Below are 140,905 nucleotides of genomic sequence, written 5' to 3'. Positions count from 1 at the left end.
TGCTCCATTGGGTGCTTATCTTTGTTGCTGTCCTCTAGCTCAAATTGCAGACTGAATTTTCTCATAGAATTGTAGAACACATCCTTGTTCTTCATCAAGCTCCCCTGCATTAATAATGAGCTATGAGATGAAAGCCTCATTATTGCGGGGGTGCATATTGCTTCAGCTGTCCAGAACAAGTCCTGCTGCTTATTTGTCTGTATGTGTGCACTTGGGAATGTTTGTGTGTGTGTGTTTCTGCCTAAAGCAGTTCCGTGTCTATTTCTTTGTTGTTGCCATGCTCTACAGGTTTCTCTCTTGTTCTTTAATTCAGGTCTTTGTCAAAGAAATTAAGACAACAATTGAAGTGGATGTGGAAAATCATGCTTGGCCTGGCTTCCTTGGCAGTTCTATATAATATGGCCATGATGTCAATCTTTACTGACTGAGTAGCGGACCCATGGAATGTTAATGGCTGTTATAGCGACAAGCTAAGGACATTTGGCAGATGGCACATAAAATTCTAGAGATAAAATTTCAGGAACAAAAGGGAGAGCTTTAAAGCTAAGATAGTGGAGTTTCCAAGCAGCCAATATTTTTGAATTCTGACTCTCCGTTTAAAAAGAATGGGGTGTTTCTTTATTACTTTTTCATTATCCATTATCCAGGGTATTCCCTGTGATTCATTCATTTATCTCTTTATTCATTCTCATATTATTCCTATTCCTAGTAGTATCTAGTGTTCAGTACTTTTCATCGAAGGTCCTGCTGAAATTTTGCTGAACAGTTTAAGTTGCTACAACATCCCTTGTATACTGCTATCATTTGTCCTTACCAAATGGAAGAAAAGAGTCCAAAGTATAAAATGGTCACTGAAAGAAAGAGGCCTTTTCATTCCCTTATTTCCTTTTCAAACTCACTCTTACAAACAACTCCTCAGAGCAATCTTGGCAGTCAGAGACATTGTATGCAGACGTTAAGGCCTAGACCCATCACCTGTCCCTGCTGTGACTCATAATATAAACATAGACCCTCTGTGTAGCTTGTTTCCTAGAATTTTAAAACATAACCCACAGCTGATGTCTTCCCTTCTGAGAGGCCCTTTCATGAGGTGGGCCAAAGAGCCCATGGTCCAGCCAAGCCTTGCATGGTTTTTAATCTTGAGAGCCTTCACAAACTTATCTTTCTCCAAATGTATTAGTACAATCTGAACCACCATCTTTCCTGGATCCCTACAGAGTCACTTACCCCATCATCGATTTCGTTTCTGCCACAAAGATCCCACCTCTTCTCCTAACCCTCATCTAGTAAAGCTTTCCTGTCTCCTGGACGTATGGATTCTGTTGAGTAGTTCTCAGGGCTCAGTCATCCATATCTGTGAATTAGGTGCTGCTTGACAAAATGACAAAATGTTCAGATTCAGTGGCCTCTTTCCCAGATTTGCTACTGTGTGTTTTTGTTTGCTTGCTTTTAAAATATTCTTCAGAGGCCAGGCACGGTGGCTCACGCCTGTAATCCCAGCACTTTGCGGGGCCGAGGCAGGCAGATCATGAGGTCAAGAGATCAAGACCATCCTGGCCAACTTGGTGAAACCCCATCTCTACTAAAAATACAAAAATTAGCCTGGCATGGTGGCAGGCGCCTGTAATGCCAGCTACTCAGGAGGCTGAGGGAGGAGAATCGCTGGAACCCGGGAGGCAGAGGTTGCAGTGAGCCGAGATCGCACCACTGCACCCCAACCTGGCGACAGAGTGAGACTCTGTCTCAATAAATAAATAAATACAAATAAAATAATAAAATAAAATATTATTTAGAAAGAGGCTGGGCATGGTGGCTCACGCCTGTAATCCCAGCTCTTGGGGAAGCTGAGGACCAGTGGATCACCTGAGGTCAGGCGTTCGAGACCAGCCTGGCCAAGATGATGAAACCCTACCTCTACTAAAAATACAAAAACTAGCCAGGTGTGCTGGTGTGTGCCTGTAATCCCAGCTACTCGGGAGGCTGGGACAGGCGGATTGCTTGAACCTGGGAAGTGGAGGTTGCAGTGAGCTGAGATCGCACCACTGCACTCCAGCCTGGACAACAGAGTGAGCCTCCATCTCAAAAAAAAAAAAAGGAGGATTGTATAAATCTATTAAACTATTGTCCCTAAGAAAACTGTAGCTCATTGCGAATGAAAACCCCACCCAGTTCTCAGCTTTGTGTAAACAGTTCCAGAAAAATATAGAGTGGACAAAAAGAACAGAAGACCTAACAAAGAATTTAATAATTTGGCAGGCTGGCCAGGGAGTGGGCCTTCTGAAAGAATTACACTGGTTGTTCCATATCCATTTTGACCATCTAGCCCAGGAGTTGTCAAACTTTTTTCAGTCAAGAAACAGACAGTAAATATTTTGGTCTTTTGGGGTCATGTAGTCTTTGTCTCAACTATTCAACTCTGTTGTTGTAGTCCAAGAACAGCCAGAGACCAAATATAAATGAGTGGGTGTGGGTATATTCCAATAAAGCTTTATGTACAAAATCAGAGGATAGATTGGATTTGGCTCAGAGGCCATATTACAAATCCCTGATCTAGTAGATGGTATAGTCCGTACAAAAATTGAACCGTGAGTAAAGGAAGGACTTGAAAGCACATGTACTTGTATATCAAAGCAATCAATATTCAAATCCTAAGTGTTGATTGAACTATGAGATGTTATTCCTTAATTCAGCACCTCTCACTCGTTGATTCATGTTATACATGGACCCTTACCACTGGTTAGCGCTCAGCATTTTTTATTGGATTTGATGCTGAGGTTTTATGGGTACCTCTAAATCACTACAACATCTCTTGGAAGCTGGAATCATTATCTCTTCACAAGTGGAAAGGGCTCAGGACCCTAAAAGGTAACAGGGAAAAAAAGAGCTTTTATTTATTAACTCTTGGCACCACTATTACAAATAACTAGCATAGTAAACAGCATTCAGAAGTAATATTCCAGACCAGCCACCTATTTCTACTGCTACTGCAAAATACAAACATAAATAACCCCAGGATTCATTTTCTAGTTGGGAGTATTCTTGACTTTTTTAACCTATAAAGGTGGCTAATATTATGTTAGTGTTAGAATAAAACCTCAAATTTTGAATGTCATATAAAGAATGAAATAAGAGATAATAATGATAAAATTTTATTTTGCTTCCTTCCTAAATTAATTCCAAGATTTACCTAATCATAATACTATAATTTTTGCTTTTAAGGAATCCTACCTTCTACATTTAAACACACTGGCCACTACTTACATACATATTGTGTAGATTTTACTTGTTTGCCTTTTTACTTCAAAGTTAAAGTTAAAAGAAGAGGGTTTGCTTTATCATGAGAGAATGTTATCAGCTTACATTTTCTGCTTATGTAGATCTTATTTTATTCTTGAGTATCCACTGATTAATTTTCAGCCTGATACATTGCCTGTGATGGGACAGTTGGATACATAGTTCTCTTAGATATTTTGCCCTCATTTTCTGGAGTTGGACATAAGGTCTGGAGTGCAGTGTCTTATATAGTATGAGAATGTTGTTAGGGGAAGCATTCTGGTATCCAAATCTCTTGTCCAAGAAGGAATCTGCTGAGATATCCCATATGTTGCTTGATCATCTGTTTATACCAGTGCATGGTATTCCATGGGTATTGGAATTAATCATCAGTAATACACAGTCCTTTGCAACAAAGTTGGACCTACTGTCTCTGTACCAGGCTTTTTCTGATTACCTAGTCATCTTTCTCATTACCAGTCCTCACTTATCTACAAGAATGCTGTGTAGTCTGGTGCCTCATGATAGCCATCTTCCTTTGCAGATACCCTTTCCTTAGAGGCCAGAGATCCAGCTTATCTAGAAGTGTTTGGGTGATTTTACAACTCATTTCATTCTTCTTGTGTCTTTCCTAAGTTCTTCCACCTCGAGTCATACTTATGCCATCTATTCCTCAGTTTTCTTCCAAAAATATCTTTCCACATTTTCCCTAGGACTTCTAACATCTGCTTTTATCCCAGGCCTCCTAATGTGTCTCCTGGACACAGTTTAGATTTCGCTCAATAAATGCAAGTGCCTTTCATCCCTGACACTATAGAATTGCCTTAGTTGGAGGAATGGTACAAATTCTTCAGTAATACATGTAGTGATTATCTTCTTTTTCTTTTTTTCCGACAGAGTCTTACTCTGTCACCAGGATGGAGTGCAGTGGCGCAATCTCGGCTCACTGCAACCTTCGCCTCCCGGGTTCAAGCGATTCTCCTACCTCAGCCTCCTGAATACCTGGGATTACAGACACATGCCACCACACCCAGCTAATTTTTCTATTTTTAGTAGAGAGAGGGCTTCACCATGTTGGCCAGGATGGTCTCCATCTCCTGACCTCGTGATCTGCCCATCCTGGCCTCCCAAAGTGCTGGGATTACAGGCGTGAGCCACCGCACCCAGCCAGTTATCTTCATCTTTAGACCCAGAGTTGCCATCCTGCATGCTATTTTCTCTTGCAGAGGCCCTTTCTCTCAGAGAAAAGCAGGACATTTTGACCAGGCTGATTTAATGCAGCTGTTATGCAAAGGCTACTTCAAAATGTCAGTGATGAATGTCAAAAGACTGTTTTTTATTACCAAGCTATGCATGCAACAGCCATCCCTGACCCTCACCCTATCCTTGACCCTTTTTTCCAGAGAACAGACTGGTTTTTCTCTTAACACTTTCCACTTTCAGTGTCTGTGGTAAGTCTCTGTGGGAGCTGGGGCTATTTTGCAAGCACTCTATCCAGTCAGCTTCTCAGTGGAAAGTCTTACATGAGATTTCCCCCACTATTCGCATCTTGATGAGACCACTGGCATTGTTCCTGCATCTGATTTACATAGTCTGGGGATTTACACTTTCCCATTTTTTGTTTTCTTTTTTGAAGTAATGCCAATTCATGAAAATGGCTGTAGGTACACCTTTCATGTCATCAATATGTGTCCTCACTCTTTTAACATTTTACGTATAGTATCTCTGAAATTATATCTTCATCTATATTGCATGGGGCCAAAAAGGAATTTACAGCATGTTAAATTTATTGGCTATTATATCTTCTAGGCTTATATTAATATACCCTGGTAATTTCTGATGAAAATACATCCTTATTCTTTAATTATTATTACACAAATAGTGCATATTCATTATGGAATGTTTAGAAAACATGAAAGCAAAAAGGGAAAAATCATTCATTTGCACTTCCCCTAATTGTTGGTCTTCTTTTTAAAGAACTAATGATATTAATATTTGTTAATATTTTATGTATATATTTTATTAATTTGAAGGTGCGTATATGGATTTGAAAATATATTTTTTACAAAACAATTATAACTTTGTTGCAAGATTTTCCCCATTTAATATATCTTGGACATATTACTGTCAATGCAACTTTCAAATGAAACTTTCCAATGAAGAATGCTTCTTCATTTCTCTTTAGATCTGTGGAGTATTTTATTGTTTGAAAGTACCATACTGAAATATACCTATCATTTCTCTCATTCATAGAGATTTAGTCATTTTTGATTTTTCAATATTTTTTCTGTTGATTCACTGTTATAATTTTCAATGTTAGAAATACTACTGCAATTAATTTTTGTACATTCATTTTTGTTTGTTTGTTTGTTTAGAGACAGGGTCTCATTCTGTCACCCAGGATGGAGGGCAGTGGTGTAATCATAGCTCATTGTAACCTCAAACTTCTGGGCTCAAGCAATCCTCTTGCCTCAACCTTCCAAGAAGCTGGGACTACAGGCACACACCACCAGCTGGGCTATTTTTTTTTTATTTTTTGTAAAGATAGGCCTTGCTATGGTGCCTGGGCTGGTCTCAAACTCCTAGCCTCAAGTGATCCTCCCACCCCAGCCCCACAAAGTGCTGGGATTATAGCAGTGAGCCACCAACCTGGCTGGCATGTTTGTATATTTAAAAGAGGAATTTTGTAGGAATATACAAAAGTGGAATTTTTGAATCAAATGGTATGAATACATTTTATTGTAGTAGATAATTCCAAATTCTCTTCCAGAAAAATGCAGCAATTTACATGCCTTCTACACAGTATGAAAATACCTCTTTTGCCACATCTTACATAGTGCTGACTCTCAATTACATTTTTCATCTTTGTCAGCCTGATAGGCATGAAAAGTAATTTTATTTTACTATAATTTTTGAATTATTAATGCTACTGAGCATCTCTTTATATTAGTTGCTTTTCTAAATCTCTTGTTCATATCCTCTGACCATCTCTCTGGTGGAAGATGTAAAAGATCTTTACATATCAAATATATTAATCCTCTGTCTATAACATGTGATGGAAATGTTTTATTATTGTTTTTCATATGTCTTTAAATGGTGGTTTAGGCAATACAGAAAGCATTTTTAATTTATTTTCTAGCTAAAAAATACATCTCATTGAAAAATATTAACCAATACACTGAGATGTATTAAAAAACAATGTTATCCATCTAGAGACTTTGTAGTACCTTAACAATTCCTATATAAAAGTGCAACGGGATTCAAACCTAGTAGTGACCAGAATGAAGACTGTACTAACTTTCTGAGTCTGTGGGTGAATATCACCCATTGGACTTCAGAATACTATTTGATACTGATTTCTTGCTCAGTCACCTCCTAGCTGGGTGGCCTAGATCAAGTTACTCAACTTTTCTAAGCCTGAGTGTCCTCATCTACATAGTGGGAATAATACCTACCTCAAAAAGTTGTGAGTAGAAGAGAGAAAATTTAGATGCCTCATACATGTGTGGAACTTGATAAATACTAACTTCTTTTCCTCCATGACATCTTCTCTCCTTCCTAAGGCAATTTACATATATGAAGACTGACTTGGAAACCATATAATCCATGTGGCCCACAGATCCGGTTTTCTTAGCCCAAGGGGCAGACCATCATTGATATCAGGAGATATTTATTTGTTTAACATATATTTACGGAGCATCTTCTATTTTCCAGGCACCATCCCAGGTGCTGGAGATACAGCACTGAAAAAAAAAAAAGGAAGGCTATCTGCCCTTTTAGAGCCTACATTCTAATCGGGTAAAACATACAATAAACAAGTAGCTATTTAATAATATGTTAGAAAGCAAGGTGCATTAATATAGTAGTTAAGAGAGCAAATTATGGTCTAGGCATTCGAACTTTTCAGAGAGATAAGCATTGCCCCCCAAAAAACATGATTCAATAAGCAAACAGAGAGTTGTGTGGTAACAGTGCCTGAACAACTAAACTTACTAAAGAATTATCTGTAAACTTCTCTTACTTCTAGCACGGTTCTAGAAATATTCATCCATTGATGAGACTCAAAAGCATTTACTGAGTGCCTACCATGTACCAAGTTTTAGACACAGAAGATATACAGAAGGGATCAAGTTACGCATAGTTCTTACCTTGCTGTATGTCATTGTATAGCTTCTGGGGTAGGGATAAAGTGAAACAAAAACTTCAAAATAAAAAACAAAAAGTACTATGCAGAATATGAAACAGAGTAAGAGCTAGAAGTAACTTTGGGCTACTTTAGGTTAGATGGTCAGCAAAGCACTCTCTGAGAGGGTAATATTTAGACTAAGCCCTGAATGACAAACAACCAGCCAAGTGAATATCTGGAAGAAGAGGCCAAACAGGAAGAGCAAGTATGCGAAGTCCTTAAGGCACCAAATGAAAGAAGGCCTGAAGGTCCATAGAAAATAATGGAAGGAAATACACCAGAAGAATAGTTATTAGTAGGGGGCTGGGACTATTTGGTATGTACATTTTATTCTCTAAGTTTGAACATGGTTTCTACAGTTTCATAGATGTGCATTACTTTCATAATTGTAAAATATCATAAAAATATTTATAGTAAGAAGAGGTAGAAAATGTGATCTAGAGGAAAAAGAAAAGGCTTTGAAGTCAGACCCAGGTTGGAAACTTAACTTTGTCAATTACTCACTGTTGACCCAGAGCAAAACATCTAACCTCTCTCTTAGCCTCAGTTTCCTGATATAAAGAATAGAGATAATAGTTCCATGTTTTGCACATGTAGAGATGCTAGCACAGCACTTTGGCCAGAATGCTAACTCCATTACCTATCAGTTATGCAATCATTAATAAGTTTCTTCATTCCCTCCAAGAGTTAGTTTCTTCACCTATAAAATTGGGTATAATAATGTTGACCCTTCAGGACTGTCACAGGGGTTAAGTGAGTTAATGTATATAAAATGATAGCACAATACTACTGTAGACACACACTAAATGACAAACACAATTGGTTATCTATGAATGGGAAATTGGTGGTGACTTTTATTTTCTTTAAACCTTGATGTATTATCCAAACTTCTAAATAACCACATATTTGTACTAAAATAAAACCACAATGAGATACCATCTTACGCCACTTAGAATGGCAATCATTAAAAAGTCAGGAAACAACAGGTGCTGGAGAGGATGTGGAGAAATAGGAACACTTTTACACTGTTGGTGGGACTGTAAACTAGTTCAACCATTGTGGAAGTCAGTGTGATGATTCCTCAGGGATCTAGAACTTAAGAAATACCATTTGACCCAGCCATCCCATTACTGGGTATATACCCAAAGGATTATAAATCATGCTGCTATAAAGACACATGCACACGTATGTTTATTGAGGCACTATTCACAATAGCAAAGACTTGGAACCAACCCAAAAGTCCAACAATGATAGACTGGATTAAGAAAATGTGGCACATATACACCATGGAATACTATGCAGCCATAAAAAATGATGAGTTCATGTCCTTTGTAGGGACATGGATGAAGCTGGAAACCATCATTCTCAGCAAACTATCACAAGGACAAAAAACCAAACACCGCATGTTCTCACTCATAGGTGGGAATTGAGCAATGAGAACACATGGACACAGGAAGTGGAACATCACACACTGGGGCCTGTTGTGGGGTGGGGGGAGGGGGAGGGATAGCATTAGGAGATATACCTAATGTTAAATGACGAGTTAATGGGTGCAGCACACCAACATGGCACATGTATACATATGTAACAAACCTGTACGTTGTGCACATGTACCTCAAAACTTAAAGTATAATTTTTTTAAAAGTATTCTCTTACAGTATTAACATATCTTAATTCTAGCTCTACAAATTTGTCCCAAGGAAGCACTTGCACAAGTTACAAGAATGTTTACGGCAGCATTGTTTGTAATGGTGAACATTGGTAAACATCTATCAACACAGGAGAGTTCCATGAATTACAGTAAATCTTTGCCATGGAAGAAAGATGAATCACTTAAAAGAAATGAGGTAGAGCTATATGGACTGCCATGGAAAGCAGTCCAAGATACATTAAGTAAAAAGGAGGCTCTTGTTCGGTGTGGTGGCTTACGCCTCTAATTCTAGGACTTTAGGGGGACAAAGTAGGCGTATCGCTTGAGTTCAGGAGTTGGAAACAACTTGGGCAACATGGCGAAACCCGGTCTGTAAAACAATACCAAAAAAATTAGCGAGGTGTGGTGTTGCATACCTGTAATACCAGCTATTAATACCCAGGAGGTCTAGGCTGCAGTGAGCCGAGATTGGGCCACTGCACTCCAGCCCGGGTGACAAAATGAGACTCTGTCTCAAAAAAGAAAAAAAAAAGTCTGCAAAAAACTGTAAGTTATTTTTAACCAAAAATTATTGTTATATACAGTACATTAGTTTTGGCATAGAGAAAAAGTCTGGAAGAATAAACACTGATCTGTTAACAGTCCTGGTGACTGGGGGATGAGATTACAGGGCTCTTTCATCTCTATATTATACATTTCCAAAATGTTTAGACTTTTAAACAAGGGTCATAGGAAAAAAATTAAAAAAGGAAAAAAACAAGGATCATGGATTTTCCTTGTATACAGGAAAAAAAATATTTTAGAATGGAGAAAGTGACTGAATGCTAGTAAGAGATAACTTAAATGTAAAGACTGAGAATTATCCCTTTAACAACGATGGTATTATTTATGACCTTGGCAAGAGCAATTTCATAGGAGAGGTCACTACCTCTCCAGTAAAGAGTGGATGGTGAGAAAGTGGGAATAAAGAATGTACACAGTTATTTCTAGTAGTTTGGATGGGAAGTGCAGGAGAGAGAGAGGGCAATAACTGGTGAGAGGTATGGGGTAAGGAAAGGTTTGTTTGTTGGGTTGTGTTTTTTTTTGCCTTTTTATGAGAGGAATTTGAGTATATTTGAAATCTGTTGGAAAAGGAGCTGGAAGAGAAGTTGAAACTACAGAAGAAATTGAGAATAGCTGATGGAATAAGGCCACAGAGGATGCAAGAGGGAAAGGGATCCAAAACAAAGATGAAGGGCTTAGCACTAAATAGGAAAAAATGATGAGATGGTGAAGGTTCAGAGGTTTGAAAACAATGGAAAAAGTGTGATGTGGTCACTGTGAAAATTGTCTAAGAGATGATTGTAGAGAAATACTGAAGAAATATTGGGCACACCTGGACCTTGAGACCAAATCTTGAGGCTATGTTATTTTTCTCAGCAGCACACAGAAACAATATTAGGAACAAAAAGGAAGAAATTGGACTGATTCTTTCATGGATAGGGTTTTCACATGTAATTTTGAATTAGAACAAAGAGGCAATGGAGTTGAAGAAACTGGCTTGTCCAAGGAAAGGGATAGCATGATATAGAGCTTGTGGCAGGAGAGAGTATGGTCCATGTGGCTACCATGCAGAGTAAGAAAAGTTGTATGAAGATAGGAGGAATAAGTTCAAGAGATCTACTGTGACTATAGTAAATGGCAACGTACAGTCAGCCCTCCATATCCACGGGTTCTGCATCAGTGGATTCAACCAACTGCAGATTCAAAATATTCAGAAAAAAAAAACAATTAACCATGGCAATACAATAAAAATAATCTCTTTTCAAAAAAACTATACAGTGTAACAAATATTACATAGCATTTACATTGTATTGGGTATTATGAGTAATCTAGAGATAATTTAAAATATACAGGAGGATGTGCCTAGGTTATATGTAAACACTACACCATTTTAGTTCAGGGACTTGAGCATCCAGATTTTAGTAGCCACGGGATCCTAGGACCAAGCCCACAATGATACCAAGAGACAACTATATTATATTCCTAAAAATTGCTAAGAGAGTAAATTTTAAGTGTTCTCACTACAAAAAAAAAAAGATATGTATGTGAGGTAATACATATGCTAATTTAGCTCAGTTTAGCCATTCCACAATGTATACATATTTCAAACATCAAGTCATACATAATAAATGTGTAAACTTTTATTGTCAATTTAAAAATAAATTAACTTTTAAAAAAGAAAAGCAATATGAGATAAAGTTGGGGAAGAAGGGCATGGAGGGCCTTATAAGCCAAGAGGGGCAATTTGGGTTTCAAACAGGATAGAAATTCACTGGTGTGTTTAGGATGAGTAGTGACTTGGTGTAATTTAATGTTTTAAATAATCTCTCTAGATGGAGAATAAATCAAGAGCAATATCGATTAGATGAAGACACTAAGAGTAGGAACATGACAAGGATACTTGCTTTCACCACTTCCATTCAATATTGTATTGATATTCTAGCCAGGGAACTTAGGAAAGGAAAGGAAATAAAAGGCATGCAAATTGTAAAAGAAGAAGTAAAACCCTCTATTTCAAAAATGACACGACCTCGTATATAGGAAATCCTAAGGAGTCCACAAATAAACTATTAGAGTTAAACTAGTTTAGCAAAGTTGCAGGCTAAAAGATCAATATACAAAAATCATTTACATTTTAATACACAAGCAATAAAAAACTCAAAAGTAAAATTCAGAAAACAATTTTATTTACAATGGCATCAAAAAAATACTTAGAGCCAGGTGCAGTGGTTCATGCTTGTAATCCCAGCACTTTGGCAGGCAGAGGCAAGGGTATATAGATTGCACCTAGGAGTTTGAGACTAGCCTTGGCAACATACCAAGACCCCATCTCTATAAAAAAAATTTTAAAATATATTATCCAGGCATGGTGGTGGCACCTGTAGTTCCAGGTACTTGGGTAGCTGAAATTGGAGGATCACTTGAGCCTAGGAGGTTGAGACAACAGTGAGCTGTGTTTGGACCACTGCACTCCAGCCTGGGTGAAAAAGTAAGACCCTGTCTCAAAATAAAAAAAAACAAAAATACTTGGGAATAAATTTAACCAAGGAAGGCAAGAATTGCAAACTGAAAAACTACAAAACATTGTTGTAAAAAAATTTTTTAAAGACAAATAAATGGAAAGGCATTGGCGTTCATGGATTGGAAAGCTTAATATTCTTAAGATAACAGTACTCCTCAAATTGATCAACACTTTCAATACAATCCCTATCAAAATCTCAGCTGAGTTTTTACAGAAATACACAAGCTGATTCTAAAATTAATATGGAAATGCAGGGTACACCCAATAGCTAAAAAAAAATTTTGAAAAAGAAAAAAACAAAGTTAGAGGACTCACACATTTCAATTTCAAACTTACTACAAAGCTACTATAATCAAGACTGTGTGGCAATGATATAAAAGGATAGACATATAGATGAACAGATCAGAAATGAGAATCCAGAAATAAACCCTAACGTTAATGGACAATTAACTTTTAACAAAGGTTTCAAGGCCATTCAATGGGGAAAGAATAGTCTTTGCAACAAATGGTACTGGGATAAATAGATATTCTCATGCAAAAGAATTAATGTGCACCCCTACTTCACATCATTTTCTTTCTTTTTTTTTTTAACTTTTCTTAAACTTTAATATTATTAGTCTATATCACATCCTGGGTAACCCAAAGTGTATCAAAGACTTATAAGAACTAAAACTGTAAAACTCTTAGAAGAAAACTTAGAGAGAAATCTTTATGAACTTGATCTAGGCAGTGATTTCTTAAATATGACACCAAAATCTCAGGCAACGAAAGAGAAAATAAATACATTTTACTTCAGAAAACTTTAAATTTTTTGTGCTTCAAAACTTAGGAAAAAATCTTTCATCAAGAAAAGACAACCCATAGGATGGGTTGAAAATATTTTCAAATAATACCTGATAAGAGTTTAGTATCTAGGATATACAAAGAACTATTACAACTCAACAATAATAAAAGACAACACAATCTAAACTAGGTAAAGTGTTTGAATAGATATTTCTTCAAAGATATGCAAATGGTCAATAAGTACATGAAAAGATGCTCAACATAATTAGTCATTAGGGAAATGCATATCAAAACCACAATGCAATACCACTCAACACCCAGTAGGATGGCTATAATAAAAAAGATGAGCAATAACAAATATTAACAAAAATGTGGATAAATTGGAAGCCTCATATATTGCTGATGGGAATATAAAACACTGCAACCACTTCGGATAACAGTTTGGCAGTCCTTCAAAAAATTAAACAAAGAGTTAGCATGGGACCCATCAATTCTATTCCTAGGTATATATATACTAGAAAATTGAAAACATATGTCCACCACTCAAAAATTTGCACGTGAATGTCCGTAACAACATTATTCATAATAGCTCAAAAGTGGAAACCACACAAATGCCTATCAATTGATGTATGAGTAAACATAATATCATATATCCATACAATGAAATATCAGCCTTAAAAAGGAATGAAGTGCATGCTGATACATACTACAATGTGAATGACCCTCAAAAACAGTATGCTAAGTGAAAGAAACCAGACTCACAAGATTTCATACTGTATGATTCCATTAATATTAAATATTCAGAATAAGAAAATTCAGAGGGGCAGAAAATATATTAATGGTTGCCAGGAGATGGGGAGAGAGAACAGTGGGGAGTGACTGCTAATGGATATGGGGTTTCATTTAGGGGTTATGAAATTATTCTCAAATTAGGTAGTGATGATGGTTGCAAAACTTTGTGGATGTATAAAAACCACTCCATTGTGCAATTTAACAGGGTGCATTTTATGGTATATGAATTATATCTTAATACAAAGAAAAAAGATTAAAAGGAACAGAAGGAATGGAAGGTGAGAGGGAGGGAGGACAGAAAGAAAAAGGGAGAAAGGACGGAAAGAAGGAAAGAAAAAAGAAAGCAAGATAAAGAACTTGATTAAAACTAGGGTAAACATAAACTCTGTTTCTCCTATACTCTCACCGAACAATCAATACAGAAGACTTCAGTAACCAAACATGTAATCAAAGCAAGTAATGAATTCTGCAGGGGACACCAGCTACATATCCTCTAATTCAATTGTGACACTATCCACCTGGAGACAGGGTCAGATCCCACAGGTTGAAGGTTCAGTCCCAAAGACTGCTCCCCAACATCTGATGCCAATCACAAGCCCCAGGCTGTTTTTCTTCTTCTGTTCTTCTGACCAACTGAATATAAATTGGAGTTCTCACAATCCCCTCCTTGGGTTCAACTAATTTTCTAGAGCGGCTCACAAAACTTAGGGAAACACTTACATTTACCAGTTTATTATTAAAGAATATTACAAAAGATACAGATGAAGAGATTCATAGGGTGAGGTATGAGAAGGAGCGTGGAGTTTCTGTGCCCTCCCTGGGCACACCATCCTTCAGGAACTTCCACGTGTTCAGTGACCTGAAAGCTCTTCAAACCCAGTTCTTTTTGGTTTTTATGGAGGCTTCATTAGATAGGCATAACTGATTGCATCATTGGCCATTGGTGATCAACTTAACGTTCAGCCCCTCTCCTTTCCCTGGAGGTTGGGGGTTGGAGCTGAAAGCTCCAACCTAATCCTGCCTTGATCTTTCCCATGACCAGCCCCCATCCTGAAATACCTAGGGGCCCCAGCCTCCAGTCATCTCATTAGCATACAAAAAAACAAAACTTTGGAGATTCCAAGGGTTTTAGGAATTGTATACAAGGAAATGGAAATGATGACCCAATATATATTTCACAATATCACACAGGAGTGGAGAAAAGTGAGCATTTGCTCTCTGAAATTTCTCGATTAAAAGAAAAATTTCATCTATATACATTTTTCCATTCATCTTAGACATTTTAGAAAGATAAATTACTACTTGTTTGTTTCCAAAACTAGAAAAAAGACATTACATAGGCATTCTGAATTCCAGACTCCCCTCCATGTCCATAGCATTATCAGAATAGTTAAGATTTGCAAGTGACCAAGTGTCTCCCAATATTTCTAAAACTCAAAGATAATTTCAAATTGTTTTATCAGTTATTTTGTAACTGCAAAATTTTTCTTTCAAAAATGTAGATATTACAACTTTCGGTGTCCCTCATTCACTCTAACACTTTGCTTATTAGTGGCATCTAGTTTCAAAAAGTGAAAGTCAGTGTCTTAGCTCCAACTGCTGTAACAAAATGCCATAGACTGGGTGGCTTAAACAACAGACATTCATTTCTCACAGTTCTGGGGGCTGAAAATCTGAGATTAGGATGCTAGCATGGTCAGGTTATGGTGAGGGTCCTCTTCTAGGTTGCAGACTTCCGACTTCTCATTGTATTCTCACGTGGTGGAGAGCAGAAAAGGGAAGCAATCTCTCTCATGACACTTTGAAGTGCACTAATCCCATTCATGAGGGCTCCATTTTCATGACCTCATTTAATCCTAATCATCTCCCAAAGGCCCCACCTTCTAATAGTATCAAAGGTAGGGGTAGAGTTTCAACATATGACTTTAGGGAGTTCGCAAACATTAGTCCATAGCAGTCAGTGTCTTTCACATTTTGATATGCAAAAAATTAAAACAAGGCTAAATGTTACAAATAATGTGAAATGGAGAAATTCAGTGTTTCTATGTGAAAATATGGATGGTGATATAATTTGCCTGGCTTTTCCTATTCCTGGAATTTCAAGTAATACATGCCATTTACTCTAAAAAAATAAATGAATAAGAAAGCCAGTTAGGAGATCTTTGTAGCAGCTTGGCTAAGAAAAGATGTTAGCTTGCTCTAGTGTGGTAACAATGAAGTGGGAGAGAAGCAGACAGGTTCAAGATACACCTGGGAGACACAATCAGTACGACTTGGGATAAACTGGATGAAAAGGTGACAGAGAGATAGGAGTCACACTTTCTAGCTGGTAAAAAATAGGTAACGCTGGTCTCTAATGCTCCATTTCCCATTCTCCAGGAGGCTCCAGGTTTCCCTATCGCAGCCTTTGTCTCCCTGTGAACTGCAGGTACTGGAAGATTTGTAGAGGGGACTCTGGGACACTCTGGAAGCTGGAAAATGGTCTCACTGCCTATAAGCTGGACCTGGTCACCTATCTGGAGCAGAAGAAAGAGTGCTGGGATGTGAAGAAACATGAGACAGCCACACACTCAGATCTGTCATGTCATTACAACCAAGGCCTTTCACCAAAGCGGGGCATAGATGTTTCATTTCAAAAAGTAATATTGGGAAGATATGAAAGCTGTGGCCTTGAGAATTTACACTTCAGGAAAAACTGTGAAAGTGGGGTGGAGGTGAAGGGCAAAAAGAATGTTATAATGTGCATAACCAATGGGCAACAACTACTCATAACAGAAATTTAACTGCCACAGGAGATCAAGAACATAGAACATCTCAGAAGAAACCTCAACTTACATCAGCTACTTCTATATAGAAACATATGTTTCTATAAGTAAATATCAACATTGATTTTTGAAATAAACCTTATGTAATGAAACTCAGAAAAACTTTAACCATAGCTCAAATTTCAGTAAACATCAGAATAATTATTTTCCAGATGATCATTACAAATGTAACAAATATAAGAAAGTGTTTTAACAACCCTCAAAACTTACTATCCATCAGAGTATCCATATTCAAGAGAAGCCTTACACATGTAAGAAATGTGGGAAAATTTTAACGAGTTCTCACCACTTACTCAGCATCAGAGAATTCTTACTGGAAAAAAATCACACAGATGTAATAAGGGTAGAAAAGTCTTTAGTCAATCATCACATCTAAATAGACATAAGAAGATTTATATTGGAGAGAAGTCATTAAAATGTAAAGAATTGCAAACCCATTAACTGCTGCTACTCAATCCTCACACAACATCAGGGAATCCATACTGTAGAAAAAACTTTCAAATCGAAAGAATATGGCAAAGCCTTTAACAGGTGTTCACATCTTACTAAAAATTAAAGAATCGGTACTGGATAGAAACCCTACAAATGTAATAATTTTGGAAAGACTTTTGTCCAAAATATACACCTCAGAGAACACCACAGTATTTATCCTGGAGAGAAATTTTACAAATGTAAATCAGGTAACAAAGCCTTTAACTGATGCTTAAATTTTGATCAACAGAGAATTTCTATAGGAGAGAACATCTACAAATGTAATAAATGTGGAAGGACCTTTGTCTAAAATATACACCTTAGAAAGAAAAAAAAAGTGACACTGCCTGCCATTAACTGAGATAAGGAAGGTGGAGGAGGGCCATGTTGGAGGATGGAAGAGAGCAGAGATGACGAATTTAGTTTTTGGACATCTTGAGTTTGAGATGTTGAAACAAAAGTAGGTTTGTCAAAATAAACCTACTACCTTTATTTGACAAAGACATCAGTGGGCAAAACAACTCTTAAGATACTAAAACCATGAATGAAACTTCAGGAGCCTGTAAAGCCAAATGGATGGCATTCAAAAATTTCTAGAAGATTCCGGAATTATAATTCTCACACTGTCAGCAGTGGTGATTCCTCAAGGTTAGGATTGATCTAGGGAACCGTATTTGCCATGTTGCACATTCCTACACTGTCTGAAATTTTATGACATGTACATTTTTGTAGTAAGAAAATTTTAGTTATTTTAAAAAAGAAAACGGAAATGTTTTGCCATAACATAGATAGTTCACAAAATAAGAAACCCAAACAACCAATAAACAAACCAAAAGTACTCAGCCTCCCTAGTAACTAGCCAAATGGAAATTTAAATAAGATAGCATGTTTACATTTCGAATTAGCAATTTCATTTTTTCTTTTTATTTGTATAAAAATATTTTTTAATTTTCAATTTTTGTGGGCACATAGTAGGTATATATATTTATATATATATCAAAACATAAGATGTTTTGATACATACGTGTAATGTGAAATAAGCACATCATGGAGGATGGGGTACCCATCCCCTCAAGCATTTATCCTTTGAGTTGCAAACAACCCAATTATACTCTTTAAGTTTTTTTTTTTTAGTTGAGATAAGGTCTCACTCTGTCCTCCAGGCTGGGGTGTAGAGGCAGGATCATGGCTCACTGCAGCCTTGACCTCCTGGACTCAAGCGATCCTCCCACCTCAGCCTCCCTAGTAGCTGAGACTACAGGCATGCACCACTAAGCCCAGACAATTTTTCTATTTTCTGTAGAGACCGGATTTTGCCATGTTGCCCAGGCTGGTCTTAAACTCCTGGGCTCAAGCTCTCCTCCCACCTTAGCCTTCCAAAGTGCTAGCATTACAGATGTGAGCCACCACTTAAGTTATTTTAAAACAGATAATTAAGTTATTATTGACTATAGTCACCCTCTTGAGTTATCAAATACTAGGTCTTATTCATTCTAAGTAGTTTTGTACCCATTAACCATCCCCACCTCCTCAATAAGCTCCCCCACTACTCTTCCCATCCTCTGGTAACCATCCTTCTAATGTCTATGTCCATGAGTTCAATTCTTTCGATTTTTAGATCCCACAAATAAGTGAGAACATTGTGATGTTTGTCTTTCTGTGCCTGGCTTATTTCACTTAACATAAAGAAAGTAAGTTGTTTAATATCAGGTCTGAAACTAAGAAGAGAGTTAGACAGGAGATAAACTTGGGAGTTACAAGCGCATATTATAAAGCATTTGGCTTTAAAATATATGTGTCCTTTCATCCCAGCAGTCCCACTTCTAGGAATTTGTCCTAAGATACAGTTTCAGGATGTACATAAGTATAATGTTGCAAGAATGCTTTTCTCTGTAAATCCCTAATTTTGGCCTGGACCTGAAGTTAGAGAAGGAATAATTATCACATGTGAAAAGCAGCCAGGAAGGTGCAAAAGGAAAGAGGGAGGAGTTGTAGGCAGCTGCAAACATTAACAGAAACACAAACATACCACCACGCAACACTACAAATAATAATGGTCAAGTGTTATTTCTTGCAATCCTAGGATTTACAGGGGTAATTTTGATGAAGGGGTCTATGGCATAGAGGAAAAATCAAAGTGTGTTTATTCCTACTCTTAATCATTCAGTATAATATAACACGGAATACTTCTGTGACTTCTGGTCCCCAAAATGTATGGGGATTTCTCCCCACCAGCAAGCAGTGCTGCAGAATCCTCTGCAGCAGACACCAGCTGGACGTCCTCTAAATTTAAAAATTCAATTATGACACTATCTACCTAAAGAGAGGATCAGATCCCACAGGTTGAGGGTTCAGTCCCCAAGACTGCTCCTCACTTTAAATCCCAGACACAAGCACAGATTGTGGTCTGAGCTTCTGGCTGATCGGCTACAAACTGGGGGTTCCCATGACCTCTTCCCCGGGTTCAATTAATTTGGTAGAGAAGCTCCCAGAGCTCAGGGAAACACTTACTTACACTTACTGGTTTATAATAACTGATAGTACAAAGCATACAGATGAACAGCCAGAAGAAAGCAATGCATAGGGTGAGGTATGGGAGAAAGAACGCAGAGCTTCCAGGCCCTCTCTGGGAATGCAGCTCTTGAAGAACTCCCACACATTCTGCTATTCAGAAACTCAACAAACCCTATACTTTTGGGTTTTTAGGAGGCTTCATTAAGTACGCATGATTGATTACATAATTGGCCACTGGTGATCAACTCAACTTTCCACCCCTTTCTACTCCCTAGAGGTTAAGGGGTGGGGCTGAAAGTCCCAACCTTTTAATCCTGCTTTGGTCTTTCCCATTTTCAGTACCCCATTCTGAAGTTACCTAAGGGCCCCCAGCCACCAGTCATTTCATTATCATATAAAAGACACTCATCGATGGGGAGAGTCCAAGGATTTTAGCTGTGTGTCAGGAAATGGAAATGAAGACTAAATAAATATTTCATGATATAACAGGGGACAAAATTTTTTTTGATGTGTTGAAGGTACATGGTGTTGCAGAAAGCTGACTTTTACTTACACTCTTGATTGGACTATAAATTGTCCCAATCTTTTGGAGGCAAATTTGATGGGCCTTATGATGATAGAAAATGTGCATGTTCTTTTAAGACAGCAATTTCACTTCTAAAAATGTATACAAAAATAATGGTACACATAAGTAAATATGTATGTAAAAATGTCCACTTTTAGCATGATTTGTAATAATGAACACTTTTTAAAGTCTAAAGGGCATTTAGAGCTCATTGGTTGCATTTTAAAGTATACATTTATGCAAAGGAACCCTCTGAATGGTTTAAAGGAAATGAAGTGGATCTATATGTACTATCATGAAAAGATAGCTATGTTTTTTTAAAGCAAGTTGCTAAACAATATACCCCATATGATCCAATCTTTTTGCAAAATAAATGGGTGTGTATGTGTGTCTGTGTGTGTGTGTTTGTGTGTGTGTGTTTGTGTGTGTGTGTGTGAGAGAGAGAGAGAGAAAGAGAGAAAGACAGACACGGGGGCGGGGGGTATTTGCGAAGAAATTAATGGAAGAATAGACACCATTAGCTACCTTCACAGGGGAATGGAGAGAAACAGGGAAATTTCACTTCCTAATTTATATAATTTTATATCATTTAAAATTTTGTGGGGGAGAGGAGCCAAGATGGCCGAATAGGAACAGCTCCGGTCTACAGCTCCCAGCATGAGCGACGCAGAAGAGGGGTGATTTCTGCATTTCCATCTGAGGTACCGGGTTCATCTCACTAGGGAGTGCCAGACAGTGGGCGCAGGTGAGTGGGTGCGTGCGGAATATGCGAGCCAAAGCAGGGCGAGGCATTGCCTCACTCGGGAAGCGCAAGGGGTCAGGGAGTTCCTCTTCCTAGTGAAAGAAAGGGGTGACAGACAGCACCTGGAAAATCGGGTCGCTCCCACCCCAATACTGCGCTTTTCCGAAGGGCTTAAAAAATGGCACACCAGGAGATTATATTCCGCACCTGGCTCGGAGGGTCCTACACCCACGGAGTCTCACTGATTACTAGCACAGCAGTCTGAGATCAAACTGCAAGGCAGCAGCGAGGCTGGGGGAGGGGCGCCCACCATTGCCCAGGCTTGCTTAGGTAAACAAAGCAACCTGGAAGCTCCAACTGGGTGGAGCCCACCACAGCTCAAGGAGGCCTGCCTGCCTCTGTAGGCTCCACCTCTGGGGGCAGGGCACAGACAAACAAAAAGACAGCAGTAACCTCTGCAGACTTAAATGTCCCTGTCTGACAGCTTTGAAGAGAGCAGTGGTTCTCCCAGCATGCAGCTGGAGATCTGAGAACGGGCAGACTGCCTCCTCAAGTGGGTCCCTGACCCCTGACCCCCGAGCAGCCTAAGTGGGAGGCACCCCCCAGCAGCGGCAGACTGACACCTCACACGGCCGGGTACTCCAACAGACCTGCAGCTGAGGGTCCTGTCTGTTAGAAGGAAAACTAACAAACAGAAAGGACATCCACACCAAAAACCCATCTGTACATCACCAACATCAAAGACAAAAAGTATATAAAACCACAAAGATGGGGAAAAAACAGAACAGAAAAACTGGAAACTCTAAAAAGCAGAGCGCCTCCCCTCCTCCAAAGGAACACAGTTCCTCACCAGCAATGGAACAAAGCTGGACGGAGAATGACTTTGACAAGCTGAGAGAAGAAGTCTTCAGACGATCAAATTACTCCGAGCTATGGGAGGACATTCAAACCAAAGGCAAAGAAGTTGAAAACTTGGAAAAAATTTAGAAGAATGTATAACTAGAATAACCAATACAGAGAAGTGCTTAAAGGAGCTGATGGAGCTGAAAACCAAGGCACAAGAACTACGTGAAGAATGCAGAAGCCTCAGGAGCCGATGCAATCAACTGGAAGAAAGGGTATCAGTGATGGAAGATGAAATGAATGAAATGAAGCGAGAAGGGAAGTTTGGAGAAAAAAGAATAAAAAGAAACGAGCAAAGCCTCCAAGAAATATGGCACTTTGTGAAAAGACCGAATCTACGTCTGATTGGTGTACCTGAAAGTGATGGGGAGAATGGAACCAAGTTGGAAAACATTCTGCAGGATATTATCCAGGAGAACTTCCCCAATCTAGCAAGGCAGGCCAACATTCAGATTCAGGAAATACAGAGAACGCCACAAAGATACTCCTCGAGAAGAGCAACACCAAGACACATAATTATCAGATTCACCAAAGTTGAAATGAAGGAAAAAATGTTAAGGGCAGCCAGAGAGAAAGGTCGGGTTATCCTCAAAGGGAAGCCCATCAGACTAACAGCAGATCTCTCGGCAGAAACTCTACAAGCCAGAAGAGAGGGGGGGCCAATATTCAACATTCTTAAAGAAAAGAATTTTCAACCCAGAATTTCATATCCAGCCAAACTGAGCTTCATAAGTGAAGGAGAAATGAAATACTTTACAGACAAGCAAATGCTGAGAGATTTTGTCACCACCAGGCCTGCCCTACAAGAGCTCCTGAAGGAAGCGCTAAACATGGAAAGGAACAACCAGTACCAGCCTCTGCAAAATCATGCCAAAACGTAAAGACCATGAAGACTAGGAAGAAACTGCCTCAACTAACGAGCAAAATAACCAGCTAACATCATAATGACAGGATCAAATTCACACATAACAATATTAACTTTAAATGTAAATGGACTAAATGCTCCAATTAAAAGACACAGACTGGCAAATTAGATAAAGAGTCAAGACCCATCAGTGTGCTGTATTCAGGAAACCCATCTCATGGGCAGAGACACACATAGGCTCAAAATAAAAGGATGGAGGAAGATCTACCCAGCAAATGGAAAACAAAAAAAGGCAGGGGTTGCAATCCTAGTCTCTGATAAAACAGACTTTAAACCAACAAAGATAAAAAGAGACAAAGAAGGCCATTACTTAATGGTAAAGGGATCAATTCAACAAGAAGAGCTAACTATCCTAAATATATATGCACCCATCACAGGAGCACCCATATTCACAAAGCAAGTCCGGAGTGACCTTCAAAGAGACTTAGACTCACACACAATAATAATGGGAGACTTTAACACCCCACTGTCAACATTAGACAGATCAACGAGACAGAAAGTCAGCAAGGATACCCAGGAATTGAACTCAGCTCTGCACCAAGTGGACCTAATAGACATCTACAGAACTCTCCACCCCAAATCAACAGAATATACATTCTTTTCAGCACCACACCACACCTATTCAAAAATTGACCACATACTTGGAAGTAAAGCTCTCCTCAGCAAATGTAAAAGAACAGAAATTATAACAAACTATCTCTCAGACCACAGTGCAATCAAACTAGAACTCAGGATTAAGAATCTCACTCAAAACTGCTCAACTACATGGAAACTGAACAATCTGCTCCTGAATGACTACTGGGTACATAACGAAATGAAGGCAGAAATAAAGATGTTCTTTGAAACCAACGAGAACAAAGACACAACATAGCAGAACCTCTGGGACACATTCAAAGCAGTGTGTAGAGGCAAATTTATAGCACTAAATGCCCACAAGAGAAAGCAGGAAAGATCCAAAATTGACACCCTAACATCACAATTAAAAGAACTAGAAAAGCAAGAGCAAACCCATTCAAAAGCTAGCAGAAGGCAAGAAATAACTAAAATCAGAGCAGAACTGAAGGAAATAGAGACACAAAAAACCCTTCAAAAAATTAACGAATCCAGGAGCTGATTTTTTGAAAGGATCAACAAAATTGATAGACCGCTAGCAAGACTAATAAAGAAAAAAAGAGAGAAGAATCAAATAGATGCAATAAAAAATGATAAAGGGGATATCACCACCGATCCCACAGAAATACAAACTACCATCAGAGAATACTGCGAACAACTCTACGCAAATAAACTAGAAAATCTAGAAGAAATGGATAAATTCCTCGACACATACACCCTCCCAAGACTAAACCAGGAAGAAGTTGAATCTCTGAATAGACCAATAACAGGAGCTGAAATTGTGGCAATAATCAATGGCTTACCAACGAAAAAGAGTCCAGGACCAGATGGATTCACAGCCGAATTCTACCAGAGGTACGAGGAGGAACTGGTACCATTCCTTCTGAAACTATTCCAATCAATAGAAAAAGAGGGAAACCTCCCTAACTCATTTTATGATGCCAGCATCATCCTGATACCAAAGCCTGGCAGAGACACAACCAAAAAAGAGAATTTTAGACCAATATCCTTGATGAACATCCATGCAAAAATCCTCAGTAAAGTACTGGCAAAACGAATCCAGCAGCACATCAAAAAGCTTATCCACCATGATCAAGTGGGCTTCACCCCTGGGATGCAAGGCTGGTTCGGTATACACAAATCAATAAATGTAATCCAGCATATAAACAGAGCCAAAGACAAAAACCACATGATTATCTCAATAGATGCAGAAAAGGCCTTTGACAAAATTCAACAACCCTTCAAGCTAAAAACTCTCAATAAATTAGGTATTGATGGGACGTATCTCAAAATAATAAGAGCTATTTACGACAAACCCACAGCCAATATCATACTGAATGGACAAAAACTGGAAGCATTCCCTTTGAAAACTGGCACAAGACAGGGATGCCCTCTCTCACCACTCCTATTCAACATAGTGTTGGAAGTTCTGGCCAGGGCAATTAGGCAGGAGAAGGAAATAAAGGGTATTCAATTAGGAAAAGAGGAAGTCAAATTGTCCCTGTTCGCAGACGACATGATTGTATATCTAGAAAACCCCATTGTCTCAGCCCAAAATCTCCTTAAGCTGATAAGCAACTTCAGCAAAGTCTCAGGATACAAAATCAATGTACAAAAATCACAAGCATTCTTATACACCAATAACAGACAAACAGAGACCCAAATCATGAGTGAACTCCCATTCACAATTGCTTCAAAGAGAATAAAATACCTGGGAATCCAACTTACAAGGGATGTGAAGGACCTCTTCAAGGAGAACTACAAACCACTGCTCAATGAAATAAAAGAGGATACAAACAAATGGAAGAACATTCCATGCTCATGTGTAGGAAGAATCGATATCGTGAAAATGGCCATACTGCCCAAGTTAATTTACAGATTCAATGCCATCCCCATCAAGCTACCAAGGACTTTCTTCACAGAATTGGAAAAAACTACTTTAAAGTTCATATGGAACCAAAAAAGAGCCCGCATTGCCAAGTCAGTACTGAGCCAAAAGAACAAAGCTGGAGGCATCACACTACCTGACTTCAAACTATACTACAAGGCTACAGTAACCAAAACAGCATGGTACTGGTACCAAAACAGAGATATAGATCAATGGAACAGAACAGAGCCTTCAGAAATAACACCGCATATCTACAACTATCTGATCTTTGACAAACCTGAGAAAAACAAGCAATGGGGAAAGGATTCCCTATTTAATAAATGGTGCTGGGAAAACTGGCTAGCCATATGTAGAAAGCTGAAACTGGATCCCTTCCTTACACCTTATACAAAAATCAATTCAAGATGGATTAAAGACTTAAACGTTAGACCTAAAACCATAAAAACCCTAGAAGAAAACCTAGGCATTACCATTCAGGACATAGGCATGGGCAAGGACTTCATGTCTAAAACACCAAAAGCAATGGCAACAAAAGCCAAAATTGACAAATGGGATCTAATTCAACTAAAGAGCTTCTGCACAGCAAAAGAAACTACCATCAGAGTGAACAGGCAACCTACAAGATGGGAGAAAATTTTTGCAACCTACTCATCTGACGGAGGGCTAATATCCAGAATCTACAATGAACACAAATAAATTTACAAGAAAAAAACAAACAGCCCCATCAAAAAGTGGGCAAAGGACATGAACGGGCACTTCTCAAAAGAAGACATTTATGCAGCCAAAAAACACATGAAAAAATGCTCACCATCACTGGCCATCAGAGAAATGCAAATCAAAACCACAATGAGATACCATTTCACACCAGTTAGAATGGCAATCATTAAAAAGTCAGGAAACAATAGGTGCTGGAGAGAATGTGGAGAAATAGGAACACTTTTACACTGTTGGTGGGACTGTAAACTAGTTCAACCATTGTCGAAGTCAGTGTGGCGATTCCTCAGGGATCTAGAACTAGAAATACCATTTGACCCAGCCATCCTATTACTGGGTATATACCCAAAGGACTATAAATCATGCTGCTATAAAGACACATGCACACGTATGTTTATTGCGGCATTATTCACAATAGCAAAGACTTGGAACCAACCCAAATGTCCAACAATGATAGACTGGATTAAGAAAATGTGGCACATATACACCATGGAATACTAGGCAGCCATAAAAAATGATGAGTTCATGTCCTTTGTAGGGACATGGATGAAATTGGAAATCATCATTCTCACTAAACTATTGCAAGAACAAAAAACCAAACACCGCATATTCTCACTCATAGGTGGGAATTGAACAATGAGATCACAGGGACACAGGAAGGGGAACATCACACTCTGGGGACTGTTGTGGGGTGAGGGGAGGGGGGAGGGATAGCATTGGGAGATATACCTAATGCTAGATGACGAGTTAATGGGTGCAGCACACCAGCATGGCACATGTATACATATGTAACTAACCTGCACATTGTGCACATGTACCCTAAAACTTAAAAGTATAATAATAATAAATAAATAAATAAATAAAATTTTGCAACAAGCATATATACTTTATGATCAGAAAAATAGCTTAGTTAAAATTTCAAAAATTGGAGGAAATCTTACTGAATAGTGAGTGATTCATAAAATTAAATAGGAATATATTTATTGACCTGAAATATGTTCATGATTTATTGCTAGGTGAACAAAAGCAGCTTGCAAACATTGTAAACGTAAGAATGAATTGGAAAGATATATGCAGAGTAATATGCTTTTAGTATGGCCCCACTTTTATGAAAGAATATATGTATATATCCCAAGAAAAACGTTTCTAAAATAATGTATTATTGTTACCGGAAAGGGGTTCCAATCCAGACCCAAAGAGAGGGTTCTTGGATCTAGCACAAGAAAGAATTCAAGGAGAATCCATATAGTAAAGTGAAACCAAGTTTATTAGAAAAGTAAAGTAATAAAGAATGGCTACTCCATAGGCAGAGCACCCTCGAGGGTTGCTGGTTGCCCAGTTTTATGGTTATTTCTTGATTATGTGCTAAACAAGAGGTGAATTATTCATGCTTCTCCTTTTTAGATCATACAGGATAACTTCCTGATGTTGCCACGGCATTTATAAACTGTCATGGCCCTGGTGGGAGTGTAGCAGTGAGGACAACCAGAGGTCACTCATTGCCATCTTGGTTTTGGTGGGTCTTGTCTGGCTTTTTTACTGCAAGCTGTTTTATCAGCAAGGTCTTTATAACCTGTATCTTGTGCTGACCTCCTATCTCAGCCTGTGACTTAGAATGCCTAATCTTCTGGGAATGCAGCCCAGTAGGTCTCAGCCTTATTTTACCCAGCCCTATTTAAGATGGAGTTGCTCTGTTTCAAATGCATCTGACATTATTAACAGAGGATATTTCTACAGGTTTGGCAGGTGAAAGAAATACAGGAAAATTTCATTATCTATGTTATATGTTTGCATATTATTTGATTTTTACAAGGATTTTATTAGCTTTAAAATCAGAAAAATAGAGATTAAAGTTTGAAACATAAAAAATATTGTTTTAAAGTAATTCAGAAAGTAAGATATAAATTGTTATTGACATTGAAAGATCCACAACACATGGCTAAATTTAAAATGGTGGTTACAAATTGCATGTACATATACGTTTGTGCACAGAAAAATTCTAAGCTCTACAAACAAAAGTACCAAAACATAACTGAACATCTGAATTATAAGATTCTAGGTAATTTCTATTTTCTTTACACTTTTCTGAATTTCACTGTTTTTTCTCAGTAAACAAGCACAACTTTTATAATCAGAAAAAACTGCAAACGACATAATCCTATCTTAATTTTAAACCCATGCATACGTGTGCACACACATGTGTGCATGCACACCCAGAGCTTCTCTTTATCTGAGGGTGGAAGATTCCCTAGGACTGAGACAGCTCCCTGCCTACTCTGGACAGACTTTGGCAGTTCCCAGCCTGATTTGTGCATGTTGTAGGACAAGTAGGCTGGAAGTAGTAGGAGGGAGATAAGGGAGAGGGAGGGATATAGTGGGAGAAGGGGGAAGAAGAGCATAGACTAGAGGCCTAGCTGACTTGTCTGGAGGAAATCTCAACAGATTAAAAAAAAAAAAAAAGAAGAATCTTAGCAGAGGCTGCCTGCCACTGATGTGCTTACTATGCCAGGCAAACTTCTGGAAAGCTCAGTCTGGCGGTTACAGCAGCAGCCCCTTCCCACTTCTTTATTCCCTCCTTCTTACCTTCCCTTCTAACATTCCTGCTCTGTGATGTTCAGGTTGCATTTCTGACTCTGGACTCCTAAGTGTCACTCATCTGTATTTTCTAATTGCTTCCCAGTGCATATGTTCATTAGTACAAGAAAAAAAATGAAGCAATGAAAGTTATTTTCTAAGCAGGCAATGAACCAATATGTACAGAGATATTCAAATTTTCTTTAAACAGATATAGATAGAAGAGGATTAGAAATATAAACACTGCTCATTTAATTGGTAGGAGTTGAAAAGAAAACCAATGAAAAATACCCAATTCAGTGTCTGACACATAGTAGGCACTTTGCTAAAGTCAGTACCCTTCACTATTATCCTGAACACTTCCCATTTATAAACAGCCATTTTTTTCTGTCAAATAGCTAAACCATGGTATAAAGAGCATTCGAAGTAAAAGAACCTTCCTCATCTATATTATGTACGATAGTCAGTGCCTTTTCTATAATTTACAGTGTGGTGTCTAATGAAGTTGTGTTGGGGCAAAATCTTCATCCCTCTCCTATTGAATCATGGTGACTTGCTGTGCTTTTTAGGAGATAAACATCAACTAGGTGTCTGTGTTGTCTTTGGATTCCAAAATATGAAAATACTACAGGGCCAGAAAGCACAAAGATTCTCTGATGGACAAGATGTTGGAATGAAAGCCAGGTAATATTAGTAGGTCCTTGAGCCCTTGGGAATATAACTACCACCTTCCTGTGAAAATTATCTCCTGTTGAAATTGTTTCCTATTATTCATTTTACTCTATGCTCTCTATAAGGCTTCTTCCTATTATTAAAAGACATATTTCTGGTGTCTGAAAAAATAAAATAAGTTACAGAAAATCAATTGCATCTATAAAGCCATTCATGTGACAAGGATTCCCAAGACTTAGGCAATGGCCTGTTTCTCATGCATACTTAGCCATGTTAATAACTAGGTAACCATGACAACCATCAGGACTGTGACGCCAAACCTACGCTCTTCAGCAATGAATTAAGCTGCCTCATATGTACATGTTTAAGAAGTCCCCACTGGCAAGCTCTGGCAGACAGAACTACACAAATAGTCTGGAAGAGGGAGGAAGAAAAGGAAAAGGAAACTACCTTCCTCAAAAGCAGACAAATACCAAGAGCTCTCGAAGGCCTAAAAAAATACAAAGGTAGTAAAAGAATGACAACCCCTAGGCTGCCCCACCTGCAGAAACACAAACACACAGTTAGCAAGAAACCACCATAGTAAGGAAATAAATAAGATTGCCTCTGGGGGATTGCAAAAGTCCTCCATCTTTTCCACAACATATGAGAAGCTTTAGGCATCAGCTGTCTGTGCCTTACAGTTTTCTCTGTTTCTCATTTCTTTTCCCCATTTTCATGGTTGGATTTCCTCTAGCCAGCTGATCTTCCCTCGGGGTTCTGAAGGCTGATGACACCCACAGCTTCTCCCAGTGCAGGCCTCACACCTGAACTCCAGATCCATATGATCAACTAGTCACTGAAGAGCTCCCTTTGGGTAACTCACAACCTCCCACAACTCAACTTTTCTCAACCTGAACTCCTCCACTTTCTCCTCAAATACCTGTTTCTCCTCCCCTTCCTCCTCTTCTTCCTGCTCCTCCTCAAGGGGTCCTCACTCTCCATGACGGACACCATCAATGCGCCTCACTGCCCAAGCCAGACTCTCTTCTCTGCCTCACCCCGACATCCCATCTGCTATTGTTTGAAGGTTGGTGCCTCCCCAAAATTCATATGTTGGAACCTAATAACCAGTGTGATAGTATTAAGAGATGAGGCCTTTAAGAAGTGGTTAAGTCAGATGAAGGCTCTACCCTCATGAATAGGATGAGTGCCCTTAGAAGAGAGGCTGGAGCAAGCTCCCTTAGCCCATTCTGTCATGCGAGGACACAGTAACAAGGCACCATCTATGAAGCAGGGGAACCCTCACCAGATACCACATTTGCTGGCACCTTGGTCTCGGACTTCCCAGCTTCTAGAACTGTAAGAAATATGTTTCTGTTGTTTATAAATTACCCAGTGTAAGGTATTTTGTTATAGCAGCCCCAGTGGACTAAGACACCATCCATGTACCTCTGAGATGTCTCTCATCAGTCCACTCCTACCAGATGCCACTCCTGCCTACCTTGCCCAGGCCATCTCCCTTCTGGTTATCTGCAGCAGCCTCCTCTGCTGTGGAGTGGGTGTGGGGACAACTCCAATACACTGCAGTCAAAGACACCTTCCTAAAATCTGAATGCTTCCATGTCTGAATGAGAACATCTCAATGTCTGGCTTCCCACTGTACTGGAGACAAGGTCCAATCAACCTTGATGTGGCAGACAAGACCTTTCAGGGCCCCGCCCCTGGCTACTACTCTATCTTCAATGCTTTGGCCATACTGAACTTTTCTAAGATCTCTGAATACATATTGCTCTCTCTCTCTCACCTCCTAGTTTTTGCACATGCCATACTTCTGCCTGGACATGACCTGTCTTCCCTTTCATTGGACTGGTCCCAACTCAACCTTGACTGGTGTGTTGGGTGTGTGCATATTTTGTTGTCATACCTGGACAGGCAGTCTTTTGATTGTGTCCTCCAATCCAATCATCACATCCATTGTGGCTGGCTTTTACTGGTTTAGCTTTTAGAGGAAAATCATATTTCTAAATTCTTGAAGTGTGTGTGTGTGTGTGTGTGTGTGTGTGTACCTCACTGAAACTCCTCTCTACCAAAGTTATACATCTACTTTCAGTTTTTAAAAAAATGGACTACAGGTGCATGGTCTCTGTCCCATCAAACTTGGACATATGTATGAATATGTGTGTATTTCCCTCTTTAAAAAAAAAACCTTGGTGCTAGGTGCGGTGGCTCAGGCCTGTAATGCTAGCACTTTGAGAGCCTGAGGCTGGTGGATAACGAGGTCAGGAGTTCAAGACAGCCTGGCCAACACAGGGAAACCCCATCTCTATGAAAAATACAAAAATTAGCCAGGTGTGGTGGCATGCGCCTGTAGTCCCAGCTACTTGGGAGGCTGAGGCAGGAGAATCACTTGAACCCGGGAGGCAGAGGTTGCAGTGAGCTGAGATCCCGCCATTGCGTTCCAGTCTGGGTGACAGAGTGAGACCCCATCTCAAAAAAAGGAAAAAAAAAAACTTGGTTAAAGGATAATTTAATAATTTTATGCCAGAGACTGGGTTAAGCCCTTCATCTCTAGCTATGTATTCCTTTAATAATCTACTGTGCTTTTTCATTACTGGTCTTTTTTGATGCTTAAGAATATTTGTGATCTCATCTTTCTTCGAAGAACTGCATAATAATTATGAGTTTGGTCTTTCTAGTTAGACCGTATAGCTACAAATCCTGCTACTGTTGCTATTTTTATGACTGAGCAAGCTACTTAATCTCTTTATGTATGTTAGGATACATATGTACATACATACCTTCCACTGCCCTGCCAAAGGGTTGTTTGTTATCCTCTTTTTGTATGTACATATACATACATTTAACATACATATAACATGTATGTTAGGATACATACATATAACATTATGTATGTTAGGATGCATACATAAAGAGGATAACAAACAACCTTTTCCATAGGGCAGTTATGAGGTATATATGATATGATGAGTATAAAATGCTTAGAGCAGTGCCTAATACATAATAAATGCTGGGTAAATTTTAACCAAAGTTGTCAACCTAGATGTTGCTTTCCTTTGCTTATGCCTTTTCTTCCAGAGAATAGAACAGCTACTTTCTCTGCATTTTAGAATCTGCAGCCACTGGCCCTCTTCCAGTGCTATTTTCTCAAATGTACCTTTTTCTCTCAACTTTCCATCTTTCTTAATTGAGAATTAAGTACATCCAAAGATTATTACAGGTTCAGAGTCCACAAAGTAATTAAAGAGAACTGGTCAGTGTTTAATTATAAAAATACTAATTTGGGAATTAATTATTTCTATGATTTTGGACATTATGATTATAATATCTGGCTAGGATGAGAGTGATAGAAATTTATTTTTCAAATAAAATTTGCTGTACCATATGTTTGGGTTTATTTGTTGAAATATAATATTAATAATTACAGAAAAATCTGATAATATGGTCTAAGTGCTCATTAAAATCTCTCTCTCCCGCCATCTGCTAATTAGCTGACATTTTAAGGTAGGATGTCTTTCAATGACCAGCGAACTGCAAAATCAGTTTCCTTTGTTCCTTTCATTCTCTGCTAATTGAGTTAGAATAATCACATCATTAAGAAGCTTCTATGGGCAACTAGCCCTCAGAGAAGTTGAATGAAGGTGAGGCACAGAAGAGGCATTTGGAAGCATGGACATTTAAGCTACTCCCCTTATCCTGTGACTCAGTGCATCAAGGTATCAGGATTCTCTGGAAACCAGGAAGCCCTGGTTTCAGAATGCACCTTAATTAATCAATGACACTACTTTTAGGTTTAAGGATGGCTCAAGGCCATATTCATCAAGAAGAAACTCTTGAGATTAAGAGGAGGAAAGAAAAAGAGTGAGAAAAAGAGAGAGCATGACAGGGACAGACAGACAGAAGTTGAGAGAGGGTGGAGAAAAACATAGTTTATAGTTAAGTTCATGCTGTATACTTTCTTTAACCTAAAATTTGGGTCTGTGCCTTCTTGACTCCTAGTAAAATACCCTGATTACCTTCCAAAAACTTTTAAACTGAAATATTTTTAAAAATTTCTAGAATTTAGTAGAATTTTTTTTAAAAAAGTTCTCTGGAAGTGGCTTCTAGCAGAGGAGCCCGGAGTGAGTGTTGGGGGTACATTGGGTCAATCCTAAAGTAGGAAATATTTTACAAGCATGGTCCTAAATCAGAAAAGATTGATATTAAGACTTGTGTCCTGGGGCTAGTTGAGTACTTGGATACTTATTTAGTACCCAGTGTGTATGTGGAATGGGGATGGCTGAAACGAGCTGGGATACTGAAGCAACCACTGCTTCTTCCGGGTTACTCATCCCATCCTATGTCTTCTGAAGTACCTCTGCAATCCCTAATGCCTAATCTCTGTTTGTCTGGCTGCCTAGGGAATGAGGACAAGCTGAAAGTCTGGCCTCTCAGTTTTGTCTCCCACTGCCTGACTACTTTTCTATTCTCAACCCAGTCCACCTTCACATACCCCCAGTTGTGAGTCGGTCAGGTGGATGTTTCTGGTCAATGAGATGTACGAAGGGGGACAGTATTAGTGGAGCCATGGAAGAAATGGAATTTCAAGTGTGAAAATTTTGACAAGCATGGCCATGAATAAAGAACTGCAAGTATTTTTCTGTCCCCCAAGCTGTTAATATTTGTCCAGTTATCTTTTCTAAAAAAAAAAAAAAAAAAGTTGCTGTGTACATAATAGGTGTATGTATTTAAAGAGTACATGAGATATTTTGATACAGGCATACAATGAATAATAATCACATCAGGGTAAATGGAGATATCCATCACCTCGAGCATTTATTCTTTGTCTTACAAATAATCCGATTGTACCTTTTTATTTAATTAAAAGTGTACAATTAAATTACTTTTGACTATAGTCACCCTATCGTGCTAGCAAATACTAGTTATTATTCATTCTTTCTAACTAGTTTTTGTACCCCTTAATGATCCCCACTCCCCTCCCCCAAACCTCTCACTTCTCTTTCCAGCCTCTGGTAACTATCTTTCTAAACTCTCTATCTCCATGAGTTCAATTATTTTAATTTTTACCTCCGACAAATAAGTGAGAACATGGGAAGTTTGCATTTCTGTGCTGGGCTTATTTCACTTAACATAATGATCTCCAGAATCATCCATGTTGTTGCAGATGACAGGACTTCATTCTTACGGCTGAATAATGCTCCATTGTGTACATGTACCACATTTTTTTTATCCATTCATCCGTTGATGACACTTAGGTTGCATTCAAATCTTAGCTATTATAAACAGTGCTGCAACAAACAAGAGTGCAGATATCTCTTTGATATACCGATTTCCTTTCTCTTGGGTATATACCTAGGAGTGAAATTGCTGCACCATACAATAGCTTTATTTTAATTTTTTGAGGAACCTTCAAATGGTTCTCCAGAGTGGTTGTGCTAATTTACATTCCCACCAACAACATAAAAGGTTCCCCTTTTTTCCACATTCTTGCCAGTATTCGTTATTGCCTGACTTTTGTTTTTATATAAGTTTTAGTTTTAATTTTTGTGAGTTCATAGTAGGTGTATATATTTACAGGGTACATGAGATGTTTTGATATAGGGATGCAATGCGAAATAAGCACATCATGGAGAATGGGGTATCCATGCCCTCAAACACTTATCCTTTGAGTTACAAATCATCCTATTACACTCTTTCAGTTATTTTAAAATGTAAAATTATTATTGACTACAGTCACCCTGTTATGCTATCAAATAGTAGATCTTATTCATTCTTTCTAACTATGTTTTTTGTACCCATTAAGCATCCCACCTCCCCCCTAGTTCCCAACTACCTTTCCCAGCCTCTGGTAACCATCCTTCTACTCTCTATGTCCATTAGTTCAATTCTTTTGATTTTTAGATCCCACAAATAAATGAGAACAGAATGGGAGAAAATGTGATTTTTTTTTTTTTGAGATGAAGTCTTGCTTTGTTGCCCAGGCTGGAGTGCAGTGGCACGACCTTGGCTCACTGCAACCTCTGCCTCCACCGTTCAAGTGATTCTCCTCTCTCAGCCTCCCGAGTATCTGGGATTACAGGTACCCACCACCATGCCTGGCTAATTTTTTGTATTTTTTAGTAGGTACGAGGTTTCACCATCTTGGCCAGGCTGTTCTCAAACTCCTGACCTCAAGCAATCTGCCCGCCTTGGCCTCCCAAAGTGTTGGGATTACAAGCATGAGCCACCATGCCCAGCGTCATTTACTTGGATTTTAAAAAATAATAATAAATGATTGGTTTAGCCACTGTGCCCGGCCATGATGTTTGTCTTTCTGTGCCTGGTTTATTTTGCTTAACATAATGATTTCTAGTTCCACTCATGTTGTTGCAAATGACAGGATCTCATTAATTTTAATGGCTGAATAGTACTCCATTGTGTATATGTACCACACTTTCTTTATCCATTCATTTGTTGATGGATACTTAGGTTGCTTCCAAAATGTTAGCTATTGTAAACAGTGCTGCAACAAACACAGGAGTGCAGATATCTCTTCAATATACTAACTTCCTTTCTTTTGGATATGTACCCAGCAATGGGATTACTGGATCATATGGGAGCTCTATTTTTAGATTTTTGAGGAACCTCCAAACTGTTCTCCCTATTGGTTATACTAATTTACATCCCCACCAACAGTGTATGAGGATTCCCTTTCCTCCACATCCTTGTCAGCATTTGTTATTGTCTGTCTTTTGTATATAAGCCTTTTAGCCATTTAACTGAGGTGTGATGTTATCTCATTGTAGTTTTGATTTGCATTTCTCTGATGATCACTGACATTGAGCACCTTTTCATATGCCTGTTTGCCATTCATATGTTTCTTTTGAGAAGTGTCTATTTAAGTCTTTTACCCATTTTTTGATCAGATTATTAGATTTTTTTCCTATAGAGTTGTTTGAGCTCCTTATGTATTCTGGTTATTAATCCTTTGTCAGATGGGTAGTTTGCAAATATTTTCTCTCATTCTGTGGCTTGTCTCATTACTTTGTTGGCTGGTTCCTCTGGTGTATAGAAGCTTTTTAATTTGATATGATCCCATTTGTTCATTTTTGCTTTGGTTGCCAGTGCTTGTGTGATATTACTCAAGACGTTTTTGCCCATACTAATGTCCTGGAGAGTTTCCCTGTTTTCTTGTAGTAGTTTCATATTTTGAGGTCTTAGATTTAAGTCTTCAATCCATTTTGATTTGATTTTGTATATAGCAAGAGACAGAGGTCCAGTTTCATTCTTCTGCATATGGATATCCAGTTTTCCCAGTACTATTTATTGAAGAGACTGCCTTTTCCCCCAGTGTATGTTCTTGGCACTTTTTGTCAAAAATGAGTTCAATGTAGGTGTGTGGATTTGTTCTGGGTTCTCTATTCTGTTCCATTGGTCTATGTGTATCTTTCAATGCCAGTACCATGTTGTTTTGGTTACCGTAGCTCTACAGTATAGTTTGAAGGCAGGTAATGTAATTCCTCCAGTTTTGTTCTTTTTGCTTAGGAAAGCTTTGACTATTTGGGACCTTCTGTGGCTCTATATAAATTTTAGGATTTTTTTTCTATTTCTGTGAAGAGTACCATTGATATTTTGATACAAATTGCATTGAATTTGGAGATTGGTTTGGGTAGTATGGACATTTTAACAATATTGATTCTTCCAATCCATGAACATGGAATATCTTTCATTTTTTTGTGTTCTCTTCAATTTCTTTCATCAGTGTTTTATAGTTTTCATTGTAGAGATCTTTCACTTCTTTAGTCATGTTAATTCCTAGGTATTTATCTGTATGTGTGGCTATTATAAATGGAATTAATTTTATTTCTTTTGCAGATTATTTGCTATTGGCATATAGAAATACTACTGATTTTCATATGTTGATTTTGTATCCTGCAACTTCACTGAATTTATCAGTTCTAATAGTTTTTGGTGGCACCTTTAGGTTTTCCTAAATATAATATCATATCATCTGCAAACAAGGATAATTTCATTTCATTTCCAATTTGAATGCCCTTGATTTCTTTCTCTTCTCTGATTGCCCTAGCAAGGACTTTCTGCACTATGTTGAGTAACAGTGGAGAAAGTGGGCATCCTTGCCTTGTTCCAGATCTCAGAGAAAAGGCTTTCAATTTTTTCCCATTCAGTATGATACTAGCTATGGGTCTGTTATATATGGCTTTTATTATGTTGAGGTATGTTTCTTCTATCCCCAGTTTTTTTTTTTATTCAGGAAGGGATGTTGAAATTTATCAAATGCTTTTTCATCATCAATAGAAATGAACATATGGTTTTTACCCTTCATCCTGTGGATATGATGTATCACACTGATTGATTTGCATATATTTAACCATGCTTGCATCCCAGGGATAAATCCCACTTGGTTATAATGAATGATATTTCTAATGTATTGCTAAATTTAGTTTGCTAGTATTTTGTTGAGGATTTTTTTGCATCAGTATTCATCAGAGATATTGGCCTAAAGTTTTCTTTTTTTTTCTTTTTTTGATGTGTCTTTTTCTGCTTTTGGTATCACCATAATACTGGCCTCATAGAATGAGTTTGGAGGTATTCCCTCCTTTTCTACTTTTTGAAACAGTTTGAATAGGATTGGTATTAGTTCTTCTTTAAATGTTTGGTAGAAATTCACTGTGAAGCCACTGGGTCCTGGGCTTTTCTTTACTACGAGACTTTTTATTGTGACTTCAATCTCATTACTTGTTAAAATTGGTCTGTTCAAGTTTTGAATTTCTTTCTCTTTCAATCTTGGTAGATTGTGTATGTCTAGGAATGTGTCCATTTCTTCTAGATTTTCCAATTTATTGGCATATTGTTGCTCATAGTAGCCACTAATGATCCTTTGAATTTCTGCAGTATCCAGTTGTAATGTCTCCTTTTTCATCTCTGACTTTATTTATTTGGATTTTATCTATTTTTTTCTTAGTTAATCTGGCTAAAGGTCTGTCAATTTTAACTTTTCAAAAAACCAACTTTTTGTTTCATTGATGTTTTGTGTTGTTTTCCTCATTTCAAATTCATTTATTTGTGTTCTGATCTTTATTATTTCTTTTTTTCTACTAATTTTGGGTTTGGTTTGCTGTTGCTTTTCTATTTCTTTAAGACGCATCTTTAGGTTGTTTATTTGAAGTTTTGCTTCTTTTTTGATGTAGGCACTTATAGCTATAAGCTTCCCTCTTGGTACTGCTTTTGCTCTATCCCAGAGGTATGGTGTGTTGTGTTGCCATTATCATTTGTTTCAAAAAAAAATGTTCAATTTCCTTCTTAGCTTCTCCATTGACCCACTGGTCATTCAGAAGCATATTGTTTAATTTTCATGTGTTTTTATAGTTTCCAAAATTCTTCCTGTTATTAATTTCTAGTTTTATTTCATTGTGGTCAAAGAAGATGCTTCATTATTACAATATTCTGTTTTTTTCCAGTGTACTTACTATTTCCAGTGAGTTTTGTACCTTCAGATAATTTCTTATTGCTCATTAACATCCTTTTCTTTCAGATTGAAGAATTCTCTTTAGTATTTCTTGTAAGACAGGTCTGGTATTGATTAAATCCTTCAGCTTTTGCTTGTCTGGGAAAGTATTTATTTCTTCTTATGTTTGAAGGGTATTTTCACTGGATATACTATTCTAGGGTAAACTTTTTTTTCCTTCAGCATTTTAAATATGTCATGCCACTCTCTCCTAGCCTGTTAAGTTTCCACTAAAAGTCTGCTGCCAGACATATTGGTGCTCCATTGTATGTTTTTTGTTTTGTTTTGTTTTGTTGTTTTATTTTGTTTTGTTTCTGAGATAGAGTCTTGCTCTTTTTGCCCAGGCTGGAGTGCAATGGTGCCATCTCAGCTCACTGCAACCTCCACCTCCTGGGCTCAAGCAATTCTCCTGCCTCAGCCTCCCAAGTAGCTGGGATTGCAGGCACCCGCCACCACGCCCGACTAATTTTTGTATTTTTAGTAGAGATAGGGTTTCGACACCTTGGCCAGGCTGGTCTCAAACTCTTGACCTCAGGTGATCTGCCGACCTTGGCCTCCCAATGTGCTGGGATTACAGACGTGAGTCACCGTGCCCATCCTGTTGTTTATCTTCTCTTGCTGTTTTTAGGATATTTTCTTTATTCTTGACCTTTGGGAATTTGATTATTAAATGCCATGAAGTAGTCTTCTTTGAGCTAAATCTGCTTTGTGCTCTATAACCTACTTATACTTGGATATTGATATCTTTCTCTAGGTTTGGGAAATTCTTTGTTATTAGCCTTTTGAATAAACTTTCTACTCCTCTTTCTGTATTTCTTCTTTAAGGCCACCAACTCTTAGATTTGCCCTTTTGAGGCTATTTTCCAGATCCTGTAGGCATGCTTCATTGTTTTTATTCTTTTTTCTTTCATCTCCTCTGTTTATTTTCAAATAGCTTATCTTCAAGCTCACTAATTCTTTGTTTTACTTGATCAATTCTTCTATTAAAATATTCGGATGCATTCTTCAGGATGCATATTACGTCATTCTTGCATTGCTATAACGAAATACCTGAGTCTGGGGAATTTATAAGGAAAAGAGGTTTAATTGGCTCATGGTTCTCCAGGCTTTACAGGAAGCATGGTACTGGCATATGCTTCTGGGGAGGCCTCAGGAAGCAAGCTTACAATCATGGCAGAAGGTAAAGTGGGAGCAAGCACTTCACATGGTGAAAGCAGGGGTGAGAGAGAGAGAGAGTGGGCTAGGAGGTGCCACACACTTTTAAACCAACAGACCTTGTGTGAACTCAGAGGGAGAGCTCACTTATCACCAAGGGGATGGCCCAAGCCATTCATGAGGGATTCATCCCCATGATCCAAACACCTCCCACCAGATCCCACCTCCAATATAGGGGATTACAATTCAGCATGAGATTTGGGTAGTGACAAATATCCAAACTATATCAGTATGTCAGTTGCAGTTTTCAACCCTAGAATTCCTGCTTAATGCTTTTTAATGATTTCAATCTGTTTGTTAAGTTGATCTGATAGAATTCTGAATTCCTTCTGTGTTATCTTGAATTTTATTGCGTTTCCTCAAAACAGCTATTTTGAATTCTCTGTCTGAAAGGTCACATATCTCTGTTTCTCCAGGATTGGTCCGTGGTGCCTTATTTAGTTCATTTGGTACAGTCCTGTTTTCCTGAATGGCCTTGATGTTTGTAGATGTTTATGTTTGAGCATTGAAGAGTTAGGTATTTATTGTAGTCTTTGCAGTCTGGGCTTGTTTGTACCCATCCTTCTTGATAAGGTTTTCTAGAAATTTGAAATGACTTGGGTGTTGTGATCTAAGCCACAACTGCATTAGGGGGCACCCCAATCCTAGGAACACTGTGGTTCATGCAGACTCATAGAGGTACCGCCTTGATGGTTTTGGATAAGATCCAGAAGAATTCTCTCAATGTCTCAATGTCCAGGCAGAGACTCTTTTTCTTTTCCCTTACTTTCTCCCAAACAAATGGAGTCTCTCTTTCTCTCTATTCTGAGCTGCCTGGAGCTGGGGGTGAAGTGACATGAGCACCTTTGTGGCCACCATCACTGGGACTGTGCTGGGTAAGACCTAAATCCAGCACAGCACTGGGTCTTGCCCAAAGCCCACTGTAACCATTACCTGGCTACTGCCTATGTTCACTCAAGGCCCTGAGACTGTATAATCAGCAGGTGGTGGAGCCAGCCAGGATTGTGTCCTTCCCTTCAGGGTGTCAATTTATCCCAGGCCCTGGGCAGATCCAGAGGTACCATCCAAGAATAGGAACTGAAGTCAAAAACCTTAGAGATCTACCTGGTGTTCTATTGTACTGCAGCTGAGCTAGCACTCAAACCATGAGACATAGTTCTTCTCCCTCTTCCCTCCCCTTTCCACATGCAGAGGAGCCTCACTTCATGGCCACCTCCACCATAGGCCCATGGTGGGTACTGCCAGGCTACTGTCAATGTTCCCTTAAGGCCCAAGGGCTCTTCAAGTCAACTTGTGGTGAATGCTACCTGGCCTGGGGCGCACCCTTCAGGAAAGTGGGCTCCCCTTTGGCCCAGGGCAGGTCCAGAAATGGTGTCAAAGAGCCAAGGCCTGGAATTGGGGACCCCAAGCACCTGCTTGGTGCTCCACACCCTGTGGCCGAGCGTGTACCTAAGGTGCAAGGGAAACTCTCCTTTACTTTTTCCTCCACTTTTCTCAAGAAGAAGCTGTCTTTCCCCATAGCCACCACAGCTGGTAATGTGCTGAGTCTCACTTGAAGCCAGGAAGTCTCAGAGGCTCACCCAAGGCCCATAGCATACTACCAGGGTATTGCCGCTGGTTATTCAGAGCCCAGTGGCTCTTCAAACAGCAAGTGATAGGTCCTGCCAGGACAGGGTCCTTCCCTTCAAGGAAGCAGGTTCCTTTCTGGCCCATGGTGTTTCTAAAAATGTCATCTGGGAGCTAGGGCCTCAGGACTCTGCCTGGTACCCTATCCTGCTGCGGCTGAGATGATATCCAAGATGCAAAACAAAGTCCTCTTTACTCTTTCCTCTCCTCTCCTAAAGTGGAATGAAGGGGTCTTTTTTGGAGTCGTGAGCTGTGCAGCCTGGGGTTGAGGGAGGGGTCACACAAGCACTCCCTTAGTTGCCCTGGCTGATGTCTCAGTGGGTCACGTGTACCCCAAGTCTTCTGGCTCTGAGCCCAGTTCAGCACTATGACTTGCCTAGGAATAGCAGTCCTTGTGGCATAGACTGCCTTTCAACTTCATTTAGGGCCCCAGAACACTTTAGCCTGCAGTGACAGGGCTTGCCAGAACTGAAGTTCCAACTACTGGGAAGGGCAATTCCCTTCTGGCTAGGGCTGGTTTAAATGCTCCCTCATAGGTGGGCATCGGCTGAGTTTAGCCTGGTTTTGCTTTCTGCTGTGACAATGCAGCACTGAGTTCAACACAATGTGTCACAGTTCCTGTGCTCTCCCTCTCCCAAGTGCACAGATTCTCTCTCTGTGCCACACAGCTGCTGCCATGGGATGAAGGAAGTGTGGTGTCCATAATCTAAAACTATCTTTCCTACCCTTTTCTGTGCTTCTTTCAACAATGTAAAGTAAAAACCAGGTATTGTGAGTGCTCACATGATTTGGTTATTATGAAAGGGCTTTTTTGTGTAGACAGTTTTTAAATTGGTATCCTTGCAGAAAAGATGATTGGTGGAGCCTTCTGTTTGGCCATCTTGTTCCACCCTATCTGTCTAGTTATATCTTCAGGGATGAGCTACCTCAACCTCTCCCATTCTTTCTTTCCCCATCCCTTCATACTGTTATAATTGCTGACTGTATGTTGATTTGTGACAGAAGAATAATGTAGATAGAAACAGGTGTCATGGAATCCTCTAAGAGCAAAATCACACAGTAGGAAACTGGAAAACTAGGGCCCTGAGTCACAAATGACATTGGAGCCAATAGCAATCTGCAGCGTCTTTTACTGTCTGTATGTCTGTAGATAAAGAACAATCTGGACATCTCTGCATAGTTTCAGCAAGTGTTTGAAACACAGTCACCCTGTACATAAGAAAATAGGGCCATGATCCCAGCTGGCAGCCAGTCCCACTAGGGCTCTAAATTAGGACTGAACCCAGGGTAGCAAACTAGGGAGGAAAGGGATAAGGACAGAGATTCAAGAAAAAGAGAATACAGTCAGCCCTCCATATCCACCAGTTCTGTGTCTATGGATTCAACCAACTGAAGATTGAAAATATTCAGAAGAAAACAATAAAAAATAACAATACAACAATAAAAATAATACAAATTAAAAACCAATACAGTATAACAACTATTTACATAGCATTTGCATTGTATTAGGCATTACAAATAGTCTAGAGATAATATAAACTATATAGGAGGATGTGCCTAGGTTATATGCAAATGCCACACCATTTTACTTTTTTACTAAATTTTTTTATTTGTATATGTTAATGGAATATGAATGTAGTTTTGTTACATAGCTATATTGCATAATGGTGAGGTCTTGGTTTTTAGTGTACCCATCAGCAGAATAACATACATTGTATCCATTAAGTAATTTCTCATCATCTACCTCCCTCAACTTTCCATCTTTCTGAGTTTCCATTGTCTATTATCACATTCTAGGTCCGTGTGTACACATTATTTAGTTCCCACTTATAAGTGAGAACATTCGGTATTTGTCTTTTTGTACACCATTTTATATTGGAGACCCGAGCATCCATGGATTTTGGTATCCACAGGGGCGGGAATGGAGGAATAGGGTGAGGGTGCCCTGGAATTAATTCTCCACAGATACTGAGGGACAATTGTACAAATGCATTGGGTTTTGTCTGGGTGCCATGTCCTCTGCTAGTCCTATCCCATGAGGACACTGAAAATCTTCACAAACTTCAAGAGGATTCCTGGTTCTTAGTCCCGGATAGCAGAGTCCAGCCATATCCTTAACAGCTTCCTCTCCATCCAGGAGCACTGGGTTTGCTTCTCCATCTTCAGCTCCCCTACCCTTCCCTCCTGCTTCAAAGAAAGCCTCACTGATATGCTCCTGGACTTGCTTTTGCTTTTCTTTTTACCTACAACTTTGAACTTGAGTATTTAGATCTATTCTGGTTCCCATTTTCTTAGAGAATAGCCTCAATTACTCAACCCAGTGACAAAGCAAGTTTAGTATACCAAGGCAGTTTAGGATACCAAGGCAGTTTAGTAGGTGCAACTAAGTATAAAGAAGAAGAAATTAATTCCACATTACTTAGTTATAACCTACACACTTTTTTATATAGTAGAAAAAACTCTGTATAAACAGTCTCAGTTTCTCTTTAACTGGAAACTTCCAGGACGTATGGCTAAGAAGAGTGTAGACCAGCTGTTACGCCTTCAGCCATCTATAACTTGATCAGTGTGTACGTGTGTCGGGGGGTGGAACAATATAAGAAGGGAAGTCACAAGAGGAGTAATAGTAAGGTGATAAACATTTAAAGACCACTAACCAGAATCAGGAACTAGAGTATTTAGATCACTGTTCTGGGCTGATCCTTTCAGTTTCTGGTCTGGGCTTGGAGACAGCCACTTCACTTTCAGGGACTGTTGTCAGTGAGTTATTAAGGAGGTGCAGATCTAAGGAGTCCCAACACCAGCCATGCTCTTACCAGTTCATTCATCCACAGGCATCAAGAAAGGCTTCTGTTCCATCAGAGACCTACTGCAGATCATATTGGGGCCTTAGCTGAGATTTGAACTACAATTTAGGAGAGTGGAAGGTGAAGTCAGAGCTTCCAAAAGGAAGGAAATAACTTTTATTGAGCTTCAAGTGGATGTCAGTTCATCACATCAGGATACATTATTGTTTCTTAACCCTCAAGAAAATGATTGCTTTTCACATATTTGGACAACAGAGACTTAGTGAGCTCCTTAGGAAATGCAGTAATAAAGCAAAACCTCCTTGCTCTTTTACCTGGTTTTTAGTCACAGGAAAGCTATTGATTTTTATATATTAATCCTATAGCTGGCCACTTACTGAACTCGTTTGCTGTGTCTAGTGCTTTCTTTCTCACATTTAATTGCATCTGGCTAGTACTTCCAGAACTACTTTAAAATATAGTGGCAATAGCATTATTACGTTGTTCCTGATTTTGCTGAAAATGCTTCTATAGTATGTCCCCATAAATTATTCTAGCTTTGGACTTGAGATATATTTATCAATTTTATAAAGGCTTTTAAAAAGCCAGGCTTCAGTGATAAACATTGGCACATTCCTTTTCTGCATTTATAAAGATGATCATACGGTTTTCCTCCTTTAACTATTTTTTTATTAATTATAGCAATATATTTCTTAATATCACATGTTTATATTACTGAAATAAACCAAACAAGAAGTATTATTTTTAATGTAACATTGGATACTTTTTGCTAATATTTTTATTTGAGATGTTTGCATTGTTATTTCTAAAAAGGCCAAGTGTCCAGTTTTGGAAGATTTACTGGGAAACCATATTTATAACTTCTTCTTTAGTTATTGCTAGCTTTATAAAAAGGAATCTGGAAGCTTTATAAATTTGTGGTCTTGAATAGTTTAAATAACAGGAATTATCTGTTTCTTACAGAACTGTTAAGAGTTTTAATCTGCGAAGTGGCATGATAAAAAGCTATTCTGGCGGCAGGGGCATGCAGAGGAAAGAGACTGGAGACAGGAAAACAATCTGAAAGTTATTGTGGGACATGCATGAAATGAATAAGGCCTGATGTAAGGACGAAGCTGTGTGAATGCTGAGATTAGAGGAGTGGTTATGGAAGTGAATAACACTTCAATAAAAGAAGGAAGAAAATCTGTTAGCTGATAGGATTGCCAGATAAACTACAGAGTTCCAAATATTGCATGAGACGTACACTAAAAAATTATTTGTTTTTTACTTGAAATTCAAATTTAACTGGTGTTCTGTATCTTTATTTGCTAAATCTGGTACCATATATGAGTGACAGAGAAGGAAGATTGTATGATCCTATGCATATTTTGATAGGTCAATGTCCTTTTTCTTGGGCAATTCCAGTGATTGAGTAACTGAAAAAATTACCATTTTGAATAATGAGAAATAAGCAGTGATGGAAAGAATGACCTTTAGTGTTCATGCATGATTTGTTTTATGAGGTTAGAAGTTTACGTCTGTTTTCTTTTAGAACAGGGACAATGGTAAGGCCTTTTATGACATCATTGTGTTTATTTAAAAAAAAAAGTTCCTTCCTTTATTCCTGTCTTTATCTACTGAGGCAATGAAAGAATGGAAGTAAGTAAAACATACTAACATAATTTAAAGAAGTTGAGGTAATTTTTTGAGTGGTTTTGGTTACACAGAGGAAGGATTTCTTCATGGAAGGGATATTTAATACTAAAATGTTTAAGTCACTTGTCCTCCTAACTTTGTGGCTCTTTGAAGAATGATAGAAATGTGAATGAATGATACACTCTATATTCTTTTTTAAAAAATATAATATGGAATGCTTCACAAATTTGTATGTCATTCCTGCACAGGGTCCTGCTAATATTCTCTGCATCATTACAATTTTAGTATGTGTGCTGCCAAAGTGAACACCACTCTATATTCTTGACTGGAGTCATAACATATTTTTTCAAAGATTAAAGATATGTTCTGAACCACAGCTTATTTTTATAATGCTGATTAACTTTTAAAATAATTTATTTTATATTGAAAGGGAAAAATTATGAAATACTCTATATAGTACAACTGTAAATTTCTGAAATAAGGATGCGTGTTTGTAAAAGAAATATTTTATACTTATTAGTAGCAGCATTTCATTGGTGAACTTCTAATTGATCTTTTATTTACTTGTAACTTCTTTGTTACTCCTATCCAAGATAGAAATGTAGAGACTGCAATAGGTTTTTGATATTCAGTCTAAGTGTGTTAAATATTTAGTCCAGCTGGGCATGGTGGCTCACTCCTGTAATCCCAACACTTTGGGAGGCTAAGCGGGCAGATTGCCTGAGCCCAGGAGTTCAAGACCAGCCTGGGCAACATGGCAAAACCCTGTCTCTACAAACAATAAAAAAATTAGCCAAGCATGATGGTGGCATTCCTGTAGGCCCAGCTACCTGGGAGGCTGAGGTGGGAAGACGGCTTCAGCCCGGGAGGTCGCGGCTGCAGTGAGCCATGATGGCGCCACTACACTCCAGCCTGGGCAACAGAGTGAGACCTCTCTCTCTCTCTCCTCTCTCTCTCTCTCTCTCTCCGTGTATATATACATATGTATGTATAATATTTATGTATATATACATATATATAATATTTATGTATATATACATATATATAATATTTATGTATATATATATAAAATATTTAGTCCTTTCAGAATTTCATACCTAACTGAGTCACTGAAATCACTGAGCTCAAATAATTTCCACATACTTTTCATTAACCTTTCAAGTTTCATCCAGAGAAGACTAAAAGAAGTGTTATCCATTTAATCTGGAAATCAATTAAATTTCCAAACCATTTAGAAAATAAAGTCCTACACAACAAATAGATGTCTAGAGACCCTAACTTGTCAAGAAAAGAGAGAGAGCAACAGAGACCAGAGATGACACTACTCTTCATTAAAACACATGAATTTTGCACTAAGGGACACAAACTGCCCTCCTAGATTACCTCTAGTGTCGTATGATCATTTCCAATTTGTTCTGGCCACTAATGGTCAGCAGAGCATTCTGAATGGAATCCCCTACCTCCTTCCTAGAAGCTTCCTAACTCTCCTCTTTACCACAAGAGTCAGTACCAAGGACCAAGGATTTCATAAAGTAAACGAAGTCTTTGGAATCATCCAAGATGCAGCAGCTACCTGCTGTATGTGCTGAATCCACCCCTTAATAGCAAACCAAAACTAGATGCTCTCAGACTATTGGGTACATGAGAAGGAAGGGTACAGATCCACAATCTGGGTAGAAACTGCTTCTTTTCCAGCAGTTATTCTTCTGTCTAGGGGGCTCCTTCAACAGCCCAGAGCCCAGAGAGTTCCCCTTGGTAAAGTTCTGAAAAGTCTCAAGAAGGAAGGAAGAAATACCCAGTATGCTAGCATTGTATTAGAGAAGTGAAGGATGATGAAGAAAACTATTATTCATTCTCAAGCACTCTTCCTTGAACCCTGGAACGAGAAAGCCATTTCCTGTCCTGTTAGAGGTTGGAGTGTCATTTAATTTTGAAATGGAAATGATTATTGCAATGGAAATAATAGACTCAACCAGCAAAGAATATTCTAGTTAGCCCAACTGAAATGTTACTTATTCACAGTTTTGCCCTTGCATTTTAAGGAACAGATTTATTAATCCTGTTTTATCAGAACTATATTGACAGTGAAAATGTGACATGTGACCCTGGAGCCAAGAGACTGACTTTCTTCTTTAGCAACATGAGAACTTAAAATGCAACCAAGTGCTGACCTTCAAAATAATTCCCTCTAAAAGAAGCCATGCACTTCTGTTGTCATTGCTTTAAAAACACCGGGAATTGCTTTCAGAACTGGTTCCGAAGTTGTACAAGCAAAATAAAACAACAACCAAAACAAATTAGTATCCTGCCTATATAGATCTATCTCACAGAACAACTATAAAAATTTTTTATCTGAATCTTCCATTTAAAGAGAATGTTACAATAATACTCACATTAAACAGATAAAAGGGAAAGTACTTTGGAGAAAGCTGTGCTGGTTGATGTCCAGACTCCTACCAACCTGCTTTCCCCTCAAGCTCTACGAAGGTCCATTAGAAATTTTCTTGGAAGCCAATCTGAAAGGCACCGCTTTGTGTGACTATTGCTGTTGATTTTAAAATGTTACTTAAGAGAGAGAAGGTTCTACCAAAATGCAATGTTCACAAACTTGTGTGTACAAGCTTTTCTCATACTCAGGTGTGCAAAAGTATCATTTCTTTCTTTTAGGAATCTACTTTAATGAGCAAGAAATGTAACTTTTGAACTAATTCAACCTAATTTCTATTTTGAGCCTATCACTCCCCTGGGGCAGCAAAAATCTAGTTCCCATAAAGTTTGGGTTTTTCCTTTCAGCAGGTTTGTGTTTAAAGTCCAGTGCAAAAAGGGGAGGGGAGCAAAGATATTGGGTGGTGGTGGACATGTAGTCCTAGAGTAATAAGTCACACAGGTGTAGGTCATTGGCCCTTGGAGATGGCTGCTGAAAGTCCCTCATTCCTGTCTGGTGGCCCCTTCAACTCCAAAACCTCTCTCAACTATTTCCTCTGTAGGTTTAGGCACAGGACCTAATCCACCTTGACACAACCTGCATTCACTTCCTCTCTGGACTCTTGGCTGTCATCATTTCCTCTCCTTCTCTCCTCTCACCACTGAGGTTGGGGAGAGTTTTTCTCTAATCAGGGGGAAATCGTTCTCTTTGTTATTCTTGTTTGCTTCAGAGGCTTCTAGAATAATGGGCTCAGGTTTTTATAAAAACACAAAGACCAGGAAACCTTGCTACAAACCTTCACTGAAGCACAGATATCTGTTTGAATAACAGGAAGGCAGAAGAGTGATATACCGAGAAAAGCAACAAGAACAACAAGTTAATATCTCAAAAATACTATTTCACATACAGCTAAGGTAGAAGAAAGGATGCAAAATTATGTATGTGTCATTAACATCAGTGAGGGGGCATCTAATTCAGTAGCACAGCCCTTGGATCAGGCCTGGCAAATAATCACTGTGACATCATAAAAGGAAAGGGTTTTTCATTTGTGAAACCTCAAGAGCCCTGTTCTTACATACACCACAGTGCAAGGAGATTACTAGGACAAGTAAAGAGGTTGCAGAGTAGGATGGAGAGCCTAGTTGAGCCTGGCGCTCATTAATGTGGAAATAAAGCCTCTGAGCACCCTGTCACCAGGATTTCTCCAGTGGCCGCAAGAGCAGGCACAGCAGCAGCAGGGGCTGGGAGCTCCTTGAAGCAGCAGAGAAAATTGATCCAGGGCTGCAGAGTGACAAATGGATGTGAATTAAAATGACAAGTCCAGGAAATTGAAGGGGCTATTGAGAGGGACATTATCCACAAGTCCAGACTGAGTCAAGATTAAAGCAAGATAGGAAGTACCTGATAGTCTGGGAGAATAGGCCGGCTTGTTAGTTTAATGAGAGAATATATTGGGGAAAGGTGTTTAGATATAAAGAGATAAGTTGAAGTATTTTTCCTTATAGAGTAACTGTGGCATCTAGGGCCTTTGGGTAATATAAATTAAGAGAGAGACTGTTGGCAAGTAAATTCTTTTTACTGTTAGCATAACATCCTTCCCTGCTACAGGAGTGAGGTCAACTCCCAATCCCGGCTGCCTCAGAAAGGGGTTATCATAAATACCCTATTAAACCTATCCTTGTCAGTTCCACTGCCAAGAATTCTGTCCCCACTATAGCCACACAAATGATCGAGTGAGGTGAGAATGGGAAGAGTGAACAGAATATTATCAGGAAACACTAAATAATTTAGTTATTGCTACAACCTTTACCCTTTATCCTTGGTGTGTAGGAATTAGGGTCTCTGATCCTTTCTTTTTTAGGGAATAGCTATCTTACATTTTATCTTCTGTATAACCCTGACAATGTAGAGACTCTGGTCGCTTGGCCGTATATAAGTTACTGGATATTTTCTATGTAGTCACTATAATAGCTAATATTTATATGGGACTAACTGTATGGCAGGGTCTGTTCTAAGTGTTTTCCACACATTAACATATGTAATCCTCACACCAACCCCCTGAGGTACATTCTGCCATAATCTCACCATCACTGATGAAAAAGCTGATACACTTTGAGGTTAGCTAACTTATCTAACATTGCATAGGCAGTAAATGGTAGTTGTGGGATTTGAAAAATAAGGAGGCAGACAGATGGGCAGGCAAACAGACACTCAGGCGAGAAGTATGGCTCCAGAATCCACACGCTGAACCACTTCACCCTTGCTACCTATGTACTTGACTATCAGAAGGGATATAACTAACTCCAAAGCCCGAGGCATGTTTATATAACAGAAATATCCAACTCCTTTAACTGGGAAGTAAAGAAACAAAGGAATGTCTTAAGCAGATGATTGGCCAATCAAAACTATCCAGCTTTAAATGCCAGCCAATAAGACAGGGAGCAAAGTTAGAAAAGCTTTCCCCCTCAGAGTTCACTGCCAAAACCATTTTAATAGCAGTCTCCCACACAATAATATTCCACCCCAAATTATAACTCAAAAGTGCTAAAAACATATTCTTTAACCAAGATGTTAGAGATTTAGCCAGAAATAGTTTTATGTGGCTAGGTTAGTGTGAAATGGTTTGGCTAAGCCAGATGCTGTTAAGTAGATATCTGTAGAGCTGGGCAGAGCCATTTGCATGGGAAGAGGGTAGGTGCTACAAGGCAGGGCATGTAGTAAGTGCTTAGTAGCCAGTGCTTTATGCAAACACAAGTAGCCTTGGTTTTTTAAAGGAAGGCTTGGCTTCCCTTAAAAATCGTTTAGAACTCTTACAGAAAGAGACGAGGAAGAAGAGTAAGAAAAAGAAAATGTGGGCAAGTTCAGCACCAAGTTGGAACCTGAGAAGGACTTAAAAAAATAAGAGAAAGGGCAGAAAAAGAGGGGAAAGTCACTTTTTATATTATATACTTCTGCATTGTTGAATTTTTACCACACAGATTACTTTTGTAATCGGAAACAGTAACAGAGGAAAAAAATGTTTTTTTAAAGGGAGACTTTTAAAAAAGCAATAGAGAAAGATTGCCAGTATAAATTGAGTTTCTCTTGAAGTTTTTTCCAACTATAATACCAATGCCAAACCAAACACTATGTTTTACATTCTGAATACAGCTTGGTAAGGGCAGGAGGAAGATTTAACATTCCCAGTTTGGTTCCCTGCACCACTCCTTCTTTCCTGCCCCCTCTCTGCCTCCTATTTCCAAGTTTCAGATTGATTGCCTTTTCTGCAGTGCCTGTTTCTCAGTGTGAGCTAGCTTGGGAGAGGGAATTCAAGCAGCCACAGGATATGGAGCTAAGTGAATACATGAGCTCCTATAACATTCCAGAGAGACTACCAGCTTTGTCTGCCCCTGTGGATCCTATCACAGGGCATGCCATTGTGTATACAAGTTCCCCAAGAGTTCTGAGAGGAAAGTGCTAGACTGACAGCCCCACTAACTAAAACACCTTAAGTTTTGGAGAGGATGTAAAACTTCAATGAAACACCCATTTTAAGAATAGGAAAAAATGGAAGACGGGTTCTCAGTGACAGAAACTTAAGCAAAAATCATTAAAAATAAAACTGGGCTAAATCACACTAATTTGTCCAAATGAGTTTCATAAGTAAATTATGTTGAACAACCTTTAAAGAAGAATTAATACCAATTCTAGAAAATAGAAAAGGAGGGAACACTTTCATTTTATAAAGCTAGTAGTACCCTGGTACCAAAGCCAGTACAAAGACAGTACCAAAAAAAAATAAAACCTACAGATCAACAACCCCCATAAATATAAGCACAAAAATACTTCAAAAATTGTAGCAAATAGAATTAAGCAATATATAAAAAGAATTATATACCCTGATTAAGTTTGGTTATGTTCCATGAATGCAAGGCTGTTTCAACATTTAAAAACCAACCAATGTAATCCATCCAGCATATAAATAGTCCAAAAAAAATATTATCATATCAACCGACAAAGATAAAGAATTTTATCAAATCCAACACCCATTCATGATTAAAAACTCTCATCAAGCTAGGAATATAGATGGAATGTCCTCAACTTGATAAAAGAGCATCTGCAAAAGATCTACAACTAACATTGTACGCAAAGGTGAAAGACTAAATTTTTTCCCCCGGGATCAGGAGCAAGGCAAGGATTTTTGCTCCCACTACTCATATTCAACATAGTGCTGGAACTTTTAGCCATTGCAATGAAGCAAAAAGAGGAAATAAAAGGTATTTAGATCAGAAAGGAAGAAATAAAATTGTCACTACTTACAGATGACTTTATTGCCTACATAAAAAATTCCAAAGAAATTACATTGTGTTCTCTTTCACCCTCACACAAATTTTCCAAGTATATTTCAAGGAATAACATGTGAAAAAAAAGCAAAAACATTGTTTGCTAACATGTAAAGAATTTACAAAAGTGTATCATTGTGCTACTTACAAAATGTGAAAAGGGTTGTTTCTCTTGACTCTGGCATCAGGCTACAGCCTCAAAGGAGTTCATGCTAGGATAAGAAGAAATTGAGGTAATAAGAAGCCATCCTGTCTCACCAAATTGTACACTGAGAATTATAGAAGACTGTGACGCTCTCTGTTCATCAGGGAACATCCTAGGGATTGAGAGCATGTATCTGGAGGGGACGTATAGTCTGAGTTTCAGTTCCGGCCTTGCCACTTATAATAAGCTCATGCTGCAGACAAACCCCTTCAGCCTCCATTACCTCTTTGGTAAAATGAGCATAATAGGGGTACCTACCCCATAAGCTTGTGGTGATAATTAATTTACACATGTAACGTACTTACAATTCCTGTCACATTATAAAGAGTATGTACAGTAAAGGTTATTTACCAAAACTATACAAAATGAGAAGTTTTAGGTAGACAATGACAAAAATATGCAGAGGCAGAGGCAAGGAAATCTGCTGTATCTTTATGTTGTCTGCTTTTATGCCTGATGGTGTGGAGATCATTGGTTCTGTGAATGAAACCAGAGCCAGCTATTAAATGCCAAGAGGCAATAATGAAGTACATGTCCTTTTCCCTTTTAGTCCATTATTTGTTCTCTTCTTCTGAAAGTTGCAGATGTCCACTAAGTTTGAAAATCTTTCATCTCCTGAGGTTAAGTTGTCCAACGTTGTTTCCAAATTTGGAAGACCATGCGTGACACTAATGTGATGAGGAGCAGAAGAGAGAAGATTAGCTGCAACATTAAACGGTAATAGAGAATCACATCTGACCAACCAACCATTGTGATGGATAGGTTTTTCACGCAAAGAAGGCCCTCTCTTCACTCTACCAACAGCAGGGTCTTCATCATTTTTAAGCGTTGTAAGAGGAGGCTTCCCACAGCCACAAATTCTCCGGGTTGTCGTCTCCTCTTTCACTCAGTCTAAGTTCACAGTGATGGATGATTTGAGCCTGAGGTTGAAAGGGAATCTGAACAGAGAAGCTCCATGTCTGTTGACCTGGCAACAGAGTTACTTCATTATTACCCACATCTCCGTGTTCTCTTTAAAGTCTATATTATTACCCTAGCATTTGGAACTGTCTTTCAGACTCTTGGCTTCCAGTTCAGCCTTGGGTGGAGGAGCTCCTGCTAGTTTTCCTAGGATCCTTATTCACTGGCTGATTTATTTGGTATTTCCTATTCCATACTGAAAAATTACTTGTGATGAGTTTTTGCCAGCACATCAGGAGAGAAGACAAATGCTGAAGCATTCATCAAAAGTGTCAAACCACTGCTTTGCTGCATGAAATTATTGCCCAGGCTTCACCATGACCACGAATCATTATACTTGCTTTAGGTAGGTTATGCTGGACATGGGGTTCAGCTTCCTTTACAGCTCTCAATAACAGACCTCATCCAAGGGCTCTCCTTCTGTCCTCCTTTCTGAATCACTCCTGAGGAGCTGCAGTGACTTCTCAGAAGCCTTTTGCCTGGCCCTCAATAAATACAGCTTTTCTCACTTTGCCAAGCGGGGTTACATTAATTCTTTTAAAAGAATCTACTCCACCAACCACATTACTCTACAACTAAATATCTCCCTGTCTATCACTGCTGGATCTGATCAGAACCTGTGAGTTCCCGCTCCTGCCCAGACACAGCCCTCTCCCAAAGAGGATCCAGCTACCTTCGTGCTCCCTTGAACAAATCCACTGGACTCAGAAAGTTGGTCAGCAGGAGCCATACATTTCTCTGGGAATGCAACTGTCTCACCTAGGGTCTGGAGTCTCAATAGGCCTGAGAAGACATAGGCAGAACAGTACATTTGAAGGGGAAAAAAGGAGACTCACACTTTTTGAGGACGAACCTGCTGTGAGTCAGGAGTCTGCTGGAGCTTTACCTGGCTACTAGTGGAAGAGGCAGGAAAGGGTTAACTACAAATGTGAATACATTTGAGGGGGCAGCATGATCTAGAGAGCATGTGGAGAGAAGAAAAAAAACACTCCCACGTTTCTAATTGCACCATGAGTCAGTCCCATTTCTATGTGGTGGAATGAGCGCCCTGATGGGGCTGGGGGAAGGGAAGAAGGCAGTTCTACCATCTCCATCCAACTGACTCATGGACCCCTGAGTCTGGGGTAGGGGAATGAAGTCATCATCTACCTCATTTCTTCCTGTTTCCTGGGTTTTCCTATCCCCTTATTTTACCCCCTGTTTGCATAAGGGAAGTGTGTTTCCTTTGCACTACTGAAGGGCAATATCAAATCCCACACAATGAAACAGCCACTGCAAAAAATGCAATCTATCCCAAACTTAGAAACATAAGACTGGGTAGAGGGGGTGGTGCATAGAACCAAATCCAGGAATGTAAAATTTCCACAAGGACAGCTTCCTCCCGCCCTTACCAAGCTGCCCAGTATCTCCCAAATAGGACAAGCAGTATGCAAGACATTTTTGTGTGCTTGGTTTCAACAACAATCCTCACTACATCCACCCTGTCACATTTTGAGGCTGAATGTGTATAATATGGTCCAATTGAAATTCAAAGAACTCCATAAGAAATAGTATAAAGGATAAACAGCAATTTGTTAACTTTGGAGAATAACAACAGGGAGTTCAGAGAGAGATTTGATTCTGTTATAAAAATGTTCCAAAGTATTTATTATAATAGCAGAAAATTTGCTGAATTTCTTTTATGCCATTTCTGCATTGTATGACATATTAGAATTTGAGCTACAAAAAGGTTTTTCTCCCAGAAAGGGAATAAAAGACCCAGAATTACAAAATTCAAGACATGTATTATCAGCTAAATATATAACAAATTTCATGCTTTATACTTTTATCTCTTTTTTTTTTTTTTTTTTTTTTTTTTGACAGACTCTCACTCTGTTGCCCAGTCTGGAGTGTAGTGGCTTAATCTTGGCTCACTGCAATCTCCACCTCCTGGGTTCAAGTGATTCTCATGCCTCAGCCTCCCGGGTAGGTGGAATTACAGGTATGTGCCACCATGCCCAGCTAATTTTTATATTTTTAGTAGAGACAGGATTTTGCTATATTGGCCATGCTGGTTTCAAACTCCTGGCCTTAAGTGATGCTCCCGCCTCGGCCTCATAAAGCGCTGGGATTACAGGCGTGAGCCACTACACTGGGCCTTATATTTGTATCTTCTATAATTACATTCCATTTTAACCAGATTTCATCACTACCTGCTTAAAACAGTTTTATTTTATGCATTTTGTTTAAATAAAAAATATATCGATAGCACGCATTATAAGACAAAGTCATCTGAAATTTTTTTTCTTTTTTGAGACGGAGTCTCACTCCGTTGCCCAGGCTTGAGTGCAGTGGCGCGATCTCGGCTCACTGCAAGCTCCGCCTCCCGGGTTCATGCCATTCTCCTGCCTCAGCCTCCCGAGTAGCTGGGACTACAGGCGCCTGCCACCACGCCCGGCTAATTTTTTGTATTTTTAGTAGAGACAGGGTTTCACCGTGTTAGCCAGGATGGTCTTGATCTCCTGACCTCGTGATCCACCCGCCTCGGCCTCCCAAAGTGCTGGGATTACAGGAGTGAGCCACCGTGCCTGGCCCATTTGAAATATTTTTTAAAGACATTATACTAAATACGTCAGCGAAAATATGCTCAAATTTACCATTAATCAGAAATATAAATTAAAACAGAGGATACTCGTTCTCTATATGATAAGCAAAAAATAAACAAAGAAAATACTTGCAACAAATGCATCAGAGAAAGAGTTGATATCTTTAGTATTAAAAAAGAAACCTTACAAGAAGAAAAGATAAATAACACCCCACAGGCAATGGGAAAGCAATTCACAGAAGTAGAAATACAAATAACCAACAAACATAGGAAAAGGTGTTCAACTTCACTAATAATCAACAAATAAAATAATCTTTTTTTGCCCATAGATTAGCTAAGATGAAAAAGAATAATATTCCATGTTAATAAGAGTTAATAAGAGTATGTGATATTTGCTTTTCTGTTCCTGCATTAATTTGTTTAGGATAATGGCCTTCAGTGCATCCATGTTGCTGCAAAATACATGATTTCATTCTTTTTCATGGCTACATATTATTCCATGGTGTATATATATGACATTTTCTTTATCCAGTCAACTGTTAATGGACACTTAGGTTGGTTCCATGTCTTTACTACTGTGAATAGTGCATCAGGATTTATAATGAAAGTATGATTAAACACAACCTAGAAGACAAATAAGAATAGATCAAACATTCTGTTTGATTCGAGTGTCAAAGTGCACACCTTTTCTGGCAGTAACTTGGCATTATGCATCAGAATCATAAATCTATTTACATTTTGACCAAGGGATTCCATTCCTAAGAAACAATCAAATGTGCACCCAAATGTATGTATAGCATGTTTATTGAAGAGTTGTTTGTAAGAGGGAAAAATGGCAAAAATCTAAATTATGGTAAATGCTGGTTAGAAATATGGTATATTCATACAAGAGATACAATGAAGTCATGTAAAAGGATGATCTAACCTATACTTAAACACATGCAAGCTGCTCACAATATTACATTATGTGAGAAAAAGCAGATTACAAAACTAAGAATAATACATAGTAATTTTCTTTCAATTAAAAATTCAAATATTATTAGTATTGCTAAATATGCATAGGAAATAACTTAAAACTTATACACCAAACTGTTTATCTCTGGCTGTAGGGAATATGAGGCTCTTTCACTAGATAAGTCTATATTTTAAAATTTTTATTAGTTTAAACCATTTCTAAACAAAAAAGCATAAATCTATTACCAATGTGTAAAACATAGATTAGGTAAATGTGAAATGGTAAGTTACAAGGTTCTTTAATGCAGCAGAATTTATCTATTTATTTATATAATTTCAACTTTTATTTTAGATTCAGGGATGCATGTGCAGGTTTGTTACATGGGTATATTTCATGATGCTGAGGTTTGGGGTACGATTGAACCCATCACCCCGGAAGTGAGTGTAATACCCAACAGTTAGTTTTTCAGCCCTTGCCCCTCTCTCTCCCTTACCCATTTGGTAGTCCCCAGTGTCTATTGTTGCCATCTTTATGTCCCTGAATACCCAATGTTTAGCTCTCACTTATAATTGAGAACATGTAATATTTGCTTTTCTGTTCCTGCATTATTTTGTTTAGGATAATGGCCTTCAGTGCATCCATGTTGCTGCAAAATACATGATTTCATTCTTTTTCATGGCTACATATTATTCCATGGTGTATATGTATGACATTTTCTTTACCCAGTCAACTGTTAATGGACACTTAGGAAGGTTCCATGTCTTTACTACTGTGAATAGTGCAGCAGAATTTATAATGAAAATATGATCAAACACAACCTAGAAGACAAATAAGAATAGATTGGATTATTACAAATAGGGGGATACTGCTGACAATATTTTTTATTTTAAATTTATTTTTAATTGACAATAATTGTCTATGATTATAAGTACAATGTGATGTTTTGGTCTATGTATACATTGTAGAAAGATTCGATCAAGCTAATGAACATATGCATCACCTCACCAACTTATCATTTTTGTGTGGTGCAAACATTAAAAATCTATTTTTTTAACAATTTTGAAATATACAATGCATTGTTATTAACTGTAGTCACCATGTAGTACAATAGATTACTAAAACTTTTATTCCCCCAGTCCAACCAAAACTTCATACCCTTTCATCAACATTTTCTCTTTCCTCATCTCTTCCCCTTCCCCAAGCCTATGGTAACTACTTTTCTACTTTCTGTTCCTATGAGGTAGACTTTCTTAGATACCACATGTAAGTGATATCATGTGGTGTTTGTCTTTCTATGCCTGGCTTATTTCAGTTAACATAATGCCCTCCAGTTCCATCCATGTTGTCATGAATGATAGAATTTCCTTCTTTTCTAAGGCCAAATAGTATTCCATTGCCTATGTATGCCACATTTTCTTTATTCATTCATCTGTTGATAGAAACTTAGGTTGCTTCCATAGTTTCACTATTGTGAATAATGCTGAAATGAACATGGGAGTGCAGATATCTCTTTGACATATTGATTTTAATTCCTTTGGATATATACTCAGCAGTGGGATTGCTGGATCATATGGTAATTATATTTTTAGTTTTTTGAGGAACCTCCTTATTATTTTTCAAAATGTCTGTACTAATTTACATTTCCACCAGCAGTGTACAAGGGTGTCCTTTTTTCCACATCCTCGCCAACAAAGGTTGTCTTTCATCTTTTGGATAATAGCCAACCCTAACAGGTGGGAGGTGATATCTCATTTTGTGGTTTTAATTTGTGTTTCACTGATAATTAAAGATGTTGAGCATTTTTTCACATATCTTTTGGCCATTTGTATGTCTTCTTCTGAAAAATGTCTTTTCAGATTCTTTGCCCATTTTTAATCAGGTTATTTGTTTTCTGACTATGGGGTTGTTTGAGTTCCTTATATATTTTCTATATTAGCCCCTTATCAGATGCATGGTTTGATAATATTTTCTCCCATTTTGTGGATTGACTCTTCATTTTGTTAATTGTTTTCTTTGCTGTGTAGAAGTTTTTTTTAGCAATCCCATTTGTCTAAAGAATATTTTTTCAAGTATATTATTGACACAGTATATTGTTTTTAAAAAATCAAGCAAAAATACAGTATTTTCAACATAATTTCAATGTCATGAAAATATGTGTGGCAGGTAAATGTATTGAGGGATCAATTTATTATTTTGTGTTGTGTTCACTGTATTTTTCTTCTCTTTCCACTCTCCACCCCCAGTTTCAACAAAATAATCATGCTCATTGTACTTCTTTACCCCTGGGGAAGTTGATGCTATAGGGCTGAAAATAGATGTTGTCTGCCAACAACCTCCCTTCCTGGCTTTTGTTTTATAAAAGCTTGAGTTCCTAGGGAGAATTGTGCTTCAGGGAAAGGGAAAGAGATGATCGAGAGAAAGAGGGAAAGTAGCCAGACAGGGAGAGTTTCCCAAGATTAGGGAAAAGGATAGAATTCTGCAGATCCTTTGTTAAGTGAAAATTCTACTCCCAACTAGTGCCCAAGGGAGATAGCAGGAGCTCAGAAGAGAAAAACTCTGTGATACAGTTAAAAGGGTTGGACCCCAAACCTCAAAACTTCCAGTCTCAGCAGAATCCTGGGACCAATCTTCACACAAAAGCAGTACAACTCCCTGCTTTCTAGGCTTGGACAATGAACATAGCAGCAGTGACCACAGGACCCCATTTTCTGGGCACTCTTCAAAACAGTGACACAAAATAACCAACTAAGATTGAATTTTCCACCAGTCAAGTGGGATGGAAGCTTGAAGTCAGATTTAATTTTGATATTTTAAAAATAATAATGTTACGTTTCTTACACACCCAAGTTTGTGAAGTAGTATTCATATCAGCTACAATATATATATAAACTGAAATGATTCTGAAAAGTTAAACACCAAAATAATAATAATGGCTATCTCTGGGTAATGAGGTGTTTGCATTTTTTTCATTTTGCTTATTTATATCTCCTAGCTTTTCTGTAATGAATAGATAATTAAGCACTTCTATAGTTTTATATTCTAATTATACAGAAAATCATGTTTACCAAAATCATACTTATACTTTTCTTTACATTTTATATTTATATTTATTCTCTACATGTGTATTCATATGAGTCTTGTTCCCTAAATGGCTCAGAGCAGAAAACCAGACAAACTAGCTAAGATCATGTACCTAAAACTGAAACAACCCCAAGTTTCACATACAACCCCACAACTTACTACCTGTCTCAGATCATGTTTCCTAGAAGAAAACCTGACAGAAAAATTCATGTGCAAGTAATTTTTTAAGGAAGTGCTACCAAGGGAAATCAGAAAGAGGGTGGGTAAAGCAGGACACGGAAAAGTAAGAAGCCAAGCAAGGGTAAGATTTCAGACAAAGTGGAAGCCTCAGCCTGATTTCCAAGGGCACTTTGAAGCGTAAATTATGCCTCAGAGTTTTTGCTTACCTTGAAGCAAGGGAGCTAGGCTCTCTTAAAATGTCCAAACCAGTCAGTCACTCCCTATGGGGCCACCTTGGGGGACATAAACTCCCAGGATTTCTGGCTTTCTACACAGGCGAGTGAAACAGCTCCAGTAGCCAAAGGGCAGAAGAGTTATAGGCATCAGCCATTAGAAGCAAAAATGCAAAGTCTGGGGACAGCTGCACCGAACCAGTAGGCATGAAAGGAGATCTGGGCGTAGCAATGACCACTTCCCCTCCACTACCTGAGGGCCTTTGCCCTGTCTGTTGCTTCTACCTGGAATCTTTCTTTACCTACATATCTACATAGCTCAATCACTCTCCTTTTTCAAATCTTTGAGTAAATGTCTACTTCTCAATGAAGTCTATCTACTCTTTCCTTTTAAATTTGCAATCCCTTCCTAACCTTCCAATCCCTCTAAGATATTCCATTTTTATTTCACAGTTCTTATCACCTTCTAATATATTCTATAATGTTCTTATTCATTATATTTACTGTTTAATGTCTGTCTTCCCCCACTGCAATGTAAAGCTCCATGAGGGCACAGATTTTTGTGTTTTGCTCCCTATGCATCTTCAGCACCTACAATGATGCCTAGGACATGGCAGGCACTCAAAAAAATTTTGTTTAATGAATTTGTGGATGAATCTAATAATTTATCCTTAAAAATAATTAACAATTTAAAAAAACTAAAGTGCACAATGAATACCTGCAAGTGTGTCACTGGATGAATGTGGTTTGGTTGACATCTATCAATATTGATATACCTATTATTAACTTCCTATTCATGAAGAATAGGCAGTGATTTAAAAAAATAATAATCGCACAAAATAAGGTGGTGTTCAAGCTTTTATAGCCTTACCGATCTTTTTTTGTAAGCAGGGAGAGGGTCTGCCTGTACTATCAATTACTGAGAAGCATATTAAAACCTCTCACTATTATTGTGGATTTGTGTATTTTTCATTATGCGTCTGTCAAGTTTTGCTTATACTTTTTGAGGTTACGTTATTAAGTGCAAAAAAATTTGAAATTGTCATTTAAACCTGATGAGTTGAATCTGTTATTCTTACGAATGTTCCTCTGTATCTCCAGTAATTTTTGTTTTAAAGTCTACTTTGCTGATAGTAATATGAAGTTTTTCAACTACTGGTTGTTAGACATTTGGGTTGCAAATTTCATGAGAGCAACATCCTAAAGTCTGCAACATCCTAAGCGCCTCCCCATCTGTTCAGTGCCAAGGCAACCAAGCTGGAATGGGGAAGATCACCCTAATACTTTTAGTATCACCACTTTATTGGAAGATGTCTCCTTTTAGACTATTAGACTGTTCATTGTAAGCAGATTCTGGTCTTTGTCTTCTCTCCCTCAACCTTCACTAGCCCATAAAAATTTGAGTTCCAGTTCACTAGTTTGGCAAATACCCTCACAGAAAAAGAGTTTTTGTGCTTTCCTTACCTACTGGGTTTTTGCTTTCACTTAGATTTTGGCCTGGCAATTTCTTAAAATCTTATCAACTCTTTAATACATTCTTAAATAGTTTAAAAATATTTTATCCAGCATTTTTCATTGTTTTTGGCCAAGAGTAGTCTGAATAATTAGAAACTAAACTCCACCATTTATCTTTCTTTGGCATGAACTCAAATTTATAGACTACCAGAGAAACCCCAAGTGCAGCAATGAAATGGCAGAAAAAAACAACAGGAACCTGTCTAAGCAGTAAATTTTTTCCTGTCAGTTATATAGCACCTCCCCAGGAATTACAATAAAATTTGATTTGGAAATATGTGCAAATGTATGTTAAGAACTTTGCACTTGGTGTTGGAGGCTTTGAAGAGCAAGAAGACAGTATATAGTGTCTTAGAGATTAGAAAAGTGAATTCACTAGGGAACTGCAGTAGGATTGCCACACAGTGTTCATTGACCACTTGCCAAAAAAAGAGGGAACAGTTGGCAGAATTGTGTGATTTTAGCTGGTCAGAAACAGAAAAAGAGTAAGAAGAGAGTTAAGTTTAACCAAGGTCCAGATTTTCCCAGATATGTAAAGATGGAGGTAAAGAGAGACAATGGAATATGCAAAAGAGTGATTATGGAATCAGACCATAGATATAAACTGGCTATGGAGGGAAGTATGAGTGGGAGGAAGGTGATGAACAGTGAAACACAGTACTGGGGTCAATGGATTGAAGTTGGGGTAAGGATAGGAGAGCAAGTAACATGGAAAGATAGAACTGATGATTGGAGAAGGGATTCTTGAAATCAGTATTTCAAAGACAGTGCCATTATTGGTTGTGATAAGGTCTACAGTATGACAAACGGGAGTAGTTAGGTGATGTGGAGTGGAGGATAAGACCCATGGAGATGAGTCGTGTTTGATGGACTGTTTACAAGAAGTTGAAGTCACTAAGAATGAAAACAAAATTAATATTGTAGAGAAAAGCAGACAGTGGGCCAGTTGCTAAAGTCATCAGTGAATGAGAAGTAAAAACCAGGAGAATTATAGATAAGTACAATGAAAAGGGGTAGTGGGTGGTTTGCTCAAATGGCTTAGGATTCAAAAAGAACTAGGATGTGTAAAATATGAGAAGAGATATTATCTGAAAATGTCAAGAAATAGCAAATAAGGAAAAATAGTTTGCCTCCAGCCCCAGTAGTGCCATGGGGGTAGGAGGTAAAAAACTGAGAAAAAATTGCTGTAATTCTTTCACTGATTTATTTATTCATTTAACAACGTACTTAGTAGCTTCTGTATGATAAGTGATTTGCCAGACCACAGGGGGTTGATGAGACAAAGACACAGTGATAATCTGCCAACGACTATGTCTAATAGAAGCTAGAATTCATTCTCCTTTTGTGAACAAATAATTTGGCCTAGCCCACATGCTATCATGCCTGGTTGACTTGTCCCTGGATTTAAAATATTGCTGCCTAAGGATAAAAATAAGAATGGATTTGGCAACTGTCTAGTAATAAAGGAAAGCAAGTAAGTTATCTTCATTAAGCACAGCTGAATCTGATTTTAAAATTTAACTAATCAGATACAGTAATCAAAATAATGTGGGATTGGTATAAGCATGGAACATATTAGAGAATCCAGAAACAGAAACAAATTTACATGGTCAATTGATTTTGCAAAAAATTGTTAAAATAATTCCATGAGGGACAAGATGTCTTTTCAAAAAACGATGCTAGAACAATTGAAAATCCATATGCGTAAAAGCAGCACCTTGACCTTCATTTTACACCATAATTAAAAAATCAACTCAAAATGGATCACAGATCTAAATGTAAAATACAGATTCTAAAATCCATAGAAGAAAAGAAAACATAGAAAAAAGTATTGACTTTGGGTTATATAAAACATTCTTAGACATGACACCAAAATTATGCAATTCATTTAAAATTGATAAATTTTACTTTCTCAAAATTTAAAATTAAATGACTATAATTACAAGACTAACAATACTAAATATTGGAAAGGAAAGGGAGCAACTTGAACCCTTATACATTGCTGGTGGGAATATACAATGCTGCAACCACTGTGGAATACAATTTTGCAGTCCCTTAAAATGTTAAACATAGAGTTACTATATGACTTAGCAGTTCTACTCCTAAATATATACCCAAGATAAATAAAAACATATGTCCACAACAGAAAAACCTGTCCACAAATATTTATAGCAGCATTATTTACAATAGGGAAAAAGTAGAAACAACTCAAATGTTCATCAGTTGAATGGATAAATAAAAATATGGCATATTCATACAATTGAATATTATTTGGCAATAAAAAGAAAGTACTAGTTCAGGGTAAACACAGATGAACTTTGAAAACATTATGCTAAGTGAAAGAAGTCAGGCACAAAAGGCATTGTATTGTATGATTCATTTATATTAAATATGCAGAATAAGCCAACCAATACAGAAAGAAATTAGATTGGTGGTCGTCTAGAGTTGGAGGGTGGAGGTGGGAGAGAAATGCGGAGTGACTGCTAATGGGTTCCTTTTGGGGTAATGGGAGTATTTTATATCTTGATTGTGGTAGTTTTTACATTACTGGATACAATTTTCAAAATCTGTCAAATTGAACATTTAAAGATAGCTAACTTCATTGTACAGGTAAATTATAACTTAATAAAACTGATTACTTTTTTAAATGATTCAAAAGTAACCCATGTTGACTAATAAACAATGATCCATCATTTTGTATGACAGCTTTTGACTACACACATCACAAACCACCTTAGAGAATAAACTGAATTAGGCTATGACATTTTTTCACATCTACTGGAATATTCTCCAAAGGACTACCACCTTTTTCATCATTTGGCCCTCTTTCTAAGAAACAAAATATTTGTCACTCAAGAGGCAGTAATTGGAGAATTTGAACTATTTGCACTCTCCCAATGGGAAAAACTATGAATGCTGCTGAGGCATATTTTGAATGAATAAAGACATCTTTTCACAAGTGTGGTATTATCATTTCTACCTATATAACTAGTGGTTACATATGGTTAAATCTAGTAGTTTTGAAATGTTAATGTAATTGGAAATATACCATTCAAGTTAGAATTCAGAGAAATTAGAACTCAAATTTAGTAAAATGTGGCCTTGGAATTTTAATAACTACTGGTGGTACTACTACTTGCTAGATTTGTTTGGAGGGCAAATAACTGTAAACCCATCAACCTGAGAGCAAACCTATCAGCTGGAAGCTGATAGGATAGATAAAGCCTTCTATTTGAGTAAGTCTAACAGTCATTAGCTTGAGTACATCTAGCCTCTGTTAGTTTTATTTTCAAAATTAACTTATTATTAAGAACTTTTCGATATGCTGAGGGTTTTATTATCTTGTAAATTAGAATAATTATTTGTCATGGGCAATGAAAATTTCTAATTGCAAGTTTTAGTATTAGGCCCAAAAGTCAATGTTAATGAAACAGTTTTACTATGAATTTAATTAATAATGTAGGGTTGTGTACTAATCATGTACTGCTGAATTAATTATATGTGCAGTTTATCATGCAAGATTTGATATGGTGTGCTTTGGGCTATGAAAACTCTAGAATTTACAAAAGGTGGATGGGAACATTCAGTGAATACATTGCACACTTTACTCAGAGAGTCTTCAATTCCTTCTAGCCTGTAGTGTCTGACAATACTGCAAATTGTTGTGTCTTAGCATATGCAAGTCTGCTGGCTAATATTCTAATTCAGTGGTTTCCAAAAGTTTTTTATTATGGGCCCCTACTGGCAAAAAAAATTAGCACTCACATCAATGTATGTATACAGTATTTATCTCTTCATAAATAATAAAAATATAACTGTACTAATGTGTTATGTACATTATAAAACATAAAACTTAATCATCTGAAAGAGTGAGATAAAAAACAAAAACATACATCTATTAGGGACTATGCACCTCACTTGGAAGACCACTGCTTCTAAATAAGAGAAGTACATAGAGTTATCCTTGCTTGGGAGCAAGAGACAGGCATTAGTTCATGTGGAGAGACAACATAGAATTTAATGTCAAATCTGGAAAATGGGGAAAACAAATATTAGATGTGAATTAAGCAATCACTAAAGAAATAATACACCTTAATCAGAAATAACAGCCAATATATATATTCATGAGAACATTGTTTTACTAGCTTGTGAAGACAAAACATTCTGTTTAGCACCATCTAAAACAGATGAGGATATAATTGCAGAAAAAGAATGAATTAACTGGGACTTGACCTGAAAATAAATATTTAAGAGGTGGAATTTAACTGGTAGCCAGCCTAAGATGGCACCAAACTTGCTTTTCAAAGGTTAAAAACTAAAGAAACATAAAGATGAATTTGTGCCTAATAGCATTTCCAACACAAAGAAAATCAGATTCATAAACAATGCCATGTATTTAGCAAGATATTTAAGGCAGGAGACTCTTCTGCTCCAGTACCTATTGGAAAGCAAAAAAGAAGAGGGTTCAGACATAAAAATAAAAAGCTACTCAAAGATGCAATGGTCAAATTTTCTAAAGATAAATTTGCAGGAAAAGAAAAACAGTTTAGTATGAGTTCTTTAAAAGTCACATCAGCTGGAGAAAGTGGCACCCAGGCTGACAATGTTGATACAACGCAGGCATGAGTTATTAGATCATAATATACCCCTGAGTATCAATAATGACCAGCAATGAGAAAGCATACTGGATAATTAAAGGAATGCTTGCACGAAGAAAAAGAACTAAAATCTACTTCTGGTAATAAATTACAAAATCATTTTGTCACCTAGTTTCATGGGACAAATCATGCACCTGTAGTCAATTTTTTAAGAACTGAAAGTAGATGTATAACTTTGGTAGATAGGAGTTTCAGTGAGATGCACACACACACACACACACACACACACAATTCAAGAATTTAGAAATAAGATTTTCCTCCGAAAGCTAAACCAGTAAAAGCCAGCCACAATGGATGTGATGATTGGATTGGAGGACACAATCAAAGGACTGCCTGTTCAGGTATGATAGCAAAATACACAGACACCCAACACACCAGTCAAGGTTGAGTGGGGACATGACCTTACTTTCCCTTGAGGCAAAAGTACAACATGTGTAAAAGCTAGGAGGTGAGAGAGAGCAGTATGCATTCAGAGATCTTAGAAAAGTTCAGTATGGCCAAAGTAGTGAAGATAGAGAAGTAAGCAGGGGCAAGGCAGTGGAAGGTCTTGTCTGCCACGTTAAGGTTGATTGGACCTTGTCCCCAGTACATTGGGAAGCCAGACATTGAGATGTTCTCAGTCAGACATGGAAGCACTCAGATTTTAGGAAGGTGTCTTTGGCTACAGTGTATTGGAGTTGTCCCCACCCCCACCCCACAGCAGAGGAGGCTGCTGCAGATATCCAGAAGAGAGATGGCCTGGGCAAGGTAGGCAGGAGTGGCATCTGGTAGGAGTGGACTGATGAGAGACATCTCAGAGGTACATGGGTGGTGTCTTAGTCCACTGGGGCTGCTACAACAAAATACCTTACACTGGGTAATTTATAAACAACAGAAATACATCACTCACAATTCTAGAGGCTGGGAAGTCCAAGACCAAGGTGTCAGCAAATGTGGTATCTGATGAGGGTTCCCCTGCTTCATAGATGGTGCCTTGTTACTGTGTCCTCGCATGACAGAATGGGCTAAGAGAGCTTGCTCCAGCCTCTCTTCTAAGGGGACTCATCCCATTCATGAGGGTAGAGCCTTCCTCTGACTTAACTACTTCTCAAAGGCCTCATCTCTTAATACTATCACACTGGTTATTAGGTTCCAACATGTGAATTTTGGGGAGGCACCAACCTTCAGACAATAGCAGATGGGATGTGGGGGTGAGGCAGAGAAGAGAGACTAGCTTGGCCAGTGAGGTGCGTTGATGGTGTCCGTCATGGAGAGTGAGAACCCTTTGAGGAGAAGCAGGAAGAAGAGGAGGAAGGGAAGGAGAAACAGGTATTTGAAGAGAAAGTGGAGGAGTTCAGGTTGAGAAATTTGAGGTGTGGGAGGCAGTGAGTTACCCAAAAGGAGCTCTTCAGTGACCAGTTGATCATATGGATCTGGAACTCAGGTGTGAGGCCTGCACTGGGAGATGAAGATGTGAGTGTCATCAGCTTTCAGAAACCAGAGGGAGGATCAGCTGGCTAGAGGACACCCAACCATGAAAATGGAGAAGAGAAATGAGAAACAGGGAAAACCATGAGGCAGACAGCTGATGCCTAAATTTTCTCACATGGTGTGGAAAAGGACTTTTGTAATCCCCCAGAGGCAATATCATTTATTTCCTTACCATGGTGGGGTCCTGCTAACAGTGTGTCTTTGTTTCTGGGGGTAGAGCAGCCTAGGGGTTGCCATTCTTTACTACCTTTCTATTCTTTAGGCTTTTGAGGGCTCTTGGCCTTAACAGGCAGCATAATCCAGTGGTGAAGAGCACAGTTCAGACTACCTTCACTAATTTCTAGCTGTATGCACACTGGCAAAGTTGTTTAACCTCTCTGCATCTCCATTTCCTCATCTCTAAACTCATACCATTTCCAGTGACATTTTGTGAAGATTGAAATAGCTCATGGAAAGCTTCATCACATTAGTTATTATTATTATTATTCATGCTCCAAAAGAATCTGGAGGCTGCAACCCTAGAGTTTTATGCCAGGCATTAGGAGGAAAGAAGAGTGCCTAAGGAAGCATACTGTCTCCCTGATTTATAATAAATGTTGTATTTTCTAGAGGAGTGGGAAGCCACAGGGTTAGTGTGAGATTGATGAGGCATTTCTGGGTGTTGATTCAGGTGCTTGAGTTCCTTTTCCCAAGATACCATCTGATCTACTGCAACATATAATATGGGAAGTGCACATATTACAGGAGATTGGTTTGGAGTCCCCAAATTCTTCTTGATTTGATTTTTATTGTATGGTCAGCCAGTGAACCAATTCTAGACTCACCCTTTAAAGTAAAACTAAAATAGGTGAAAAACATGTTTATGGAGTCTCAAATTCCTTGGGGGCCGTAGATCTAGATAACAGAAAGGCACTTCTCCACTTAGTAGTCAGGATTGTCATGGTTACTTAATGGTTCACATGATTCACAAGTACACCCTGCTCTCCTCTAAGGCAGTATTTGCATTTCAAAGAAACCGACATTTTTCAAAATTCCCATCTAAAAACATTTGTTTCAGTTGAGAAAGTGAAATTAAGGTCCAGAGAAGTTGCAACTTGCAATAACAAAGTTATGTTTTCTACAGAAATTTCAATAATAAAGGTTTTATTAGACCTGTAAGTGTGTAACTATAAAACAGACTTCAGTGAACAAATTCAGAAATATTTGCTCGAGTGATGTCTTTTATTTTCCTTATCACCCTGAGCTCTATAACTAACATAAAACTTCTTACACATTCTTATCAATTTTTATCACATTTATCACCTACTGTTACGATAAACAAAACTGAAAGGCATCTTGTGGTGTGTCTCAAGGTTTTTTGCTTTAAACGCGACTGATAATGGCTTCTGGTTTTGATGACATTATTACCAACTACTCTGCACAATGCAAATTAGGTCTTATTGATCAATTACATTGTATCCAGTTTGAATTATGAAAACATAGTTGTGAAAGAAATGCTTATATTGAATAAAGTCGGCAATTAGCTGAGAACTGGGAACCTTTGTTATGGAGACATTTTCTGTAGACTCTCACATCTTATCCTATAATGTTCTATAATATTTAGTTATATTACAGTGTTAGAAGGTATAACTTTTAATTACAAATGAAACTGGTTGGGGACAGGAGAGGGGAGTAAATTGAATAATAGTACTGTTTCTCAGTATTTAATTATTTTAACTGGATACATACTTTTAAAATGAGAAAAAACGTATTTAATGACCCACCAATGTCTATAGAGTCTTGGTTAATTTACTTATTCTCTTCCGGCCTTATCTGTGAAGTTGAGCGAGATAACTTGTGTTTTAAAAGACAGGAATTTTTCCCCTGTTAAAAAACAAACAACAACAGCAGCAACAACAACAAAAAACCCTCCTCTGCTCTGGGACAGGGTTAGTGAGGATGAAGCAACGGAGGGCTCCTAAATAAGGAGATAAGGAGATACCTGTGCCCTACTCCAACAGTGTCTCAAAGATGTTGCAAGCCCCAGACAGGACAGCCATGAAATGCACCAGGGAAACTGGATCCTAAGCCTAGCAACTCCAGCTTTGACAAAGATTGCTGTTCCTCTAGCACAGCACAGAAGCACCAGAGCCATTAAGCCCTAAATGAGTTTGCAATCTGGGACAATATGTGTCTCAGCAATAACGTTTGTGGAAGGGCTTGCTTTTCTGATATCTTGGCTCCCAAATTTTGACAACACTCAATGAGTGAGGGAACCACAAAAATAAATAAGGCTAATTTTTCTTCCATATTAGCAATATGGAAGCTCAAAGTTTATATTCCTCCAAGGCACCTTCTATCCCCAAGAGCCCAAGGCTACTATATGGATGTTAGATTAATGGGCAGTCCATTTGTCAGTGTGGCAAGCTCCCTTTGCCATGATACCCTTCCATCTTTGCTTGGCTCACCTTGGATTGAATTAAGTGAATGATGTCTGCCTTTCCTTTAGCAACTTCTTCACTAATTTAAAGAAATTCAGAGACAAGTTGTATGGTGGTCATTTTAACACTTGCCAAAATCTGTTTTAAATTATCCAGAGCCAATCATCCTACGTCTAAATTTCCCTCAAACTTTGTACTGGCCTTTAATGTCATTACAAGCAGAACACGTTTTCACTAAGTGCTAAATTACATGTTATGTAGTCCTTTTCTGAAATGTATACATTGAAGGAGAAGATTTGATTCTAGGTTAAAGAGACAAAACTAGCCTCTGAGGGTGGTATTTCTGAGACAACCACTAGAAGATTAGAGAAGCACAAGCATTCTCTTCTTTTTCTTTTGTTAATGGAGAAGTTGGTCATTTCCTAGTAGACTGAACACATGAAGAGATTCTACAGCTAGTAACACTGAAATTAAGGCCTCCTGGTGGGGGTGGGACACATAGATAGGAAGTACATTTTCACTGCTAGAATGCAGATTGGCTAGTTATAGTGGACGCTATTGATGCCCTGTCCAGATTCCACTTATTGGGCCAGTGCATCCATCCCCTAGCTGCTGTGAGTGTTGGCTGCTGAAGATTTGTACTCTTGCCCTTGTCAGATCCACTATGTCTAGAAAACCTGAGGAATTAAAACCTCTCTCTTCTCACCCCACACCGCGCCCTGTTCCCCCCCGCCCCCGCCCCACCGCCCGCCACCCACTCACGCATCCTGTCTTGCAATCAGTGGGTATAAAAGCCTGGCTCCCTTGTCTCAAGGTGTGTTCTTTCCCTGGTGCCCTTCACGTTCCACAGTCCCCCTGGGCTCAGGCTGAGGCTAGATTTCAGCTGGATTATATCTATGCTTAGTTTCTTCCCCTGTCCTATGCTGCTCCCTTTACTTCCATATAGGTTTCATCTAAGGATACTCCCTCAATAAACCACTTTCACAAGAATCCCCATTCTTGGTTCTGCTTCTAGGGAACCCCACTTAAGACACCAGGGTACTAATTTATATTTCATCTCTGTGTCTGTTTACATTTTCCACTTTCCCTTTCTCAGTCAAGCTAACTCTGCACTTCCTTGCCTCAGAGAAAGTTTACGTCAGGACTTCCCAGAGTTCATTTCCCAGAAATCCAAGTCCATTGTGAAGAACAGAGTTCGAGGAGTGAAAGATTTCCCTCACACTAAAAAGAAAATGCCTCACCACCACTACTGAAGGGGAAAAGAAAGGGGCCTTTGAATTCCTTCAGCAGATGGGACCTCTGGCCTGCTCCCCAGCAACCTAGAGAACAGAGTAGAAATTCAATGCTGATGGCCATGTGATATACCTTGGAGGCTGAGTCCTATCCAGGATGCCCAGTCTCACCAAATTCCTGTCCCCTCTATGCCAAGCATGTCGCACAAGCTGCTTAACTGGCCCATTGAAAGGCTCATGGAAACTCATGGAAACATGGATGATCCGTTTCACAGCTATAACAAGTATAGAAAGACACTCCCCAATACCTTGGTAATGGGTAACCCCAGGGACCTGGCACCACCTCCAAATCCATGTGATAGGATGTTTTGCCATCCTGGAATCTACAGAGGACTGGGTTTTTTTACAAAAATAAAGATGTTTAATAATTCTTTCACACATGAGTTAAGTTTCATACCTGCTTCATGAAAGGCAGCAAAAGGGTAAGGTTATGATTATTATGCTTTGTTATTATGAAACATTAATTAATAGGATGTTTATGAAGCATTTTCATTAACTAATAAAAGTAATACCCTGCAATGCTTCTGAAAAAATAATAATTTCAGGGCAACATATAGTATGACTGCAATAATGTTAAATACACACAACCACATTCTTAGAGAGGAAAGACAAGGAGTGGTAATTATTGGTGGCTTATTTTTATTTTATTTCTTATAGTTTTCTGTATTTTCTAAACTTTTGTAGATGTGATTATTGTTTTTCAAATCAGCTGGTCTCTTCTTTTTTTGCTGTCTACCACAGGCCAGTCAGTATATGTAGTACGAGGCACCAGCCCAAATCACCAGTCCCACTGCCATCAAGTCTGAGTTCTAAGCTCGGACCATTCTACAGCACTGTGAATGTCTCAGGGGTGCTCCCTTAGGCTAGTGAGAACACATTGAGGGCAGGAGTTTGAAGCTTCAATCAAGTTGGATGTAGGGACTGAGTGTTTAGGGGGAGGGGAAGGAGGAAGGAAATGAAGCTTTTAGCTTCTCCTCCTTTTGCGTGGAAACCCCACCACTGACAGACAGAGCAGCAGACACAGACAGACGGAAGCGAAAACCAGACAGGAACAAAGAAAAGACAATTCGGACTTAGTGCTCAGTGGATGCACCAACATCTGAATGTAGGTCCAGACCCAGACCTTTCCCTGTTCAGAATCCAGGTTGTCAAGCCTGTCTCTTATTTCACAGTCCTCCGTCACTCTGCTACATGATAACCACTTTCTCCCCTCCACCTCCTCTAGTCACCAATGTCAACCATTTCTGCTGCTGACACTGCCCTGCCTTTGACAAGTCACAAAATGAGAACAAGCCTGGGTTCGGGTTGTCCCCTTGGGGAAACAGAGAAGTGCCTCCTAACTTGAAAATTGTGCTGCTCCCTTCCACCTGGACTTCAGGAGTCTCCAATCAACACCCACCTTCACAGCAACCTACAAGGATCTGGATGGGTTTCCTCCCTGTCCTCCTCCACCTTCTTTGGCCACAGTCACACCACCTTTAAGGAAACAGGGAGCTGGTAGCTGAGGAGGAACCGCTATTTGGACCAACACACCAGCATGTCAGCTCCTGGTCACGTGAAGCCACGTCACTGGTGAGTCTGGGTCCCAAATTTCCCCTCCCATTATTTGCAAGGCCCCTCACTCCCCCGCCTTCCCTCCCACCACCTCCACCATGCAGGGCACTGTCACTCGTTTTCTTTTTAGTCTTCGTGCACACAACAAAAGTGTCATCTTTCTCTGATTACCAGAAGAAACAGCATCTTCTCCTGAGCTACTGGTCATTTCTGCTTCTCTGGGAAACGGGCCCATCCTCTTCTCTGCTCCCTTCACCACTTCCATTTGGGCTCACTAATGTTCATCTCTGCAGTCCTGAAAATACCTGGAAATGAAGATGAGGGAGGGAGTGTCAGGAAAGGAAACAGTAGGAATGGATTCTGTTACTTTCTTGTTAACACCATTCTGTTCTTTGTTATACAAACATGCATTTTTATTATTGAAAAATGTTAAAGAACTATTTCCATTCAAGAAAAATGATTCACTTTTATTAAATGGCATATATCATAAACAATAATTCTCACTGCATAATGAGTTCTGCACATGTCACTCAAAGCAATCTTAAGTTTTCTACATCTTGTCCCATGACAACATCCTGATTAGGTAATCACTCATTTGAGAGTTTACAAATCTGATGATATGCCAGAACCAACTAGGCTTTTTTCTGGAGTGTAAAGGTGGTTGAGTGTTGGAAAGCCATTCATTCATTTATTCATTTATTCAACATGTGTACTGAGCAGGTACTACATGCCATGCATTGTTCTTGATGCTGTGGTTACAGCGGTGAATAGAGATGACCTAAATTTCTAACCTCATAGTTCTTACTTTCTAGTGAAAGAGACAACCAACCAACAAGATAAAACATATAGTATATTGTTATTAATAAGTACTAAAGAAAAAATAAATGGCAGGAAAGAAGATATGAAAAGTCAAGATGGGATGAACTTTTAGAAAGGGTGACCAAGGAAGGACTCACTAAAAAGGTGACCTTTGAGTAAAGATCTGAAGTCTGTGAGGGATCTAACTAAGTGTGGTGATGTGGGATGGAAATACATCCCAGGTAAGGAGACGAGCAACTGAAAAGGCTCTGTAAAGGGAACATGTCCAGTATATTCCAGGAACATCAAGAAAGCCAAGATGACTGAGTAGGGTGAGTTAGATAGAGAGAGAGAAGTAGATTAGGCAGAAAAGTAGTAAGATTGAACAGGGTAGGGCCTTGTCAGTTATAATAAGGACATTTATATTTCCTCTAAACAACACAGTAAGTGGGTGGGGAGTTTGAACAAGGGACATGTGTCTGGATATGTTGAGAATAAACTATAGGAAGAGAAGAGTGACAGGGAGACTGGCCTGTCTACATCATTCCTGACAACAGCAAACCAAAGAAGAAAAGAAACCTCATAATGAAAGCATTTGATAAAATAAGTAACCATTCCTAATTTAAAAAAAAAGTAAAATAGGAATAAGAGGGAACTTCATTTATGTAGTAAAGAATTATACGTAATTTAATGAGTCGTTCTTAGATGAATTAAATTAGATATAAAAGAAAATATCCTTAACCTGATGAAGAAGATATCAGGAGCTCTTCTGATCTGGCAGATTCATCCCTTTCTCTGGACTATCAAGATTACAGAACTTAATGACTTGCCTCCATTCACTGATAGTATTTCTTTGTACTACGTGTGTGTGTGCACGTGCGACAGAGAGAAAGAGAGGGACTAGTAAACATAAGTGAAATTAGCCTTGAAAAAAAAATACATCAATCACAAACAACAAAAGTTATACTAAATAATGAAACAAAAGAGGCATTCCCACTGTCTTCAAGAACAAGATCAGGAGGCTCGTAAGGAAGTTCTAGTCAATGCCAGTCATTAAGTTCTGTGATCTTGGTAGACCACAGGGAGGGACGAATCTGCCAGATCAGAAGAACTTCTGATATATTCTTCATCAGGTTAAGGATATTTTCGTTTATGTCTAATTTAACCAAGAATGACTCATGCAGAAGAAGAAAGAAAAGGGGGCATAAATGTTGGAAAGGAAGAAATGAAAAATCATCATTTACAAATGATTATATATAATACCAAGATAAACCAAAGGTATCACTTTAAATTAGAATTAATAAAACAGATCACAAAAATTTGGAACTTGATTAATAAGCACAAACGCACTACTAATGTGTCTAAAAAGAAAGTTGGAAACTGTTGACAGTGGCTGGGAGTGGAAAAGATAACAAAAGTTTCTTTCCCTGTATACTTTATATATTTCCTTATTGTTTTGAATATTTTTAACCACTAATATATAATACTTGTATTACCAGAACAAAATACAAGATTCCTAATCTGGACTATTATATATATATAACACAGACCCTCTTGGCCATTGTATTAGCTCTTAATTTTTTGCAGGGCGGGGGTTACAGACCCCTTGAGAAACTGATGAGGTCAGTGATCTCTGTTCCTGAAAAAAATGCATTTAACCACACATATAATCCCAAACAAAGCTTTGCAGGTGAATGCAATTTCAGGTGGTCTACAGAGTTGACCGGGTGAGAACACCTACTCTGGGTTCATCAGTGGGGATTGTTCCCTGGGCATACATTTGGTTGAGAGGGCACCAAGGTGGATGTGTACTGGCAGGCAGTAACCTTGCAGGAAGGCTAGACTCTTCCTAGGTCCCCTGGAGCTAAGGAGGCAGAAGTGAGAGGCCCAGGAGGATGCATCTCTTAGGCCAAGTGGTAGTAGCAGACAGTGTTTGGAGCAAGGTTCACTGGTAACCACGAATAAGGACAGACAGCAGTCAGGCCTGGGAACTTCCCCCAACAATCACTTTTTGTGTGATCACAAAAACCTTTTTGTGAAATCACAGGTTTCACAAATCGTCAGCTGCAGGGTCAGGTAAGAACAGCAATCCTTTCTATGCATCAATGGGTTTCCTCTGGGAACTTGGGGGAGGGACGGAAAGAGCCAAAGACATTTAACCAGGTCTGCATCTTGGTCACTTGTCTGGATATATTTTGGGTGTGAGCAACTGAGCCAGGTACCTGAATGCAGGAGATGAGCGGCTCTGGCATATGGGAGGGAGTAGAGAGACAGCATCTCCCTCCTCCTCCTGACAGGGCAGGGAGGATTTGACCACTCTGCACCCACCACACTCAGTTTCCTTGGCCTCACAGCTCTTCCTTTTGCCCAGAGTTGAATCATTAACTGGAACCTAATCCGAAGACAGGTGTTTAAAACTGTCATGGTTACAGCCATCAAATTACAGGAGGTTCACACACAGCAGTCAGCAATGGTTTGGGAATATTAAATAAATGTGTTTCTCTAACAGGACAAGACAGGATCATTTATTTATGCAACTTAAAAGCTGTCCCAGAAGGAGAAAAAAGTAGCGTATTATTTGTCCAAAATAAACAAGATTGAAGAACTGAACATCTCTCTGTGGATCAATTTACAGATCACATGGAAATATGCTTATCTTATTGAGAAATATTCCATTTTAGATGTTCAAATACCTTAGCATATTTTAAAAACTATTTCCTATGTGACCAAAAGAATTCATGTTCTATTCGGTAAAAATTAACCAAAATTAATGGTGCTTTCCAATGGACGCAGGAAACCTTTTTTCTTTACAAAACATGCCCACCCTTTTTTTGTTGCTACTTCCCACATTGAATTCTTGTTTTACTGAATTTTCTTACTATAAAAATAAAGCATGATGATAGTTTTGAAAACAAAACAGAAGTATTTGAGAAGTACAGACCCCACTCCCACTCCTTGTCTCCTTTCTGACACTCTGCCCCTTAACTATACTGGAACAGGGAGTCAACTGCAAGGAAAATCCTGGGGACTAGGGGCTGAGGAACTAGAGGTGGAGAGATGGAAGAGTGTCCAGTAGCCCAGGAAAGGATGAAACAATTCCCCAACAAAAAAGTAAAAATTTTCAGTAGCCCTCCGAGAAGATGCAGCCCCTCCCAGGTAACCAGAGAAAGGCAAATTGTGAAAGCAGGGAGAAGGGGCTACTTTAGGCCTCCAGGACTACAAAGACAAAAAAATGAGTGACAGGACCTGATGTGGTGGGGTGAGATGGGAATGGAAGTAAAGGAGGGGGCTCGTACTCTTGGTGGGAGTGGAAATTGGGGACCCAAGCTTACTGGCGATGCAGCCCTCACGTGACCAGGAGCTGACGTGGGCAAAGGTACTTAAAGCCCTGACCGTCGTTCTCCGTCCTCCTCTGGGTACCAACTCTATTGCGCAGCTCGCTGCCGTGCGTTTAACCCAGGCGAGGAGGAGGAGGAGAAAATTCCCCCAGATTCGGGCAGGTGGGTGTGAGGGTGGGCACAGTCTGGGACCCCTGAATAGGGGTAATCTAGGGATGCGGGAGTCGGAGGCCGCGGGTGCCTCGGTCTCCCCCACTCCTGGCCGGCTTTCCAGACCTGAGGTGCTCAAACGCGGCTCATTTTGGTGGGCGGTGGGGAAAGGGGGAGGGGGAAACGAAAAGACTTTTGATAGACTTTACGAAGAATCCGCTTACTTCCTTTCCAGCCAGTGTTTTTTGGTTTTGTTTATAATATTCAGGCCCGCACCCCACATTCCGTCCTGTTTTGAGAGGAGGAGGGAAGAGAAATAAACGTGGCAGCGCATAGAAGGCCAGCAGGGAGGTTGGGAAAGGGTAACCAGGAGGCGGGGGTGGGGCATGCAATTTGGTAACAATCTGGGCGGCACACTCCCACCCTGACTTTCCCCACCACCGCCCCGGCACCCTCCCATCCCCCAGCCGACCCTCTGTGATTTGGGAGTGCTGGGAAATGGGTGTACCAGCTGCTGTTGGAGAGGTGGCGGGTTTGGCGCTGTCTGGGCTTCACGGGAGGTGGGGGGGAGGGGGCGGACCCTGAGAGAATCTGGTATTAAACCGCCTTGTTAACTCGCAGACTGCTTTCCAGACACCTCCGGCCCACACAGCCGTTCACCCCCCGTCTTTTCAGTCCTGGAAAAGGAATTCGGGTATGCAGGCGGGAGAAATGGCGGTTGTTGGGGGGATTTGTGGGAAGTGGGAGGTAGAGCCCATAGCAGAGAAATCGTGGAAAATCTCGACCCTGAACCCGAAAAGGCAGACGTTGAGGCCCCTCTTCTGCAGGCTAACGCTAGGCCTAGGGGCTGGGGAGCGAAAGATGGGTGATCCTGGGAGGGGAACACTGAATTGTTTGGCAGGAGTCCCCCATACCGCGTCCCATCCAGCTTTTGCTGCACCCTCGCCCCGCTCCCCTCCCGCTTCGTTGCAGGAGAAGGGGTGTGGCGGTGTGTCCTGGAGAAATGGCGGACGGGGGCGGGGCAAAGCGGAAGGAGGGATTGAGTGCCTGGGGAGCCTGCGCAGGAGGAGGATTGAGGTGGGAGGGGTGGGGTGAGAAGAGTTGAAGGAATTGAGAGGTAGAATCATTTGACATTCTGATGTGCAAACACGAAAAGGCAGTTACTGAGACCCTTGTCCTGGATGCTGATCCATCCACCAGGCTTTCATTGTCTAACGTCGACAGTCTATATTTCTGCTCTTCAGTCTGTCCTTAGGATGAAGCTCTAACTGAACTGAAGTAAGGAGAAACAGCCTTGAATCTTTGGAGGGTCAGTGCTGGGGTTGGAATTGTCTGGGGCCCCCTGGTGTGGGTGTGGCAGAGACAAGAGTAGAGTATGGGACCAGAGGCTCCTCCTGCATCTTCTCTCTTTTAATTTCAAAGACACCCTTGCCCCAGGCCCTTTCTTTTTGGTGCAGAGAAAGGGGCGTGGCATCTGCCTTAGTTAATATTTGGGGGAGGAGAGGCTGAAGAGGAAAAGAGGATCCCTGAGGGGGGAAAACCTTTGACCCACAGGGGCCCAAATCAGGAAAAGAACCAGAATTCGTCCACCAATGGCTCAAAAACGCCCTTTCTGATCTGTCCTCAGGTCTGTCTTCCTTTTGGGCTCTGTGCAACTGCAGCTACAGTGGAAAAAAGCAAACTGCTCTTGATCCCAGGTTGGTATGTGCATGAGCACCATGTAGGGGCCTTGGGGGTAGGGGGTGGGGCATCATAGCAGAATCTGAGATCTCTACTGTTTTTCCAGCTCTCTACCAGCTTTACCCATGTCTGTACTGCCTCTCGTCCTTCCATTTAGATGCTGGAAGTTGTAGGCATTGGCAGAGCAGGCTAAGGTTGAAGATGTAGAAAACGTTAAACTAGGTCTGTGAATCAGCAAACACAGGCCTTGACACCTGTGTCTGGGTGCTAGCCCGCCAACGAAGCATTGTGTCCCTAAACTCTTCTCTAAGTAGAACTGGTTAGACACGAAGTGAGCCAGAGCCCTAAGCCTCATTTTTATCCTTTACCCCTAGGCCCTGCCTAAGCCTCAGCAGAACTTGTAAGCCTAAACTGAAGAGCCTCACCCGGACGAGCAGGCATCCCTTAACCTTAAGCAATCCAGTTCCACGCCCTGGATCAGTGAATAACCCCAGCTGCACCATGAGCCGCGTTCGGGATGCTGGCTGTGTAGCGGCGGGGATAGTGATAGGGGCTGGTGCCTGGTACTGTGTCTACAAATACACCAGGGGGAGAGACCAGACCAAGAAGAGAATGGCCAAGCCCAAAAACCGGGCTGTGGCTGGGACTGGAGCCAGGGCTAGAGCTGGGCTAAGAGCCGGATTCACAATCGACCTTGGGTCAGGATTCAGTCCCCCAACCCCAGTCCGTGCTGAAGCAGAGGACAGGGCCCAGGATGAAGCCTCTGCTCTGGACACAGTTGGAGCTGAGGCAGTGGCCCCAGCTGCATCCAGCGCTGAGGCTCAGAGTGGGGCAGGCAGTCAGGCCCAAGAGGCAGATGGAGCCGGGGTTGGGCCTAAGGCCGAATCAGTAGTTGGGGCTGCAATGGCTTCTGCAATAGCACCACCTCCCGGGGTGACAGAGGCCCTTGGGGCTGCAGAAGCCCCTGCAATGGCAGGGGCTCCCAAAGTGGCAGAAGCTCCCAGAGAAGCGGAGACTTCCAGGGCAGCGGTGCCTCCTGGGACAGTGGTGCCTACCGAAGCGGCAGCACCCACTGAGGTGACCGAGGGTCCTGGGGTAGCAGCACCTACCAAGGTAGCTGAAGCTCCCGGGGTGGCATCGCCTACCGAGGCAGCTGAGGCTCCTGTGCCGGCAACGCCTACTGGGGCTGCAGCACCTACTGGGGCTGCAGAGTCTCCTGGAACTTCTGGTTCCCCTAGAACAGCGGTGGTTCCTGGAACATCAGCTGCCAAGAAAGCAACCCCTGGGGCTCACACTGGGGCTATACCGAAAGCCACATCAGCGACTGGAGCGGTACCCAAAGGTGGAGGCAAGGGTGTAACCAGGTCCCGGAATGGGGGCAAGGGCAAGGGCAAGAAAAGCAAAGTTGAAGTAGACGAACTGGGGATGGGCTTCCGTCCTGGAGATGGGGCTGCAGCAGCTGCTGCAGCCTCTGCTAATGGCGGACAGGCTTTCCTGGCAGAGGTCCCTGATTCTGAGGAAGGGGAGTCCGGGTGGACTGACACAGAGTCAGATTCAGACTCTGAGCCCGAGACCCAGCGCAGAGGGAGGGGAAGAAGACCCGTTGCCATGCAGAAGCGCCCCTTTCCTTATGAAATTGATGAGATTCTGGGTGTCCGCGATCTCAGGAAGGTCCTTGCCTTGCTTCAGAAATCTGATGATCCTTTCATCCAACAGGTAGCTTTGCTCACTCTGAGCAACAATGCCAATTATTCATGCAATCAAGAGACAATCCGCAAATTGGGAGGCCTCCCAATTATTGCAAACATGATCAACAAAACTGATCCACACATTAAGGAAAAAGCCTTAATGGCCATGAATAACCTGAGTGAGAATTATGAAAATCAGGGCCGGCTTCAGGTGTACATGAATAAAGTGATGGATGATATCATGGCCTCTAACCTGAACTCAGCAGTTCAAGTAGTTGGACTAAAATTTCTAACAAACATGACTATTACTAATGACTACCAACACCTGCTTGTCAATTCCATTGCAAACTTTTTCCGTTTGCTATCTCAGGGAGGTGGAAAAATCAAGGTTGAGATTTTGAAAATCCTTTCGAATTTTGCTGAAAATCCAGATATGTTGAAGAAACTTCTCAGTACCCAAGTGCCAGCATCATTTAGTTCCCTCTATAATTCTTACGTGGAATCAGAAATCCTTATTAATGCCCTTACTCTATTTGAGATTATCTATGACAATCTCAGAGCAGAAGTGTTTAACTATAGAGAATTCAATAAAGGTTCCCTTTTTTACTTATGCACTACATCTGGAGTGTGTGTTAAGAAAATTAGAGCCTTAGCAAATCACCATGACCTCTTAGTGAAAGTGAAAGTTATAAAACTAGTGAACAAATTCTGATTGGTTATGTACCGTCAAAAGACTTGAAGAAATTTCATGATTTTGCAGTGTGGAAGCGTTGAAAATTGAAAGTTACTGCTTTTCCACTTGCTCATATAGTAAAGGGATCCTTTCAGCTGCCAGTGTTGAATAATGTATCATCCAGAGTGATGTTATCTGTGACAGTCACCAGCTTTAAGCTGAACCATTTTATGAATACCAAATAAATAGACCTCTTGTACTGAAAACATATTTGTGACTTTAATCGTGCTGCTTGGATAGAAATATTTTTACTGGTTCTTCTGAATTGACAGTAAACCTGTCCATTATGAATGGCCTACTGTTCTATTATTTGTTTTGACTTGAATTTATCCACCAAAGACTTCATTTGTGTATCATCAATAAAGTTGTATGTTTCAACTGACAAAAAGTCGTTCTAATGCTTGAATTTAAAACCCAGATGGAGAGATAAGGTACATAAATACAAAAGTATATATACAAAGATCTATGAAAAATAATAATAATAAATAAATACAAAAGGATTACTAACAGTACCTGGGCATATGCTCTTTGTCAAATATACACTATCTGTTTAAATGAAGCAGAGGTTGCTGAGAAAGCTTCAAGGAGGAAGGGCGCATTTAAGCTGAACCCTGAAGGACAACATAGAAGGGCATTCCAGGAGGGGGAAATGCTTTGGAGAAAGGCATGCAAGTGAGAAATCTGTGCCTGTGATAGGAAGGTAGCCAATTTGCTTGGAATGGAAGCCATGGGAAGAGGAATGATGAGAGATAAATGTGAAAATTCAGAGTGAGGAAAGTTTGAGGAAGATCCTGAACCCCAAGCCAAAATATTGAAATAATATCTTGTCATATTATGCAAATTGCTGAACATTTTTGACTAAAGGAAAAATAATCTGGTGGCAATATTAAAGATGGATTGGAGCTATGTTGGAGACTGGACATTTGTTAGAAAGTTATAATAAGCCAAGCAAGAGATGATGAGGGGTGAAGTGGGGTGGTGACTAAGGGAACTGTTAGTGTATGATGATAATAAGAGACAAAACAAAACAAGAAGGACGAAGATCTGCTGCCTGACGCTTGTCTGTGGATCAACAAAGCTGGAGGATTGTATAACCTCATGCAGGTCCTGACAGGGAAGAGCCCTATTTGGGGGGCAACTGTGGAGACGGCACAATGACAAAGTGAGTCACCATTTGGGATGAGAAAAAAGCAGTGTGGCAGAAAGAATGACTCTTGGCACAGAGCAGTGGTTGGCTTCCTAGGGTTAGAGGTTTAGGTCTGCCATCTTTTAGAAGAGGGGCAGTGGTGAGGCCTTGATGGGAGTCCCCATCCCCACTCCCAAGTTCACTTATGAACAGGTATGCTTTCCTCCCTGGCCCACTGAAGCAATTAGAAAGTGGGAGGGTCCGAGAGATTTTTCCAAACCCAGCCTGCTTTCCTGACACCCTTTATGGTTAACAACAGTATATTGTATACTTAAAATTTTCAGAAAGAGTAGATGTTAAGTGTTCTAACCACAAAAGATAACTATATGGGGGCAAATGCATATGTTAATTAGCTTGTTTTAGCCATTCCACAATGTATACATATATCAAAATATCATGTTTACCCCTAAATATATACAATTCTTATTCGTCTATTAAAAATACATTTTTTAAAAACTGATATACTTCTATATTGGCATGAAAAGACATTAACTACGTGTAAGGGCCTGTCGCATCAGTCAAAAAGTCCACACAATTAAAACTGGGTGAAAATTCCTTCATATGTTTATTATATACATCCCTGCGTATTTTTTTCATAAAATTGGAATCATATTGTATGATAATGGTTCTCAATGTGTAGTCCATGGACTACTGCAGGTCCCTGAAACAGTAAGGTCAAAACTATTTTCAAAACAATAGTAACATGTTATTTGCTGTTTTCACCGAGTTGACATTTGCACTGATGGTGCAAAAGCATTGGTGGGTAAAACTGCTGGTGCCTTAGCATGGATTAAGGCAGTGTCCCCATACTATACTAGTAGTGATTGCATTCTTTAGAACCACACGCTCTAATTTTTTTAAATCCAAATTTATTTAAAAATGTATTTAATATAGTCCTTATTTATAAAAATTATATATGATAAAATCTCAATGATTGAGTGCAAGTCTTTTTAATATTCCGTGTGATGAAATAGGAAGTACGCACAAAGCATTTCTGCCACATAGCTTAGGACAATGGTTGTCTCTAAGGTAAATATTTGCATAATCATTTTAGTTGTGCACTGAATTAGCTGCTTTTTTCATGGAACATTAGTTTTACTTGAAGAATGACTGGCAGACAAACTATGGTTTTTCAGACTTCGGTATTTAGCAGAGATTTTCTTGAAAATGAATGAAGTGAGACTTCAAGAAAAACAACTGACAGGATTTGTCACCAGCAATAAAATTTGAACTTTTATGCAAAATTAGAAATTTGTAAAACTTGTATCCACAAATTCAAGCTTGACAGCTTCTCTTGAAGATTTTTCTGAAGAGATCACTGGTGATAATAATGGAGGTGATGGCCTTTTTTCTTTTTCTCCTAGGAGAAAATTGATAGAAGACCCTAGGGCCTAATGTTCTTACTCAGTTTTACTGTAATCATTGTAACCCATATGACATCGAATCTATGGCTATTTAATAAATAATACAATTGCTGTGGTAACAACATGACCCTGAGTGAGGTTAGACCCAAGAATTTTTGAACCATTACTAAGGATAACCTGAAAATATGTCAGTCCTGGAAAAGTATTTCTGGGGTAAGATAGAGGTAGTATTTGAGTTCGTATATGGAAGATGGATGCATCAGAACCTCCTGGCTTGATCCTCACTATTCAGGTAGTCTAACCAGCTTTATCTGCTCTGATTAACAGTGGAAACTTCCATAATCTTCAGGTGAAACCTATTCCCATACAGAGATGTGTGGTCTGGCCTAACGAATAAGCTACAAATCACACAATAGGGAAATGCTTTATTTCCTAAGGTCTGAATTTTTGTGCCTTAAATCATATCACATGTGAAAGTACGAGCGTAGTTCAGGTGTGGCTAAATCCTAAAAGAGTAGCTCTTTGAAAGATTTAACTTCGTAAAATAATAACAATAGGTACCAGGAATTGAGCATCAGCTATATAGTATTCTATTATTCCTGAAATGTGACTGTTGAAACATTCCTTAGGTATTCTGTACTATAGTATTTACCTTTTATATTGTGTGTCCAGGGCCTATATGAAGGGGTACAGTTCTCACAACTGTTTGCACTGAATAGTCCTGCTTTCCTTGCTTCAATTTGTTAGTCTGGGTAAACAGTCAGGTCAAGAAACATTCATGTTCTCTCTTTTTAAGAATGTGGCCCAATAAATGCAAGGACTGAGGATACAAGGCTGTCATTTTAGTGGCAGAGCACAATGATAAATTGATACAAACTCCTACTCTTGGAGTTCCTGGAGCTGCATTTGTTTCCACCCTTTATCAGGCCAGGTTATTGAATTTTTCCCTTGTAAGATCTATCACAATATATTTCCTTAAATTATCTTTTTGTGCTTAAGGAAAAGGCCTCATACTAAGAGTAAGATGAGAGATGGGGCAGTAAGCAATAGAGTCTCAAGAAATCATGGGATATTTGGGTTGAGGTGGGCAAAATGCAAATGAGACTTCCTTCCCAATCTGGGGTTGAAAACAGTCTACAATTAATTGAGAGCTTTCCCTGTGACAAAAGTTCTATGTGACAAGGTAATTGCTCCTATAGAACATTTCACGGGGAAGAGGAATTGAGTGGGATCAGGTATTTGTATCTAGGGACACTGAACAACTTCCAGTGAAAACAATGAGTAGGCTTGAATATGGAATTTAATGTGAAAGCTAAAACAACAAGGAATCCTACTGCAAGAATCCTTTCCAGTTAAGACTGTCAGAGACCTCTTGAAGAATGAGTTTAGGAATTGGCCTTTTCTATTACTTAACTGTAATATTAGTTGAATTCACCAACTTACCAGGTTTCCTTAGTGAAACTGGAAACACTGGTAACCAGGATAGGTAATCTGGCAAATACTGAGCCTCTCTGGGATTTTTGAAAATATTTCCCACTATGCTTCGCTTATATAAAAAAAAAAACAATTTGTCTCATATGCCCCCACTGAAATTTGTATTTTAAAATACAAGGTTGATATTTTAAAATATGAGGTTGATAATTCAATATTAAAACCAGAGAATTAGATTTTGAGTGTGCCTGACTAGGGGACATAGTTTAGATCAGTCCACATTAATTGCAGTTAGAGTTCTCACCTATTGTTAATATATGGATAATATATTGATTAGCTCTAGACTTAAGTTAGATATGAATGGTAACATTTCAAGAACAACCACTAAAATTATAGAAATAGAGTGTATAATATCTAGAGCAATAAAGGAAAAAATGCACTTTGAGAAAATATTTTTAATCCAAAAGGAGGTGAGAAATGAGAAAAGTGAAGCCTCAAAAAAGGAAGACAAATAGAAAGCACATAGTTCAAATGTATTAGTAACCACAATAAGTGAAAATGGCTAAATTTACTTGTTAAATATATATAACTGGATTTTGAAAACCATCTACATGCTAAATAATAAGCATGCAGAAATTTTGAAAGCAAAAAGATAGGAAAAGTTATACCATGTAAGCATTAACCAAAAGGAGGCTGGCATAGCCAAATAAATATGAGACTAAATAGATTTTAAAGGAAAAACATTGTTAAAGAATGGGCGAATGATTAAACACACTGTGTTACATCCATAACATGGAATACCATTTGGAAATAAAAATGAATGAACTATTGATACATACAACAATCTAGATTAATCTCAAGGGCATTATACTGAGTGAGAAAACAAATCTCAAAAAAGTCACATACTGTATGATTCCATTTTTATAACATTCTTTTTGCTTTGTTATTGATACATAATAATTGTAGTATTGGTGGGGTATGTATGATGCTTTGATATGTGCCTACAAGGTGTAATGATCAAGTCAGAATATTCAGGATATCCACCACCTTAACCATTTGTCATTTCTTTGCGTTGGGACCATTTCAAATCTTCTAGCTATTTTGAATTATTGTTAACTATAGTCACCCTGCTGTGCTATCGAACTCAATAACTTATTTCTTCTATCTAACTGTATGTTTGTACTCATTAACCAACCTCTCTTCATCCCCTGCTACCCGCCTCGCCCCATTCCCAGCCTCAGGTAACTATCATTCTACTGTCTACCTCCATTAGATGAACTTTTTTTGGCTCCCTCATGTGAGTGAGAACATGCAATTGCCTTTTTTGTGCCTGGCTTATTTCACTTAACATAATGACCTCCAGTTCTATCCATGTTGCTGCAAATGACAGGATTTCATACTTTTTATGGCTGAATAGTATTACACTGTGTATATGTAACATATTTTCTTTATCCATTCATCCATTGATGGACACTTAGATTGCTTCTAAATCTTGGTTATTGTGCATAGTGCTGCAATAAACATGGGGGTGCAAGTATCCCATTGATATACTGATTTTCTTTTCTTTGGATAACTATCCAGTGGTGGGATTGCTAGATTGGATGATAGTTCCAGTTTTGCTGTTTTTGACAACCCCCTGTACTCTTTTCTGTAATGGCTGTACAAATTTATATTCCCACTAACAGTGTATAAGTGTCCCCTTTTCTCCACATCCTTGCCAGCATGTTATTTTTTGTCTTTTTGATAGTAGCCATCCTAAATGGAGTGAGTTGATATCTCATTCTGGTTTTGATTTGCATTTATTTGATAATTACTGATGTAGAGCATTTTTTCATACACCTGTTGGCCATTTGTATGTCTTCTTTAGGGAAATGTCTGTTGACATCCTTTGCCCACTTGAATGGAATTATTTGGGGTTTTGCTCTTGAGTTTAGTTCCTTGTATAACAGTCTTAAAATGAAAAAATTACAGAAATAGAAAACAGATTCATGGTTTCCAGGTGTTAGGGGTGGTGGGGTGGATACTGTGTATCACTAGAAAGGGGTACCACAAAGGATATCTTTGTGGGGATAGAATAGTTCTGTATCTTGATTGTGGTGGTGTAATACAATGGTATAGAACTATATGACGCATTTTCTATCAGTATCAAGTTCCTCATTTTAATATTGTACTACAGTCATATAAGATGTAGCCATTGGGGGAAACTGTGAAGAAAGGTACAGAAGACCTCTCTGTATTATCCTTGCAATTACAGGTAAATATATAATTATTTCACAATAAAGGTTTCTAAATGATGATAAAAAGTTAAATTCACCAAAAAATTATAAATTTGTGAGTATTTAATAAAATAACCCCAAAATATATAAAGAGGCTGGGCACAGTGGCTCAGCCTGTAATCTCAGCACTTTGGGAGGCCGAGGCGGGTGGATCGCTTCAAGTCACAGGAATTCAAGAACAGGCTGGCCAACATGATGAAACCCCGCCTCTACTAAAAATACAAAAAATTAGCCAGGCATGGTGATGCATGCCTGTAATCTCAGCTACTCAGGAGGCTGAGGCAAAAGAATCGCTTGAACCAGTGAGGTGGAGGTAGCAGTCAGCCGAGATGGCGCCATTGCACTCTAGCCTGGATGACAGAGCGAGATTCCATCTCAAAACATATATATGTATATATAAAGAAAAATGTTATGGAACTATAAAAAGAAATGAACAAATCAACAATCGCACGGAAGAATACAACATCTCTAAAGTATTTAAAGAATAAGGAGAACAAAAAGTATTCTATTAATATATCTTGATAGTAAAGATATAGAATATTGAGCAATGTGGTCAACAATCTGATTTAATGGATGTACACAAAATCCTGAACCAAATAATAGGAGAATACACTTTCTTCTCAAGCATAGAGGGACTGTTTATAATAATGATCATGAATTTGGCCATAAAACATATCTCAACAAATTTCCAAGAATCAGTGTCATAATAATCACTTTATTTGACCAAAATGCAATTAGGATAGAAATACATAACAAGGTAATATGTTTTAAAAACCATGTATTTGAAATTTTTTTTATTATACTTTAAGTTTTAGGATACATGTGCACAATGTGCAGGTTAGTTACATATGTATACATGTGCCATGTTGGTGTGTTGCACCCATTAACTCGTCATTTACATTAGGTATATCTCCCAATGCTATCCCTCCCCACTCCCCCAACCCTACAACAGGCCCCGGTGTGTGATGTTCCCCTTCCTGTGTCCAAGTGTTCTCATTCTTCAATTCCCACCTATGAGTGAGAACATGCGGTGTTTGGTTTTTTGTCCTTGCGATAGTTTGCTGAGAATGATGATTTCCAATTTCATCCATGTCCCTACAAAGGACATGAACTCATCATTTTTTATGGCTGCATAGTATTCCATGGTGTATATGTGCCACATTTTCTTAATCCAGTCTATCATTGTTGGACATTTGGGTTGGTTCCAAGTCTTTGCTATTGTGAATAGTGCCTCAATAAACATACGTGTGCATGTGTCTTTATAGCAGCATGATTTATAATCCTTTGGGTATATACCCAGTAATGGGATGGCTGGGTCAAATGGTATTTCTAGTTCTAGATCCCTGAGGAATCACCACACTGACTTCCACAATGGTTGAACTAGTTTACAGTCCCACCAACAGTGTAAAAGTGTTCCTATTTCTCCACATCCTCTCCAGCACCTGTTGTTTCCTGACTTTTTAATGATCACCATTCTAACTGGTGTGAGATGGTATTTCATTGTGGTCTTGATTTGCATTTCTCTGATGACCAGTGATGATGAGCATTTTTTCATGTGTCTGTTGGCTGCATAAATGTCTTCTTTTGAGAAGTGTCTGTTCATATCCTTCACCCACTTGTTGATGGGGTTGTTTGTTTTTTTCTTGTAAATTTCTTTGAGTTCTTTGTAGATTCTGGATATTAGCCCTCTGTCAGATGAGTAGATTGCAAAAATGTTCTCCCATTCTGTAGGTTGCCTGTTCACTCTTATAGTAGTTTCTTTTGCTGTGCAGAAGCTCTTTAGTTTAATTGGATCCCATTTGTCAATTTTGGCTTTTGTTGCCATTGCTTTTGGTGTTTTAGACATGAAGCCCTTGCCCATGCCTACGTCCTAAATGGTATTGCCTAGGTTTTCTTCTAGGGTTTTTATGGTTTTAGGTCTAACATTTAAGTCTTTAATCCATCTTGAATTAATTTTTGTATAAGGTGTAAGGAAGGGATCCAGTTTCAGCTTTCTACATATGGCTAGCCAGTTTTCCCAGCACCATTTATTAAATAGGGAATCCTTTCCCCATTTCTTGTTTTTGTCAGGTTTGTCAAAGATCAGATAGTTGTAGATATGTGGCATTATTTCTGAAGGCTCTGTTCTGTTCCATTGATCTATATCTCTGTTTTGGTACCAGTACCATGCTGTTTTGGTTACTGTAGCCTTGTAGTATAGTTTGAAGTCAGGTAGTGTGATGCCTCCAGCTTCGTTCTTTTGGCTTAGGATTGACTTGGCAATGTGGGCTCTTTTTTGGTTCCATATGAACTTTAAAGTAGTTTTTTCCAATTCTATGAAGAAAGTCATTGGTAGCTTGATGGGGATGGCATTGAATCTGTAAATTACCTTGGGCAGTATGGCCATTTTCACAATATTGATTCTTCCTACCCAGGAGCATGGAATGTTCTTCCATTTGTTTGTATCCTCTTTTATTTCATTGAGCAGTGGTTTGTAGTTCTCCTTGAAGAGGTCCTTCACATCCCTTGTAAGTTGGATTCCTAGGTATTTTATTCTCTTTGAAGCAATTGTAAGTGGGAGTTCACTCATGATTTGGCTCTCTGTTTGTCTGTTATTGGTGTATAAGAATGCTTGTGATTTTTGCACATTGATTTTGTATCCTGAGATTTTGCTGAAGTTGCTTATCAGCTTAAGGAGATTTTGGGCTGAGACGATGGGGTTTTCTAGGTATACAATCATGTCATCTGCGAACAGGGACAATTTGACTTCCTCTTTTCCTAATTGAATACCCTTTATTTCCTTCTCCTGCCTGATTGCCCTGGCCAGAACTTCCAACACTATGTTGAATAGGAGAGGTGAGAGAGGGCATCCCTGTCTTGTGCCAGTTTTCAAAGGGAATGCTTCCAGTTTTTGCCCACTCAGTATGATATTGGCTGCGGGTTTGTCATAGATAGCTCTTATTAGTTTGAGATATGTCCCATCAATACCTAATTTACTGAGAGTTTTTAGCATGAAGGGTTGTTGAATTTTGTCAAAGGCCTTTTCTGCAGCTATTGAGATAATCATGTGGTTTTTGTCTTTGGTTCTGTTTATATGCTGGATTACGTTTATTGATTTGCATATGTTGAAGCAGCCTTGCATCCCAGGGATGAAGCCCACTTGATCATGGTGGATAAGCTTTTTGATGTGTTGCTGGATTCGGTTTGCCAGTTTTATTGAGGATTTTTGCATCAATGTTCATCAGGGATATTGGTCTGAAATGCTCTTTTTTTGTTGTGTCTCTGCCAGGCTTTGGTATCAGGATAATGCAGGCCTCATAAAATGAGTTAGGGAGAATTGCCTCTTTTTCTATTGATTGGAATAGTTTCAGAAGGAATGGTACCAGCTCCTCCTTGTTGACATTTTTATTTTATTTATTTATTTATTATTTTGAGATGGGTTCTCACTCTGTCGCTCGGGCTGGAGTGCAGTGGCACGATCATGGCTCACTGCAACCTCCGCCTCCCGGGCTCAATGGATCATACCGCCTGAGCCTCGCAAGTAGCTGGGACTACAGGTGCATGCCACATTCCATGGCTAATTTTTGTATTTTTGGTAGAGACAGGTTTCTCTATGTTGCCCAGGCTGGTCTCCAACTCCTAACCTCATGTGATCCTCCTGCCTGTCTGTATTATCCTTGCAATTACAGGTAAATATATAATTATTTCACAATAAAAGTTTTTAAGCGATGATAAAAAGTTATATTCGCCAAAAAATTATAAATTTGTGAGTATTTAATAAAATAACCTCAAAATATATAAAGAGGCTGAGCACAGTGGCTCAGCCTGTAATGCCAGCACTTTGGGAGGCCAAGGCGGGTGGCCTCCCAAAGTGCTGGGATTACGGGTGTGAGCCACCACCTACGATCATGTTTGGAAATTAAAAAAAAAAAAACTTTTTTGTAGTTTATGGGTTAAAAAAGGAAGCATAATAGAAATTTTAAAACACTGAAAACTGAATAATAACAAAAACACTAAATATCAACATTTGTAGGATTCAGTAAAAACAGTATTGCTTTTTTTTTGCTTTCTTTTTCTTTATTTCTTCTAAAAGAAAAAGAATGGGATACATGTGCAGAACGTGCAGGCTTGTTACATAGGTACATGTGTGCCACCGTGGTTTGCTGCACCTATTGACCCGTCCTCTACGATCCCTCCCCTCACCTCCCACCATCGAACAGCCCCTGGTGTATGTTGTTTCCCCGTGTCCCTGTGTTCTCAATAAAAACATTATTTCAAAGGAAATTTATGGTCTTAAGTTTTTAATGTTATATGAAATGTTTACAACAGGGAAATCTATAGAGACAGAAAGTAAAGTAATAGTTGAAAGGAGTGGCAGAGGCAAGTTGAAGAGTGACAACTCATAGGTGCAGGGTTTCTGTTTGGAGTGATGAAAATATTCTACAATTCATTGTGGTGATGGTTGCACAACTCTGCAAGCATACAACAAAAGATTGAATTTTACACTTTAAATAGGTGAATTGTTTAGAATGTGAATTATATCTCATAAAGCTGTTTTAAAAATCTTATGTTAGACTGGAAAAAAAAGGTAAGCATTAATGAGCTAAGCATCCAAATCAAAAGTTAGAAATAGACTGATAGAATAAATGTAAGATAATAAAATGAAAAAGACAAGAGCAGAAATAGATGAAATAGAAAAAATACATTTGATAGAATTTTAAAAATTGAAAAATTGGTCCTCAAAAGATATAATTTAAAAAGCAAGCCTTTGATGAGACCAATCAAGAAAAAAGGTGAAAATAAACAATATTAGCAGTAAACAAGAGGACACAATAATGAATATGCAGTGATTTTAACAGATAAGAGAATACCATAATTAACTTTATGACAATGAATTCGAAAATGTGGATGAAATGGATACATTATTTGAAAAATAAGACTTGCCAAAATTGGCTCAGAAAGAAACAGAGAATCCAAAGGGTCCTATAACCACGGAAAACAATTAAATCAGTAGTTTAAAAGTTCCCTGCCCCTCTCCTCAGAAAAATAGACCCAGATGTAACAGATAAAGTCCAATCTTATACAAGCTCTTCTATAGCCTAGAAATAAGTAATGTTGTTCAATGCATTTTATGAGCCAAATATCTTTTATATTAAAACTGACAAGATCAGTATAAAAAATGAAATTTCAAACAAGTCTCAAAATATAAATGTGAAAATCTTAAACAAAATACCAGCAAGTAGAATCCAGCAATGTATTTTAAAAAGTCATGATCAGAATGGTAACGCAGAGCTGGCTTAACATTTTAAAAAATCTATCAAAGCTTAATTGATACATTCTAACACTATATGGAAATATAAAGACCCAACAAGAGCTACATCAATTTGGAAACAAAGGATAGAGTGGAGACTTACCCTACTGGATAGTAAGATACACTGTATGTGTCAGTCAGGGTAACAATATGCTATACTGAAGTAACAAATGAACCTCAAAACCTCAGTGAAGTAAACAAAGGTTTATTTCCTATTTACGTAAAATTTAATGATTAGGCAGCTCTCCAGTCTTCCATGCAGTTACTCAGGAACCTAAGGCTTCTTCCATCTTGTGGTTCCTCCATCTAAACACACAGCCTTTTACACCAGTTTTAAATAACCTTGACCCAGAAATAATAAACATTACTTTGCTTGTAGTGTGTAGTCCAGATAGTCATATGACCTCAATCTAACTGCAAGGCAAGCTAGGAAAGTAAGTACAAAAATCATTTGGTGAGTACCAGCTCTCCCTGCCGTATCATAGTAACAAAAGTAATATGGAAGAGATAAATACATAAATGGAAACGTTTAGAGACAGACTTAAGTAGATACAGAAAAAATAGGCAGCACAAATCAATGGAGAAAGGATGGACGGTATAATACATGTTATTGGAAAGACTAGTTCACTATTTGAAGAAAAATAAAGCTGGAACCCTCCTTAGCACCATGTATAAATCTAGACTACAGAGAATAAAATAAATTTGAAAGCTAAAATTATGAAGTTAATAGATGATGATATAGGAAAAAATCTTTGTGGCCTAGAATTAGATAACAATTTCTTAAACAAAACCTCAGAAGTAGATGCCATAAGACACAAAAGATTAATAGATTTGATTACATAAAAAATAAGAATTTCTATTCAATGAGAGACACCATAAACAAAGTTAATAGATGACAGAGAAAAGTTATTTACAATACCTTTAACAAAGGATTAATAGCTAGCATATACAAAGTACTCCTGCAAATCCAAAAGAAAAAGACAGGAATACACTGCCTTAAAGTGACAAAAGAGGACGGACGGATGAGGTGGCTCCTGCCTGTAATGCCAGTGCTTTGGGAGGCCAAGGCAGAAGGATAGCTTGAGGCCAGGAGTTGAAGACCAGCTTAGGCAACATGGCAAGATCTTGTTTCTACAAAAAAAAAAAAAAAAAAAAAAAAACCTATTTTAAAAAATTAGCTGAATGTGATGGTGCATGCCTCTGGTTCCAGCTACTTGGAGCAGCTAGGCAGAAGAATCGCTTGAGCCCAGGAGGTCAAGACTGCAGTGAGCCATGTTTGTGCCACTGCACTCCAGCCTGGGTGACAGAGTGAGACCCTATCTCAAAAAGTAAAATAAAGTAAAATAAAATAAACTGACAAAACATGACAAATATACCCAGAGGAGATGAAAACCAAAATGCTCAGAAATAAATGAAGAGATGTTCAAACTCATTATTAACCAGTTAATTGCTAATTAAAATTCAGTTATAAATCCGTTTATACCTATTTGGCTGGCAAAAATTTTAAAGCTGGGACCTGCCGATTGTTAGTGAGGGTACAAAGATAGAGGAATTCTAATGCACACAGCTGATTAGAGTTTAGACTGGAGCTGCTATTCCAAAGAGCAATCTGACATACATAAATGAATTATACATATGCCCTATGACTCAACAATTCCATTCATTTTATATATATTCCAGAACACTTTTCATGTAGGTCCATAAGGGGACATGCATGAGGACGTTCATCACAATGTATGAGGTAACAGAAAGTTGGAAGCAGTATAGATTTTATTTCCTGGAAAATGAGGAAGTAAATTGGAGTGGATGAATACCATGGTACATTATGCAACAGTGTGAAACTACAGACCATGTACACAGAGTGACATAGATGGATCTTTAAAAAAATATTACTGAGTGGGGAAAAAAGCCAGAATAAGATCCACAGCACCATACTACTATCTAAATCCATGCATACAAAGTAATGTAAGTTTTAAAATAACTCAAACAAACATACACATCAAATAAATTAGAAGGTTGCCTTTGGGGAGGAGATGGAAGTAAAGAATAGAGAAGAAAGGAAACAAATAAAGTAGTAAATGAATTAATAAAGGAAAGAAAATGGGTTTTGATTAGACCAATGCAGATGGTATGCTACGAAGGGAAGAATATGGTTAGTATAATCCTCATCACCTAAGGTCCAAAAAAAAAGGAAGGACAGAAATCCATTAATGTTGTAGTAGTATAAAAGTCTAAACTGCTGTAATGAAAAACTCAAAAATTGTATGACTTAAAAAATATATTTTCATTACCAAAAGAGTCTGAGGTTAATGTTCCAGGTCAGCAGAGAGGCTCTGCTACACGTGGCCATTCAGGGTCCCAGGCTCATTCCATCTTGTAGCTCCATCCTTCTCTAGGTACTCAAAGTTATCTCCATTCAGCGGGTAGATAGGAAAAGAGAGAGCACAAGTCAAGCATGAGGAAGTTTCATGAGGCAAAATCTGGAACACATCACTCCTGCCACAATCCATTGGCCAGAACTCAGTCTCATGGTTGCACCCAATCATAGGGGACGTTGACCACTATAGCTAGGCCACTATTGACCAATCTAGCTGGATTCCAAGGAGTGGGCAGAAAACATGGATATTGGAGAGCACTAACAGCCTCTACCACAGTTTGCAAGAGCTTTGTTGAGGGAATTATAAAATGTTTTTAAGAGATATTAATCATCCAAAACGCTGATCTCAGTGACTGCTTTTACTAGGCAATGGTTTACAAATGTTTTCAACCTCATTGGTACAGTTCTCAGGGCTAGTTTGATGCCCAAGTTTCTCTCTCCACCCTCGATGTCCACGATCAGTAATGTCTTCCATTTCCCCTGCAACTGTGTCCATCCCCCAAAACGTGAGGGCGGAGAGGCAGGCAGGGATTAGAATTAGAAAATGGACAGCATGTCAGTAACAGAGGCAGGGAATGAACATGAGATTTGTACTTCCTCATATTTTCACTTCCTCATGTACTATTACCGCCTTAAAAAATAAGCATCAGTGGCCAGGCGCGGTGGCTCATGCCTGTAGTCTCAACACTTTGGGAGGCCAAGGCGGGCAGATCACCTGAAGTCAGGAGTTCAAGACCAGCCTGGCTAGCATGGTGAAACTCCACCTCTACTAAAAATATAAAAATTAGCTGGGCGGGGTGGCACACGCCTGTAGTCCCAGCTACTCAGGAGGCTGAGGCAGGAGAATCGCTTGAACCCTGGAGGCGGAGGTTGCCGTAAGCCTAGATCGTGCCAATTCACTCCAGCCTAGGTGACAGAGCGAGAGACTCCATCAAAAAAAAAAAAGCGTCAGTATGCAATCATTTTTACAATCAGAAAAAAAATGAAGTTATGGTCACTGAAAAATTAATGAGGAATTAATCTGGGAAAAATCTATCATAAAAAATATTTCTGGCCAGGTGCGGTAACTCACACCTGTAATCCCAGCACTTTGGAAGGCCAAGGCAGGTGGATCACTTGAGGCCAGGAGTTCGAGAGCAGCCTGGCCCACATGGCGAAACCCTGTCTCTAGTAAATATACAAAAATTATCCGGGGATAGCAGTGCACACCTGTAATCCCAGCTACTCATTAGGCTGAGGCAGGAGAATCGCTTGAACCTAGGAGGTGGAGTTTGCAGTGAGCCAAAATGGCACCACTGTACTCTAGCCTGGGTAAGAGTGAGGGAGACTCAGTCTAAAAAAAAAAAAAAAAAAAAAAAAAAAAAAAAAAAAAGTCCAATTTAAGAGGGAGGAAGTGCCTTAGCACAATTACGTTTTATGAATGTATTGCTTTTCTGCACAAGAAGAGTTTATAAACATGCTAAGGTATTTGATAAGGTGATTGGTAAGGTTTTTGATAAGGTATTTAGAAGGATTAGACTGAATCCTTCTAAACAATGAAATTTAACTCTGAGCAAAGGGAAGAGCTGTGAGATTGATGCTGCAAGGTATGAGGAATGCAGAGATGGTCCTATCCTTTCTGCCCAGTCAAGATAGGGGGAAGGTGCTGCCCCCATCCCCTCTCATATTTCAGAACGTCTCATTTCCTGCATATGGGCACCTGACTCTTGCTCACTCCAAAAATATACCTGGACAGATGACCAAGGTGGTGACCTGAGTAAATGCTTTTGGATCCTTCCCTCCTCCCTCTCCTAAATTTCCACAGGGGTAACCCAGCCCCAGCAGAGAAGGGAGCACTGTTCCTGCCACTGGAAACCAGAACTCATGCCTTCTAGACCCTTGCAGCTGAGGGTGTCCATGAGGCCTGGAGAAGTGATTGCTGGGGGAGTGTCCCTAGCCATCTCCCTGCTCTCTGCCCTTATTCACAGTGTCTGAGTGGAAGCCTCCCTGGACCCTATCTGCTGCCTCCCACCTATCATGAGCAGTGCAGTCTGGTGGGCCTTTCATGCCCAAAATCTGCATCTCCAGGGAATCTAGGGAACCTAGCTTTGCTGCCTTTCAGTCACCTTCCTCCCTAGTGGCCCTTCAGCCAGGCTAAGGACAGTGTCCAAGAAACTCTCACCTACTGACCATACTGATTAACCTAGACCAGGTGTTCTCAACTGGATAAGTCTATAAACTCCTGGAAATTGTATACAAGGTTGTGTATTGGGAGTGAGGGGAAGGTGCATATAAGTTTTCCAGGTGAGCGGCTATAAGCTATAATTATTAACATGTTTTTAATGGGAAGTATAACCCTAAATATATTAAAAACCACTGGCCCAGAAGGTCTATGTTTATATTTGTTCTAAATAGGATGATTTTCATTTTTTAATAGTAAAACTAATATAGTCATTGTAAAAATGTCAAACAACGCAGAAATGTATTGTATTCATTCATTCACTTAATAAGTCTCTATTGAGCACCTATGCAAGGCATTGAGAATACAATGGTAGGAAAAACAGACTAGGTCTTTGTATTCATGAAGCTCACAGATTAGTGGGGTATATACATTAATCAAATAATCACATGAGTGTATGGATAATTATAATTCCACATAAATACAAAGAAGGAATGGAACACAGGTATGTATATGAGTATATTGCTGCAGATCAAGACATACTCTGAGGGGCTAAAAAGGGAACAAAGAAAACTTCCCTAAGGAAGTAAAATTTGAGAGGAAATAAGGAAAAGTATAATTACTAGGCAAAGAGGATAATATAAATGTCTGGTAATCATACATCCTGCAGAATGCCATAGCTAACACATATGTGTAATTGGAATAAATCACAGTCCACAAACCCAAGTGTATAAAACATCCAGCTTTTATTTTCTATAGCAATACTCATAATTTATATTTTGTCTTCTCATCCCATTGTTGTGCTGAAATGGAATCAATTTAGGATCTGCTGCATTTTCCGTGGTGTGTCTAAGATCAAAGATGCTTACAAAGCACCTTAGAGTTGTTGGAGGAGGTCCACATGATTCTAGTAATACTGCTCTACATAATTCACCATTTTCATTCCTTCCTCAGGACCTCTTCAAATATTGTAGCTCTCTATTTTGCTTGTGTCGACCTTGAATGATCAAGACTTTCTGTGTTGCTTCCCTGCCTTTGCTATGCTGAGATACAGAAAACTTCGTTAGACTCTATACTATATGTCTGGAAGCAATGTAAAGCAGCAATGCTTCAGGTATCTCTTAACAGGTATGACATGTCACCTACACAATTTAATCCAACAAAACTGTCCAGCGAACTTCCAGTCAACAGCAGACTGAAGTGAGTTGGAAAGCTTCCCCCTTCCCACTCGAAACTCACAGATGTGATAGAATGCTAAAAACAGTAAATAGTCAAGTTCATCATCATGAAATGGAAATCTCCAAGAAACAAAGAAGGAGCTAGCAAGGAGCGGGAGATAAAGACAGACGGCTATCGGCTTTAAGATCTAGAGACCAGGATTTAATCCCACATAGGGACAGAAAACAATGCCTCTAGGCAGTGGAAGATGGGAAGCTGGTACTGAGCTCCAATCTAAATCTAGGCCCCACAGAAACACAACCAGTACATGAAATGATAACTAGAAAACTTTATCCCACAGCAAAGATACATGAGAAGAAAGCTCATCTTTTATGTGAGGTCATGGGTGGATACAGAGCCCCCTGGGAGCAATCAAAATCCAGGCCAGCTCCATTCATAGGCCGAATTCATAATCTGTACATGTGAGAGAATTCAAGGGACATACACTAATATAAAAATTAATCTGGAACTGGTGAAACTTTTATAGCCTTAGCAGAGACAAAGGCAAGGAGAAAATTAGGACATTCAAATATAGATCTCAATAAATCACCCAGAATGCAGCACACAAAGATAAAACAGTACAAAATATGAGAAGCTAGAAGACATGGCAGAAAAAGGGAAAGTTTCAAAATATACCTAGAACGAAGTCCATAAAGAGAGTCTAGAGAGAATGAGGAAGGGACAATATTTGAAGAGATAGTGGCGTGAATTTTTCAACAACTGATGCTAGACATGAATCCTTAAGCAGCATAAATAGAAGTAAAGCCATAGCTTGATACATCTTAGGGAAGAGCACCAACTATACCTAACACTATATTTTCATGTGTTTAGGCTTTGGGAAATCGAAAAGCCCTTCCATAAACCTTTCCTGAAACAAGGAATGGGAAAATGGAAAAGTAAGAAATATTGTGGGAAACAGAAGAACATAAGTTTATAAAACATACTATTCTGTCATATATGCACATGTGTAAATATTTACAATCTCTAGTGAAATGGTAAATCTTTTTTTAAGAAAAAGTAAGAAACTGTCTTCAAGGAAAGGAGGATATAGCACTCTCTTTCCAGGATTTCAGTCAGAGGGTACGTGACAATGTTTAACAGTTTTCTGTATCTGTCATCCCATTCCTTCGTAAATCATTGCACATTTTCTTCCTTCTGACTATTCAGAGGTTTCTCTTGGGGACATATACAAAATGATCCCATTGAGAAATGGTATCAGCTGTTAGTCAAGCCACAATCTCTACCCAGCTTAATCGTCCTGCTTTCTCCTGACACTAAATTCTGAGGATAGTTATTTTAAAGCCACAGCTAAGGTAATCAACATACAATAACAGTAGCTGGAGCAATGTGCTAATGTGAAATATCAGAGACGGATGGGCGTGGTGGCTCACATCTGTAAACTCAGCACTTTGGGAGGCCAAGGTGGGTGGATCACCTGAGGTCAGGAGTTCGAGACCAGCCTGGCCAACATGGTGAAACCCCCATCTCTACTAAAAATACAAAAATTAGCTGGGCGTAGTGGCGGGCCCCTGTAATCCCAGCTACTTGGGAAGCTGAGGCAGGAGAATCGGTTGAACCTAGGAGGCGGAGGTTGCAGTGAGCTGAGATCACGCCATTGCACTCCAGCCTGGGCAACAAGAGAGAAACTTCATCTCAAAAAATAAAAAGAAAGAAAAGAAAAAAGAAACATCAGAGACTTGGAAGGGATGGGGAAGACAGATTGAGAGAGTAAGTAAATTATGCATTACAGTCTAAAGATACTTTCTTAAAATCTTTAATCCATCACTTAGGTAGGCCTCTCTAGGTATGTCTAAGAAACAGTATGTGAAGCAAAATGTTGATACAGTGAAGAAATACAGAATCACAAAATTGATTTCAATCAATCCCAGTTTTGCCTATCCCCCAAAAGACCTTCCTTGGAGTTTTCCATTCTCCAAATTTCTCCAGTCCCTCGTAGTATTTCCATAGGTGACAATTCATATCCATTGTCTGTGCATTTCAAAATTTATATTATTTCTGACTGAAATAGAACTATAGAAAGAGTCAAATATCATATTTAGCAAAAAGCAATAACAACACTGGAAGAAATAAAATTAAAACAGGAAAAATAATTTCTGGAATTGAGAAACATGATTTTCAAATTTAAAAACTCACACTAAATGAAAGAGATAATGTCACTGTTGAAAATTGAATAAGCAGCCAAGGTGATCAGGTGAAAATTTAAACAATAAATGAAAATGATGAAGGAAAAGATAAATCTTGGAGGACGGATCCAAAAGGCCCAATACATTAATGAATTTCTAGGACGAGGAAGAGAAACAGATGGAAAAGTGATAGGTAAAGAAATTGTGAAGAAAAATTTCTCTAATCTAAAGAAAATCTTGAGGTTGAACAATAAAAAGATACCCCAAGTTCCAGACACCATTAGTTTTTAAAAGTTCAAATGCCTAGAAGTATCATTATAAAATTCATAAATTCCAATCACAGAGAATATTATAAAAAAGAAGTTACATAAAAAGGGAAAATATCCGACAGGTAAATTATTTTTACTTGCCATCCTGGAGGTAAGAAAACAAGGAAATAATCTCCACACACTACTAAAAGGAAAGAGTAGTAACTCCAAAACTGTGTGCCCAACCTAGGTAATCATTACAAGTCAAGGTGAAGTAGGATATATTCAAGCATGCAAAGATTCAGAGAGAATACAATCCATGTCTAAATTATCACAGGTAGCATTTATTGAGCACTTAGTACTTGTCAGGTGCTGCTCTAAGCACTTTACATATCTTTACATATCAGCTCAGCAACCTTATGAGATAATCCAATTCTTAACTTCATTTTCACATAAAGAAATTTATATAGACAGTGATTTAAAACTCACCCAAGAAAATACAGCTTTTAAATAAATAGCTTCTAACTCAGCCACTGTCATTCTGAGATCACAAATTTAACCACTATGTATTGAATGCTACTTGGACTTTGTATAAATGTTTCTAAAGGTTTCCTATTTTTGGAGTTGGGGGCAGTGGGAAAATAAGGTGCCTCAGTGGGTGGTATAATTATCTCATTTGGATTCAACAGTAGAGAAACATTGTTTGATTTTGAGTGCTAGCATTCATGGAATGAAGTGTGTAGAAAAGCATAGTAAATTTTCCAAATTCACAATATAATGAATGTGTAAGAATAGAAGTTTGAATAAACTAAAAAAAATAAATTAGAGAAAGGAAATGGGGGCTCGACAAAATAAAATTAATAGTAAAAATAATAGGAACATAAAACAAAATGAAGAGAATAAAATCAAGGGTATTAACTGTTGCACTAAAGGTAAAAGGGCACAGACCATGATAGTGAATTAAAAATCCAACTATATGTTCTTTACAAGAAACACACCTACAGCATAGCAACAAAGAAATGTTGAAACAGATCAGTGAGTGAGGAGATATCAGGCATAAGCAAGCAAAAAGAAAACATGGTTGAAAATATTAATATAAGCCAAAGGAAGCTCTAAAACACAATTTAAATCATTATTTGTATGAATAAAAATGGCACAACTAAAGAAATTATAAGTAATACTTTTGTATGTACCAAACAGCATTGCAACTAAACAGATAAAGCAAAAACTGTTAGAATTACAAGGAGAACTTTAATACACCTCTATCGGAATTTGACCAACCCATTAGATGAAAAGATAATCAAAGACATAGAGGATCTAAATAATCAACCAATGATATTAACTCAATAGAAAGAAATTTGCATGATATAAGGAGAGAATGTGCATCTTTTTTCTTACATGTATAAAACTTTTAACAAATCGATCATGTCCTCAAAAACATAAAAATACATTAATAAATTCCAAAAAGGAGAGAATATATAGGCATATCCTCTTAACAAAATAAAATTAGAAATTAATAATAAAAATGATCATAGTAATTGCCTGATAATATAGCAATATTCTCCAAAATAACCCCTACGTCAAAAAGAAAATTAAAAATAAAATTGCAAGTTATATGGAAAGCAAAGAAAAAGAGAACACATCATATCAAACTGTACTGTGGCATGGCTGAAGATATACCCAGAGAAAAACCCATAGTCATAATTACCATTATTATTCAATAAAACCATAAATAAAAGAAATACACACTCTTCTTGAAGAAATTCAAAAGCACGAGAGAAATAATCCAAAGGCAGTAGAAGAAATTAGTAAAATTAAAGTTTAAGATAATGACCAAAAAAGCCAATTGTAAAAGTGATAAATAGTGCTCGCTTCGGCAGCACATATACTAAAATTGTAACGATACAGAGAAGATTAGCATGGCCCCCGCGCAAGGATGACACGCAAATTCGTGAAGCATTCCATATATTTTTGAACAATGAGAACACATGGACACAGGGAAGGGAACATCACACCGGGTCCTGTTAGTGGGTGGGTGGCTAGGGGAGGGATAACATCAGGAGAAATACCTAATGTAGGTGACAGGTTGATGGGTGCAGCAAACCACCATGGCACGTGTATACCTATGAAACAAAACTGCAGATTCTGCACATGTAACCCAGAACTTAAAGTGTAATTTAAAAAGTGATAAAAAGTTGGTTTTTTTTAAATCACCAATAAAATACATAAACATCATGAGTATGACTAAGAAAACACAGGGAAAGCAAAAGCATACAAATTATGATTAAAGGGTTGAACCACACAAATAGATGTGATTATTATAAATCACATGAGTAATTTATTATTATATTATAATTATTATTATTATAATTTTACACACAAACATATGACATCAAAATTGAAAATCTAAAGATAACATATAATTTCCTAATAGAATAGAAGTTACCAACATTAACTCAAGAAATAGAAAATTTGACTAGAACAATTACTACAGATGAGATCGGAAATGTGTTTGTAGATTTACCATTGTAAAACAAACCAAAAGTTTTGCAGTTGGGTTCTAACTAACCTTTAAGGAAAAGATAATACCAATGTTATCTAAACTCTACCAGAAAACAGGAAAAAATGGAAAGTTCACTAATGATTTTATAAAGCTAGCAAAGCTGAGACCAAAATCTGTTAAAGATAGTACATAAAAAGGTAACTATAAGCAGTTATCAATGATAAACATAAAAAAAATAAAATATTAACAAACTCTAAAATATGTAGACAAACAGATCTCAGAAGTATAGCAAGAAAAAAACTGTACTATTACCTGATAGGGATAGATCCACAAAGGCAAAAATAAATAGTCAAACACCAAATTCTTTTTTGTTTTTTGTTTTGTTTTGTTTTTGTTTTTGAGACAGGTCTCACTCTGTCACCCAAGCTAGAGTTCAATGGCACAATCACGGCTCACTGTAGCCTCGACCTCTCAGGCTCAGGTGATCCTCCCACCTCGGCTTCCCAGATAGCTGGGACTACAGGCTGAATTCTCTTTTCTAAAAAAGTTTTTTTTCTATGTGCGTTTTGAGACAGATAGTGTCTTTTTTCCCCCAGGAATTCTATCAATATAATTAATTACATAAAATATTTGGGAAGGCCGAGGTGAGTGGATCACCTGAGGTCAGGAGTTCAAGGCCAGCCTGACCAACATGGAGAAACCCCATCTCTACTAAAAATACAAAATTAGCTGGGCGTGGTGGTGCATGCCTGTAATCCCAGCTACTTGGGAGGCTGAGGCAAGAGAATTGCTTGAACCCGAGAGGTGGAGGTTGCCGTGAGCTGGGATCGCACCATTGTACTCCATCCTGGGTGACAAAAGCGAAGCTCTGTCTCAAAAAAAAAAAAAAAATTAAAGGAGAAAAAGTGCATGATTCTGTTAATAGATGTTGAAAAGCCACTAGGGAAAAAATCAGCAGCTAATCCTAACAGACACTAATAGAAATAGAAGGGGATGACTTAAATATTAAAAGCACTTTTTACCAACAATCAACAGCAATCCTCATTCAGACCATGAAATGCCAAAGTAATTCCCACTAAAACCAGAAACGAGTCACTGTTACTCACAATTTCCATTCTTATTCAAGTGTTTTTTGAGATTATAACTATTGCAATAAGATAAGAAATAGTGTAAAATTGGGAAAAGATAAAATTAATTTATATTTACAACTGATAATGATTGTATTCTTCTAAAAAACAAGGGACTATTTAAAAATTAGAAAGTCAATCAGCAAATTAGAAAAGGTGGTGGAACATAAGAAATATTTTTTAAATCAACAGCTTTTCTCTATTCTAGCAAGTTTTTAGAGTATTACACTATAGAGCCCATGTGTCAACATTATTCTTTTATTTCTTTTGATTAAAAGAACATGTATCACTCGTAAATGACTATCATCTATCTATCAAACTCATCAAACTAGTGCATAGAATGATTGCATCAATTGCTAGTTCAACCAATTGTATCAGTCTCAATGTCCCTCTGACACTTATTTTATTTTTTATTACACTATTATATGATTTACTATTTTTTCCATTTGTACCCAAGTTTATTTTATAAATTTAAACTATTTCACCATGTTTGATAAGCATATTACTTTATCTTGTAAGTGTCCACCAAAATGTCTTAACTCATAGTGCCTAAACCCTCTATATCTGACAATTCATTCTATGCTTCAAAAAGATCAGTTTCTTATCTTTGGTTCCAAGCACACATGATAATATATAATAACTGTCTTGTTGGAAGACTGGAATAGCCAGTAGACTTTCAAACTCTCAAGTACACTGATTAGATTACTCACTGTCATGTGTCCTAGGACAACATTAAGGTTTTTTTTTTTTTGAAAACTTAATTTTAATGTTTATTTTTTGGGGGTACATAGTAAGTGTGTATATTATGGGATAAATGTAATGTTTTGATACAGGCATGCAATGTGAAATAAGCACATCATGGAGAATGAGGCATCCATCCCCTCAAGCATTTATCCTTTAAGTTACAAGCAATCCAATTACACTCTTTGAGTTATTTTAGAATGTACAATTAAGTTATTATTGACTATAGTTGGAAAAACCTAAGATTGCTTTCAATGAAGTGTTGTCACATTCACTTAGGCCACTTATTAGACTACCTTTTACAAACTGTGACAATTTTGGTAAGAATGTCAAGAATATGAAATCCTTGAACATTGTTGGTGGGAATGTAAATTAGTACAGCCATTTTGGAAAAGAGTATGGAGGCCCCTCAAAAAACTAAAATTTTAATTACCATATTATCCAGCAATCCCACTTCTGCATATATATTCAAAGGAATTGAAATCAGTGTATCAAAGAGATATCTTCACTCCCATGTTCATTGCAGCATTATTCACAATAGCCAAGATGTGGAATCAACCTAAGTGTCCATCATTGGATGGATAAAGAAAATGTGGCACATGCAAATGGAAATACAATGGAAACAATGCAGCCTTTAAAAAGAAGAAAATTCTAGCCAGCCGGGTGTACTGGCACTGGCCTGTAGTCCTAGCTAATTCAGAGGCTGGGGTGGGAGGATCTCTTGAGCCCAGGAGTTCGATACCAGCATGGGCAACGTAATGAGACTCTTATGTCTTATGTCTCTTAAAAAAAAAAAAGAAGGAAAATTTGTCAGTTGCAACATTTGCAATAACATGTTAATCTAGAAAACATTGTACTAGGTGAAATAAGTCAGGCACAAAAAGACAAATAATGCATGATCTCACTTATATGTGGAATCTTAAAAAGTCGAATTCATAGAAGTAGAGTAGAATGGTAGTTACCACGGGATGGGGGTAAGGGGAGGCACAAGGAAAGGAGAGATGTTTCTTAAAGGGCACAAAGTTTCAGTTAGACAAATGGATTAAGTTCTAGTAGCCTATTTCATTGCATGGGGACTATACTTAATAATAACATATTGTATATTCCAAAATTGCTTAAAAAGTAGATTTTAAGTGTTCCCACCACAAAAGATTAGTATGTTAGGTGTTGTATGTTAATAGGCCTGTTTTAATCATTCCACAATGTATTCATGTATCATAACATGATACTGTACTCCATAAATACATACTTTTTATTATTCGTCATTTTTTTAAAAATATAATTTAAAAAATTAATCACACTGCTAAAAAAAAGTATATTTCTCTTAAACTCTTTTTGATAGCCAATTTGATCATATATGTTAATAGTCATAAAACTACCACCCACCGATGCTCTACCTCTGCTAAAGGAGCATCTGGGCAGACAAAATTTATAATTGTGTCCAGGGAGAAATGTGCTGCATCTCTTGAATACAAGAATTGGATTTCAGCAATAACTTTATCCTCACAGTGGAGATGGATCCACCAAGTTCTCCTACTTTGAGGGCACCCTGTCAGAATAAAGTTACCTCTCTGATAAGGCTTCCTTCACTCCCTTCTCCCCTCTCCCTCCTCTCCCATCTATCCCCTAAAGCATACATTGCCCAAGCCCTTAGCACAATACCTGAGAGGGCCCCAGTGGAGAGGGTCAAGCACTGAGCTATGCCACTCAGATAAGTAAATATTACTTATCCTGCTAATACCATACCCTCGGGGCAGGGCAGATAAGGGACCCCAGGATGGTGGTGACACGGCTCTGGCTTAAAAGCAAGAAAGAGCCATGGTTTAAACAGAAAAACCGGAAAAAAATCTTCAGCCTGGGATGCGATGCAAAATAAATGTAAAAAGCTAGCATTGAAAATAGTATGAATCATTATCTAAAAGGCCATTCTCAAGGGAACTTAGCAAAGAAATTAATGAAAGAGAGCCATAAACATAAAATTTGCCTGAACCACATCAATTTGCTAAGCCTACACTTGGAATCTCTTTTGAAAAAAGACAGGTAAAATGTGAATTTTTCAAAAAAGAAAATCCATTTCCTGAGCCTTGAAATATTATGTATATTGGCTGACAATTTACAACAGAACAACACTCCACTTTTGTAAAATCGCCTTTGAACATGTTTGCACTGGGATAGATCCACTTATATTCCTAAAACTGTTAGATGAGAACAAAACCAAAATAGCAGGACATCCTCTGAGTTTCTGGTTTCCTTGGTTTCCCAGAAGCTGCCATCCTCTCTAAAGAGAAGACACTGCCTCCTCCATGTGCCAATGGGCTGCCATAATCAGCTACAATCCTAGAACTCTGCCCCTTCCAAAAGGATTGAGAGTGACAACCTCCTATGTGAAAACATTGGGACATCAACCTGTGACCTGGCTGCCTGGACCAAGCAGTCACACATCTATCTCATACACCTTTCCCAGACTCCGGGTTATTCAGTCTAAATAAGACCGGGTACAGGACATCAAAAATTCATGCAGTGCACATGTGGCCGTGACAAGTTAAGACTAGTTCCTTCTCAGTCTCTTTTTGTCCAACAAAGGTTCCAAAAATTCTTGGCATCCAGTCACACCCAGGGTCAACTTATGACCAGAGCAATGACAGTTATTATTCTGTATTAAATGCCCACTGATACATGGCATGGCGTCATGGGAATTGAAGGGTCAGAGAAGCCCAGAGAGGCTACCACCAATGATCTCCCAGAAGGATAAAATAAAGAAAAGTAGGAGGAAGGAAGTGGAAAGAAGAATGAGAAGGAACAAAGGAATGGGGAAAGGAGCAGATGGGTGCTAGTCAGGCCTATACCTGCCTCACTGGGGATTTTTACTACTCGAGTTAGCCTCATTTTCACCCCAGGTGTAAAAGTCGCTCCGCATCTCAAGTTCAACATGGCTTGATCTGGATTTTTGTTAGATGTTCAAGCTACATATCTGGGTCAAGGCACAAGTTTGTACTCATCAACTCTATTTTTTCAAGTATTATATCTCCAATGAATATTATTCTTTTTTTGAGGAAAAAAGTTTTAAATCAGGCACTGAAAATTTTTCAATAGTATGATCCAATTTTATGTAAAGAATATATAAGTATATGAATAGTAAAAGTGTCTGGAAGGGTATACATTGTTTCAATTCTGTGCTTCTCTCCCCAGCTGCCCATAGTCCCTTACAGTTCTTTTGCAACCCTTCACTCTGACTCTGCACCTTCTCTCTGAAGGGCCACATCTGCTTCCATGTGCTCCATTATCATCCATCCTCCAATGGCTCTCAAATCCTTATTTGCAGCCTGTTCATCTCCTCTGAGCACCAGATCAATCATTCAAATGACAATAGGATATCCCCATCTGAGTGTCACGCAGGTACATCAAACTGAATTTATTTTAAAGGAATTAATCCTCCCCACTCCATCTCCCCACAAATCTCTCTCTCTCACCTAACAATAGGAACAAGAAAAAATGTTAGTTCACTTTTCCATCACCCCATTACAGTACATACAGGGAAACCTGGGTATAAAACCAGGTAAGTGAATAGAGGATTTTACCCTTTCCTGGCCTCATATATAAAGCAGGATAACATCCCCCAAACAACTAGAAATATATTGTGGAGGCTGGTGTGATCATGTCTGAGGAAACACTTTGGATTTTTAGGAAAGAAAGAAAACTCTACTCCTGTGAGAAATTATTTTAACAGTTGCCTTGCAGGAATGATAGAACTTTACACAGTAGTCACTTAATAAATGTTAACCTTTATTGTTACTATTATTTATTAAATGACACTAAAACATGGCAGAATGCCCCAGCAAAACAAAAGTCAACCAAAAAACTAACAACCCTGCATTCTAGGTAATTAAGGGTGCTCGATTTTCTTAATTAATTACTATGTGCCAGAACATTGTAAGTACTTTGCATATATTACCTCACTGAATCCTCACAATAAGCCTTATCTTCACCATTTATCTATCATTTCAGAGAAGAAACTTCAACCTACCTCATTTTTAATCTAAATATTTCTTCCATTCAGTATGTTTTCCAATCAATCACTTGCTTCATTCCCAACACTTTTCTTTTTCAAAACCGTCCTAAAAATCAATACCCATTTTAGATAAATAAAAACACAAAGATGAATAAAAAGTAAAAAAGTAAAGATCACTCATTATTCTTCTACCCAAAGATAACTACTGTTTCTATCTGGATATCTATAACTCCAGTTTTTAGTGTCCTTTTAAACATATGTTTTATTAGTCTCAAAAAATGGAACTATACTTCGAATACTTCTATCTACCCTTTTTTACTTTCTGACTTCACAACGCATAATGAATAGCTTTTCCTGGCAATATAGATTTCCATCAGCATACTTATAATATCCTACTGTGTGAACATTCCTTGCTTTATAACCAATCCAATGTGCTAGATACTTAAATTGTTTCCAATTTTTACTAGCTTAGACAGTGCTGGGATGAACAGCCTCATACATACAATCTTTGGGCAATTATTCAATTACTTCCTTAGGACAAGGGTTTACATAGTTTAAGGCTTATATCTGTATTACCAAATGGCCACCACTAGGATGTGAAAGGCTCCATTTTGCCACACCCTCATTGACACTACTCAGTAATAGAGACTTTCATATGGACCCCAATTATTTTCTAGTAAAAAAAGATTTAGTGGCTCTGGGTATTCAATGGGATAATATTCAAACAATTCTCCACAACTGGCTTCACCCAGCTTTCCAAAATTATCTACTCCCACTCTCCACACTCTCCACTCTAAGCAGAATGATCTCCTGTCATAGGAAGAGGGTTCCTACTTCCATGCCTTTCTCACACCATGCCCCCCTTGTCTTGTCTCATGGAATTCCCTAACCACCCTACCCCATTCAGGACTCATTTTCAATTGCCACCTCCTCTGTGAAGCTTTAGCCGACTAGCACATCCCACAGAAGCTTTTGCCTCCTCTGTGCTCTCAGAGGGAACATCTGACAATGAGTACATGCTTCAGATATTCTGTTATCTTTTGGTTTGTACGTTTCTTATCTCTCCAACTAGATTATAAACTGAAGGACAGGGATGGTTTCTTTCTTTCTTCTTTTTTTCTTTCCAGCATTAACATACAATTTTATTGATGATACACAAATTAAATCAATGAAAATGACAGAAGGGAGCTTACTCATGATGAATTGGTTCACTGTCACTTATGCAGAAGAAATAGCAAAATATTTCAATCTAGGCAGCGAGATAAAAAGCAACAAACATGTTTTCAGAACAAGTAGTGATATTCATTTATCCATCTTAAACCTAAAGACCAACTCAGTTAAATATCAGCATTGATGATACAATATGATATTCATTATTCAAAACTGGCAGCTGAAAGGATTCCTTTACCATATAAACAAGGTGGAGAAAATGAATAGTTTACAATGTGTGTTGCTTCTAAATTACAAAATCAAGGTGTTATTCCTGGCTCTTTGGGAACATATGTTCAGCAAGTTTGGCCATGAATTTTCCAACTTTTACTTTCACCAAAAAATCATGGTGACTTTCTATTCCCAGAACCTTATCAGCACACACTTGAAATTCTTTTAAAAAGAAAAAAAGTGAACCTTCACCGAATTGATTCTGAGTAGGTTCATTTTCTTCCCATTTGAAATTATCATTTATGTTCTCAAATATGACCAGAAGTTTAAGAATAACTTCTTTGTTCTCCTTCTTATTAAAGAGGGAGCCCAGTGAAGATGGTACTTGGGCCCTGAGCAGTTCCCTAGTCATGGCTGGATTTTCAGCCAAATTCAAAAGGAGTTTCAGAACCTGAAGTTTGGTTTCTTCATTTCCCGCTGAAAATAAACGAAAAAAGTCAGAAATGGAATTAGCAAGCATGTGCTGATACTCATTAGTAACAGTCATATTTGTAAGCAATCTCAGTCCAGCAAGCTGCACAGATGAGTTCAAGCGAGAAGTGATTGTGTCATCACACACTTGATTCATGTATACTTTAAGCCTGCGCTGATTTTCAGCATTCACACTCAAGTTATTCAGGACAATTAAAGCCTTTTCCTTAACTATGGGATCCCGAGTATTGAGAATCTTTGCGACAATTGGGAGACCACCCAGATCACGAATAATATCTCTGTTAAATGCATAAGCAGCATTGTTACCCAGAGCAATTAAAGCTGCTTCAAGAATATAAGGCTTTTCAGACATCTCAACCAAGCAAAGAACCTTTTGTAGCTCTTGAGGGGACAAAACGGTATCATCTGAATTGGGGGAAGCCCGTTTCTGGACAGCCCGACGTGCCCGGGTAGCCCTGGCCCTTGCCCTGGCCCTAGCTCTGGTTCCAGCTTCAGTCCCAATCCGAGCCCAAGGTGGGTACCATACTATACTCTTGCTCTCATTGCTGTCATCATCATCATCAGACCAGTCATTATACCTGGCCCCAGAACAGTCCCCAGCATCATCCACATCCCCAGATCCACCCTCAGCCATTTTTTCCTTGTTCTGTTTTCTTCCCCTAGTCAGTCTATAAATGCAATAGCAGGCGCCAGCCCCAATCACCAGGCCTGCGGTCACCCAGCCTACTTTCCTGGCGTAGCCCATGCAATCGTCCCCGACAATAGCAGGGACCAAGGAATAGAGTAGTCACTCAGGCTGGGGGAGGAAGGCTGTGGGACTGGGCTCAAGCCTGTGGAGGGTGATCGTCTTCAGCCACTTCAAGGCCACAAGAGCTGATTCTGGGGGTTGACCTAGGAGTGGAAGAAGAAAATTGGGTTTGAGTTTCTCTTCTGCTTGTGTTGCCCCATGCAGGGAGCTGCACAGAGGGACAAGATAATAATAATTGAATGCTAGGTAGGAAATGTAGATTGTTGACGAAATCTCTATGCCTCTCATTTCAGCCTTTCCCTCCCCATCCCAGGTCACCCCGCCCAAAGCCTAGATAATGTCAATGGAATCCACAGACTCTGCTGGGGTCTCAGTCACCACAACCTCAGATGTCCCTAGGGACCTGACTAGAACCCTTGCACTAACCTCCTCAAGACAAGCAGTTCGCCCCTTCTTCTTTTCCCTAGTGGTGTGCCACTCCCAACAATCTTTCCAATCTGCAGAGAGACCAGAGCCAGTGAGAATGGAGCACTTGATGGGTTGACTGTTGATTCGTTGCTTTCCTGATTCACCATTCCGGTTATCAGGTTTGTTTTTAACCTCTTTATGCTATCCCAGACATGCACAGGTCTGCCCCCTCCCTAGCCTGAAATGGGAGGGAGGTAAGGAAAATAAAGCAGGATTGGAAGAGCCTGTCCAAAGTGCCGGCGATTTCTAACCCCTCCCCCATTCCAGGCAGCCCCCACGCCCACACCGACCTCTACTGATCGGAGGAAACTTCCTCCCTCGCTTCAAGCGGAGCCACCTGCTACAGCAGACCTGCAGGATGACAGATCGAAAACATGGAGAGTAAGTGCTGTTGAGAGAGGAGGATTACGAACAAACTATCCGATAGGTTTCCCTGCTGTCATTTCCCCCACTTCCCCCCAACCACAGACACACAAAGCACGCCATTTCGCCACAGTCCGGGGAGTGCAAGAAACACATTCGGACTCAGACATGTACCTAGATTATTACCTTCTCTGCCTTCTCCCCACCCCCGCCGCCACCCCCGTCCCTCCTAGGGTCCCCAGATGGTCTTACCCTCAAATCGACCTCCACCGATTAGGATTAAATTCCTTCCTCTTCTTTTGCCTGGCGTTGTGCCGCAACCTACAGAAAGACTGGCCACCCGGGAGAGGCTTGGACCCACTAGACACAGAGCCATGGTCAGTAAGACACAGCCACAGGCAGAAAGACGGGAAACTGCCGCCACTGAGCGCTTGGTGGACGGACTAGTCCCCAGAACACAAAACTCTTTTCTAATTCGGAGGCCTGGTTGTCAGAGGTTTCCCACCCCTATTACCTCTCTTGGGGTTCTGCTGACATATCGCGTTGCATCTCACCACCCCCGCCCCCATATCCAGCCATTCCCCTCCGGCACTGTCCTGGTGGACTAGGGGCCAACACCCAGGCCACAGCTCCCTTTCCGGATTGCGGCCCTAGGCTCCCAGCAGATTCCCATTTCCCAGTCTCTGAGCTCTTCCCCAAACACCCCGCAGCTCACCGTTTCGCAGCATCGAAATGGGCTGCAAGCGGGACATATGTCTTGGAAAGCGGGCGGCGAGTGGGAGAGACGACGGAGGCGCCTCAGTACCCGCGACGGTCTCGGCCCTACGCCCTCAAGCACCCCGACTTTATGGAATCTTCCAGGTACTGACCTGCAGGGATTCGGGACAATTTCCTTCTCCTCTTCCTTTTTCCCTCCGCCGCAGGCCGGCCCGCCCTCAGGGCAGTGGGGAGCTGGTACTCAGACGGGAACAACGACCAGGACAAGAAGGACTTCTGCACACGTCAGCTCTTGGTCACGTGAGGGCTACGTCATCCACCAACTCGGGTCCCCAATTTCCCCTCCCACCAGCAGTGCGGCAGAAGAGGGCCCGCCCCCCTCCTTTCCCTCCCCCACACCAGGCCTTATTACTCTTTCTTCTTCGATAATCTCATCACCTTGTAGTTGTGTTTCCCTTCCACCGATTACCAGAAAGGGACGGCATCTTCCCCTGGGGCTATGGGCCACTTGTACTTTTATGAAAAATTGCCTCTTCCTTCCCTAGGCTCCTGGGACAGCAGCCTCTCCCTCCACCTCCCCTCCCCCGAGCTATGAAAGTCTACCATTTCCTCTGAAATCTAGTCCCAGATCTGAAAGGAACAAGCGATCAGAAAAGAAAATCTGGAATGAGAGTGTGGTTTTTACTTTCTTAATACTTTGTTATTTTTGTTCCGTCCTCCCCCACCCCCAGCCTGCATTCTTTTTATGAGAAAAAAAAATACTATAAAGCTATTTCCATTTTAGAAAAAAATGAGTGGAGGCTGAAGAATGATGTTGGGTGATGGCCTCCAAAAGTCCCACATTTTCTCACTTGGTGGAGAGTGTTACACACTTCACTCAAAGCAATCTTAATGTCTTCTGGGGCCTAGCACACAGCACAGCCCTGAGTGAGCTAATCAGTGTGTCTGGCAATACGTAAGTCTTCTGACTAGACCAGTCTTCTGAATAGAAGAGCTACAGACTTTCACCTGCACCCATTAGCAAGGAGGAGGCATTAAACCCACAAAAGCCAGAACGCAGAAAAAAAAAAAACTGAGGAGAAAACATAAGTGCACAGTAGGTATCTGTGAGATAAAGCATGCACACTGAAAAAATGAGTGTGCATAAAAAGAACATTACAAAATATGCTTGGGCAAAATAGAGAATATCATCTATAAATGAAATAAGTATTAGAGGAACACAGACCAAGACAAAATTGGCTGAAACTGGGACCTAGCAATTAGTATGAAACTATTTTACTTACTGGTTTGATAAACTGAATAATTCACCCATCATCAATGATTTACCTTTTTTAAAGTAGGAAAAGGAATAAAATAATTACATCCCCTCATTATTTAAGTTAACCAGATTTGATTTCAGTTGCTTGCAACCAAACCACCTTAACTAAAGCACAACACAAAAACAGGTAACAATACAAAAAGTAATATAGCTTTTCAGAACATAGGGTCTTCAGTGAGATATTCACTAATAGTTTGAATAAAAGGTTATTATTTGAGTATAACTTTTAAAATACACAGACAATATGGGAGTAAATCAAGAGACTGAGGAAGTTGAGAACAGGCAAACCCCCAGGAAAATTCATATCTGTGTAACTTCTGGGAGGCAGTACTAGAATGTGATTGAAATTTATTTAGTAAACAGAAACCAAATCAACTATATGATCCTGTGTTTAGAGAAAGATCATGTGTAGCAAAGGGGCTTATTCAAGCATAGGAATATATGAAAAGGACAGTCAGAAGAAAGTGTTGGTATTTCCCACCCAAGCACTGCCTGGAGGAGAAAAAGTGTTGGCTAAGGAGAATGGAACATTTCACTTTCTCTGGCAGAGTCATGCCCATGATGTGTAATAGTACTTCATGCGTCCTCAGCTGAAACCCCCTTCTTAAAATGAACAAATACCCTTGCTCTGATTGCAGGCTCACCAAACAACCTTCTAAGGTTGTGGTTTCCCAAGTAGTAGCTTGTCTACAGGGAAAGAATAGGCAGGTAAGACTGACGGAAACCTCCAGTACCCCCTGACAATTGTATTTCTGAGGGCAAATTATTCAGTTGTCACTCCTGTTGAAACAGCTTCCCTTGTGGTCTACTTATGGGGAGAGAATGCAGAGATCCCTAGGTTTGAGCATTCAGATCTGTTTATATATAAGTCTCTATGAATGGGAGTCTTTCCTTGAGGCATCCAGAGGCAATTCTTCTCAGCATACAAACAAAATCAGGATTTGGTCATGCAATACTGAGGAAGAGACCCTGAACTGTAGACGCAACCTTGGGGGAATCCTGTGGGAGAAGCCAGATGGCCTTGGCTCAAAGGACAACCTTGTGCATCACCATTTCATAACCATACCTTTCTAATGTTTAGTTAATGGTGGAAATTACAACTAAGATACTCTGTGGCATATTATGCCCCCAGCACTACCGTTATAGATAAACAAAAGGTTAATTTCCAAAGTGATAAAAGGGCTCCTGCAAATCAACAACAACATCTGAAACAGTTTAAATTTCTCCCTGGGAAAAGAAAGGAAGTGCATTTTACATTTTACTGACCCTATTGTTTTCCTCAGCAAAAGGGTGGGTATTGTGCTCAAAACAGAACAACCAAAAGCTGCCTTACTAAAATTTCAATCTTCATTAGAGAGATAAAAACCTGAAAACCGGTGGACTTATGACATCCTGAAAAGACGTCTATCAATTCCTTCTACCTAAACCCCTCGGAGATGAGCCTTGTCTTCAACATTTCCTCCTTAAGTTAACCAGGCTTGTTCTCTGTTGCTTGCAACCAAACAACCTTAAGTAAGACACAATACCAAAATTACACAATACAAAAAGTAATATAACTTTTCAAGATAACAACCTTCTATAATTTATTTTTTTCACCCTCCACAATTCCATTAGTGTCACCATTTGCTGGTCGTTTTTTGTTTCTGGGTGCTTTGTAAGTTACATATCACATGTGAACTGATTTAAGCCAAAAGTTTTGTTTTGGCAGTGGTTTCACAGTAGTTTTTTGCGGACTCAGAAACTTTTAACAGTAGTGTCTGAGGACTTCTTTAAGCATTTTCCTTTCTCACTTTTGAAAGGTATGTGAGCCTTATAACATGTCCTTAATTAAATATTTCTTGGTAGATGTATAATGGAGAGCAAAGTAGTTTTTTTTTTAATGCTAGTCTCCAGGTAGGAATTGATAGAATCGTGGATCAGAAGAACAAAGAGGTAAGAGAATTGAAAGGGTTTTTATAACCATGGGGTTTTAGGAAGTTTTAGACAGGGAGTGGATTCAAACCAGGAAAGGTCTGGCATACTGGGAGAATGGTAGTGAGAAGTTATACATCGGACTAACTGGAGAATATACCAAAAGGGTGGAGATATTTTATACTACTGAGGAGAGGTAGGAGTAAAGTTTTTGTCCTTGAAGCCTGGCTAAGTGTTGTGAAAGTGAGTTCTTATTGTAAAGCCATGTCTGTGACACCAAGTCATCTGTCTTTATTAAGCTTTACATACTCCTTAGTTTTTTCTAATGTATATATTCAAAACAAACAAAAGCCACTTATACAACTACCTAGCAGCCAAACACTGAATGATGGACTGTTGAATCTGAGAGTTCTGTTAGTAAGCCTTCATAAGTATAATTCACTTGTCTAGGGGAAGTTAATAAAGGGTCATGAAAAAAAAATGAGGTAAAGATTTAGAGAGATAAGATGTGATATTGGTGAGTTTGGACTATAAAAGGGGAAGACCAGAAAGTTGTGACATATTGACTTCTGAATATTCACCAGCAAGGCACTAGGACTCCCTGGCTTGCCTCCTGAAAGGGCCTCCTCCACACAGGAGCCCCTCACTGGGGAGCCCCTCCCTCTGGGGTGTCATATTTCAATGTTCTAAGAGGTTGCCTGGAGTGTCTATATTTAGAGTATGACTCCTCAGCAGGGACAGGTGGATGCATGAGGACTAACTTCTGCATACTTGGTCCCTGAGTTTTGGGATTATTCTGAGGGGCTTGTACTGGTGGCTCAATGAAGTTGTAATAGAAGGCAGGAAATGAAAAGTCCTCTTTTTTTCTGGCAACTGCTTGAGATCCTGTGCATTGCCCTTCCACTTGTGAGGGGAAAAAATGACACAGACATCAGGGGTGTTGCACTGATTCCCAGTCACCCACAGACCCTCACCACCATCTCCACTGGAAAATGCTGAACACTCACCACTGCTAGGGTAGCATAAAATACATGAATGGCAGACAACAGAGAGATCGCCAACAGTGTCATGATGGAAAGAAAATTACCTCTATCAAGTCTCATTTTCATCAATAGGATAACAGGAAATTCTCTAATTTCTGGAAGATTTATAGGTTGCACCACAAACTTCAGAATAGATTGTAAATAAAGCCCTGTGAATGAAAGGCAGGCTAATCTGTGGAGTCACTAATCTGTAAAGTTCATCTGAAGATGTAAGATTCATCTGAAGTTGGGGTCTGCATAAAATCTGTCCTTTGAAGCCAGAGTGAAAGTCACCCAGCAATCTTCTATGAAGATCTCAGTCATCTGACACCTAATACTATGAGTTCAGCCAGGAGAAAGAAAGGGACAATAGTTCACTTACTTAAAATGGTCAAAATTAGAACACTGACCTTCTCGGTATAGATTCATTTATCCATCAATTTATAAATCATGTTGAAAGCACAACTGGTTTTGTTTCTAAGGGTGTGTTTTTACATTTTAATATGTTGTTTGAAAGCTGCTATTTCCTGTGCAGTCCGAAGAAAATATGTTCAACTTGATACAAACTAACTTCATCAAATCAATGAGGCCTCCTATTAACTGGGAAATCTTGCTTATGTTATATATATATATATCTGTAAAAAAAAAAAAAGATTTGAATTATTTCTTCTCCAAGTGGGAAAAGCTTTATTGTTTTTTTCCGATTACAAAATAGTGTAGTTCAAGTCAATAAAAAAGAAAGGACAAAATATAACTTAAATGTTATCAAAATACTAATTAAAATCTCACCACTGCCTGGACTTCCGTTTCTGCCCCCTCACCCAATGTTGGTGTAGAGACTGAACACGGAAAAGTGTAGAAATTTAAGAAAGGGGCTGCAGAAGTTTCAGAGCCAAGGAAAGGATGAGACAATTCCCCAAGAAGTGTAAATGAAGGGTAGACTCAGGAAAAGATGCTGCCCCTTCCTAAAGATGCTGCCCCTTCCTGGAATTAGAGAAACATAAATTCAAACACCAGAAAGACAGGGCCACTTCTGGTTTCTGGTATTGTTACAGAGGAAAAAAGTGACAGGGCCCACTGTGGGGGTTGAGGGGGAGATACAAGGCAGGCTGGCGCCTGCCGCACTGCTTGTGGGAGTGGAAATTGGGGGCCAGAGCGCACTGGTGACGTGGCCGTCACGTGACCAAGAGCCGCCTAGAGCACAAGTCCTGCTAGTCGCCTCCGTCTGGGTACCAGCCCCCTATTACTCTGCAGGCGTGTGAAGAAAGAAGGAAACTAGCTCGGACCGTGCAGGTCGGTGCGAGGGTGGGCGCTGCTTGAGAGGAGGTATGGGTGGAAGAGGGCCAAGAACGCCACAGATCCGAGTTCAGGCCGATCACAGCTGGGTCCCTTTCTCGCCTACTTTCTAAATACTGCTACCCACCCCCACCCCACCCCGTGCTCATTTTAGTAGAGAGAAGTGGCGGGTTTCGGGTGGGGGTGAGGGGAGTGAATGGCGTTTCCAGAGACTCCGAGAAAAGAAAGGTTCTAGTGTCCCGGGTGCTGGTCCGTCCACCAAGCACTCCGTCCCCTCGGTCCCTTGTCTGTTTGCAGGTTTGTAGGTCTGTTGGCCTGTAGGTTTCGGCACAAGTTTCAGCGAGAGAAGGAGAAAACTGCCTTGGTTGGAACCTTGCAGGTCAGTGTGAAGGTGGGATTAGCCCAGGACCATGGGTGGGGGTGGCGGAGGAGGGGGGCTGGGATATGAGAGGGCCAGGTCCGAGTCGCCCTCTCCTGGCCCCTTCTTTCTCCACACCCACTCCCATTTCAGTGCAGGGAAAGGGGTGTGGCGGCCTTTGCTGGGGAAATGGCGGACGACAAGTGGGGCGGAGGAGGCCTGCGTCCGGAAAGTCAGTAGAGTATGAGAAATATTTTAAACTCAAGTGTCTAAAATTCACAAAAACAGAAATTGGGACCTGTGTCCTCAGTTCATCCACTACACTTTCATTTCTCCATTGCCGCCTACCTGTCTTTGCATTTGTCCTTCTGCCAGACTCTATCCTCTATCACCGTGGAGGGACCACTGACAACAGAAGACAAGGGAAAACGAAGGAATTTATCTGACTTTGGTAGAGGTTAATGAGAGAAACTGCCCTTAATCTTTGGGGGTGGAGGTCTGGTGTAGGAGACTACCTGAGAGGTACTCACACTGTCACCCTCCTAGCTATCATAGCAGAGACCCATCTCCTGCCCTTCCCTGTGGACCCAGGAAGAGAAATGGGGGCTCCTGAGGTCGATAGAGGAAGACAGAAAAGAAAAGAACAAAGAAATTGTATCCTGTTAATCTGCCTTTATCACCAACTCGAAATCCACCCTGTCTGTGAGGCACAAAGCCAAACATAGTCCCGAGCCCTAATACTCTGTTTCACCCACAGATTCATCACAAGAGAGCTACAAGAGCCTGGAAGAAGCTGAAGACTGCTACCCTCCATCCTTACTCACCCTGGACCTGAGAGACCTCTTCAATCAGGTGGAGCAAGGCCCTCTCCTGTCCTGCCCCAAGGCTGGCACAGACTTGAGCATGGGCCGGGCTCGGGAAGTGGGTTGGATGGCGGCAGGACTGATGATTGGGGCTGGTGCCTGCTACTGCGTTTACAAACTGACCATAGGAAGAGATGACAGTGAGAAGCTGGAGGAGGAGGGGGAAGAGGAGTGGGACGATGACCAGGAGCTGGATGAGGAGGAGCCTGATATTTGGTTTGATTTTGAAACTATGGCTCGGCCCTGGACTGAGGATGGGGATTGGACTGAACCTGGGGCCCCAGGTGGCACTGAGGACAGGCCCTCAGGGGGAGGCAAGGCCAACCGAGCACACCCAATAAAACAGCGGCCATTCCCCTATGAACATAAAAATACTTGGAGTGCTCAAAATTGTAAAAATGGCAGTTGTGTTCTGGACCTCTCCAAGTGTCTTTTCATTCAGGGAAAACTGTTGTTTGCCGAGCCCAAGGATGCGGGCTTTCCATTTAGCCAGGATATCAATAGCCATTTGGCCAGCCTCTCAATGGCTAGAAACACGAGCCCCACTCCAGACCCCACTGTTAGAGAGGCTTTGTGTGCCCCGGATAACTTAAATGCGAGTATTGAAAGTCAGGGCCAGATTAAGATGTACATCAATGAAGTGTGTCGGGAGACTGTGTCACGTTGCTGCAACTCATTTCTGCAGCAGGCCGGATTAAATTTGTTAATAAGCATGACAGTTATTAATAACATGCTTGCCAAGTCCGCTTCAGACTTGAAGTTTCCTTTGATATCAGAGGGAAGTGGATGTGCTAAGGTTCAGGTTTTGAAACCGCTGATGGGTTTGTCTGAAAAGCCAGTCTTGGCGGGGGAGTTAGTCGGTGCCCAGATGCTCTTCTCATTCATGTCCCTCTTTATCAGAAATGGAAACAGAGAGATTCTCCTGGAAACCCCTGCCCCATAAACGGCCCTCTCGAACACAATGGGACGGAATCCACCCACAACGCGCTTGGTTTGCAGATGTCAAAGAATCTGCAGAGGGTGCTACTGAAGATCCAGCCTTAGCCAATCACCACCTCATTGGGTGAAAGTTCCAGGGCTCAATCCAGGACCACACTCTTATTGGCCAGGCAGGGGCTCCCACAGAGCTTTGAGTAACTTCTTGGTTGTGCAGTCTGCAGGCAATGTTGGCATTGTAAATTCCTCCCTTGCAGCCTCCTTCATGTGGTGAGGGGATCACTTCAGCTGCCTGCTGTGGACAAAGAACATCAAATTACAGCATCACGAGTGCTATTGTTGCCTGTGGTGGTCTCCCTGTCCAAGCGGGACCGCTTTGCAGAGACCAGAGGCATATCGCGGCTTGAGCTGAAAATGCATTTGTTGCAGCTTAGGTTGAATTATTTTTCGTTTGCTCTTTCTTCTACACGCGCCTGATGGATAGTGAACCTATTCATCAAAAAAGTGCACTGCTCTTCTGTCTATTGTACCGACTTAACCTCTTCCACCCAAGTCCGCATCTGTGTGTATCATCAATAAAGTTGTGTGCTTTGATTGGCAGAAAAGAGTCATGGTCCTTGTCCTTGAGTTTACAGTCTGCACGGAGAGAAGGACAAAAAAAAAAGCACGGTAAACGCCAGCTGACTGGAACGTCTGCTCCGTGACAAATGCAGGCTTATCGGTGCTCACAGGAGGCAGGGATAGAGAGGGGCTGCAGTGCTCAGAATAAACTTCAAGAAGGGGCTGGAGGCGGGGGTGGGGGAAGGGGAGGGGCACAGCGGGGGAGTTCGTGGAATTAGGATGGAATGTTGAGAGGACTGAAAGAGACAACACCCGTGGAGCAGGCAGCACCGTGCCCCGGCACAGAGAAATCCCTTCTTAATGTCTTTTCCTTGACTGCCAGCCTGGAGAGAAAGGTCAGTAACCCTGGCCTTTTCGATTGTCGGCGCATCCCGACGTGGGGATGGGGACCGGGGTGGAACGGGTGGGGGCGCTCTACCACGCATCGGGGCGCATTTATTGCACAATGATGGCGATAAAGGTTGCCGCTTGCCCAGCACCTACCCTGTGTAGTTCTATCCCTCCTGCGAAGCCAGGGGGAAATCTGCTTCCAGCCCTCCTTCTCTCTTCCTTGGGATCCCCAGCGCTACTTCCTGGCAGAGTGAGAGGGTTGGCCGCTGCTCCCTTTGGAGCAACCTCCTTTCTTCCATATCCCCACTACCTGTGGTGGGACCCAGGAAGGGGACAGTGGAGCCCTCCATCAACTACCTGCGGGGGTGATAGGGCAGATGCTGAGGGCACTTGGCACGACCGTGGCCACTCCATCCATCCGGAGACACCTCCACACTCTCCATCTGAGGTGCCTGCACCTTGCCAGGAAAGGAAGAGCCCGTGGGCGCAGAAGCACTCCATGGGTCAGGGCAGCTCGTTCTGCCCCGCCCCCACCTCCAACATTACCAGATCCCGCCCAGCAGGTTTAGCCCCTGAATCAGCAAAGCCAGGTTCCCTGCATGTTTGTGATGTGTCAAGAAGTGGTCCCCTTCCCTAAAGCCATGGCAAACCCAGTAAACACATCTGCTTCCCCTTGGGCAAGGCTGCTGCCGTGCCCGGTGCCCTCTCGGTCTCCCAGGGCTGCTGCTGTGGGTCACTGTGTCCTGGGCAGCTGCGATCTCTGTGGTGCTGGGCATTCTGCTTGTTCTGTTCCACACAGAACAAAGCTTTCTTTTCTTGTCTTATTCTCCCTTCCCCCCGCAGCTTGCCTTCCAGGTGGGTTACAACTTTCCTGCTTGTACCATCTGCCCCACAGTCCATGCTGGCCAGACGGCCTGAGTGCCTGCCGGGTCCCCTGACCAACTCTGGGAAACCCTCCCACCTGGAATGGGGACCAGACCTCTTCCCAGGCCCTGGTGCCTGGGATGGCCAACAAGTGACTTGCAGTTGTTGTGACACCACATCCCCTGTCAAGGCTCACACTGCTGGGGCTTCCTTGGCTGGCTCTGGGAGCCCTGTCCCGGTTCCTAAGGGTTCCTAAGAGCTGTCAGAAGGACCACCCTTTCTCCCAAGCCAGCCGCAGTTTGGCTGGGCAATCTGATTTCAAAGGGGATTTCCCTGCAGACAGCTCCGCATGCACTTTTCCCAGTGGAGCCTGCTTCGCCAATGCTGTCTTTAGTGACACCTCATTGCTCAGTCTCTTTGAGCACAAAGGCATCCTCCTAGCCTGTGGTCCCGAATTAGCATGCACCTCCCTACTTCCCTGCACGCTACCAAGTTTCCCTTTACGTGCGCTTGTCCACCATCGCTGAGGCACTTGACACCGTGAGGCCGCAGCTGAGTCCTAACTCAGGGAGCGCCCCAGAGGCTTTCTGCCCATCTCCTGAGCAAACTCTGTCACAGAAAAGCCCATCAGCGTCCAAGTGTCTCCACGGCGTTGTCTTGGCCCAAGTCAAAACCCTCCTGTCCATTTGCTGGCACTGCCCTCCCGAAAGCACTCACGCACAGCCCTTCTGTCCTGCCCCTCATCCCCTGACTGGTTGCAGTGCCTGGGTACGAGCCCAGTTCCCGTGGATTCTGCCTCCCTGGGATGCGCGGGGGGAGTCGGGAGCATGCCTGCCTCCCAGGGCCTGATCAAGACACTGAGAGGTTCTCAGCACTGGCAAGAGCGCCGGTGCCCCCATTCCATATGTAACGCAAACATAAAAACAGCCCTGAGCCATCAATCACAATGCATACCTGCCTGCTGCAACCAAAAGACAGCCTTTCTGGGCTTCCCCGTGGCAAACATTGGAAAAGGTCATCAATCCTGAGCTTGCCACATTCTGTGAGAAGTGCTCTGCCTTGATGGTGCCGCCCCAGCCTGAGCCCGTCTCTTGTGTCAATCTGGAACTGCCGCCACAGGCTGTCTTCCACCTCCAGAAAGGGCCCTCAGTTTTGCTTCTCATCTATCTTATGAGCACGTTTCCATTTGGTGCCTGTAGGCACTGACTGACTTCCAGACCAACTTCAGGTGCCCTCCCCAGCCTGCTGCCTCTCCTAGGGATTTTGTGGTTTGCCACCCCCACCCCGCCCCCCTCCAGGTGAGTGCACACAAGGTTGCAGACAACCAGCTTCCCGGCAGGCACGTCCTGTCTCAGACACGGGACCCTCACCGGGGTGCTATGTGTCACTCTCAAAGCAGTATCCACCACGATCCCCTTACTTTTAAGTGCCACCCTGGACCAGCATAGCCCTCACCCAGTCCGTCCCTCTGACGATGCACCACTGGGCTAAGAGTTGGGCAGCTGTGGCAAGGGGTTGCTCTTGCCTCTCTTCTGAGGGACACTGGCTGCTCTATGATGCAGATGGGCACTGCACCAGAGTCCAGCAGAGTGCTGCAGAGGGCCGGCCCTTGCCCCGTCTGTTACAGACGCCAGATGTGTCTTCTCACTGGCTGCCACTTCCCTACTCTCTCTGCTCATGGCCTCCTTTCCATCCTGGAGGTCCATTTTCCCTTATTGCCTCTTGTTTTGGTGTGAGGTTTAGGACAGCCTTTCCCACTTTCCCATGAACACAGTCTCCTTGGCAGTTTTCTCGTTCTTTCACACCTTTCTATTCAGAGTTTTGTCTCATCGATCTGCCTGGAATTTACTTTTGTGCAAGGTGAGAGACAGTGATGTGACTTCACTTCTTTTCCCGCATGATTAGCCGATGAGCCCAGCACCACTGGTTGAGCACTCCGTTCTAGTGCTGTCTGTGGCACTTTCTGGGATCCTCATGCGCCCAGCTGCACACCCGCTCTGTGGTTTCCAGGCATTAAAGTTTCTCCTGAGGCACATCCCTTTCCCTCAGGAACCTCTTACTGACTTGGAGTCCCTCAGCTCACTAAGTGGCCTAAGGCAGGTGGGGTGTGTGTGTGTGTGTGTGTGTGTGTGTGTGTGTGTGTGTTGGTGGAGAGAGCTGTGTTGGTGCTTGTGAGCAAGCCTCTGCTCCAGGTACGTTCTCAGGACGTATTGCGGCCCACAGGAAGCTTAGGAACTCTCATCCCGCCGACCTTTGCATCATGGCAAACTGGGCACTGGTCTCTCTCCTCTCCCAAATTACTATATCTGTACAGAAAAGTTGCAGAACAGTGTACTGTGTGTATAATTGTAAATATTATATATCCTATAACACTATATACTGTTTTATGTGATTATACATTTCCTAAACATAGTGTCGAGTATCTCTGGAATGATGCACAATGAATAGGTCGCTTTGGTTTTTTTGTTTGGCTCGTAGCATGTATTATATATTAGATTTGCAAGTGAAAAGATCAATAACTCACTTAATTGTCTTTTTCTGTCCTTTGTGCCTCTTGAATTTTGTACTTATGTATCCATGTCCTATTGGAAAATAAATTTACTAAAAGGCAATTATTGCAGGTTTCTGTAAAAGCTGTTGATGTAGCATTGTCATTCTATAGTCAGACTCTTTCGGTGAAATCTCATTAATTTTATTATATTGTCTCTTTTTTTCTTTCTGACTTCTTAAGTAGATAAACGTACTGTACAAATTATGACAGTTTTAGCTCTTCCTATTCAATAGTTTTTAGTTCATTTCTTTTACTTATCTCATTGCACTGTCAGGGACCTCCAGAAAAACAGTATTGATGATACGGCACATATTGGTCTCATTTCTGATTTTAATGGTTGATGTTTCAGTGTAAGGCTGGTGTTTACTGGAGGTTTCTGAATAAATAATATGTGGCATGTTTATGTAATAGAATTTACAGGCATTAAAAATGAGTGAACAGCCGGGCGTGGTGGCTCACGCCTGTAATCCCGGCACTTTGGGAGGCCGAGGTGGGTGGATCACCTGAGGTCGGGAGATTGAGACCAGCCAAATCAACATGGAGAAACCCCCATCTCTACTAAAAATACAGAATTAGCCGGGTGTGGTGGCACATTCCTGTAGTCTCAGCTACTCCGGAGGCTGAGGCAGAAGAATCGCTTGAACCCAGGAAGCGGAGGTTGCAGTGAGCCAAGATCCCGCCATTGGACTGCAACCTGGGCAACAAGAGCAAAACTCCATCTCAAAAAAATAAATAAATAAAAAGAAAGAGTGAACTAGATCTCTATGTATCAAGCTAGGCAGTTTTCAGAAACCTAATGTTGAATGAAATAATCAATTTGCAGAAAGACATAGTATAATGCCATTTATATAATTTTAAACATATGAAACTATATGTTATATTGATACATATATTTATAGCAAAATTTAAAATGGACACTGAAAGACGCACATCAATTTTGCAATATCAGTTGCCTCTGGGAACGGCTGGAGGAGAATGTGACTCCAACAATATATGCAATTTAATTTTATCTATTAAGAAAAAGATTATAAACAAACATAAAGAAAGCATTAGCATTGCTAATTATGGATGATGTATACATAGATCCTCATTGTTTTTTCTCTGTATATCTTTTTTTAAATTAAAACTAAAGATGTATTGTGTACCCAATACAATTAATTTAAAAAATTCCTTCACCTAGACATATTCTCAAGAAATTTTAGGATAATAAGGACTGAAAGGAGACCCTAAAACTTCCCAGGATAAGGGGAATGCCACCTACAAATCAAACTGGCATCAGACTTCCTAGTCATAATACTTGATGATAAATGTCGATGTATAAATGCCTTGAAATCCTTAGAGAATATGCTTTTCTCTAGTATTCTATTCCTAAACATACTATCAGGCAAATATATAGTGACAATAAAGATGTCTTCAGGACTGAAATTACTCATAAAATTTACCTCCTGTAGAATTTTCCTTAGAAAATTGATCTCCTGTAGAATTTTCCTTAGAAAATTGTTTGAACATGTACTCCCACAAAATGAGGTAGTAATCAATTGAAAAGTAAATATGGAATCCAGGAAATAGTGATCCCAACTTGGAAAAGTAATAAAGGTTACTTTTAAGGTGATGGTCAAATAATAGGTCCTGATTAACTAGACCAAAGTGGAGCAATATGATAGAAGATTTAGGGTAGTAGATGAACTCATGAATAAAAGGAGACTTGGTAAAATGAATTGAGAGGTTAGAAAAACTAGAGGGTGCAATAAAAGCAAATAAGGGAAGAAAAACAATTAGAAGATCATCTAAGAAAATATTACAGTAATGACCCTCAATAAACCATGCCTCCCTGTATCCATGCCATTGTATAGTCCCCTCCCGCATTGACTCTGGGCCTGGCCACGTGATTTGCTTTGGCCAGTTTAAATGTTAGGAAACATGACAAAAGAGGAGGCCTGGACAGAGCATTTTCAGTGAGACTTGCACTCTTTCTGCTCTGAAACCACCATGTGTGGAGCTGCCCAGGCTAACCTGTGGAGGGTGAGACCACATAGAACAGAGATGAACTGTTTCAACTGAGGAATCCTAGAAAGAATTGTCAGATAAAATATAGGAATCCCAGTTAAATGTGAATTTCAGCTGAATATCAAATAAATTTTAGTGTATGTGTTTTCCAAATATTATATGAGACATACTTATACTTTAAAAATATTAATTGTTCATCTTGAATTCAAATTAATCTGGGCATACTGTATTTTAATTTGCTGGATATAGCAATCCTAGCTACAGGAAAACCAGTCCTCAGCTAATCTGCCAGCTGACTTTAGCCACATGAAAAACCTCAGGCAAGACTAGCAGAAGAACTAACCAGATAAGCCCAATACGAACTACCAATCCACAAAATAACCAGCAAATAAGATGGCTATTTAAAGTCACTGAGTTTTGGAGTGTTTTTTTTTAATTTAACAATAGACAACAGATGAACAAAACAAAACAAAAATATGTACTTGCTCCAAAAGTGCAGCAAATTAAGATACAGAATGAATTCAGCATTTTGATGGAATATAAGGAAAAAGAATCTATTAAGTCTTGAATGTAAGAACAGTCCCCCTTACGTGACTCAAGAGCCTTGAGCTGGAATATTTCTAAACAACTATAGTGGGCTTGATTAAATCATAACCTAATCCCAGATGTCTCTTGAATCTGACCTGGGCACATAAGATGGGGCAGGATTGAACTAGCTCCCAACTTACTAAGAGTGATTCAGGTAAATATTCCCAGGGTAAGATGAATTCATAACGTGATATAGTTTATTTCTACCTTGCACCTAGCTGTACTACACCAGAAGGTATTACATAAGTAGACGACGGTTACGTGGCTCCCAGAGAAGTCTGAAGTGACCAAATGGATATGAAGGCAACCCTTCTACATCCCAAGAAAGGCTTAGGTTGAACTTGTGAAAGCATCTGAGATATGTGAACACTAATCATGTGATATTATCCTCAAAAGGGTACCTCCATGCGATCATAAAATCAAAGGGAGCTTGCCTCTTTAATGGAGAGAATGCAGTTGAACTTCCTGCTTTATATAACCATCTGCATGCAGCTAAGTTCCAGTTTACTTTTATATTCTGTTCTGTAACAGCCAGGTCTTTCTCCCATTAAAGCTTTCTGCTTTCAACTCTAGACATTGAAAACCATGAAGTGTGTTTAGTTTATTATGACTACATAAATGCTGCCCATTGCTGAGCCAAGTAGTGTCCTAGCGCTTGAACCCATCTTGCATAGTTTTAGAAAATGATTCACATATCACCTGTGGGGATGAGATTTTAAGTAGACATGTGATTCAGTGTAGCTGACAGAATGTGGGATATAGAAGATGATAAAAGGCAGAAGAAAGAATAGTGGAATGGATATCCTCATTTTACAAAGTGCAAAGTAAAGAAATACTAGTGGAAGTTTATGAAATAAAATAAAGTTATGTGTATATTAGTTAAAGTTAAGTTTAGCTACTTTATGTGTTTTATTTTTATTGCCTGCTTCTTTCACAGGAAAACATGCTTAATAAAGGCTACCTCTGCCCTGCTCACTACCAAATTTCAATGGCACACAATGGTGCTCAAGAAATATCTGTGGACTGCATGATTAAATTAAAATAATAATAATGCTATAAAAATGGGAATAAGAGAGGGGGAGAAAGTATGATAATATAAATGAGCTAAAGTGTCTTATTTTCATATCAAAAATTCATTAGGAATACAAGTGTATTTTAGAAGTCTTGACGATAACCACAAGAACAGGATTTCCCAGGCACTATTAACATTTTAAGCCAGGGACTGTCCTGTGCATTGTAGGATCCTTGGTCTCTACTTACAAGATGCCAGTAGCACTCTTTCCCCCAGTTGTGACAACCAAAATGTCTTTGAACAGTGACAAATGTCCCCTACGGAGCAATATCACTCCTAGTTGAGAACCACTGCATCATAAGGAGTTAAAAATCAGAAAAGTTGAGAAAAGTTTGGCATTCTAGAAAGTGATACTGAGTCTAGGCAAGTTCAAAAGGGAAAACCGTTTTTATTATAAATTCTGTACTATAGAGTTTTTGTCAAGTGTATGTATTGTTTTGATACATATTAATATTTATTAAAAAACATTACTGAGGTAGAATCAATGGGGCTTTGTGACAAGCTGGCAATATAGAGTGAAAAAGACGGAAGAGTCAATAATGATTAGGGTTCTGGCATGTGCAACTGGGTGGATGATGGTTGTTTTCACGGAGACAGGGAATACAGGCGGGGAAATAGTTTTGTTGTAGGAGCAGGGAATAATGGCTCCAATTTCAAATATGTTGAGCATGAAATATCTGTGAGATATGTAAGCTGTAGGCATCAAATAAATTAATCTTGAACTTCAGATATATAGATGTGTGAGTCATTAATATATAGATGATAATTGAAACGATGGCAGTGGATGAGATTCCTGGAAAAAGAAGAGACTTGAGAACAGGACCCCAAGGAACAGCAGTATACTGAGTGTGTAATATTTTAGTCTGTTTTATGCATCTTAATTTTTAAATTAATTAGGACTATACTGTAAATATGGTTTAAGATTTTTTAAAAACAAATTGTATCTTTGCAAAAATAACGCACATTTATTGAAGCCATTTCAAAAACATGTAGATAAGCACAAACTACTCTCCAGAACCAGAACTGCAGCTTCAGGCCTCGATGATCAAATAGAGTAGGCATTGAGCACTAATTATGTGCCAGGCAGATGGAGATTCGATAGTAAACAAAACAGACACCATTCTTGTGTTAATACAGCTTATTATCTAGTAGAAAATATAGTCAAAGAAAATAGGAATTTACAATGGAGTGTGATGAATGGTATAAAAATTAATAATGGAAATCCACTTCACCTACAGATGCAGTGGGATGTGATTAAAGCATCTTCAATGTCCTCCATTTTCCTCTTATTTCGCATGAGCTTAGTTGCAAGAACAGGAAGAAACTGTTTTGAGTTCCTTTGCTCCCTGTACCGTGTAGTAAGAACGTTCAAGAAGGATGACAGAGAACATGAAGTTGTTTGCCATTGTGGGTCTTACTAGAGGCTCTGTCCAAACCAAGCTTCTCAATATTCTGGGTTCTGACTCCTTCACAGAGAGTGTCTCCTCAGATTTGTAAATTGGTTTTATACTTTATAATCTGTTCAGTTAATTTTCCAGAAACTCCCTAGCTGCACTCTTGAGTCACTCACTCAGTAACACCAAATCCCAAAAAGAGAGAGACTGTATATTTCTCAAAAATAAGAAGCATGCACAAGTTGACAGCACCTCAATGGACCCTATGGGTTATAAGAAGCAGAAAGAGATTGAGATGAAGAAATCACAGAGACAGGTCATGTTTGCACGAAGCAATCTGTTCCCTTGGTAACATTGTAGTTGACCCTGCCCCTGACTAGCAGGAGAGAGCCCCAGCTGTCTTGCAAAGCCCCAGCTACCTCTTTATAATGACTTGGGCCACAAGGAAAATTGTTTACATTAGGGGAAACAATGCTGGCCCTAATCTTAGAAGAACTATCTGCAAATAACTGATTTGAGAAAACCTGATATTTCTTAAATATGGTGAATTAAAATGAAACTGGCATACAAGGTAAACACAAATAATACATGAAAAAGAGAGAAAAGGGACATGAAAACTAAATGGCAGATGATGAAAAGTCATCTGAAAAATGTTACCATAAAGTAGATGAAATTTTTCACCAAATATTTCATATGAATTTGAAAGTTTTAATAAAGCAAGTAAGCAAGAGCTCAAGAAAGGAGTGGCAAAATAAGAATGAGAAGAAATGTGATCTGTGAGGCTTCTGTGAAGAATGTGAAAAAAGAAATTTAACAATCACAGAGATGAAAGCAAAAATGGCAGAAGCACAAGGAAGAGAGAAACCATGGCAAAAGCATAGTAATTAGTGTCAAATCTGTGTACATTTAGGACTAAGACCAAAACAAATGTGGTGATTATGTTTACAGAATGAATGTAATGGTGATACACTCAGATGGAGAAGCAATTATACAATGAACAACAATTGGAAGAGGAAAGAAAAACAAGGTGGGAGGTAATGTAAATATGTTGATTTTCTTATCCTTAATGACTGAGGTCAAAAATACCATCTAAACCAGACAAATATGGTGATACAGATATAAGTATATTGAATAGTATAAAGATAAACACTAAGAAATATAATCTAATCAACTAAAAGTGCATGAAAAGAGGAAAGGGAGTAGGGCAGAGGACTAAATGTGTATAAAGTTAATCCTTAAAGCATTATTCATAATAACAAGAAAAATGAAAAAAAAAACCACACACACAAAATATTCACAAACAGGGGACTAAGGAATTATGACACATTCATGCAATAAAATACTATTCATCTATAAAGTGAAAAGCAAATTTTTAATCTAGTGATAACCAAGGATTTACAAGGTTATTAACATATTGCTGTGTGTGTGTGTATGTGTGTTTATTTGTGTGTTTATGTGTGCCTGTGTAATATCTCTAGAATAATGCATTAGAAACTGCTTCTGGTGGGAGAGAAGCAAGTAGTTGGTAAGAGAGGGGGTTAAAAGATTTTACGTGTATACCCTTTGTTATCTTTTGAATTTTGAACCACTAGGATGTGTTACCAGTTTTTAAAAACAAATTAAGTTTAAAAATAAGATAAAATGCAGTCAGGCGCGGTGGCTTATGCCTGCAATCCTAGCTCTTTGCAAGGCCAAGGTGGGCAGATCACCTGAGGTCAGGAGTTTGAGACCAGCCTGGCCAACATGGCGAAAACCCATCTCTACTAAAAATAGAAAAATTAGCTGGGTGTGGTGGCACGCGCCTGTAATCCCAGCTACTCAGGAGGCTGAGGTAGGAGAATTGCTTGAACCCGGGAGGCGGAGGTTGCAGTGAGCCGCGATTGCGCCATTGCACTCCAGCCTGGGAGACAGAGTGAGGCTCCGTCTTAATAATAATAATAATAATGATAATATAAAATGTAAAGATTTGGCTGATTGATCTTTGCCCAGCTTTGTAGATATCATGTGAGATCCCTAATATATGTTTTGTAGAGTTTCCTCATTCCACATACATCTGTCTTTGTTCTATCCTCCTGAAAACTGAGGCAAAGGGTACAGGGCAATGTTCTCATTGTCAATGTTCCCCCTGTGTGCCTCCCCATTTTCATTATTCACCATCAAGACTAAGTAATTAGGATATTTCTCTGTTTGTATATTTCTCAAAAATAAGAATCATGTACAAGTTGACAGCAACTCAATGGACCCTATGGCTTATAAGAAGCAGAAAGGTACTGCCAGTACCTTGCTCAAGAAACTTTGAGTTCTCAAAGCTAATTTTAAAAATTCATAGCCATCAATTTCAAGTTTTCCTGAATTCCAAAAGCTGCCATTACATATTGGTAACCAGGCCTGGGAGATTCTGACCAAAGATCTTTAATATAAGCCAAAGGTAGTGAGAACTCAGGACCTAAAGGAAATGTTTATCAGAAAGAAACTTAGTGGAAAGGAGAGAGGAAAGATGAGGAAAAAACAGCCAATCTCATGTGTCCTGGTTCAAATCAATTCCCAAATTGAAACCGTAGAGAGTGGTGGGTATCAGGTATGACCAGATAAGTTACTGGGAAATTTAAGAGTATTGGGGTTAGTTTCTTCACTTCCATAGGCACAAGCTGAAAAAATGCTGAGTCTAACATGGGACAGCTCAAGTGTAAGGCTAGAAAAGGCTGTGAGAGAAGGCTGGTGATAACATCTCCCAACACTTCCCTTACCTCCATGCCCCATCCCAAGGTGAGGGGAGGTTGCCAACTTCATCTACTACCCAACTCAAAGGACTGGATAATTAAAAATACAGAACACTGGATATAGATCTACGTATTGACAATTGGTCTTTGTGAGATGCAAATATTTATTCAGAGGAGGGTTGTGTAACACGGTTATCTGGAGTGCTTAATCGTGGTAATAGCTTGAGCCATCAAATTGCCTTTCCTTCCTTCAAAATTATCCCATATCCAGATATTTGAGAACAAAGAACAATAGAATACTGATGGCTAGACTTAATAAAGACCTTGCCAGGGTCGAAAGAAACATGATTGAATAAACCAGAAGAACTAGTTTGGACTACTCCACTGCCAGGGGAGTCGGGGAGAAAGACAACATAAAAATAAAATGAAGGCAGGGAAAGGGTCTTTAGAAAGATTTCTGGGAAAAGAACATTTGTAGAACACTAGGTCCAAATGCTTTGTTTTTTCCTCCTTCCCTCCTCTTTGAGAGTAGCAATGGTGAGGCACTTCATTGTCCAATTTTTTCATTGCTATTCTCAAAGCAGTAGAAGCCAAAGATATGGCCTGTGTGCTGGCATGTAGGATGAGGACAGCAGAGTCAAAAAAGCACTCTTATAGGACAAGGTAAATATCATGTCCACACAGAAAAACAGATAAATCCTTAGGAATAACCCCAAAAAGAAATGTGAATGATCTTTATAAAGAAAATATCACAAGTGACGAAAAGGTCTAAATAGTTGTACCTGGATAAAATTCTAAGACGCCAATCCTTGCCAATTTGATCCATAAAGTTAATATGATTTCAATCAAAACATAAACGGTGTGTTCTACAATAAATGACATTAGTATAATTAATAATATATTTAGAGAAAATTAAGATAGAAAATCTACCTCAAACTGTATGGACAGACAGACAGACAGACACACACACACACACACACACACACACACACACACTACTAGTAGGTTAACAATGAAGCTAACTGTAAAAAAGATACTGTGTTTGTATTCCTTCTAAGGAAATAGGCAAAAGTTTTTCTTATAACTTTGAGAAGGAAAGGCTGTCATGGAAAAAAAAGAAAGGAAGGAAGGAAGGGAAGAGGAAGCAAGAAAACAGTACATATAGAAGTCCTAAAAGGAAAATATTGACAGAAGCAGAAAACCCAATTTCCTGAGCGATGAAATGAATCACGCATACACAAAAATATCAAGAGATGGGGTGAGTGAAAACATTTGCAATGGTTGCAACATGTTACAAGAATCTTATTTCAAGTGTAGCTAATGACTACCATATGGGACAGTACAGCAACTCTATACTTAGAAAAGGAAATTGCTTTTGTCTTGCACAGATATAGTAATTTGGGAGAGGAGAGAGACCAGTGCCCAGTTTGCCATGATGCAAAGGTCGGCGGGATGAGAGTTCCTAAGCTTCCTGTGGGCCGCAATACGTCCTGAGAACGTACCTGGAGCAGAGGCTTGCTCACAAGCACCAACACAGCTCTCTCCACCAACACACACACACACACACACACACACACACACACACACACACACCCCACCTGCCTTAGGCCACTTAGTGAGCTGAGGGACTCCAAGTCAGTAAGAGGTTCCTGAGGGAAAGGGATGTGCCTCAGGAGAAACTTTAATGCCTGGAAACCACAGAGCGGGTGTGCAGCTGGGCGCATGAGGATCCCAGAAAGTGCCACAGACAGCACTAGAACGGAGTGCTCAACCAGTGGTGCTGGGCTCATCGGCTAATCATGCGGGAAAAGAAGTGAAGTCACATCACTGTCTCTCACCTTGCACAAAAGTAAATTCCAGGCAGATCGATGAGACAAAACTCTGAATAGAAAGGTGTGAAAGAACGAGAAAACTGCCAAGGAGACTGTGTTCATGGGAAAGTGGGAAAGGCTGTCCTAAACCTCACACCAAAACAAGAGGCAATAAGGGAAAATGGACCTCCAGGATGGAAAGGAGGCCATGAGCAGAGAGAGTAGGGAAGTGGCAGCCAGTGAGAAGACACATCTGGCGTCTGTAACAGACGGGGCAAGGGCCGGCCCTCTGCAGCACTCTGCTGGACTCTGGTGCAGTGCCCATCTGCATCATAGAGCAGCCAGTGTCCCTCAGAAGAGAGGCAAGAGCAACCCCTTGCCACAGCTGCCCAACTCTTAGCCCAGTGGTGCATCGTCAGAGGGACGGACTGGGTGAGGGCTATGCTGGTCCAGGGTGGCACTTAAAAGTAAGGGGATCGTGGTGGATACTGCTTTGAGAGTGACACATAGCACCCCGGTGAGGGTCCCGTGTCTGAGACAGGACGTGCCTGCCGGGAAGCTGGTTGTCTGCAACCTTGTGTGCACTCACCTGGAGGGGGGCGGGGTGGGGGTGGCAAACCACAAAATCCCTAGGAGAGGCAGCAGGCTGGGGAGGGCACCTGAAGTTGGTCTGGAAGTCAGTCAGTGCCTACAGGCACCAAATGGAAACGTGCTCATAAGATAGATGAGAAGCAAAACTGAGGGCCCTTTCTGGAGGTGGAAGACAGCCTGTGGCGGCAGTTCCAGATTGACACAAGAGACGGGCTCAGGCTGGGGCGGCACCATCAAGGCAGAGCACTTCTCACAGAATGTGGCAAGCTCAGGATTGATGACCTTTTCCAATGTTTGCCACGGGGAAGCCCAGAAAGGCTGTCTTTTGGTTGCAGCAGGCAGGTATGCATTGTGATTGATGGCTCAGGGCTGTTTTTATGTTTGCGTTACATATGGAATGGGGGCACCGGCGCTCTTGCCAGTGCTGAGAACCTCTCAGTGTCTTGATCAGGCCCTGGGAGGCAGGCATGCTCCCGACTCCCCCCGCGCATCCCAGGGAGGCAGAATCCACGGGAACTGGGCTCGTACCCAGGCACTGCAACCAGTCAGGGGATGAGGGGCAGGACAGAAGGGCTGTGCGTGAGTGCTTTCGGGAGGGCAGTGCCAGCAAATGGACAGGAGGGTTTTGACTTGGGCCAAGACAACGCCGTGGAGACACTTGGACGCTGATGGGCTTTTCTGTGACAGAGTTTGCTCAGGAGATGGGCAGAAAGCCTCTGGGGCGCTCCCTGAGTTAGGACTCAGCTGCGGCCTCACGGTGTCAAGTGCCTCAGCGATGGTGGACAAGCGCACGTAAAGGGAAACTTGGTAGCGTGCAGGGAAGTAGGGAGGTGCATGCTAATTCGGGACCACAGGCTAGGAGGATGCCTTTGTGCTCAAAGAGACTGAGCAATGAGGTGTCACTAAAGACAGCATTGGCGAAGCAGGCTCCACTGGGAAAAGTGCATGCGGAGCTGTCTGCAGGGAAATCCCCTTTGAAATCAGATTGCCCAGCCAAACTGCGGCTGGCTTGGGAGAAAGGGTGGTCCTTCTGACAGCTCTTAGGAACCCTTAGGAACCGGGACAGGGCTCCCAGAGCCAGCCAAGGAAGCCCCAGCAGTGTGAGCCTTGACAGGGGATGTGGTGTCACAACAACTGCAAGTCACTTGTTGGCCATCCCAGGCACCAGGGCCTGGGAAGAGGTCTGGTCCCCATTCCAGGTGGGAGGGTTTCCCAGAGTTGGTCAGGGGACCCGGCAGGCACTCAGGCCGTCTGGCCAGCATGGACTGTGGGGCAGATGGTACAAGCAGGAAAGTTGTAACCCACCTGGAAGGCAAGCTGCGGGGGGAAGGGAGAATAAGACAAGAAAAGAAAGCTTTGTTCTGTGTGGAACAGAACAAGCAGAATGCCCAGCACCACAGAGATCGCGGCTGCCCAGGACACAGTGACCCACAGCAGCAGCCCTGGGAGACCGAGAGGGCACCGGGCACGGCAGCAGCCTTGCCCAAGGGGAAGCAGATGTGTTTACTGGGTTTGCCATGGCTTTAGGGAAGGGGACCACTTCTTGACACATCACAAACATGCAGGGAACCTGGCTTTGCTGATTCAGGGGCTAAACCTGCTGGGCGGGATCTGGTAATGTTGGAGGTGGGGGCGGGGCAGAACGAGCTGCCCTGACCCATGGAGTGCTTCTGCGCCCACGGGCTCTTCCTTTCCTGGCAAGGTGCAGGCACCTCAGATGGAGAGTGTGGAGGTGTCTCCGGATGGATGGAGTGGCCACGGTCGTGCCAAGTGCCCTCAGCATCTGCCCTATCACCCCCGCAGGTAGTTGATGGAGGGCTCCACTGTCCCCTTCCTGGGTCCCACCACAGGTAGTGGGGATATGGAAGAAAGGAGGTTGCTCCAAAGGGAGCAGCGGCCAACCCTCTCACTCTGCCAGGAAGTAGCGCTGGGGATCCCAAGGAAGAGAGAAGGAGGGCTGGAAGCAGATTTCCCCCTGGCTTCGCAGGAGGGATAGAACTACACAGGGTAGGTGCTGGGCAAGCGGCAACCTTTATCGCCATCATTGTGCAATAAATGCGCCCCGATGCGTGGTAGAGCGCCCCCACCCGTTCCACCCCGGTCCCCATCCCCACGTCGGGATGCGCCGACAATCGAAAAGGCCAGGGTTACTGACCTTTCTCTCCAGGCTGGCAGTCAAGGAAAAGACATTAAGAAGGGATTTCTCTGTGCCGGGGCACGGTGCTGCCTGCTCCACGGGTGTTGTCTCTTTCAGTCCTCTCAACATTCCATCCTAATTCCACGAACTCCCCCGCTGTGCCCCTCCCCTTCCCCCACCCCCGCCTCCAGCCCCTTCTTGAAGTTTATTCTGAGCACTGCAGCCCCTCTCTATCCCTGCCTCCTGTGAGCACCGATAAGCCTGCATTTGTCACGGAGCAGACGTTCCAGTCAGCTGGCGTTTACCGTGCTTTTTTTTTTGTCCTTCTCTCCGTGCAGACTGTAAACTCAAGGACAAGGACCATGACTCTTTTCTGCCAATCAAAGCACACAACTTTATTGATGATACACACAGATGCGGACTTGGGTGGAAGAGGTTAAGTCGGTACAATAGACAGAAGAGCAGTGCACTTTTTTGATGAATAGGTTCACTATCCATCAGGCGCGTGTAGAAGAAAGAGCAAACGAAAAATAATTCAACCTAAGCTGCAACAAATGCATTTTCAGCTCAAGCCGCGATATGCCTCTGGTCTCTGCAAAGCGGTCCCGCTTGGACAGGGAGACCACCACAGGCAACAATAGCACTCGTGATGCTGTAATTTGATGTTCTTTGTCCACAGCAGGCAGCTGAAGTGATCCCCTCACCACATGAAGGAGGCTGCAAGGGAGGAATTTACAATGCCAACATTGCCTGCAGACTGCACAACCAAGAAGTTACTCAAAGCTCTGTGGGAGCCCCTGCCTGGCCAATAAGAGTGTGGTCCTGGATTGAGCCCTGGAACTTTCACCCAATGAGGTGGTGATTGGCTAAGGCTGGATCTTCAGTAGCACCCTCTGCAGATTCTTTGACATCTGCAAACCAAGCGCGTTGTGGGTGGATTCCGTCCCATTGTGTTCGAGAGGGCCGTTTATGGGGCAGGGGTTTCCAGGAGAATCTCTCTGTTTCCATTTCTGATAAAGAGGGACATGAATGAGAAGAGCATCTGGGCACCGACTAACTCCCCCGCCAAGACTGGCTTTTCAGACAAACCCATCAGCGGTTTCAAAACCTGAACCTTAGCACATCCACTTCCCTCTGATATCAAAGGAAACTTCAAGTCTGAAGCGGACTTGGCAAGCATGTTATTAATAACTGTCATGCTTATTAACAAATTTAATCCGGCCTGCTGCAGAAATGAGTTGCAGCAACGTGACACAGTCTCCCGACACACTTCATTGATGTACATCTTAATCTGGCCCTGACTTTCAATACTCGCATTTAAGTTATCCGGGGCACACAAAGCCTCTCTAACAGTGGGGTCTGGAGTGGGGCTCGTGTTTCTAGCCATTGAGAGGCTGGCCAAATGGCTATTGATATCCTGGCTAAATGGAAAGCCCGCATCCTTGGGCTCGGCAAACAACAGTTTTCCCTGAATGAAAAGACACTTGGAGAGGTCTAGAACACAACTGCCATTTTTAAAGTTTTGAGCATACCCAGAAATTTTTTTATTTTCATTGGGGGAATAGGTCATTCATTTTTATTTCGATGGTTTGCTTTTGGAGAGGCTGAGAGTTCTTACTGCCCATGATTATTGTCAGACTGATCCCCAGGGCTTGGCTTATCCTCAGTTCTTGACTGAAGATCATGGACCTTGCCTGTCTTCCCCACTGTCTGCAGCTCCCACGCTCTTTTTGTTTTTCTTGCTTGGTTGTGCCTTCTTCTGATAAGTGGATGAACACTGTGTCAACTTGTAGACCAGACTTCCATATCTTCTTTCACAAATTCGTCAGTCTGAGTATATCCCACATCTAATGCAAGTCACAGATGGGCATCACTCTTTAAAAGGTGCTCTAGTTGTGGCATTCTAGGAAGGAGATTGTTAGACATTCTTTTCCTGGACACAATCAATCTAATTGCCATCCAACATGGACCTAGCAGCAATGCAAACACATAAAGCTTTCAGATGAGTCTCCCCAAAGAGACATGTCAATGCACAGGATACAAGGGTATCAGTATCTCTATTTCCGGATTGAAGGTCTTAATTTTCAAATGTTCCTCCTCTGGGGTTTAA

General features: G+C 40.0%; 3 protein-coding genes and 5 pseudogenes across 47 annotated transcripts, besides 3 other annotated features; 4 read left to right on the top strand and 4 right to left on the bottom strand.

Moving 5' to 3' along the window:
- LOC100533636 (zinc finger protein 519 pseudogene) lies at positions 16,335–17,352 on the top strand (annotated as a pseudogene).
- RNU6-587P (RNA, U6 small nuclear 587, pseudogene) lies at positions 46,149–46,254 on the bottom strand (annotated as a pseudogene).
- Positions 53,384–54,041, bottom strand: LOC100420247 (mitochondrial fission factor pseudogene; annotated as a pseudogene).
- On the top strand, positions 77,984–82,553 carry ARMCX2 (armadillo repeat containing X-linked 2). 37 transcript variants are annotated; one of them, NM_001282231.2, is made up of 6 exons: positions 77,984–78,076; positions 78,333–78,403; positions 78,686–78,758; positions 79,309–79,373; positions 79,692–79,761; positions 80,119–82,553. In NM_001282231.2, exon 6 carries the CDS (start codon positions 80,246–80,248, stop codon positions 82,142–82,144), a length of 1,899 nt encoding a protein of 632 aa, NP_001269160.1. In that variant the 5' UTR covers positions 77,984–78,076; positions 78,333–78,403; positions 78,686–78,758; positions 79,309–79,373; positions 79,692–79,761; positions 80,119–80,245; the 3' UTR covers positions 82,145–82,553. The 37 variants fall into 37 exon arrangements, with proteins under 37 accessions (NP_001269160.1, XP_047298645.1, XP_047298639.1 ...); XM_047442689.1 differs by having other exon boundaries at positions 79,265–79,342; XM_047442683.1 differs by having other exon boundaries at positions 79,265–79,373.
- Positions 103,722–103,827, top strand: RNU6-30P (RNA, U6 small nuclear 30, pseudogene; annotated as a pseudogene).
- Positions 109,991–114,683, bottom strand: ARMCX3 (armadillo repeat containing X-linked 3). Of its 4 annotated transcripts, none has more exons than NM_177948.3 (5): positions 114,404–114,683; positions 113,941–114,048; positions 113,616–113,676; positions 113,284–113,354; positions 109,991–113,000 (listed from the first exon to the last, which is right to left on the bottom strand). In NM_177948.3, exon 5 carries the CDS (start codon positions 112,852–112,854, stop codon positions 111,715–111,717), a length of 1,140 nt encoding a protein of 379 aa, NP_808817.1. In that variant the 5' UTR covers positions 112,855–113,000; positions 113,284–113,354; positions 113,616–113,676; positions 113,941–114,048; positions 114,404–114,683; the 3' UTR covers positions 109,991–111,714. The 4 variants fall into 4 exon arrangements, with proteins under 4 accessions (NP_808817.1, XP_005262198.1, NP_057691.1 ...); XM_005262141.4 differs by having other exon boundaries at positions 113,941–114,020; NM_016607.4 differs by having other exon boundaries at positions 114,558–114,683.
- Positions 112,894–114,093: an enhancer, noted in NCBI's record as "BRD4-independent group 4 enhancer chrX:100878731-100879930 (GRCh37/hg19 assembly coordinates)". NCBI's record gives its function as "activates an origin of replication core promoter dependent on BRD2, P300/CBP, MED14 and CDK7 cofactors, and independent of BRD4, by STARR-seq in HCT116 cells {active_cell/tissue: HCT116}" and the evidence as "EXISTENCE:reporter gene assay evidence [ECO:0000049][PMID:35650434]".
- Positions 114,291–114,350: an enhancer, noted in NCBI's record as "active region_29812". NCBI's record gives its function as "activates an Ori minimal core promoter by ATAC-STARR-seq in GM12878 lymphoblastoid cells {active_cell/tissue: GM12878}" and the evidence as "EXISTENCE:reporter gene assay evidence [ECO:0000049][PMID:35858748]".
- On the top strand, positions 119,834–122,709 carry ARMCX6 (armadillo repeat containing X-linked 6). Of its 6 annotated transcripts, NR_033670.2 has the most exons (5): positions 119,834–119,949; positions 120,250–120,331; positions 120,464–120,551; positions 121,068–121,162; positions 122,074–122,709. NR_033670.2 is itself a non-coding variant. In XM_011530976.3 (4 exons), the coding sequence occupies exons 3-4, from the start codon at positions 120,500–120,502 to the stop codon at positions 122,114–122,116; spliced, it is 1,092 nt and encodes a 363-aa protein (XP_011529278.1). In that variant the 5' UTR covers positions 119,834–119,949; positions 120,250–120,331; positions 120,464–120,499; the 3' UTR covers positions 122,117–122,709. The 6 variants fall into 6 exon arrangements, 4 of the variants coding, with proteins under 4 accessions (XP_011529278.1, NP_001171697.1, NP_061880.2 ...); NR_033669.2 differs by lacking the exon at positions 120,464–120,551; XM_011530976.3 differs by having other exon boundaries at positions 120,464–120,542; positions 121,068–122,709.
- Positions 123,663–124,225: an enhancer, noted in NCBI's record as "H3K4me1 hESC enhancer chrX:100868599-100869161 (GRCh37/hg19 assembly coordinates)". NCBI's record gives its function as "activates a minimal SCP1, AML or CMV promoter by ChIP-STARR-seq in primed H9 embryonic stem cells {active_cell/tissue: H9 hESC(primed)}" and the evidence as "EXISTENCE:reporter gene assay evidence [ECO:0000049][PMID:30033119]".
- ARMCX7P (armadillo repeat containing X-linked 7, pseudogene) lies at positions 139,566–140,354 on the bottom strand (annotated as a pseudogene).

The sequence above is a fragment of the Homo sapiens genome, chromosome X (assembly GCF_000001405.40).
Source record: "Homo sapiens chromosome X, GRCh38.p14 Primary Assembly".
NCBI lineage: Eukaryota > Metazoa > Chordata > Mammalia > Primates > Hominidae > Homo > Homo sapiens.
Note: the sequence above shows the minus strand (reverse complement) of the source record. Positions and strands in the feature narration are given on the sequence as shown.

Coding starts and splice junctions, on each gene's coding strand:
- ARMCX2 (XM_017029988.3), top strand. CDS start 80,246: ATGAGCCGCGTTCGGGATGCTGGCTGTGTAGCGGCGGGGATAGTGATA.
- ARMCX3 (NM_177948.3), bottom strand. CDS start 112,854: ATGGGCTACGCCAGGAAAGTAGGCTGGGTGACCGCAGGCCTGGTGATT.
- ARMCX6 (XM_011530976.3), top strand. CDS start 120,500: ATGGCGGACGACAAGTGGGGCGGAGGAGGCCTGCGTCCGGAAA. Junction 120,543..121,067: donor AGGAGGCCTGCGTCCGGAAA/GTCAGTAGAGTA, acceptor TTTCACCCACAG/ATTCATCACAAGAGAGCTAC.